The 144,179-nt window shown below is 44.0% G+C and overlaps 1 long non-coding RNA gene across 2 annotated transcripts; it reads left to right on the top strand.

Moving 5' to 3' along the window:
• The first annotated feature begins 48,073 nt into the window (after positions 1 to 48,073).
• Positions 48,074 to 123,652, top strand: LOC137342393 (uncharacterized). Of its 2 annotated transcripts, none has more exons than XR_010967247.1 (4): positions 48,074 to 48,160; positions 53,354 to 53,461; positions 56,260 to 56,347; positions 123,446 to 123,652. It is a non-coding gene; the product is annotated as an uncharacterized lncRNA (long non-coding RNA). The 2 variants fall into 2 exon arrangements; XR_010967248.1 differs by lacking the exon at positions 123,446 to 123,652 and adding an exon at positions 57,583 to 57,827.
• Positions 123,653 to 144,179: the final 20,527 nt, after the last annotated feature.

Here is a 144,179-nt window from a genome sequence, read left to right as displayed (position 1 = left end):
AGACATCTTGGTTCATTGCGTGTGGTAGTCTCTGTCATTGGTTGTACCTGATGGGCTATGTCCCCTTAAGTTTATTGAAATAAAAGGCAGTCCTGTTTCTGTGGATGCCCTTACCTTGAGGCTGTTTTATTTCAGTGCTGACTCTCTGTCAGATTTTCTGTACTGACATTGTGAGCTCTGTTTTGATTAAGATTTCAATGTTAAATCGTCTGTGTTAAACGTCGCACTACGTCCTTACCGTGGAGGGTCGAGATAATGGTAATTGGTACACGGCTGGCAGGGTGGTCCGCACCCTTGGGGTCTACCTGCCTTCCACCATTTTCCCGGGCCACAGAAGCCTTCACTTTGCCAGATTTTCCATGCTTCCCTCCTCCTCTTCTGCTATGCTGCTGTAATACTGGACCTCCTCTGGACCCATCTTTTGTTTCTATACTTGTCTCATTATCATCACTCTTTGTCTTGCACTATCATCACTTTTTTCATTTAATCACTCCTGCTCTCCACCCTATCACAGACCTCTTCCCTTTTGTTCTTTTCCTGCCCCCACCACTTTTCTCTGGTTCTACACTTGCTTAAAAGCTGTTCATCTCTAACATCTTCCAGTTCTGATGAAGGGTCATCGACCTGAAACGTTAACTCTGTCTCTCTCTCCACAGATGCTGCCTGACCTGCTGAGTGTTTCCAGCATTTTCTGTTTTTACTTCACATTTCCAGCATTTCGCAGTATTTCGCTTTTGTTTTTAGTAGGAAAGCCAAATTGTTATAAGGGAGCTGAGGTTCTCCCTCATTTCTGGGATGAGATGAATAAGTATAATGTTACATAGAGTTTTGAACAGACTTATTGTCAGGAATTGCTCTGTCAGGGATTCTCCTTCCCGTTCCACCTGACTGATCCTAGAAGTGTTTCGTGAGGACGAATTGCTTGTAGACCAAATGTTTTTTAGTGAAAAGGCCTGCAAAAGTCACCATCGTAACTTTAAAAATAAACAGCAACTTGGCCTCACAGTTTTTGATTAGAAATCATGCTGAATGACCCCAGCCTCCCCGCTGACTCTACTTTCTTTTTATTGATAAACTTAGGTAGAAGTCCAAAACCCAGAATACAGAGCAGCACCAATGTTGAAAAGGATAGAAGGTAAATCAGTAAGTATTGTTAGTTGACACCAGGCTTGGGTTTGTAGATGGTAAAAGGAAGGGAAGACTTGAGCAACGTAAGGAATTGAACAGTTTTCAGGTGGCTGAACAGAATGAATTAGAGTAGGAGACAGTTTGTGAGACCTGATTTAGCCACAGTGAAGATGCAGGTGAAGGAAGAATCTGTAGGATGGCATATTCGGAGCTCAGGATGAACAAGAGAGGAAAATTGGGAGGAGCATTGACCATAGCAGACAATAGACACAAGAAAGATAGCAATGGAGCGACAGGGGTGAAGGCAGGAGGTGCGCGTTGGGGCTGAGGAAATAAACATTATAAGATGAACAGCTGGGTCTGATCAGGGCTGATGGGGGAGGGGGAAGTGTGAAGGCTATACACAGCAGACGGCCTCTTCTGAGGATTAAGTGCAATCCTTGTAATTGTTGCAATCCTTTTCCATCTTCTACAGTTCCCTACCCTAGTGATGCCTCTATTTACTGTATTCTCACGCTTCAAGAGGGCAACCAGTATATTTAATATGGAAAGGCCCCATATCTTTTTAACAGAGAATGCACACATGGCTGGTTTGTGCCGTTGCTTCAGGGAGTTCAGGCGAACATGCAACTTGCAATTTATTAGTAAGTGCTCCACGTTCCAGCTATGTTGTGGAAATTGGGAGCAGCTGGGGCTCCTGGTCTCCTCTGTGGTACCTGCTAAAGATTGGAATTTGTCCGAGAGTCACATTCTCCACGTACTAAATGGTGCAATAGGTCTATGAGTGTGAGCATCCAGCTGTGTGAGTCACTGTAGGGGTCCTACTGAGCGGTGAGATTCTATGACAGGCTGCAGGAATACATTTTCATCATGTTAGGTCATTTTTAAGAATTTTTTTATCCTCAATTTTCTTTCCTCTTCTTCTGACCCTTGCTGGAGTGCAGTTGCACAGGTGCTGGCTTCCTTCCAGTACCTCACCCTAAGGACCATTCTTCCTGGGTGAGCCTTGGCCGTGAGTATTGGCAAGGTATTCAGCCTTGGAGGGCAACACAGTGTAGCCTGATCCTGACCTGATGTCCACTGGGGTCAATTTTAATGTCCTAACCACCACACCCGCTGAAATCAGATAACTTACCGCAGACCAGGAATCGGACCTGGGATCTTCCTGATCTATATGTTTCAGCATCGCACCGGGTGTTGCAATATCACTGAGTCAGAAGAGGAGCCAATTTTTAAAAAAGTTTGAGAAGGCAGAAAAATGACATCTAACCAGTAACAATCCCTTAAAGATGACTGTAGCCTCTTGGCATTGAATCAGGAAGTATAATGACATTTATTTTGTATGTGAAAAATTGTAACAGGTAGGAAAATAAGTCTTGGCTTTCCTGAACCCGTTAAAGGAATTTTCAATGCATGCCGAGTTTTTGATGTTTCATGCTGATTTGCACGTAGCAGGAGATTGCACGATTTGTACTCAGCTCTGTGCTCTGTGCTTAATTGAATAAATGGAAAATGTGCAAAAAGGGGCATTCAGCACTTGAGGGATTAAATAAAACAGTTGGCTATTAGTGCCACGTCAGTGATGATATTGCCTCATCCTCTGGGCTCATCTCCACATTCCTGAGATACCCAAGTCTTACTCTGTTCTTCACAGGGTGGACTTCAAAGCTTCTCATCTTGCTGTGATTGGCACAGATATGGACTCTCACTGTTAGGATCTCCCAGTTGGATAATCAAATACACAACTGGACTTCCATCTTCTTAAATTTAGTGGCCAATTCAATTTCCTGCCTAAGGCTGGTGAATTTTCACTCACAGGTCAGATTGTGTTGATAGCAAAAGTGCTATCAGCAACTGCACAGTGTAGTGATCTGCTGAACATGAAAGATTTAAACCAGGGTTGTCCAAAATGTTTGTCAAAGCCATTTTCACACAGGCACTCTTTTAGCACGGTTTATAGGAGAGCAGAATCCGACTAAATCTAACTCCTTTATACTGGTGGTAGAATCATAATAGGTCTACAATTCTCTTACTGGGTGAGGGAGCCAGGGTTAGCCATGTATGTTCCAGGATGCTGGTCTCCCAGAATCCATGCTAAGCAAGTGTCGGTGTAAAAGTGACTTTTGGTGGCACCTTGTTTACCCTAGTGAACACCTACAAAAATTACAATAAAAAAATATTTAGATGAAGTAGCTGATTCATAGACATGAGAAATTTTGCAAAAATTTTGAATTTTTAATAAATGCTCATATTTTCTTGACAAAATAATGACATATCCTTGCAATTCATCACTGAGCATGTGTTTTAATTGCATTATATGTTATTTTTTTTAAAAACTCTTCATTCTTAAAAAGATACTTGTTGATGCTTAAGTTAAATATACAGGTGGACAGATTGTCCATACTCAGTATTGGGAATGTCAGAGGAGCTTCATTTTCCCATGTGATGGAACACCTGTCCTTCTGAAAATTAATGCAGTGCATCGACAAAGCTCAGTACTCAGGAAATCAGCTCACCTGCTGGTCCCAATACTGAGTAAGCCTATCTACCTGGTAAAGTTACCAATACAGCTCAGCAGTAATATCCTGCTATGCTTCTGACACAGGAACTATCAACACTCGGCTGGACCGCAAAGACAAAAATGCCAGCATCAAAATGGCCTATGAAGATAGAGCCAACCCAACCTTAGCCAGCATGCATCAGGATTCACACAAACAAGACTGCCCAGGACTCCAGGTCAAAGAATATCTTAAATAGGTTGCCTCTCATCACAGCTATTAACTCCATTGGTTTACTCCTATGTTAATCAAGGCTGTGGTTTGCCTCCTTTGCCACCCCTCGACCCTAATTTGTTACTGTAGTCAACTTATCAATATAGGAACTGAGCAGTGTGTGTCAGATATACAGGACAACATTTGACCTGTTGGCCTAATTTTGGACACTCTTGCTTCATACGTTACTGAAGATACCTTGACACAGTGAAAGTGCTCCAGCACAATAGGCTGTCAACACATTTGGAGCCAATAACACATTAAAAGCCAACAATGCAATGATCGTTCTTTTCAAATACACAAAGCACTTCCAGGATGCTAATCATAAACTCACAGCATTTTTACAAACATTTCTTTAACTTTTAGGAAGACAATATTGAAAAACAATATCATTGTCATTTGCCTGAGTATCTGTTACATAGGAATGAAGAGGAAAAGAACATTTTCTGTCCAGATCCAGTCCAAAGTTTAACAAATATCATAGTATACCATATCTCTTACATTCCTCTGTCACTTGTTTTGTCAAGAAACTATTGAGCTCTCCCTATAATCTTTGGTCACTATTTGCTTCCATTGTCTCCCTTATCAGTCTGCTACAGGCATTACTAGCCTGTGTGTGAAGTAGTTAAATTTAAACTGCCTCTTCACCTTCCCTCTTCTGAGCTTGAGCACATGTCCTATGGTTACAGAGTTTGTAGTTTTGTGAACCAACTTACTAAGGTTTAGCTTATCTATAATGCTTAGAGTCTTGAAAATTTCGACTAGGTCTCCTTTGAGCATTCTTTTCTCCAGTGCAAGAATTCCCAGTTTTCTTATACCAGGAACTTCTTCCGTTCAGAACTTTGGCAGAGGTTCAGCAGAAACCCGTATCCGCCGAACTTATGGCGGTGGAGCGGGAGAAGCCCTGGGGATATTCTCGGTGTTAGTCTCTTTTCATAGCTCACGTGCGTAGCTCCCCAGTTTCAGTTTAATTACTTTCCTCTGCATCCTCTCCAAAGCCAGGATGTCCCTGTTGTAGTATCGTGAGCAGAATATTAACTCATTATTGCCACTGGGACTTATGCTCTATGTTATTGTGTGTTTGTGAGTATATGATATAGATATGTTTATTTGGTGTACAGGCAGCAATTATGGACAAAATGCTGGATCATAAGAATGGACACTCACATTATTGCCTAATCAACCAGACCTGCAGATATGGAGCTCCTCCGGTAATCCATTTATAAAGTGCACTGTCCAGTTGGTGCTGAGTCACATAGACCAGGAAGGTGCCTTGCCCAATCCCTGATCTCTACTCAGTTAACTAATGTCAGCTCAGATGGCAGTAGGGATGTTGCAACTGGCTATAGTATCCCTGGGCTAGGGAGAGATAAAAAACTTTTCAGGGTTTCCCTCCTGATCACAATCCATTGACTGCTGCTGGAAACTACGTATGTGGATGCCAGTTGTGAACAGGTTCAGACTCAGCTGTGAAGTTCCTAATGTAGAATAGCCTGTGGACACTTATTGTCTGGGCTCACACATGAAAAATGGTCACTTGGGTGAGGTACTAGCTCAGTGAAACCATTCCTAGCAACAGTAGGTGTTAATTGGCACTAAATTAGGGATCTCAGAAAGACTCAGTGACTGGTGTGGGAAATGGAAAAGTGTCACACTAGTACAGTTGGGGGTGCTCTTCTGAGGATGGGCTGAGGCTTATTGTTGGGACAGTGCACAAGAAGCTTTATTGTACATCTAACTGGGAGTGCTTGATGGGGCAATGTAGAAGATTTACGTTACCTCTAATTATGCTGTACCTGGCCTAATGGGACTTTGTAGAGGAAGCTTTACTTTGCATCTCACCTGTTCTGTTCCAAATCAAGGAAAGCCAGAGTAGATGGAACTTTCTTGTGCATTTAACCATGCTTACCTGACCTGGGGTTATTTGATGGAGTAGTGTAGAAGGAGATTTACTCTTCATCTGACCCATGCATGTCTGACCCGAGAGTGTTTCAAGCTGATAAGAGTTAGATATAGTAGGGAGGGTGGAAGCTCGTGTGGAGCATAAACACTGGCATGGACCTGTTGGGCCGAATGGCCTGTTTCTGTGCTGTACATTCTATGTAATTCTATGTAATGTCACTGGATGCCTCCAACTACAAAGTGTTCCAGCACATCTCTCATCTTGATAAAAACAAAATTCACCACAAAACAAAGAAATTTGATGGTGAGGTGAAGGGGATAAATATAGACTGACTGAAAAGAACTGGAATTTGCTGAATTGGACGGACTGCTCAAAGCTGGAAGGGGGCCAGCATTGAGCTGGGGTGGGGGGGACTTTTTGTGCTGGGAGATTGCACATTAATGCGATACTGACTGAGTGAGCTCCACTAAATCCCACTGAAAGGAGTGTTGCACCCTGACTCTTTCCAAAAACAAAACCCATTGAGATAGCAATCGTATTAAATTTATTGCTTCCCTCTTCGAGGTCCCCTGTGTGCAGACCAGGTCGCGCTTTAGAATTTCAAAAAGAAAAAAATAGTATTTTGTGTGTGGTCCACCTCATTAATAAACATGAGTTTGCATTCATTGCTAAGCCTGACGTGAAGTGGGAGTGACTGTGTGATGCGGTGGCTGTATTCACATCTTATGTGGGGATTTTAACCAGTCTGACTCCCTATCAAACAACATGAGTTCACAGCCTCATTCTGCTGTAGGACAATGAAGAGCTTGGTGAGATAGCAAGATGGTAATATATATATTATTATACTGCACTGTATAATACATTAATTATTGTACATAGTGAAATGCAGTAGGAATGCAGTCCATATGTTATATCTGTGCTGTATCCTACTATGATACTACGATATAGTGTCATACTCTAGTTCTGTAACATGCATGATGTCGTAGCAGAACAGGTTACAAGAAAAAAGATGGTAGCGTTTATTGGTTAGACAGTGGAGGAGAGGACAAAGGTGTCTATTTCTTTCAGAAAAGAGCTGTTCATTTAGAGACAGATGGAGTGCATAATTAAAGGTGTTTATTTGGAGGTAGAAAGAGAGCAAAGGAAAATATAGCTTTTCAGTTAGCAAGAAAGACAGAGAGAGCAGAGTGGATAATTAGAGAGAAAAAAAAGAGAAAAATACAATGGATAGATGCCAAAAAAATCAAGGTAAGTATAATGAGATAATAGATAGATGCAGAGGGGGACAGACAGACAAAATAGATAAATACGGAGAGAGAGACGGAGATGTAGATTGATAGATTTAGAGCGAGAATAGATAGATATAGAGATACAATAGATACAGAGGCATAGTAGATAGCTTCAGAGTGGGATAGAAGATAGGAGAGGAGAGAGACAGCGAAAGATAATAGATGGATAAAGGGAAAGGGAGGAGATAGGTATAGGATGAGACAGATACAGAGGGCAAAATTATCCAAGAGTCTGCAAGATTGGCAAGGCATCACACACAGTGAGTAGCTTATCAGTGCACGGCCTGAGATTTTCTGTACATTATTTTCAGCTAAATTCCACATTCTAACCAATCTCTGCATAAAGAAATTTCTTCCTACCTCCCGTTTTTTTTTAGATGTTGGATGTACTGCGACAGATAGAAATGAAACAAAAAGAGCATGGTGCCAAGAAGATGGAGTAAAGAGGAGAGGTGCTAGAGGAGAATGGAATTTTGTCAAGGGTGGTGGGGAGGTCAAAGAGGACAAAAATGGACAACGAGCAGCTGTCTCAATCACAGAAGAAGTCGCTAAAGACTTTATGAAGGGTGTTGTGGGTGGCCTGGAAACAAGATTGGAAGGACTTAAAGAGGCCCTGTAGGGAGAGGTGGTCGCAGAGCTGGGTAGTGACGACATATTCAAGGACTGTGGAAAGAAAGAGCAGTTTGGGCACAGACGGGCAGTTTGAGAGAGTTGCGATAATGGGTTGAGAGTAGGCTTTTTAGGAGTGGGGTGATGATGACAACAGTTTTGAAAAGGATCGGGGTGGTACCAGAGGACAAGGACAGGTTAATATGTGTGATCTGAATAAATGGTGGAGCAATAATGGTTGATAGCTTTAACAGATCTGTTTTTACTGGTACTCAAAAGTCTTGTTCCCATGTTAAAATGTGTTTATAAACATCAGCAAACAAAAAAACCGCTGAACTTGTCCATTTGCGACTTGTAAGACCAATCAAAAGAAACTCAAGAAATTTTTCATGAGGGGTAAGGGAAGGATAAGTATGAAAATTGAGTTCCTCATTGTGAGTTAGTGCTAGAAAGGAATGGCAAGATTTCAAAGTTTCAACAAAGCAGTGACAGAAGTGAATAACAGAGTTGTTTTCTTGTTGCTAAAGTATTGATGCAGTAGCTATTGCCAGTTATCTCATAATGCGGTAGGAGCTGGGGATAGGGTACCTCGGGAACACTGAGGGCACAAGAAGCACACGACAGATGTAGCTACCTGGAGCACATGGAGGAACAGTACAAGTGGCTCAGTAGAGAGGCTGTGACTCAGGTGTGTTGTCGAGTACACATTGACCTCCAGGAACAATCAACTATCCATACTGCACGACGAGTGGCAGTGATGGGCATCACTGTATTCAACTATTTTGCTACAGCGTCCTTCCAGTTGCCTGGAGTCAGGCACTATGCTGAATCAGGGAGGTAACAGAAGCCCACTTTTATCAGGCATTCAATTGCATACACTCTGTTGAGCCATTTTAATTAAGCTTTGTGCATTCCACAGCTGGATGGATGAAATAATCAACCATTTATATCAATTTTGATGGATGAGAAGTGTGAAAGGAGAACTTTATTGGTGTGTAGTATTTGGCTGGTTTCCTTTCACTCCCACCATTGAATTTGGCTTGCACAGAATCTTCAGCAGCAAAGACACAGGCAGCCACAGTTTAGATTTGATCATAGTTTCTACAAAATAAGGGAAATTAATCTTTTGTTCAGGAAAAGAGGAAAGTAAACCCCTTAGAGAGGGAGAGGGATAAGGAACTGCATTAAAGGAGAGGGAGGGAGTGGGCGGCTAATATTCAAATTTCTAGAGCAGGTAGATTTATTTATTGACAGAGACAAAGAAAGTGAAAGGGAAAAAGAGAGAAGAACTATTCATTAATAGAGAGAAAATAGATCTATTAATTTACAGTGACAATAACAATTTGCATGTATACAGCACCAATATTGTAGTAGAATGTCCCAAGGCTCTTGGCAGATGCAGAAACAATGCTGAGCAAAAGTAGGAGAAGATTTAGGGAAGGTGACTGAAAGTACGGTCAAATGGGTGGGTTTTGAAACAGTGGAGAGAGGTAACAACGCAATGGAATTTAGAGGGAATGTTCTGGAGTGTATGGCCAAAGCAGATGAGGGCTCTAAGAGCAAACTGCAAAAGAGACCAGTGTCAGGAGAGTGGAGGGCCCAGTGCTGGTATATAGGGCTGCAGGAGGTTGAGAAATGCGGAGAGGAAAGGCCTTGGAAGGATTTGGAAATAGGTGGTCTTGATGTTGGATAGGACATGGTGTTTGAAGTTGAACTCTGGGTTAGGCAGGACACTGAGGCTGCACACTGAGGGTTTAGCCTGAGTGGCAGCTGGGGAGAGAGATGAGATTGGAGGCTACGAAAAAGACTTGCATTTAAAGCACTTTATCACATCTCTCAGAAACATCTCAAAGTACTTCACATACAATGAACTATATTAAAGTGCAGTGACTTTTATTAAGTAGGCACAGAGAAAGAGAAGAAACATTCATTAATGGAAAATACTCTATTCATTCACAGAGAAGGAGACAAAGAGAGAAATAGAAGGTTATGCTGATAGGGTTAGATTAAGAAGGGTGGGAGGAGGTTCGTGTGGAGCATAAGCACTGACATGGACCAGTTGGGCTGAATGGCCTGTTTCTGTGCTGTACATTCTATGTAATTCTATGTAATATGTGTCATAAATTTATAATGGACCACATAAATGTTTTTGGCAACTGTACTAATCTGTCATCTCTCTTTGGTGTTACAGCTTCAGATGATACCAAATATTCATTAATCATTCTTAATGGAGACTGAACCTGTGTAGGACCCAGTAGGACTATACCCCAGATTATGCCAAACATGGTTTGTCATCCTTTCACAGGAAGATTCAGTATCAAGAATCTTTTGAAGTACTTTCGGAAGTAGAAAAAGAAGATAAAGAAGAAAACACTCATGGCAATGGTTGGTAGCCCCATTTTGATTACTGGTTTGATATCAGAAACAGAATTTGATTGTCTACTCCAGATACACCATTTTTCTGATTTGTGATTTCATTTCCCAACTTGAAGACTGGCTAAGAATAAAATCCAGATCAAAACGACCATGAAGTGCTTTGGCTCATAGTCACTAATGGGCTCACCCACTTGAGGTAATATCTGCTTATACTTGGTGTTGACAGTCACCTGGTTGGTTGAAAACACTCAATAAAGGACCAATTGGCATGCATAACCATTGTGCGATCTGCATTTGCGTGTCCTTCACTGTGTGTCAGGGCTAATTGCAATGATCTCATAAAGGCCACCTCAGGCTGGCACCATGCCTACCAATCGGAAGAATATAGACCTTACAGGTCATTATTAGTGCTGGGGAGTGCCGTAACCTATCCAAGCAGCTGCTTGTTAGTATTGGGCCATAATTTGCTGTAGCAGGTCATCTAACTGCATCTGCCTTTAGTTAGACTTGCCCTTGCATGTTTAGGGTTTTAAATTTTTTGTGTGGTAAGTTGCTGGAAGTGCGAGCTGATAACATCGCAGCAAGGGAAACAGGGCATCGAGGGAAACAGGGCAGCGAGGGAAACAGGGCATCTGGGACCTGAGTGAACAGGGCAAGCAACTGGGTATCTCCTTAATCAATCAGATTGAAGGATTGCGAAATTACCAGCGCAAGAACTATGAAGGAAGTGTAAATTAGAGTAGGTGAATTCAATGTCAAATCAGGTACAGAAAGAGAAATAAAGCGAGGGAAAGTAAGATGGGATTAAGAGAGAGAGAAAAACAGACAGAAAGGAAAAGTAAAAAAATGTAAAATTTTAAATTTGATATTTTTAAAATCTCCAACAACAATTAAAACCCGAAGGAATGAGACTCCACGTTTGTAATAGTTAATTTTCAGTGCCAGGGATGTTAATTGGCAGTAATTAACACTTATCGGGTTGTTAAAGGGGTACTTAGACTGAAATGGACAAGACAACTTTCTGTGGTGAGTTTAGTTCATATTTACTGCGCAAATGCAGCAACTTCTACCATTCAATGCATTTCAATGGTGAGGTAGACAGCGTAATGTTGTTCTGGCGAAGCTAACAGCAGAGTGGCGCAACTCAGACAGCAATTTTTGGATATTTGAGTTTAACGGCACATCTGCCCCTTGCCTAAAGTCGCTCTAGCATTTATGCATAAATAACGACGAGCGCCATTAGCCTCACCGTTACTTTGACAGTTATCTCATTATCTCAAAGCCGTAGTTTAATAAAAGATGTGCTGTAACACTGAGCAAAAGCATGATGCTTTGGTAGATGGGAAACATCTCAGTGCTAAGTTTGTCGGTGGCACGAGTCCAATATCAGCTTTAAATTGCATGATCCTCAGACGTGCTGCAAAGACTTTTGAAAGTGCCTCATATCTGTTTTCAACTTGGACTCAACCTCACTATCTTTGCACCTGTTGAACACAATTTGCTGAACAGTGATCTGAATTTCAAGGTCTAGACTAAAAATTCCCTCAAAACAGAAAATAGCAGTTTTTGGTGGCAACCCTTTGTTTTTTTTTGTTTTTGTGGTTTTAATACCACACCATGCTTTCTGGTATTGAATGAAAACACCAATTTAACAAATTATTAAGGGTAAGTCTGCCGTTTTCTCAAGTGTACACAATTTCATTCTGGGGGGGGCCATGCTTACTAGGAACTGCAGTGAGCATGCCCCTAACTCATTTCACATAAGATTCTCATAGCTAAAAGTGAGAAGAGACTTTAATTCTATCAGTCTGAGCTACATTGGAACCAAAATCACAGAGGTCAAAGCGGGGCCTAGTCCAGTGCACCACCCAATTCTCAGTTGGCTATTTGTTTAAATCCACTTGGGATCAGCAGCTGCGGCATGAGCAGGGCTAAAAAAAGATAGTAGTGAGGGGGCCTGTGTTAAATATAACAACTCTGCAAGAAATGCTTTGTGAAATAAATGACCCCCATCAGGGTAATCAGGCCTCTGCAGGTTTGTTTAACATTATTGACTGTGTGCTCGATATGCCACGAAATCCAATAGTATATAATTTAATTATTTTGCTTTAATCTGCTGCATGGCATTGTGTATGAATCAAGAAATTTTGACTGGGTAAATCCCCAGGGTAAGCAATTCATTCCTTTATACAATTGCTCCAATTAAAGCAGCGGACCACCTTAAAGGGCAGTATTGATGGTAAAATCATTAATATTTGAGATTTTACTGGTAACAACTCTGAAAATTTATGTAAAAAAAAACTGCTTGCTCCGTTTTACAAATAAAATTTAAAGACTGACAGAGTGTGTTTGAGGTCCATGCAAATGTGTCACAAAAGGGCAGAATGCAGATTCAGTCCTGCGAATCCCCAATTGGTAGAGTCTCTGATATCCATTGTGTGGTTACACTGTGTAGAGGGAGAGCATTTCCCAATGGGAGAGAAAATCAAAGGGAGATTTTGCTCCAGTCTGCTCCTATTGTAAATCATGGAGCAGCATTAGCCAATGGGAAGCTCTCTTATTGTCTGTCTCTCTGTCACTGTCTGTCTCTTTTGTCTATCTCTGTCTCTCATTGCTGTCATTGTCCGTCCATCTGTTTCTAATTGGACAGCTCCTCCCTGAATTGGAATTTCCAAACTCTTTGCTGGTGGTTGCACATGAGTAAGGGTGTCCACTTTGAAAATACTATGCTATGTATGACATCTGAAAAGGTCAACATCATTGGTCCCATCACCACTTGTTTACAGATTCTCCTTGGGCAGAGTGGTTCTGTTACACTCAGATTTCCCAATGTCCTAAACAGCCTCCTAAGGCCAGGTCCACCACAGTAGAAAGCAGGAGCTGCTACCACCATCACACGCGTCCAGATAAAGGGGTACTAATTTGGTTTTCTGCTTACATACACCACTTAGATGCCTTAGTCCCGCTGCAAATGCTGCTCTGAATCAGATAGCTAGGAGGCATGCAATAGCAGGCTAGGGTGAAACTACCCCAACCACACCTAAGTGAAGCTAAGGCACATTGTTGAGGCTAGCCTCGCGGAGCAGCTTGCTGTGAGAACACCCACTGAGCAAGGGTTTTACGATTTCTGGGCTTGAGTTCATTGTCAAACAGCCCCCTATCCTCCCTCTATTTCTTCTCAAACAATGACTGGGTGCTTTTAGTCCTGAGGGAAATGCTGGCGGTGCAGCTGTGGGACAGAAGCACCTCAAAGATACATGGAGCAGCAGCCTTGTAGGAATCACAAAAATATTGAGGACCAGATTGGAGAGCGAAGAAGCCACTACAAGGCTTCCCCATGAGAGTCCTCAGGGACATTGGCTTGCTTCCTGGAGCCTACTGCCACCTTTCCCTTGACAGTCTTGGGAAGCAATGGTAACATGGATAGACTGGAGAGAAATCTGCTGGGGACTTGGGCCCCCACCTCCCGCTGCCATTTATAGGCAGCGAGTGGGGAAGGAGCGGTCAGTGGCAGTCCCAGCGGGAGCAGCGGGAGGGAAGTGCAGGTCAGGTTGTGAGATGGTAGTAGGCCCCAATGCCTGAATTTTCCATCCTTGGCCACCGCCATTTTGCATGCTTTTGGAGCGGGATCATTGAGGAGAATCCAGCCTGCCCTGTTTGATGGCGCCCTGATGGTGAGACTCTCTTTAAAAGGGGTCCTGTTGGCAAGATTTCCCCTCTAAAGGGGATATAATGCTGATGTCCCCTGTTAAACAGTGAATGAGCCGAAATTTGCTGCAACGATGTCATAAGTTCGACAGCTGTGCTCCCCGATCCTCTAGTGGAGAATTTACACCAAGATTTGCTGGAGAACTGATTAGAATAGGCCGCAGCGAGCACAGCCAATGGATTATCCCAGTAATTAAATAATGGTTAAAAGATTTAATAGCAGGGTTATTTGAGAACTGTAAGCAAACATGAAAGTTACCTCAGTTTTCAGGCAAAGAAAAATCTAGCAGCAAAAGCGTTGAAAAATGTTAGCCGTCTAAATAATCTATCCTGGCTTAAAAATGATCATTTATAGCCCTCCCTTCATCTACGGGCCCATTTGAATTATTTTGTGTAACAGAACAAAAAACGCTACAAACTAATCAATAAATTCCCTCCTCTCTGCTCTAGTTAAGAATTAATTTTGCTTGTTGAATTCTGAGGGAATTTCAAGCTAATGTACTTGTTGTTTTATTTATATTCGGCAGCAAATTACTAAAAGATGTAAACAGGAATAAATACTGAATTATCCAAGCTGGCAAAACCACACTGACAAAATGTGAGCTGTTTATGTCTTTATAGCGAATGTTTAGAGTGAAAGTATAGTTTCCCTTTGGTTGTAGACATGTAATTAGCAGCTGTATAAAAGGTTGAAGCTTAGGCAGCAGAATTCACTCTTTCTTTCCCTCTCCCTTTCTTTCTTGTGCTAAAATTGATCCACTGCCACTTAGTCCTGGCTTGCTGCCTCGGTTCATGTATTTTGTGAATCTTGGACGGGAAAATTAGTTTCGGTTCCTATAGCGTGTAGTTCCACTACAGAAATAACAGGTCGGAATAGTCACGAAAATATCCCTGATATCCCCTTAAACCTACAAAACTGACATCCCCTTTAAACCCACAATGTTAATGTACTGTTTACCCCACAAAACATCGAATTAAAACACAGTCACATTCATTGATTAAGAACAAATGAATGGGTCTTAGGGGCTACGGCTTGTCGATGCATTGCCTCCTGTCTCTGGCTCAAACACAATTGCACTTTCTGAAGCCTTGCCATATTTTAAATATTTTCTGTTCTTATATTGCTTATATAAAAACAAGATAGATCTGATTTTAATAGGGGTCGTTAGTGAACAGAGTACTGATTTTTTTAAGAAAGGAAAAGTAATTGATTCATTCAGTTGATCCAAGGAAGTGTTGTATGTAATTAAAGGTTAAACACACAGTGGAACGAAAATAATGGAAATGAAACAGCAATAGATATTTAAATTAGAAAGCCCACCAGCGCCATTCTGTAACGGCCTAAGTGGCAGTGGCGTTAGTTCAGCAAACTCGCGATTGCTGGTGATTTTAAAGGGGGTGGAGCTATGAAAACAAACTGTTCAACTTATTTGGCGAGCGAAATGGCACAGCAGTGCAAAAGTCCCGAGAAATTGTGGCGCGGCATAAATAACGGTGTGAGTCACTTCCGCCATAATTTCCTGGGACTTTTGCGCCATAAAATGGGCCCGATGATGTAGATGCGCCATTTCAATGGTGCCAGTCTCCAGAAAATAATAGGCCAATGTATCAGAGCCATTTCCTGGTAGGTTCCTGGAATACTGCCTTACAGAGAGCAAAAATTGCAGAACATGTCTCAAAATCAAACAGTGACTCCACAGGAAAGCTATTAGATATTGAAAATATTGCTGTATAACCATTATAACCAGCACTGCTCAAACCCAGCGTCAGTCAACGGTTAGGGGAATTCCCTCATCCAATTCCATGCCAAACATGGAGAGAAATCTCCATTCATATCCTAAAATGTAACTTTTCAAACAGGTACAATCAGGCAATTGGCAAGGCTAAACCCCCATGTGAGTTCTAATTGTAGAATCTCAGCACTGGCTGATTGCCTCTCCCCTCTGGCAAGCTGAATATTTATTTGTTTTCACATAGCTCCTGTTAATATTGTAATTATGCACTTACACCTCAGTGTTTCCTGTACCTCCAAGCTTGGCAAGCAAAGAATTTCCCCCCTCCCCCCACTCCCCCCAAGCCAATGCCATCACAACTCTTCCTTTTCGATCGCTCTTCTTTCTCCCGCTGGATGAAGGAACAATGCTTACGGTGTATACAGGAGTTAATTAGCAGCTCCTCCAAAGTCTATCAATAATAGATCTTGCGGAGGCTGTTGATTAGCAGGCACAGTGGGTGGGCAGTCTCTTGAACGACAGTGTGATTGATTGCTAATCACTCTAGCTTTCCTAACATTCAGTTAAAGCAAATTAAAACACTTTTTATTTTTTCCCCTCTTAAATTAACAAGGTAAACAGCAGCAGCATGCTGCATAGACTCTCTATTTGCCAAAGTGTTTTGGCTGCGGGTAGCTGATGGCCATGTGTTTGGGGGGGGGGGGCGGAGGGGAAAGGATGGCCACTGAGTGTGGCATTAATTGTAGAGAATGAAGGATGATGGAATTAGAGTAACTAGGTTACACCCTCGCCTTCGACCCTGTTTTTGATAGAGTAAATGTGGCAGTGAACGCCACCAGAGTCACTGCTTTGTCCCTAACTGAGAGTGCAGCCACTTATTAACCCTTCACTGACAGGTATTTGCTGGAAGGAAGGTGCTTAAAGTGTGTGTCATTTTGCTCACAGAGTCTAGGTAGATTTGATCCTTTATCGCTGTTATGTAACCCCTTAAAAGCCATTGGCAAGATGCATTTTCCTTAACTTTTTTAATGTTTCTTTCAGATATTATCTTTTCGCTCCTATTACCCTAAAGGCACCAACTCTTGCTGGGGTATGGTTCCACGGGCACCAGTACCCTTCAATATCTCGGCAAATAGCTGTCCTTCACATATGAGCTCAGACAGTGAGTATTGGTTGGCTCTTCAACAGTCTGGGCATCACAATGGAATCTGCTGCTGTCCTAACTCGATGTTTGCACCTTATTGGAGCATGGTCCTTGGATAGTGATCAGGAATGCGGAATCCTGGCTGTTTTCTAGCTTCCCTGGCTTAAGGGCAGTGAGGCTAATTGTAGTGACTCAACCATTGCCCTGACTAAGATGTTTTTCTCTTCCTTCCGGATGTTTCTATGTTTCTGCCTCTCTCTCTCTTTTTTTTTTGGTTATTTGTATATTCGGTGGTCCTGTAGGTAACACCTCTCTGTCTGAACACTTTGATTGCCTTGGCAACGGGCAGTTGGAAAGATTATCTGTAATCACCAGGTATTGTTCTGTGATTTATAAATGCGAAAGGTTCGAGGATTTCTTGACATTCACCTGAGGAAGGAGGAAGCCTCCGAAAGCTTGTGATTTTCAAATAAAATTGTTGGACTATAACTTGGTGTTGTAAAATTGTTTACAATTGTCAACCCCAGTCCATCACCGGCATCTCCACATCCTGACTAAGATGAGCTGACTCAGCACAGGCTGGAGACGGAACCATGGACCTTCGGGCCTGTTTGGCTCAGCACCCTCCTACACAACCTATTTGCTCACGGATTGGGGGAACACCGTCTCCCTTCTCAGCAGTTATTGATTGTTTACCACAGGGCATTTTAGGATGTGACAGTCTTTAATGTCAGAACTCTATTGACAAATAAATATCTACTCCAGAACAAAATAACTCGAAGCTCCGATATACTGAAGCCTTCTTGTTCATTACTGCCTAATTCTGAACCATCTGCAACAACATTATAAATGTGTTTTGATCATCTTACTATTGCTGCACTGTGGTGTCACAGCAACTTCATCATAATGTTGTGAAGAGATGGTGGAGGCGGAAGATCAGATTTTAAAGCCATCGCAAGTCAAAATTCTTTGAATGGGATTTTTCAGAAGGACTTCAAGCTGTTCTTTTAACAAGCCCAAAGTGACGAAAACAGCAAAAGTCTGGTATGAAATCAGTTAATTAAACCCAATGTAAGGGTTCAGATCATGTGTGTAAAGGGCTTCCCTTGCGGTCAGTGATACCATCTGACTGTGAGCCTCCTGATCCCTAATCCTGATGTCCGGCTGCATGGTGCCAACGTAGGCAAGTTCCGTATCATTTGGCTTTACAGGAACAGACTATTAACCAAACAAAAATAAAAATAAAAATACAGGCCATGAAGGCCTCAGGCTAGATTCCCAGTCTGTGCTCAGTTAGCTGATCTCAGTCAGGACAGCACTGGGAAATGACAATTGGCTCTAGAACCCTTGGTTAGGGAATGGAAAAATCAACTAGGTTTCCTTCTCCTGATCACTGCCCAGTGATGGAAAGTGTGAATTTGTGGGCAACAGGTAAGGACAGGATTCTGCTCCGTTGTGATATTCCAATGGTTGAGTACTCTGCTGACACTCATTGTCTAAACTTACATGTGACTTGGGTGACTTTCCACAAGGGTCCACTGGATAGCTAATGGTGACTTGGGTGATATATTGAAGGGCAGCTGATGGCTGGAGAACAGTGCCCCAAAACAGGTCAGTGCCTTCAGGAGAGATGGGGAGTAAATTCAAAAAGAAGAAAATTGAAATGCAATTTTGTAAACTTAGCGACAACTCTTAAAAAAAAATCCTCATTTCTCCCCTGGGACTGTGTTGGGGACGTGAATGTTGCCTGTTTTTTGCTCTCTGCTGATGGAACTTGAACAGTACTTTTGTATCAGGAAGTGCCTCAACCCAGGCCGCCTGGGATTAGCTATTCTATTCTGACTGTGTTTATCACTTAACTGAAATAACTTCAGTCTCACAGCAGCAACTTTACGATGTCTCAGGGGGACCTCCAAAGTCAAACAGATTGCTCATGACATCATAAAAAGGAGCTTAATTCCCTTCCACATAATTAAACAAATCCAACACGCAGTTTAATAGCATTTCATCTCAACAGATGAAACATTTCAAGTTTTTTTTCAGAGGAAGGCTGCTTGTCATTAGACCAGTAAATACAGATCCTAACTGTAAAAGAGCAACGGCCGGAGGGAGACACAACTCATTAACCAGGCGCTTGTAGGAAGCGACTTACCTGTTGCTGCCAGATCAGCAAATAATGATTAAGCCCTCTGATGGTCCACTGGGTAAAGGCAGCCAAGATCCTCAATCAATCCCCAGTCTATGCTGAGATAGTTCATCTCAACCAGGGCAGCAGCTAGAATTGGCCTCAGTGATCCTGGGTTGGAGAGGGGTGGGGACCGGGGGTGGTGGGGTCCTACTACTTTAGCTATCCAGTGAACCCTTCTGGAAAGTGCAACGTCTGTGGATGTCAGTTGAAGACAAGGTGGGCTCAGCTGTGAGGCCCCCATGCTTGAAAAGCCTGTTGATACTCGCTGTGGAGGCTCACACATGAAGAATGGCCACATGCGCATGATGCTGAGGCACTCCAGTACCCATGGAAGCATATGAGTCAGCACCTTCAGGGGAGAAGGACACAAAATATATGAATGATGATACCTACAGACGACAGCGTCATGACTCACTACGGCAGCCAAAGCTCTTCGGCTTAATAAAATTATTACCGCCGACAAGGAGTGTAATGATGTAAAAAAAACTGATGTGTGGGCATTACAGAAACGAAAATGTTACTAAAAATTCAATAAATTTGCCTCTTTCATAGTCAAAATTGAGTTCATTGCTCATTTAACTCTCAGGGTGCTCGTGTTTAGTGAGTCCTGTCCAATGAGAAAGAGTTCAGGTGTAGCTGGGAGTTTCTTCTTAAATCAGCCTGTAATGAAGCATTGGCCACATTTCTATTCATTTCCCATGTCTTAATCTGGATGAAACAATTTTCTCAGCCATGTGACTGCCAGTGCAGGTTCCCTGACCCGAGGAGGCCCAGGTGAGTTTAAACCAATAGGACTTGGCTTTTGGGAGGTGCTGCCTATAAAAATCCAGCACAACCACCTCTTTATCACTCAATCCAGGATTGGAGAAATCACAAAAGTATCTTGGTGCTAATTCTCTGTTCTGTAAAGAGTAAAGCTGGACAGAAGAAGGAAGACAGAGAGAAAAAAGTATTATGGAAACACCATAATTACTGCCAAGAGAAAGATGAAAATTACATAGAAATGATAACATGGAAACTGGCCATTCAGCCCAATCATACTCTGTGGTGTTTATCCTCAACATGAGCAATAGCCATAAGCCTGTTTATATATCACTTTATTCCCCTTTCCGTCAATCACCTATCTAACCTCGTTTTAAGTTTGCATTTTTTTTTTCATTTTTACCAACACCACTTCTCGGCCAACGACATTGAGTGATACAAAGCAATCCCAATCAAATCAAAGGGTAGAATCAAAAGCATTTGTATCATTTGTGAAGTGTTTACTATTCCTTGGATTGGATGTTCTGTAATGTTACGGCTACATATACTGTCTACTTTTAATTCAAAGTTGCTTTATTTAAGTTATCTGATAATTCACTTTTTTAACATGAAAAATAACTTTGAATTGTCAGTAGACTGTACCATGGTACACTTAGTAACACAAAAGATGGCAGCCAATGGATTGACTCCACTGTGGTTTTACAGCAGAAGTCATTTCAATAGGCTAGGTAGGAACATCAAGTATAGATGAGTATCTCCACCTACATTATCGCTGTCCGTATATCAGTATTTATTTTGTGCATTTTTTTGCGTGCAAGTTATGAAATAGACCCCAAAGGGGATCCACTCAAGTTAGGCAATTCTCTAGTTTGAAGCTAACAAATTGCTGAGTTGAAACATGGACTGAAATTCACTCAAAGATCCTGATATTTTTTGTGCTCTTTATGCAATGAATGAGTTTGTTGCCAGCAGTTAAGAGGTTATGTTTTCTGCCTGTTTCAGTCCTCATCACCTGATGTGCATCAGCCCTGACTCACCTGTGCATTCTGCAGGTGTCTCCGGTGAGACAGCACCTATCCTCAGGAAATGATGATTCAGAATCCTTCCATTAGCCAACAGATGAAATTGTTTGTGACAGATGCTTTAGGTAATGTTCCTCTCATTCTTTCTTCACACGCTGAGGGCTTCGTGAGAGTTTTGACATGTTTTTCAGTGCTTTTGAAGCGTGATGTCTGCAGGAAGTTTGGAACCATTATCTTCAATCTTCACCAGCTGTAGATAGAGGTGAAGACCAACACTTCGACAATTAGTTCTTCTTTAACAACACGTTAGATAGAGAAACCTCTTTGATCAGAATCAGATCTCTCCAGAATGTAGCTTTGCATCCCATTAACTCTGATTTATGTCACACTGGATAACGGCCCCTTCACTAAGAGAGGACTACAATTAAGCATGTCATGATCTGCTGTCCTGTGGCTTCCAATGGCATAAAATGATTGTGGACCCCCCACCCCCACTCCCGATGATGAGGAAAATCATTAAGCCTGTAGTTTTTGGTAGACCTCAAACCCACCTACCCATCACCTCTTTCTAATCCTCAATATTTCTTTCACTCCGGATCCATTTATACTGTCTGCTTCATTGAGCTTCCCTTGTAATTTATACCACAATTCTTTTTTAACTTTTGTCTGTGGTATTTAGACCTTTCACCTAGGTGAACAATTTTCTTTGTTCAACTTAGTCAGTTCCCTTCGTAATCTTGAAAATATCAATAAGTTCACTTTGAAATCTTCTCTCTCCCAAAGACCACAGACTCAACTTCCTTAATCTTTGGTCAGTGGTAGCCCCTGTGGAGATTGTGGGTTCAATTCCCACTCTAGAGACCTGAGCTCATAATCTAGGCTGACACCTCAGTACAGTACTAAGGGAGTGCTGCATTGTTGGAGGTACTGTCTTTAGATTGAGAGGTTAAAAAAAACCTTATCTTCCCTCTCAGGTGGTTGTAAAAGATCCCATTGCACTATTTGAAGAAGGGCAGGGAGGTCTCCCTGGTGTCCTGGCCAATATTTATCCCTCAACCAACATTACTAAAACAGATAATCTGATCATTATCTCATTGCTGTTTGTGGGACCTTGCTGCCGCATTTCCCAACATTACAACCGTGACTACACTTCAAAAAATGTACTTCATTGGCCGTAAAGCACTTTGGGACATCCGGAGGTCATGAAAGGTGCTGTGCAATTGTTCTTTCTCTCTTTCTTTCTCTCTTGCTTTCTTTTTGCTTTCTCGCTTTCTTTCTTTCATTTTCTAACTGTCTGAATTGTGCTTTTTAAATTAAGAGCTTGTGCTTCACCTCTCTCTGCACCTTTGTCTTATCCCATACATCTCCAACAACAACACTTTAATATACATAACTCATTTAACAAAGAAAAACATTCCAAGGTGCTTCACAGAGGCGTAATCAAAAAATGGACGCCAAGCCAAAGAAGGACAGGGGGAACCACAAGCTGGTCAATTAAGTAAATTTTAAGGAGGGTCTTAATGGAGGAGAGGGAGGGAGCCTTGGCGGCTGAAGGCATGGCTACCAATGGGGTGACAGGAGAGGTCAGAGTCAGGGGAGGAGGTTAAAGAGTTAGGTAGGGGTAAGATCATGAGGGATTTAAATATGAGGATGAGAATTTTAAATTTGAGGCATTGGCAGACCGGGAGCCAATGTAGGTCGGTGAGGACAAGAGCGATGCATGAGTGGGACTTGGTGTGGGATAGTATACAGGCAGCAGAGTTTTAGATGAGCTGAGGATGGGAGGCCAAACAGTAGAGCATTAGAATAGTTGAGTCTGGAGTTGACAAAGGCATGGATGAGGGTTTCCACGATAGATGGGCTAAGGTAGGGGCAGAGTTGGGTGATATTATGGAAGTGGAAGAAGGCGGTCTTTATGATGGGGAGGATATGGGGTGGAAGCTCAGCTCGGCTTGAACAGTCTGGTTCAGGTTGAGACAGTGATGGGAGAGGGGATGGAATTGCTGATAAGGGAACGGAGTTTGTGTCAGAAGCTGACGATGATGGCTTTGGTATTCCCGTTGTTTAGCTGGAGGAAATTGCAGCTCATCCAAGACTGGATATCAGACAAGTAGTCTGACAACACAAAGGCGTTAGAGGGGTGAAGAGAAGAGATGGAGAGGCAGAGCTCGTTGTCGTCAGCATATATCTGGAACCTGACTGAATGATGTTGCCAACACACAGCATGTAGATGAGAAAAAGGAGAGGGCCAAGGATAGAAAGGATAGATCCTTGGGGGACTCCTGAGTTGATGGTGAGAGGGCAGGAAGAGAAGCCATTGCTGGAGATGCTCTGGCTATGATGGGTTAGGTAAGAGTGGAACCAAGTGGGGGCAGCACCACTAAGCTGGAGAACGGGGGAGAGGTGTAGGAGGAGGATGGTGCGGTCGACCGTATCAAAGGCTGCAGAGAAGTCGAGGAGGATGAGGAGGGAAAGTAACAGTCATAGTCACAGAGAATGTTGTTTGTAACTTTGCTATTGCCGTTTTGGTGCTGCGGCAGAGGTGGAAATCTAAACAGACAGATTCAAATAGGGAGTTGTGGGAAAGATGGGCATGAGTTTGGGAGGCAATAACATGTTCAGTGATCTTGGAGAGGAACGGGAGGTTGGAAATGGAGTGGTGGTTTGCAAGGTCAAAGAGGTCAAGTGTTGTTTTTTGAGGAGGGGAGGAGTGGTTTTGAAACGGTGGCGTCAGTACCTGAAGAGAGCAAACCATTTACAATGTCAGCTAACACAGGGACCAGGAAGGGAAGTTGCATGGTCAGCAGTTTAGTGGGAATGCGATCAAGGGAATAGTGAGTATGTGTCATAGAAGAGATGAGCTCGGGCGAGATGATAGAGAAGCTAGAGAGATGCAGGTTCAGGGCTAAGGAAGGGAAAACCTGGGGAGAGTTTGGCATAGAGCAAAAAGTGTGGTGGGGGGCAGGGGGGTAAGCAGAGCAGCTCAACAGATGGGGCATAATTTTAGCTCAGAGCTGGGAGCCCAGCGCATGCGTGGATATTCGAGTGAGGAACACCGAAGTCAAGTGAGTGCGTCGCAATCTGTGATCACAACTCAATTGAAGGTAAGTATTTGTGCTTCCGGGTTTCCCACGTGCCAGACAGCCAGATTGACAGGCTGGCTGCCTGTCGGAAGGGAAAGGAGCCGTGAATTGGAGAGGGAGGAGGGGGGGAGAGCGAGATCGCAGGCCGTGGAAGAAATCGGAGGGGGGGTGGCGGGGAGGTGGGGGGACTTGGATGACATCGGGTGGGCCTTGGAGATGTTGAGGGAGGGGGTCCATCATCGGGGGGGTCCACGATCGGGGGGGGGGTGCGAGTCCACCATCGGGAGGGGATCGGCCGATCGTGGGGGTCCGATCACACCAGATGAGTTTGTTACGGCCTGGATGAAGCACTCCTGCTCCTTCGGGCCCACAAGCAGTGCAATGGAAGCACTCACCTCATGGATCCGGCCCTTCCCACCTGCTTTCACCTGACATGAATCAGAAGCGATGGGAAACCCGAAAAGGTAAGGTAAAATTCATTTGACATTTCTAATACAGAAAAAATTAAGTGCCTCAACTATTGCAATGAGATACATTGCCCCTTTAAATATCAGCCCGCTGGCTTTAAGTGCGGACGGGACTTCCGGGTTTCTGTTGCACGCGGGCATCCTGATGCGCCTTGGTCAAACCCGGAAGTGAGAGCATTGAAACTGGGATGCGGTCTTGATCCAAAAACATGCTATTTTTATTGCCCACCCACCCTCAACCCCCCTGTTCTTGGGGTTTAAAATTCCCCCCATGGCCTCATTCTTGGTGACAAAGAAGTCCATGAGCTCTTCACACTTGTTGGAGGTAAGGGTGGTGGTTGGAAATGGAACAAAGAAGCCAGGGTTTATCTTTGTTCTCCAGGATGATCCTGGAGTAGGGAGCAGTTTTAGCAGAGAGAGTGAGGCCTGATGATACTTGGTGATTGATGGCTAAACCAGTTGTGTGCCATATACACTCAAGTGTATGGCCTTTGGACTTGACGAAGCCAAGATAAGGCCATATCGGGAGAATGACCAGAATGAGGCCCATGCTTAAGGGTCCCAGCCAAATATGAGTCCCCAGTAAAGCCCACCATAATGCAAACAACTGCATAATGCCACTGGATGAGCTTCCTTTAAGTGTAGAATATTGTAATATAATTTGCTTTATTATTAATGCAGAGTGTAAACATTCTCTGGGCTTATTTCTTCATGCATTTTACTACATGTTTGTGTTTTAATGGATCGAGGGGTGGTGGGGGTGGGGGGGTTGTTTGTGTGTGGTTGCAGGGGGACCTTGAATGTTTTTGGTGCCATGGGCTCCAAGAATTCATAATCTGGCTCCACATTCAACATAAGGACAGAGTAACAGAGTTTAACTTATTTTCAGTGGGAAAACAGAAAATTGTGGGAGACGTAAAACGCTGAAAGCCACAGATGATGTAAATATAAACACAGCATTTGATTCGAACTGTGGGCACACAACTAGAAGCCACAAGGTTAAAACGAACAAGCCACAAGTGAGCCTGGAGATTAGAAGAGATGTTTTCCCCTGCAGAGTAGTGGATATATGGAAGGGACTCCCAGCAAAAAACAGCTGAGACTGAGCTGATCAACTGTTTTGAAATTGGAGCTAGATAAATATCTGGTTTGGCACTGGATTGGCGAATATGACAGTGATGATCACATACTCCATGGAACATCATGCTTCTGTACTGCTGGGGAATGTTATCGGGAGGATACCAGCCTCATTAACCAAAAGGAAGGTGAGGATCGTTTGCTTTCGGAGTAAGGGAGATTTTTCCACCGGAGTTTAATTGTGTTGGGTAGAGTCCATGATAGGGCAGATTGTACATGGTCTTCGGAAGAAGTGGCTTGATAGCTCAAACAATCATAGAATCATAGAATGATACAGAACTGAAGGACGCCATTCGGCCCATCATACCCTCGCTGGCTCTTTGAAAGAGCTATCCAATTAGTTCCACTCCCTTGCTGTTTCCCCATAGCCCTGCAGATTTCCCCCCTTATGTTATTATCGGGAGGATCACACACCGCAGACTATCTTTACAAACAAGCTGCCTTGCTACACTTTTTTTTAAACATATGCCAGGATCCTTTCTAGGGCATTTTACTTACAAGTGAAAGAAATCAGTGGGGTAATAATTGCATTGTGTAATTATCACCCGTTGTTATATTTCCCAGAAGAGCTGAGAGCACTCACCTTGGTCAGTTGTATACTAATTAGGAGTATATCCCATGCAAATGGGAAAGCTTGACAAATAATGGACGCCTTCAAAGGCAGGAAAGCCATTTTTATTGCTAAACTAGTGTTGTTCCCCTCTGTCACTGGATTTTTCCAGTGGTGATGTCATATATCTACAAGTGCGATTGGAAACCTCAAAATGCAATAAAAAGTTATACACCAAAAAAAGTTGCCCTAATATAATAAAGTGGGGAAAAAATATCTAATTTTCTAGCCAACAATTAAAAAGTGACACCAACTCCTATAGGCCAGGCTATCCACAAATTTCATATGGGTGAGTACATCAATCCGTGGTGAAAAAGCTTCTACATTCAGTGCTGGACCAATTTAAATACAATTTGTAGGTATAATGAGGCATGTAGCATGGAAAATGTTGGCATTTTTCTTCACATCGATGGAGCCTTGCAAAATTGGTGCATAAGAATCATTGGTCACCATTAACTCATTCCTTCCATGTCACCAGTCACCACTAGTGGTTTGAAAGGGTCTGGTGGTGTAAGAGTTTAATGCAGTCGTGCCCTTCATTCTGACTGTGGAATTTTATATCTCCCTTAGTCTTCAAATTTAAATTTGACAAAGTTGAAAGTTTCTAAGGTTTTAGTCCTTTGTATATTAGTGAGCTTCTATTTAAGGTAACTACTTTCTCAGCCTGCTTCCATCTTTTCCCCCAATTCCAGACTAAAACTGCATGATGCCAGCCTGGAAATGTCTCATTCCCATTGTGGGAGCGTGAGATGCCTGAACTCCCCACAGTGCCACTTCACTTGAACTGGTTTGAGTTTGGGAATTTATTGGTGCTGATCAGTCTGAGTCCTCCACAGCCATGGCCCCACACGCTGACCATCCAGAAAATTATCATCAGGTCGGTTGCAGTTTAAAAAGATCAAATGAAGGTTTCATGGACACCATTTGCATTGAGATTAAGTTTGAGAGTGTATGCTGCATAGATCAGTGTTAAAAATCAGGCAGCAACTGACAACAGGAGTATTATACATACTGGTACTAAAGTCTCTAGACTCTCTCTTTTATTGAAATAATGACTGTTAAAGTGTCAGATCTGACAAGTTCAAAAGGCAAGGTTTCAGCATGGCATATATCGGGAGGATATCCTATAATTCCCACACAGGCTGACTCCAGTATTCCGGGCAATGCATTTAACAATGAACTGAAGGATGCAGCCAAGGCTCTCCGAAGTGGTGGGGGTGGTAGCAGGCCAAAGCTTCCCTTCAGCTGAGCTGGAAAACCAATGTGATTTTGTACATGCGCTGACTGGGAATGGCCAGGAATTAAACTTGGTGAGAGGGCATTGCTCTTGGCCATCCTCTTTTGTCTGTTTTCTTTTTGCTTCTCCCCTTCTCTGCTGGACATTTTCACTTATGAGCATAGGCAGTGAATATTGTGAGTGCTTGATTTGAGAGGGGCATGGTGGTGGCTCTGATCCATTCTAGCAGGAGTCACTGGATAGTGTACAGGATTTGGGACACTAAGTGGTTTTGCTCCTCCCTAAAATAGGGATGTTGAGATCAATTGTAGCACTCACCATTTCAGCTGAGATCAGGTAACTTAGCACAGGTTAAGGAAGCAACTAGGAATTTTCCTGGACTGCACGGCTCAGTACTACACCAGAAAACATTGCAACACAATTTCTGGGGCAGGTGCATTCCTGACGGATCTGCACTGACAGATTAGGTGACTAGTTGTGGTGGATAACACACCTACGTGCTGCCATCCTGAAGGATGACAAACTTGTTGGACATGAAGCAAGAAGGCAATTTGAATTTGTCACAGGCTGTAAGCATCATTAAACTTGCATCTCACCCTCAGGGTGAGTGAATCCGACACAGACTGAAAGTATTTTACCTAAAGCCCTGTTGTGTAATTCTGACTGAGGTCTGGTTCTCGACAGCTGCACTTTGCCCCTTATTGAACCCTGCTAAATTAGACTCGGCTGCCCAAATGGGCCAAGGTTGAATTCCTGGACTTGAACATCACTTGAAAGTGACCACCTTCAATGGGGGCTAGGGAAGACTCACCAGTTTTTAGCCGAGCTGGCAGTCTAAACATTGGTGCGATACATGATTGTGGGGCAATGAGTTTCATCTGGTTTCAGGAGGTGTCAGATGGATTCCTTCATCTTAAAAGGAAAAGGTGGAAGAGAGCATGGTCCTCCTGTTGACCTCTGTTGCTATGATAGTAGCGATGTCGAGATGTCCTCCATCATGCCAAGTACTTTTCTTGGTTGAAACGTCAAAGATCCCGGCTCCTCGACTCTTGCTCCAAACCCCTCTTCCCAGACCCTTGCTCCAGACCCTTGCTCCGAGACCTCTGCTTCCAGGCCCTGCTCCTTCAGGGTGGCAGCACATAGACATATCATCCCTCACCACTCTTAAAACTGGCCTCTAGAAGGTGACCCCAGAGTGGAGTGGGTGACTGTTCTGTTGATATTTACCTTCTTTATCTCTGCTCAGTGCCGTATCTTGCTGAGATCAGGAACTCACCATGTGGGGAGCTGTGGGGTAGATCCTGATTCTCTGCAGATGGCAATGTGCACACACAATGTTGTACTGCACAATTAAGCAGACCCAACCCAAGGGCCACTAAGGGGGATCTAAAAGGAATAAACAAGATGTAAATATTTAGCTATGGAATTATCTGAGCAGTTTATCTCTATATGACAGGGATGCCCCCTACTGGCTCAGTGGTGAATTAATGAAACCTATTTTCTTTGTTGCTTAGTAAGTTGGACTGAACTGTTGTACTAAACATGTGGATAAGCAGCAATCATGTTTTATTCAGCAGTGTACAAGATGCTAGTTGTGAAAAAGGTATCAGGATGCTTTGGAGTAGGCAGGAAGATTGCTTGCTACGCTGGCTCTTGCAGTGTGCTGAGGTAAGGATGGAGCTGCTTGTGGCAACTGTGGAAGTCGCTCGTTCTGACAGAAGGTTTCTGCTTCCAGAAAGAGCATTGACGTTTTAAAAAAAAAGGTCAACCAGGGTTGTTTATTACAGGAAAAACTCCTGAGTGTGCGGCTTCCACAGTGTCTTGTAGGTAAAGGCAGCTCCAAATGTAAGAGGAGGCCGACAGACCAGAAGGTGCAAGGTTTGATTGCCAGATTGTGCTACGTTAATTGATTTCAGCTGGGGCAGCAGTCATGTTGCTACAATTTGCCTCATCAGTCCTGGGCTAATGAAAAGTGTTGAATGGATATCAGGCAGGTTCTCTGTTCTCTGTTCCCCATCACTATCCAGTGGCCCCTGGTGGATAATGTGTCTGCACTTTGAGGGAGGACAGGATTGGCCCTGGCTGTGATGCCTTCTACAGTTAAAAAGCCTGGGAATATTCACTGTCTAAGTTGACACATGAAGAATGGCTACTTGGGTGAGATACCAGAGAACTGTTAGTATCTGTGGAACCTGTACCTCAGCAACGAGTCAGGGCCTTCAGGAGAGAAGAGGTAAAAACATTCCCGAGAGTGTGAGTGTGAGTGTGGATCTGAGCTGAGAGGCAGGTGTATTGGAAATGGGTGCGTCATGTCTCAATTAACCCCCCTTCCACCAATTGTAATACAAGTGAGGGTGACTAGATAGATATGAAGTTACTATATGCTTTAGAAGGATGAATGATTGAATGACTTCATTGCTGAAACATTCTATGCCCTTATCTGTGGGGCAATTACATAAAATGTACGTGTTTACACGGGTACCAGTTTGGCGAGGTACACCGAGATCCACAGATAGCACTGTTCAGATATCTAGTTACAACACAGTGCACATGACTCAACCGAGCTCCTGACATTCTCCAACATTGAGGTACAAAGAAATTTCCCGTTCTATTCTTCATGCGGGCTGTAACCCTTCATAAGGTGAAGGGAAAAAATATGCAATGAATGGAAAAAGGGAAGCCTAAAACAAAGTGAATGTTGGCACAAAACCTTTCCCTCTATTTATTACTAAGTTTTAGTTCCCTGTGTTTCTTTTTCAATGTTACCATTTATCATGTAACTGTACAGAGTTGCTGTTTTCTCAGCATTGTAAGGGTTACTTACTGTGTAATTATACAGAGTTGCTGTTTATTCAGCAGCATAAGAGTTACTCGCAACATGACTGTTTAGACTTGCTGTTTATTTAGCAGAGTGAGGGTCATTCACTCTGTAAATTTCCGAGGTGTAGGGTAGAAGACAGGGCTGGGGTTTTAGATTTTCCCCATGAGGACTGTAATAGCGACCGAAAATTGTAGCTGCCTTGCCTATTCCCATTGGTTTGGCTTTTTGACATCTTTTTCAACTGATTGGTGGATAGACCTGTCAATACAATACACTACAATATAGACGAGGGTCAGATCTGGGAATAATGACACTTCAGATACAACATGGACTTTGGACACCAGCTACATATATTTTTCTTAGATGGATTAGTAGATGGGAGAGACGGCAGGATCCCTTCCCAAAGGCTGTCAGTGAACTACTTGGATTTTTACAACAATCTGGCAGCTTTCATGGTCATTTTTTTTGTGTGTGGTACCTGTCCGATTTATTGAATTCAATTTCACAACTTGCCATGATGGGATTTGAATTCACGACTTCTAGGTGAAGCAATGACACACTGTAGATTTTCAGTCGTTATGAGCTTAACTATCCCTCCGCCGAAGATAGAAAAATAATGAACAGTAGCTTCTGCTGCAATGTAAACTGAACCAGACACAAGAGGTCCCTGAATATTAACCTTTACTTGGTGGTTTGCTGCTGACCATCTACAAAGTCTCTCTAGCATATTGTTTTCTCTCTGATTGCTTCAGACTTACTCCCTAATTTGAACAAGACAGGCTGATAAGTACGTTTCAGAAAAAAATGACCACTGCAAAGGAAATTTAATCATGTGTCTTTTAAACTCAGTGAAAGCTGCCAATCAAACTTATATACAAACTAAACCTGCAAGATGCTTGTATATGAATTTGAATGGCTTGGCTATTCCCTCAAATACCTGAACAGACACAACCTCTATATTCTATGATTTTGTGCATGAAAATAAGCTGGGTTATTTTCTGTGACTGAATCTGGTTTTTAACCCCATATGCACTGTGTCAAAAAGAAAGAAGCCAATACCATGATGACCATCAACAAAATTAGTGGTACATAAAAAAAAAAATGAAACAACTAGTTATTAGATTATTGTAAATTAAAATAACAGTCTGGACAAGGTACATGACTAATAAGTTAGAACTCCTGCAACAAAAACCCCATGAGACTGACCTTGGAATGAAGTGGTAAATTAATCACAAAGGAATTCGGGGCTGGCCTCTTAATCTGACCAGGCTGGCTGTCAGTCAGCTCCGGTCACTTCTGATTGGGTACATCCCTGAACTGTAAGGAAGAAAAAGGCTGGTTGCTGATTAGTATATTGTTGTCCTAGAAGTAGAAATCAGTGAACTAATTTCATAAGGAGCTGAAAACTTTGAATATTTGGTTGATTTTGATTGGCAGACCTGCAGCTATTTCACTGCCCACTGCAGCTTCATCTCGTTCACATAACATTTCTGTTAGTTTGTGTAACCACTTTCTTGTTTTGAGTCAAATGGACTGTTCTCATGTGCCTGAAGACAATTCATAGCTTCTCAAGAGCTCATCTGTTATCTCTACCTCTACTTCTCAAAATCCATTCCAAAACCCAAAAAAAAGGAGAGGAAGGACAAAGTTTCAAAAGTGGCAATCTCCAAACAGAATCAAATAAGTCCAAAGGTAAGTAAGAAAGCTTTGCTTGCTGGAGACTCCACTCTGAGGCAAGCTGCTGTGCAGAGGAAAGTTGTTTGGTAGGACAGTCGTGTGTTTTCTGGGGGCTAGGACTAAGGACATGGAAAGTAGGGACAATGGTAGATGAAGAAGGAAAGTAAGAGAAGTATAATTGCTTTACACACTGGTACAAATAATAGAATGAAAAGGAAATCTTTCCTCTTAAAGGACAATTACTAGAGAATGGTCAGGAGACTGAAGGATATAATAGGTGGGTAAATGACGTCTGGACTGTTGATGTGCGATTAGGGTTCATTGAAAGGAATAGCAGAATTATTGGCTTTAATGATTAGCTCAAAACGGAATAAAAAAGAAAATCTTATGTTTGTAAATAACTGGAGGATACTTTCTGTGAAGAATACATTTTCAAGAAGTATGGGGTTCACTTTGAATATGTTGGGGGCTAATAGATTAGCTCAGCCTTAAGAAAGCTCCATTGGGAAGTATCTAATTTGGTTTGGACAGCGGATACAGTAGCTTATAATGTGTGTAGTTCCAGGGCAGCTGATGGTGGCAGTAACAATTTAATGGGCCGGATTTTGCTCTTAAAAATAATGGTGAACCCCTCACCGTTATTTCAGTGTAAATGGTAGAGGAACTTCTGGCGACCGTACATGCGCGGTTAAACGTGGAAATCTGGAAGTTCCTCTTGCCCTGCCAGATGCCCTGCCCCTCCAGAAGCTTCACGGGAAGGAGAACTCAGTGGCTGACTCAACGTTGAAATGACTGCAACAGCGTGAAGTTCCTCTGCTGCCCTGATGGAAATGAAGTAATTTCGCCAGAAAAAGTACATCAAGTTGTTTAAATGTAACCAAAATTTTAACGATGTGGTAAGTCTTAATGACTGCCAAACGACCTTTCTGCTACTGAAAATTTAATTTTACAAATGTGGGGTCTCATTCCTTCACATTTTAATTGTTGAACATTTAAAAAAAATGTTAAATGTTTAATTTTTAACTTTTTCTTTCTGTCTCTTATCTCTGTCTTTTAATTCAATATTTCTTACCCATTATTTCGCTATTTGTAACTGATTTTACATTGAATTCACTATTCTAACTTGCATTTCCTGGTTCTGTGTCTGCGCTGCTTATTAACATGCTTCAATCAGAGTAGTTAAGGAGATAAACAATAGCTTGCCCCGTTCACACAGGTCCCAGATGCCTGGGAAAGAGGGCCGCGCTGGATTGAGGACTTGATAAGAGGAACTAGCTATGCAAAAGCCCATGAAAAGTCTATGGACAAGTCCAAGTCTAATTCGTTCGCTGCTTGGAGCAAAATCCGGCCCATTGAGTCTCAAAAACAGGGATCAAGGTTGTTTATATAGGGTGAACCACTTAAGGCATGCATGGAATTCCTTGGAATTTTTACGCTGTTGCTGGAGCTATTAGAAATAAAATGCTGGAATTACAGGCAGATACTTCCATTGAGAATTTAGATATAATCTTTAAAACCTGTCTGGATAATAGTGGTGGGGGTGGAAATTCATTTAGGTTCATTTTCAGGCCTGAAATGGGCACTGTGCATGAAGAACACTCCTCAACCTGGGAGGCCTAAGACTGGCCCAAAATTGGGCCTCAGGCTTCATTAACATTATTTTGGCAAGTTGCTGGCACCTGCTGCACCTCCATGGGCAGCTCACCCATTTTATAAAGATGAATGTTGGGCCGCTTGCCTCACCGGACGCTAAGATCGGGGTGGGGGGCTGGAGTGGGGGGGGGGAAAAGAATGGCAGGGGGACCGATCGTGGGCTGGCAGCGGCCCTCGGGAGTTCTGCGGAGTCAGGAGGAGCACTTACTTTTTTGGTGGCGGCCGCTTTCTAGGCAGCATTCACGCTTGGAAAACCCGAGCGGAGCAAGTGCTGGGCATGAGGCACCATAAGGGATATGATAAATGATCATTTGGGGAGTTCAGTGGTTATAGGGGATACCCAGCATGGTTTTAGAAAATGTAGGTGCTGCCTCAGTAACTTGATTTGAGCTTTTCGAGGAAGTGACCAGAATGGTGAATGAATATAGTTCAGTTGATGTTGTGCAGCTGCACTTCCAAAAAGCGTTTGATAAAGTACGGCATAGATGACTATTAGAGAAAGTTAGATCGCAAATGGCCGAGAGATGGTGGGTATGGATTCCGACCGTCTTTTGGGGGCTTCACAGGTTCTTGAGAGAAAGGGATATTTCCAGTTATAGGGATTAAGTTGTGAAGTTAATTGTGACAATGTGGAGTTATGGACCACTGCCATCTCCTGGAGCTTGCTCGATTGCCTGATGGAGTCAGAGAGGAATTTTCCAGCTCTTCCTGAATTGATTTCAGTTAATTTTTTTTTCTGTTTCTCTGCCTCTCCCAGGAGATAGCATGGTCAGGGACTGGATGAATGGTATATGACTGGGTGGGACAGGCTTGAAGGACATGATTATCTTTTTTTGACCTTTTTTGTGTGTTTATATGTTCATTTTTAATAGATTCAGTACTTACCCAGAGGAGTTTGTCCAATTTTCTGTCCAATCTTCTTGTGTAATGCAATATGAACAGTTGATATCAATGCACAGCTGGTGGAAGGCACACTGCTTGCTAACATCAACATTGCTGGTTGACTGATGCCTTCGAGCACTTCCTATCTACATTTGACTTAAGATGTGGATGAGGTGCAAACTTCTGTGCCCCGTGGCTGATGTCTCTCTTCATATAAAATTAGATGGTTCTTTAAACATCCTCATCTTTTTATAAGATGTGGCTGGGAATGATCTGGGAATGAAGGTACATTCTCCCCGAATTTCCTCCTAACTGTAATTGACTCTCAGGATTGGAGGATTCAATACCATCCTCTTTTTCTCCAAATAAGCTAAGCAGCAAAAATGTTTCTGGGTGACAGGAAGTTGGGTGAGGAAATGCAAGGTTAGGTTATTGAAAGGAATCAACAAAATTAATTCGGGCAAATTGTTCACTGGTGAAGGGTTCAAATAGCAGGGGACACAACTTAAAAATGAGGCAGTTAGGAGTAGGAAGGAAAGTTAGGTGGAACTTTTTCACTCAAACCATAATAGAGTTGTGGAAAAAAGTATCAGAGAAGATCAATGAAGGCATCATTATAAATAGGTTTGAGAGACATTTTGATGCATTCCTGGAGAGAGAAGAGACGGAGAGAGAGAGAAGTTGGGGAGAGAACGGGACATTGGGATTAATTTTGGATTGCTGTAGCACTGACCTAACAGGCCGAATTGCTGCCTTCTGTGCTGTAAACGTCTATGATTCTAGGTTGACTAGATGGGGTTGATCTATAAAAGGGATGAATCTATTGGGCCAAATGGCTTTTTCTTATGAGTCACCCACCCCCCCACCTCCTCAGGCATAAGCTTTTCTAAAAAAGAATTAGCCATTGTTTGGTACGTCAGTGAAACAGGAATCTCTGATATGTGAGTCTGCCTGCCCAGCATCTGAGGAAGAAACTTTAAGATTTTGAAGCTTTATTTGCTTTTATAAACATTCAGGAATGCAGACACAAGAGGACAATGAAACATTATTTAAGATGTGACACTATGCATTATGAAGTGGTATTAACACACCAATCAAGTTTGTCTACATTATGTGTGGTTTATATTTATCCATATGTATTGGATGTCATGGTATCATACACCACACCACAACCCAAGCAGCAGTGGAAATCTCCATTTGTTTCACCATGTGAAAAGCTAGTGGTGTCCTAAATTCAGTGCCAGTCTGTCTTTTTTTTTGAGTGGACCTTCTAAAACTTGGGCTTTGGGTTTATGCATTTATTACCCTGTCCTGTTTAATCGTGCCACTCTTTTATAGTTGGTGAGCATTTTTTAATAATCCCTGGTAATGAGATAAAGGCCCTGAAAATCCATGGGGCCATTTATGCTGGTGTTGGGTGGAGGTGGGACTTCCCCCACCAATCGCCACAGAATGTGGGGACATCTAAGGTAAATATCGACTGGTGTTTCAGTATTGCAACTCACATAACACGGGAACACAGCATTGACAGCGGTGGGGATGGGGAGAGGGGAGGTTGGAAATTTGTATGACTGGTCTTTAAAGATGCTGGAAAGGATGAAGATTGCAGCAGCAGGTTGGGGGAGCAGCAGGTAAGCAATGAACATATTGCAAGACTGACATAACTGTTGGATATATGTGAGTGCGCTCATGTATGATTTTATGGCACTTTCAAAGCATATCTTCAAGTGGAGGACCTGACAGAGACATCTAAAGAAGGGAGCAGGGCGTTGCGAGGAGGTAAAGAAGATGAGTCTGATCTTCAGACACTCCTGGGTGAAATGCAGCAAAGAACAGAAAGACTGGTGGATGCTTATGGGAGGAAAAATGTCTTGCAAGGCATGTGAAGGGAGGTTGCAGTGGCACCGAGTGCCACCCCTCTCACCCCTAGGTCTGCAGACCAGAGTTGGAAAAAGTTCAATGACCTGACCAGGGCAGGCACGGTAACATGCCAGCCACCATCTCTTTTATTCCTTGAGCAGGATGGGCACCAAAACACTGTTCACACTCTGAAATTAATGGAGCTGAAATTCCATGCGGCTTTTGCCAGCCTTCTGCCATATCTCCAGTGAAAGGCTGGCAGAACCCCCAGGGAAATGGCGAAGACCCCAGTTACACAAGGTCCCTGCTGTTTCCGACCCTCCTCAATGACTTGCAAGGGGTGGACTTCCCCTTACAAAGCAAATGATGAGCAGGGTCCAGGCCTCGGTCCTGAGATGGGGATACCCTAAGCTGGAATTTCTTGCTTCTTCTTCATCCATGAGCTCTGGATCCCATGGCTCGTTGGCCTCTGCTGGGAAGGTGGCACATCCTCACCCAATCTTTTAAAAAGAATCATATAGTTGTTTGAAAAAAGAGGACCATTAAAGGATCTGGGGAGCGAGCAGGAGAATGGGTTCACACTCGTTGCTTTGTGGAGAAAAAGGCCAGCCCATGGGTTGAATGGCCTCTTTCTGTGCTGAACCATTCTAGGTTTGTTTCTGTCTATTTTTGCTTCATTTCTCATTTATTTCACTGTCTCTATCTCTGTCCGTCTGACTCTCTCTTGTGTTAGTGAGGGTTTTGACTCAACATCTTTATCCAGTGTTAATCTCTAAAACAATCCGGGGCTAAATTTAGATCGATAATCCCAGCATTTGGTCTTTCTTGTGGCTCCTCCCACTCAAATGAATGCTGGAAGGAAATAAAGAAATTGTTTCTAGAAATTCCAATGATGTTCTGCATTCATGAAACACACCAATGCCCAATACTGGCTCAAGAGCTGTGGGGAACCTTGTGCAAGAGGTGGTCCGTGAACCCACACCTCCATGACTGAAGGACTAAGCTGTTATTGATTATGGTGGTCCAGGTGGGCATCCTTGGGAAAATTCAAACATTTACCTGGAAAATAAGCAATCTGGTGCACTTTGAGATATATTTATGGAAAACTACTCTCACACTCACTTTCTCACTGTATACTCTTTCACTCATACACACACACACTTCTCTCTCCACCAGCTGTAAATGTACGGTGTGAGATTAGTTTTTGGGTAGTCTGAACCAAACTTGTGCTGGGTGCAAAGAACAGTGCTGAACCTATTAGCAAGGTACGTTTCAAAAAAGCAGAAACAAATTACTCCCAGTGAGTTCTATCAAGCAAAAGGATTGCATTTCTCTGAAGGGCCTCTGTGGCACCAGCTCCGCCTGTTGGCAGCCTAGCAACACAGAATGCCCCATTTTAGCGATGGATGGGCCAGAGACAGCAATGGAGGGCCTCTGGCCGCTGATCTTATACGGGAGGAAAACGTTTACAGGCATCTTAGCAGCAGTGATCCTACCTGTACCTGAATAGAATCCAATGTGTGACCCCCAAAATGCTAGTAAAAATCTAGAAATTTGGTCATCGTAAATCAATATTTCCCCCACTTCCCCCATGGATCCATGTCCACTGCACAAAAAACTGGTCTCACTAAAAGCACCCTGACAGCTGGCAAAATATGGGGTAATTTTATGTCTATGCTTCCGGGTTGGAACGTCATACGTAGCACCAGCCTGAATGTCAGACCTGCAGGCCTGGAGGGTAAGGCTCCCTGCCTGGAGCCCCGAGTTGGAAGATGAGCCCTTTTCATCCATCCTACCAGTCTGACGTGGACTTGGCACGAGATCCCAGAGGTTAAAGAACGAGGTGCTAACCCATTGCACCACCAGTCCACCCCTCTTGTGATCCCAATTGAAACAGTTTCAGGGAGGAAATATTGATAAACACACACTGAGAAACACGCTGTTGGGAACACGTGGCTTGTTTTGTTGGGAGCAACCATTCCCCGAACTGTACACACAGCAAGATGCCAGAGAAAGATCTTAGTGTTTGAAAAAAATGAAGGCTTTTCTCCAGCTGGCTATCAGATGCACGTTCTTTCCTTCCAGCTCCTCTCTCTGTTTTTTTAAAAAAAAGTTACAAGAAAAATAGAATGTGTGAATTTGATTTGTCTTCTCCCAACAGATCTTTCCCTGTTAATGGTACACTCCTCAGATCATTTCATTTTTTTTGTGTTCCAGAGAAATGTTTGTGTGTTTTTATCTTTCTTTTATCTGTGAGGTATATGATGGAGACTCTTTCTCAGGGCCTGCCTCCGTCTCCTTGAGCTGCTTGGAAAGCTTTGTTTACATTATAAGGCTCAGAGCTCATTTCCATGTTGCAGTTTCCAGTGTCGTCTTGTTTTCTTTGTTGGCACAAATTGTAGAATATTAATGAGTCTTCTTTCCTCAACGAACAGTCAGGCAGCCAAGCAGCCAAAAGGCAATAGACATATATGCAAAAACTCCCTTTTCATTAAGAGATTCCCCGGAATACAGTTATGTCTCCCACTCCCTCGCCTGGGTTAATCTTAAGGAATACAGGTATGTTTACACTCTGCCATCTGGAATGATGATATGTATCACTGTCTCGGCTGGGATGATACTGCGACTACAGGTGGATTTTGCACTGTTCCACGTGGGATAATCCCAAGAATATCAGTGTGTCTTGTCATTATAGATAACACTTGGCCCATGTAATCTCCTGGACTAGTTTCGATCGCCCGAAGGAGTCGGAGAGGAATTTTCCAGTGTAGTTTATCCATTATTGGCCGTTTTTTTCTCTTTTTTTTGTCTCTCCCACGAGATTACATGACTGCGGGTGGTGGGTGGGGTAAGGAAGTGTTTAGTCATTGCCCGCCTGTTTCGTATGTTCATATTAGTCCACCTGGGTCAGTTTCAGGAATATACGTCTTTTTAGCCGATTGCCCGTTGATAGTGTAATAGTTTCACAACGATAATGATCAGAATGGCGACGAAGACAACAACAATGTATAGTTCAATATGTTAACATTTATAAATTCTTTGAGTTAAATCTGTGCTGTGGGATGTGGATTATTGCCATTCTGGACAAATTCCTATCTGTTGTGAATTTGAGGCAGGTAATTAAAGACAAAAGGATGAATTTTCCCAACCAGTAGAGGATAATGTCAGTGAGCTTTATTGCCCTTCAGGCAAACAATTTATCCTGTCCACTTATAGAAATGGCTCAACTGCAATAGTAATCACAGTTAAATCTAATCCTGTCCTCACCCAATGTCCAAAACCACATACGTTTCAGCTGTGGTCAATGGATAGTGATCATGAGGGAGAACCCTTACTATCTCCCTAGCTCAGAAGTGCTCAAGACAATTGTAATTCCCCCGCTACCACCATCCCAGAGATCAGCCAACTCGGCACAGGCCAGAGATGGAACAGGGACTTCATTACTCGGTTTGGCTCAGTACCACATCAGGTACTGCCTTTACCAACTGTGCTATTTGGTGTGTTATTCATATCATTTGGCTTTGCTCTGAGAGAGTGGGATGTTTTTATAATTTTTATTTGTTCTCGGGATACGGGCCACACTGGAAAAGCCACATTTATTGCCTATCCCTAGTTGCTCTGAGAAGCTGACCTCAGTACCACCCAGTTCCCTCTGTCTTGCCAACGCCCACCTCCCTTTCAAAAACCTCCTCAAAAATGCTTTTCTTCAACGGTGCCATTTCCTCCTCATTCAGTCCTTTCTATTCCCCTTCCCTTTCCCTATGCTTGGTACCGACCATATCCCTTTCTTATTGTGAAGCAATCTGAGAATATTTTCTGCCCCCGTACTGTTATCTCTGGTGTCCCCCAATGATTTACCCTTGTTCCTCTTCCTCATTTACACTCTGCCCCTTGGCGACATCATCCAAAGATGAGGTCAGGTTCCATATGTACGCTGACCGCATCCAGCTCTGCCTCCCCACCACCTCTGTCAACCCTTCCATTGCTTTTGCATTGTCAGACTGCTTGCCCGTCATCCATTCCTGGAATGAACCGCAATTTCCTCCAAATAAACATTGGGAAGACTGAAGCCATTATCTTTAGCCTCTGCCACAAATTCTGTACTCTCGCCATCGATTTCATTCCCCTCCCCAAACACTGTTTTAGGTTGAACCAGACTGTTCACAACCTCAGTGTCCTATTTGACCCCAAGTTGAAGTTCCAACCACATTCCCTCTCCATCACAAAGACCGCCTACTTCCACCTCTGTAACAGTGCCTGCCTCCACGCCTGCCTCAGCCCATCTGCTGCAGAAACCATCATTCATACCTTTGTCACCTCCAGACTGGACCATTCCAATGCTCGCCTGGCTGGCCTCCCATCCTCAGCTCATCCAAAACTGCTGCCATATCCTATCGTGCACCAAGTACCAGCCACTCACCACCCCTGCCCACGTTAACCTACATTGCCTCACAGTGCCCCCCAATGCCTCAAATTTAAAATTCTCATACTCAGATTTAAATCACTCATGGCCTCACCCCTCCCTATCTGTAACTTTTCCAGCCTTATAACCCTCCAGGAACTCTGCATTCCTCCAACTCTGCCCTCCTATGAACCCCGACTCCCATCACCCCACCAATGGTAACTTCAGCCATCTAGGCTTACCCTCTGGAATTCTCCCCCTAACCCTCTCTGCCTCTCCTACTCCTTCTTTTCCTTTAAGACTCTCTTAAAAACCCACCTCTATGACCAAACTTTTAGTCACCCCTCCGAATATCTCCTTCTTTGGCTCGGCGTCAATTTTTGTCTGATTGCGCTTCTGTCAAGCGCTTGGGATATTTTTCTACGTTAAAGGCTCTGTATAAATACATGTTGTTATTATTGTATTTTGGCACATTAGGTCAAGGAAGAGATAGCAAATACCTCCTTCCTTGTTGCCCACTCTGTGGCAATATAACTGTGTGTTCAGAAGTTCATCTTTCTTCCTCAGACATAATCAGACCTTTCCGTCACCCTCTTTTGAACTCTGTTGTATTAATATTGAATTAGAGCTGTAAACCTGAGATTGGATTGTTTTCCTGCACAGCTTCTTTTTTTCCATTCTTTTACCTTTCCCTGCTAAGGATTTCAGCCAAATCTTGCTGCTTCCAGGTTTCCATTGAAGGTGATCAATTAAATGGGGCTCGGGGTGCCAGGAAACTTTAATTTTGGGCAGGGGAGAGCAGTCTATCCCAGAGCCTTTCATGCTGGCTGCTGGAGAATGAGGAGGAGAAAGGGACATAGATGTTAGTGTCTCCCATGTCATACAAGTGAGTGTGGCACAAGTTTAGCAAGGCAGGGTCCTCTTCTGAGCCTGGGATTAAGACATGTTGGAGGGGCCTTTTTTCTGCATCTACCCTATACTTTAGCTTACCTCAGAGTGTTTGATGGGACAGTGCACAGTGAGCTTTATTCTGCATGTAACTCATCATGTACCTGACCTGAGAGTTCTTGATGTCGATACTAGATGATAAAAGTGGAAAATTGTTGCCCTTCACATGTTGAGCACAAAGTATTCACCAATAATACAATATTCATTGGTATATTTTTCTGTTTTGCTCAATAAGTGTTCATCACTCTTTTCGGTTATGTTTAACAGACACCAGTCACAATGATGAGTGAACTCATTGGCTGGTTTCATCCAACACTAATTTTAAAAGTGGGAATGACAGAAAACCAGCCAATCATGATTTCCCTTTAGTGTTAATTTTGCAATTCTAAAGGAACTAAATTGGCTTGTAATCAGCATAAATATGGAGTGGTTGAATATGGAGTGGGTGACGTTTAGTTAAAGTGGCCTAGTGAAGATTTTATGGAGCCCATTTTACAGACCAGGACACATAGGTCCTGTTAGATAGCTTGACTGAAATGTGTGGCGCCCAAATTCGGCTCGGCCCTGCAATGTGAACAGGAGTTAGTCTCCACAGTAAACTGGAGCACTGGTACTCACCCAGGCAGTCATGACCTCAGCCAATTGAAATATTATAATAAACGAACTTGGTTAGTAAGTCTGTCACTCTTAACAAGAACAACAACAACTTGCATTTATATAGCGCCTTTAACGTAATAAAACGTTCCAAGGCACTTCATGGGAGCGTTATCAAACAAACTTTGATACCAAGGCATGTAAGGACTGTATTAGGACAGCTGACCAAAAACTTGGTCAAAAAAGTAGGTTTTAAGGAGGATCTTAAAGGAGGAGAGAGAGAGATAGAGAGGCGGAGTGATTTAGGGAGGGAATTCCAGACCTTAGGGCCTATGCAGCTCAAGGCACGGCCGCCAATGGTGGAGCGATTAAAATCGGACAGGCGCAAGAGACAAGAATTGGAGGAGCGCAGAGACCTAGGAGGGTTGTAGGGCTGGAGGAGGTTACACAGATCGGGAGAGGTGAGGCCATGGACGAATTTGAAAACAAGGATGAGAATTTTAAAATCAAGGTGTTCCAGGAATGGGAGCCAGTGTAGGTTATCGAGTACAGGGGTGATGGGAGAACGGGACTTGGTACGAGTTAGGATATGGGCAGCAGAGTTTTGGATGAGTTCAAGTTTATGGAGGGTGGAAGATGGGAGGCCGGCCAGGAGAGCACTGGAATAATCAAGTCTAGAGGTAACAAAGGCATGGATGAGACTTTCAGCAGCAGATAAGCTGAGGCAGAGGCAGAGACGGGCAATGTTTCAGAGGTGGAAGTAGGCGGTCTTGGTGATGGAGTGGGTATGTGGCCGGAAGCTCATCTCAGGGTCAAATAGGATGCCAAGGTTGTGAACGGCCTGGTTCAGCCTCAGACAGTGGCGAGGGAGAGGGTTGGAGTCGGTGGCTAGGGAACGGAGTTTGCAGCGAGGACCAAAGACAATGGCTTTGGTCATCCTACTATTTAGTTGGAGGAAATTTTTGCTCATCAAGCAGTGTGACAAATGAGACAGTGGAGGGAGTGAGAGAGGTGGTAGTGGTGAGGTAGAGCTGGGTGTCGTCGGTGTACATATGGAATCTGACATTGTGTTTTCGGGTGATGTCCGTCGAGGGGCAGCATGTAGTTGAGAAATAGGAGGGGGCCAAGGTTAGATCCTTGGGAGATTCCAGAGGTAATGACGCGGGAGCAGGAAGAGAAGCCATTGCAGGTGATTCTCTGGCTACAACTAGATAGATAAGAATGGAACCAGGCGAGCGTAGTCCCACCCAGCTGGGAGATGGAGGAGAGGCATTGAAGGAGGATGGTGTGGTCAACCATGTCAAAGGCTGCGGACAGGTCGAGAAGGATGAGGGTGGATAGTTTACCATTGTCACAGTGATGTAGGATGTCATTTGTGACTTTGATAAGGGCCATTTCAATACTGTGGTAGGGATGGAAACATGATTGGAGGGATTCTAACATGGAGTTCAGGAAAGATGGGCATGGATTTAGGAGGTGACAACACATTCAAGGACTTTGGAGAGGAAAGGGAGGTTGGAGACGGGGTGGTAGTTTGCAAGGACAGAATGGTCAAGGTGGGTTTTTTGAGGAAGAGGGTGATGATGGCAGATTTGAAGGGAAGGGTTACAGTACCCGAGGAGAGGGAACCGTTAAAAATATCAGCTAACAATGAGGCCAGGAAAGTAAGTTGGATGGTCAACAGTTTGGTGGGAATAGGGCCGAGGGAGCAGGAGGTTGGTCTCATGGTCAAGATGAGCTCGGAGAGGGCATGAGGGGAGATAGGGGAGAAACTAGAGAAAGATGCGAGTTCAGAGCCAGGGCAGGGGGGAACCGTAGGGGAAGCTTGGCTTGGTGGACTAGGGGAAGGGGGGAAGCAGCAGAGGCAGCTGAAAGGATGGTCTCAATCTTAGTGCAAAAGAAGTCCATGAGCTCCTCACACTTTTGTTGGAGATAAGGCTAGAGGGGGCGGGGGAGAGGGGTTTAAGAAGATGGTTTGTAGTGGCGAAGAGAATCTGGGGGTTATCTTTGCATTTCAGGATGATCCTGGAATAGTGAGCAGTTTTGGCAGAGGAGAGCAGGACCCAATAGTGCTTTACGTGGTCCAGCCAGATCTGCCAATGAATGACTAAACCAGTTGTCCGCCATAAACGTTCAAGTCTGCATCCCTTAGATTTAAGGGAGTGGAGATGAGGGCCATACCGGGGGGACAACCAGGGTGAGAACCATGGAGACAATAGCATCAAAGGTGGAGGTGAGAGTGTGATTGAGTGGATCAGTAGCTGCAGAAATGCTGTGGTGAATGGAAGGCCAAAGGGTAGAGTGTTGGGAATTTGAAAGTGCAATTGTAATTGACTTGGGGGAGAGTTTTTTCCAGGGGCCGACACAGAACTAGTCGCGCCTCTAGCCAAACTGTTCCAGTCCAGCTACAACATTGGCATCTACCCAACAATGTGGAAAATTGCTCAGGTATGTCCTGTCCATAAAAAGCGGGACAAATCCAATCCGGCCAATTACCGCCCCATCAGCCTACTCTCAATCATCAGGAAAGTGATGGAAGGTGTCGTCGACAGTGCTATCAAGTGGCACTTACTCACTAATAACCTGCTCACCGATACTCAGTTTGGGTTCCGCCAGGACCACTCGGCTCCAGACCTCATTACAGCCTTGGTCCAAACATGGACAAAAGGGCTGAATTCCAGAGGTGAGGTGAGAGTGACTGCCCGCCCTTGACATCAAGGCAGCATTTGACCGAGTGTGGCACCAAGGAGCCCCAGTAAAACTGAAGTCAATGGGAATCAGGAGGAAAACTCGCCAGTGGCTCGAGTCATACCTAGCACAAAGGAAGATGGAAGTGGTTGTTGGAGGCCAATCATCTCAGCCCCAGGACATTGCTGCAGGAGTTCCTCAGGGCAGTGTCCTAGGCCCAACCATCTTCAGCTGCTTCATCAATGACCTTCCCTCCATCATAAGGTCAGAAATGGGGATGTTCGCTGATGATTGCACAGTATTCAGTTCCATTCGCAACCCCTCAGATAATGAAGCAGTCCGTGCTTGAATGTAGCAAGACCTGGTCAACAACCAGGCTTGGGCTGATAAGAGGCAAGTAACATTCGCGCCAGACAAGTGCCAGGCAATGACCATCTCCAACAGAGAGAGTCTAACCACCTCCCCTTGACATTCAACGGCATTACCATCACCGAATCCCCCACCATCAACATCCTGGGGGTCACCATTGACCAGAAACTTAACTGGACCAGCCACATAAATACTGTGGCTACAAGAGCAGGTCAGACGCTGGGTATTCTGCAGCGAGTGACTCACCGCCAGACTCCCCAAAGCCTTTCCACCATCTACAAGGCACAAGTCAGGAGTGTGATGGAATACTCTCCACTTGCCTGGATGAGTGCAGCTCCAACAACACTCAAGAAGCTCGACACCATCCAGGACAAAGCAGCCCACTTGATTGGCACCCCATCCACCACCATAAACATTCACTCCCTTCACCACTGGCGCACTGTGGCTGCAGTGTGTACCATCCACAGGATGTACTAAAGAAACTCGCCAAGGCTTCTTCGACAGCACCTCCCAAACCCGTGACCTCTACCACCTAGAAGGACAAGAGCAGCAGGTACATGGGAACAACACCACCTGCACGTTCCCCTCCAAGTCACACACCATCCCAACTTGGAAATATATCGCCATTCCTTCATCGTCGCTGGATCAAAATCCTGGAACTCCCTACCTAACAGCACTGTGGGAGAACCTTCACCACACGGACTGCAGCGGTTCAAGAAGGCGGCTTACCACCACCTTCTCAAGGGCAATTAGGGATGGGCAATAAATGCCGGCCTCGCCAATGACACCCACATCCCATGAAAGAAATTAAAAAAAGAAGGAAGTGAGGTTGGGAGGGGGGAGGGGGATGTGGGTGGAGAGGGCTACAAGGACGTGATCAGAGATGGCCTTATCCGTGATTGACACAATGGGGGTAGAGAGGCCACGTGAGATGGCAAGGCTAAGGGGTGGTCATGAATATGGGTAGGGGAGTTTATATGGAGGGAGAGATTAAGGGAGGATAGGAGGACAGTGAACTCAGAGGAGAGAGAGTGGAGATGGAGTTTGAAATCACCAAGGATGAGCAGTCGCTCGGTGCAGAGGCTGAGGGAGGAATGCAGTGAAGATATCTCAATGAGAAACTTGGCGTGGTACTTGGGTGAATGGTAGAGAATGAGGATTTTAAAGGAGAGGTGAGAGGGGTGGAACAAGGTGAGATGCTCAAAGGAAGAGAAGGCGCCAGAGGAGTAGGGGGACAGACCAAAGTGTGATTTGGTGATAAGGGCCACACTGCTGGGTGGGGAAAGTGGTGGAAGATACAGCCAGGTGGGGAGGCTTCATTAAGGGGGAAGGTATCATCCCCCATCAGGTTTCTGTCAAAGCCATGGTGTCAATGCAATCGTCCACAATAAGCTCATGGATGGCAAAGGCCTTGTTCACAATTGAACAGACATTCTGGAGGGAGATGCGGAGAGGGGCAGTGATAGCTGATCCACTGGCAGAGTCCACAGGTTCAGCACTGGGAAGGGTGAGTGGGACGGGAAGGAGATTAGCAAGATTAGCCCCCAGTGGGTGGTAAAATCGGTGAGAGTGCAGGATGGGGCAGTTGGGGTTGCTGCTCGTAAGGAGGCAGCGACGAGTGCCTCGATGGGCTCTTCGGAGGATGCCAAGAGAGGCAAAAAGGGAAGCTGTGGGCTTATTTAAGAAGGAATGAAACCTGGGACGGCAGCAGGAGAGTAGGAAGGTCAAGGAGTGCTGAAGGGATGGGGTAGGGATTTAGGGGGGCAGAGTACCCGAGAGGGGAGAAATGAAAGTAGGCATGACAACAGGAAAGAGGGGCCTCGGAGGGGTAAAGAGAAAAGAGGGAAAAAAAGGGGAAATAGAAGCGATGGGCCCGGGTTTGGAGCAGCAGCCAAAATGTGCACTAGTGGACACAGGGAAACATAGGTGTGGTTACATAGGTGTGATTACATAGCAAGATTGGGAGATATGTCCTGGTAATAAACAGGGAATAGAGAGAAGACAATAGGAGGGAGTCCAAGGCTAAAGTCCGAGGTCCCATGGTGGGATAATGTTGACGTAGATAGGGTGGAGAGGATGGACATATTTGGGTGATTAAGTTTATAAGATGTTATTTATTCAGTGTTTGAATATTTTCTTTATTATACTCGTAGCTTAAATAAACTCCTCAGTTCAGATTAGGATGGGCCTGTCAGTGGGAGATCACTCCAGGTTTGGCAGCAAGAGTTAAGCATGTTCAGGGCTTCTAGTGGGAGTCAGGTCAGGACTGCTAGTGGGAGTGGGAATGGGGTCAGCTCAGGACTGTCAGTGTAAGTCAGGTTAGGTTGCCAGGCAAAGTTGGTTCAGTCAGGGCTTCCAGCAGGAGTTGGGTTAATAAGGAAGATACAACTGCAACCCACGCTTCTAAATCCAGCACTAGCTCTGCTGATGCATCCAAAACTTGAGCTTCTTTTGTATGACTAAATCCTTGTTCTGAATGGGACTTTAGAGTTTTGTTTCTAATTTTCCCCTTTCAAACTTTATGATTTATCATGATTGGTCTTTAACAAGGCCCATGGTCCTTAACAACCCCTTAGCAGGAATGTTTTTTGTTTTTTTAATTGGTGTTTGTCTCTTTCATGATGAAAGGCACAGAGTATCTGTAGAAAGGAATATTTGAGTTGTTTCTACTTGCTTGCTCATCTGTTTACACACATCTACTTTCTTGTTACCCCCCCCCCCCACCCCCCAGCCCCACCTTGCCGGAGGAACATAGATTTGCAGTTATTGGTCTACATATTATTGATTATTTAATTGTTGGGACCATCTACAGATTGAGGTCAACTCTCAACCACTTCGACCTGTTCAACCTCCCACACACTTCACACTGGTGATTCATATAGTCAGCTTTCAGGCGTGCTGCTCCTTACGGAATCTGTCCTAAGTGCAGATTACACCCTCTGTGCTTGCTTGTGTGGGTGTGTGGCAGTACAATCTGCATGGGCGTGTGTGTGGGTACGCCTGCCTGTGTATAGTGATACACAGTGTGATCGTTGCCCATACTTTGTTCTTAGGGGCTGATTTTCTAGTGGCTGTCGTGGTGGCTCTGGAGTGAAACAGGTAATTAGGGATTGGAAAATCAGGCAGAGATCACCTTATAAGGTCTCACTCAAAATGGCAAAGGTCCTCAATTTTAATATAAAATGACTACCAATAGTACGATTCTCCAATTTTCTTGTGAAAAATGAGTTGTACGATCAGACTGCTTGTATGAAATGGGCAATCAAGGTCATGCTGAGGAAGTTCTGGGTTGAGAAAGTCACTGTTTAAGGGTGGAGTAGCTTATTTGGAGTATGTGTGGAAGCAGATTTGAATTTATGCAAAAGCTGAATTGTCAAGTGGTGTTTTTGTTTGACATTTTGTTTAACTCAACTCATACTAAAACGTTCACCACAAATACCAGTCCTTTGATCTGTTTACACTTTATTATACACCCGCAAAAGAAAACTCTCTGAGCACAGAAAGTGCAAGCAAATTTAATTCCCCAAAAGTGATTAATGTAGATAGCTGGGCGTGCTTTGGCCTGGTGGGTCTCCTGTGGCAGGGGTTAGTGAGCTTTCTGGGATTTAGTGGGAACCTCTTGCAATTAAGGTGACCGTTTACCTCCTTATATGCAAACGTAGAAGAAGAAAGGCAAGAAAACACCATGAGGCCTATCAAACCTGGCATAGTACAACTACATACACCACTCACCCAACCACTGCCCCCCCATAATATCATTTCCTAGGAGAGGCAAAAATACAGAGGAAATAAAATTGTGGCCAATTCAGGAAAAACTCTGACAAATTCCTCTCTGACTCCCCTAGGCAATCAAATGAGCTCCAGGAGATGGCAGTAGTCCATGACTTCTCAGAAGCTAACTAGTAACTTTCCATATATAACTGGAAATATTATTTTCACTCAGACGCTTTTCAAGTGCCCTTTCAAAGGACTGTAGCGAATCCGAAAACACCTTATGTTTCAGGGGGCGATGACTCTCTGTGTAAAGAAATACTCTTGGCATCTAACCTCTTTTCTGACAGATTTTATATGGGTGATCTCCATCCCTACCATCCCTATCCATCTCAAATAATCTAACTAACTGGACTGAGACCAATCCTGTCATCATTTTTCAAACCTCAATGATCTCCCCTCAAAGCCTGAATTTCTCTAAAGTAAATATTCCTACCTCTTGGAGCATAAACTCATAACTAAGAGCCATTAGACTAAGCATTGTTCTGGTTGCCCTCCTCTGCATCTTCTCCAGAGTCTTGTTATCACTTACCATGTGCTGGGTCATGAGATGGTCCTGCAACTGGTACCAATGTGTCTGCTGGTATGAGAGTGAAGCCCGGCATAATCACAAGACCACAAGATAATTATGGTCGAAGAAGACAATTTGGCCCATCTTAATTCATTCATCCAGAAACATTCTCATGTCATCCCACTGTAGCATCCAATTGTCTCCATTGCTCTATCTGGAAGTTTATTCCATATGTTGATCACTTTTTGTGTGAAGAAGAACTCCCTAATATCAGTCCCAGAAGTACCTTTCACTGGTTTGAACATTTATCGCTTAGTTCTACTCCCATAGTTTATCATTTATGTAATATTCTGGGTTTACTTTATCCATTCCCTTAATTTTAAAGTATATATCTCCATTAGATCATCCCTCAAATGCCATCTTTCCAGGCTGAAAAATCCAAGTTTTTCCTCGTAGCCTAGACACCCAGCTCTGGGGATCAGCCTTGTGGCTCTTCTCTACAGTGTTTCAATGTCTCCTTTGTTTCTTGGTGACCAGTACTGGACGCAGTATTCAAGATGCTGTCCAACCAAAGCACTGTACAGCTCCTCTAACTTCTATTGTTTTGCTTTTGTAGTTCAACATTCTATTGGCTTTGTTGATTGCTGCTCTGCATTGATTGGATATGTTGGAGTAGAAATTGGACCTCATTGCACCTGTTTTATGGGCGTAAAACCGGCGCAACGAAGGCCAATTTCATGGACCAATGTCCTGTGTCCCAAGGACGGCTGAAAGACGTCAAACCCGATATTGGGTCAGGACATTTTTCAGGCGTCTCTGGCAGCTGCGTAAAACTGGTGTTAGGCCCCTTACATATGTAAATGGGGGCCCTCGTGACTGTTTAGTCTTCTTCTGATAAATTGGATTTTGATCAAGCCTGCTCTGCTCAGGATTCTTCAACGGGTTGCTGTGGCCTATGGGGACTGCCACCAAAAGGTAAGTTTAAAAAAAAAAATAGCTGTGGAGCCAGGAGGATCAGGAGTGCTCCCCCAACTCTATAGTACATGCAATTGCCCTCCCCCCCCCCCCCACCCCCCTGTTGCTGCTGCACCCCCTCCTGGAATTTATCTTGGGGCAGCTGATGGTCAGGAAAGCAGCCCAAAATTCATCTACTTAAAATGGGCAAGCTACCTGTGGAGTTGTGACAGGTGCTGGCACCCCCTTTATGTTGTTAGGTTCCAAGATGTTAAGCACAACCAGTTCAAATTGAAAATTAGGGGGCCCTCCTCCTGTTCGGGTTTGCTTCCATCTCCAATGTATTGCCTTATCCTTGAAACTGAAAAGTAGTGTTGAGATGTTGGAAGTTTGAAGAGCAGATAGGGAGACGCAAGTGACCATCCTGCATCCCAGCTTGTGTGTAAGTAAATGAACATGAATCATGCAGGTAGGTTGTAGTTTGTGGTGTCACATTTCCAAATAATGATACGACAGCTGTTCCAGTTTGAAGTGGCAGTAATAGTGTATGCCTTGCTGCAGTATTCACATGCATGTGAAGCTTGGAAAGAGCTACCTTGTGGCAGGCTTACGATGCAGCCTCAAACCAGTCATGGTTTGGCAAGGTGTGAGCAAACTTGGTATCTACTTAGTATAGCAAAATACTACACCCGTTAGCTGTTAGATGCAGCATTTACTGTGTTCGCCACCTCCTGCTAAGTGGACTTTATGCTGCTCCTGTGGGGAGGTTGCCCTGGGGTCCCAAACAGGGCAGCCCTCCTTTATTGTAATTCTTGCAGAAACACCTCCGAAGCTGCAACAGAAAATGGAGGTGCTCTGCACTGTTAGCCTGAAATTTCTAGTTTTCTGTCCAGCAACAAATGGCAGCCTCCTTTAAAAGCAGCTGGAGCCTTTGAGGGCCACAGCTAAGTGGTAACCCCTGACTGTGTGCTCCCACCAAAAGGTCCGATCAGGCTGGCAGTTTACTATATTTCAGCTCCAGGACAGGAAAATCCCCCTTTTACTCTTTTGCAGCTTTGATCTCTGTGCTTTGTCTTCCCTCACGGTCCATTTTTATCTTTGTACCTACACTTTTGAGAAAATCTCTTCAAATAATAAGTAAAACACGAAGGTATGGGCAGATTCTCCATTCTTGTCTGCTCAGGGAGAGCTGTCTGCCACCTTGAGTTCCAGTGAAGGAGTGACTGGGACAAACAAGGCATCACTTAATCAATCATAGCATTAGCACAGTATGGGGAAACCCTCCATCAGCTAAAGAGTTAAACGCAAGAAGAGGTTGAGGGAAAACATTTTTATTTTCTTTCTATAAAGCTGAAACCGCCTTCTTTGAGTCAGAGTAGAGATAGGAGAACCCGGCAGACAGAGTCAGATTAGTGCAGGGGAAAAGGGCGGAAAGCGAGTCTGGCCCTTCCTCCCCCTCCCTAGGTCAGTGGCTGCAAATTGGTGAAGGCTTTTTTTTCTCTGAGAGCAAAGGGAAAAATACAGAAATGATTGCCAAAGAAAACAATGGGCCCTTCCAGTGCTGGCCGCGTCCAGACAGTCTGGGCCTCAATCCAGCTTTCAAGCACCTCTCGAGCCCCTGAAAGTGCTGGAATAAGCAGAGGCACAGCCTGGGCTGAGAGCAACCTCGACAGAAGGCAGAGTAGGTGCAGCAAAGACTAATCAAACAGCCCAACATCAATGACATTTAGTAAAGGAAAAGTAGGGAGCCTTCAGTCTCGGTGAAAGACTTATTGGGTTCGCCTGAGGGCTGAGTTTCCTGAAGGCCCCAAAGAAAGATTTTGAAATGTTAGAGACGGAATCTGATAGGCGGTTCTTTGCACAGCAAATTCTTTTGTTTGCTTTCTCAATCTTGGATACCTTAAAAGATTTTAATTATTAGTTTAATCTTGGCTCTGAGTGAGAAGTGCACATTTTGTAATAAAAAAGTTCATTTCAATTTAATAAATTGTGCATACTATTTAATGAATAGGAGTTTAATTTCCTCTGCAGTGCACTGCTTAACACGTTTTATGTAAAATTTCTTTATGCACTATTTCAACCCAATTTAAAATAATTAGAGTGGCCAGGAGGGAAGGGGGTTGAGTACTGGATGGATCACACACCTTTCCATTTTCCCCTCACTCTCTCCTCACGGAGTGAGGAGTTCTATGTAATTCTATCTAGGGATCATGGAGTATTTATGATAGGGTAGATTGTACATGATTAGTGTGCTGGTTGACGTGTCTGCATCAAATTCCCATTTTTAGCATGCTGGTTAATGCATTTGTGACCGATTCCTCTGCGTTAATAAAACAAGCCCAAAGTAGCACACAGCGGAATTTTAACCCCAGTCTGAAAGTTAGTCAATGTTTTGAGAAAGGTGAAAAGGCACAGGGAAAAGAAGAAACTCAATGAAGTTTCTCCACCTCAAGAAGGTAATGAAATGAAAGTCCAGGGTATCAGTCTATTGTTGAAAGAACCCTTAAATCTGCAAATACATTTGAATCCACACAAGAAATTTCTAAGAAGTAGAGTAGGGGTTAGTGCTATTCAGTCTTGACCAGTTACATTCCACTACTGATATTCTGACGACTGGGACCTGCGTCCCATACAGTTTGCCACTTGTCCTTCCAGCCACCAATCCTGTGTTCATCCACCTCTTTCTTTTGAGGCTTTTCCCCTTCTTTCTCCATCATAATCCACTCCCACTCTTCTTGCGGGACAAGGTAGAACACAACAGGAGGGAGATGTCAAGATCAGGAAGAGGGCCGGCATCAATGCAAGTGCTCAGGCCAATCGAGTACGCCAGCATTGACATCATTGGCAAGGGAGGGCATGTGGTGCTGCAGATGGTGAGGCTGGAGGACTCACATAGTAGGGCATCTGTCCATCTTCCCTTCTTTCTCTCCTGATACTGAACTCTTTCCCTTACACACTCTGCATGACAACCTGGTGGTGCATTGCATTGCCATTCAACGGCTACTGCTGACCCTTCTTATTACATGCTAACCCTTGTCCGTCTCCCTTCTTTCCAGGTCCTGGGCCATGGAGCAGCAAGTGCTGAGGAGGTGGACCTTCCCAAAGATGCACCATCACTTGGTCTCACCTTTTATAAGATCGCTCAGAAATTGGCACAAAAAATAGTGAGTTAGAGGTATCTGCATTGGGTGAATCACTGAGCACAAGTGAGAAGGAGCAAGTGCAGGAGGAAAGGACATCCGAGGAAACAGCTTCCCAGGGGGCCAGCTCACGTCTGGCAATGAATACTTCAGGGGCCCAGCCTTTAAACGAAGGATGATTGAAGTTCACCACCAATTGCTCCCTGACAGGGAGCTTCCACAGCACGTTGGAGACTGTGGAGGAGACAACCATCAACTTGTGAGGGTTCTGTTGTGTGACATCAACACTTTGCAGTCATCCATGGAATGTGTGGTCACTTCACTAGACAGTGCAGCTGTGACCTCCATGCAGGATACTACGGCACCAGTTATAGCATCACTAAGGCATGTTTATACTGGCGCCAAGCAGGCTCTTGGCTCCACTATTTCCTCCGCTTTGGACAGTCTGGGAGACTGAATGGATATGGGCGACACGGACCTCTTACAGTCTGCTCTACCGCCACCCCACGAGAGTGGCAGTGGCATAATGGGAATGGCATAGGTTGCTCTCTCTCCGGATGACAGCATGCTTGCTGTCCATGCCACTCCCTCAACCAATGGCCACCCTGGTGCCAGCAAGCCATGTCATAGATTGGGAATGGAGAATTGGCGCAGTATGAAGGCATCATGACAGCTACCAGGATAGGAAATCCGCCCAACTGTTTTTTTTCTCCAAATTTTGGAGCTGCTGATGCTTTGTTTCCGCTTGAAAATGGACATGAAAATCGCCCCAATCAGCCTCCACATTAAAACTGGGGCTGCTGCAGGCCTACAATTGACCCCTCCTGATCGTCTTACTCCCCTGCCCTCCCCTGGACACGCCTGTGGGCCTCGGCTGGCATTTGAGCCGGTCAAAAATGGTCAGGCCCTGACCGGTGAGTTGAGTTGGGGGTCTGATTAGTGCCCAGAATTATGCTGATGAGGGCTGAGGGCCAACTTAGGACAGTCCTCGGGCCTGTCCGTTCTGACGCGCCTTGGCTGCATGCCACATGAAGCGCGCCCAGTTTCAGGCGCTAAAGAATTTAGGCCCCAGTGACTTCTCCCTCACACTCGCAGACTCAGTGACTCCTCTGTTCTTGATGATTTGATGTCCTCATTACCGGACAAGTGTTTAAACAAAAACATTCTGAAAACTTAGCAGAAATTCAAGGAAATAAATTGAAGCATTTCAAAATGAATTAAAGTTGCTAGTGGCTTTTTGACTTTTGGCAGCTGTCCTGCTGGTGGTGCTCCTTCTCTAAGAGAAATGAACTTTAATCAAGTGAAATATTTATAGCACAATGTGTACAGGGCTTTTGATGCTCAATGGTTATGATCCAAGCTGTGATTTTTTTCTGTCACAGGACTTGTGTATCTCACTGACATGAAATATAAGCCCCCAAATTTTAGCTGGTGGCTCAACGGAAAAGACTGATGATCAAGTATATTTAAAACACTGCTGTTTTTGTTGAGAGGAGCCTTGTAACTCTTGGGGGTAGATTTTGACTTTGTGCAATAGTGTAAAAGGGTTGATCGTGTTGGCAGGCCGTTTTACATCTCTCCTGATTTTTATTTCCATTGACTTCAATCGGGAGAAGTGTGAAATGGGCTGCTGATTCTCTATCGCACAAAGTCGAAATCTATCCCTAGTAGTCTCCAAGCTGTGGACCTGGGTTTGATCTTTGCTTTAATTGTCATCTGAACTCAGTTACGAGTAATGGTGAAAATTTGCTCAGGGTGGGGAGGAAGATACTATGTGGAGCATTTTATATTTGTAGAGACCTCTACCTCATCAGGTGGCACCCATCCCCTTGGAATCCCATTTCAATCCTTCTTATCAAGTATGGCGCATGTTAGCTAACACAGAGCAGCATTCATGCCAGCCATGCAGATGTTCTTGTTCTCGGAGATCTTCCTGAAGCTGAAGTGTGGATGCTCTCCGGAGATTACAGCCTGCACATTCCAAGAGAATGAGGTCAGGTCTCAGATTGCAACGGTGTGAAATCTGCAGAACTGTAAAAATCAACTTATCAAGTGGTTGAGCTTTAAATCGCCCAGGAGCTGTGTAGGAAACTGGGTTAACTTATGGTATTGTAATGCTCTGTAGTGTAAACATAGAGCGAGGCCGACTACCTCCTGGGACAGTATTGGAATGCTGAACACTGCGAGTCCTAATGGTTTGCATGTGTCTCAATTGCAATTGTAAACTGGCCCTGGCTGAAGCTGTTTTTCCTCCATGTGCTTCAAGTTTCCTTGTAGTTTTATGGAATTGAAGTTAAGAAAAATCTTGAAATTTCCTTGCATGCCACTGCCTCCCTGAGAGACACTTCACGAACATCTAAGGTCCATGGGTTGGGGAAGACAGTGTTGGGGATGGGTGGGGGAAGATGGTCCTGATCATCATTAGATACATCTGGCAGATATCTTTTTTTGAAAATAATACGTGTTCCTAATCGGCAAAGGATAATTATTCCTAAAGAGACCAGGAACAAGAAGACCAGACATTTTGAGCTGGTGCTACTTATGGCAGGTTTATGCTTCGGACTGATGCTTATTGTGAGCTGGACTACATGAGAGTATTATAATTGAAATGTGTTTGGGCAAATCCTTAGTTTGCACTGGAGGATTTGAACCAAGGCTTTTAGATGCAACTACAGTCCTCTATATGGTAATACCAGGAATGTAAGCTTGTATTCTAATCTGACAGTCCAGTGTAGTGCTGAGGCAGTGCTACATTGATGGAGATGTTGTTCTTTGGATGAGATGCTAACCTGAGGCTCAATCTGCCTTTTCCTGTGGTTTAGGTGGATCTCATGGTATTATTTGAGGAAAAGCAAGGAATTCTCCCAACGTTCTGGTCAGCCAATTCCCAGCCAACACCACCAAAAGCAGGTAAACTCTTTATTCACCTCATTGCTTTTCACCTTATGTTTGCCTGCATTAAAAGTTATTGCACTTTAAACTAATTCAAGTAGCCATGAAGTGCTTTGAGGCATCTCTGAGAAATAAGATAAGGTGCTATATAAATGCAAGTCTTTGCTTTGGTTAATCAGACCCCTGACACAGCACAGAGTCTGTCCGCCAATCCCAGTAGAATAAATAGAACAAGATTGTTGAGTTTGACTTTGCCTAACTAGTCGTTGACTTCATTAAATGATATAGTACAGAACGAAGCAACTCTCTCAGAATCTGTCAATTGGCTATTAAATCCATCAGCTGCTTCTTTGTGTAATTAGTTAGTAGATTTGAACTCTTGAGGGGTAATTTTCTGACTCTGTGCTCTCATTGGGAAGCCGCACCTGTCAGAAGCATGTATCGGTGATGAGGCATCACGGAGCAAAGGGAACGGCCGTGGTTGTGGACTCAGACAAGGAACTCTGAAGAATGCCCAAGATTTTAAAAAAGAAATTGAGATCGGCCCCCTTACACAATGGGGCTGATGGAAGTCTGTGTGGGGTTTGGAGGGGGGAACGGGACCTGGGTGAGCACCACCCCCCACATCCCCTCCAAAACGTGTACAATTGCTGGATTCTCTAACTGCACGGGGTAGGCAGGCACTGGGGATGAGCTTGCAGTGGTGCTTGTGCGCACCTGCCCCATACGAATTAGGTGCACTTGAAATGACCCTGTAAACCCTGGCAGGGTCAGCACAGGAGGGAACTGGCAGGCATGATCTCTGTGTAACCGCTTGGACTGTGGCCCACAGACAGTCGGGGCCCTGGAGTGGGAACCCTGGTTGAATTCTCTTGCTCTGCACTCCTTCCACCCCCGTTACCCCACCCAAGTCAATTGCTGTTGTGCCAAAACTGGCTTAGATCACATAACTCCACATCAACCAGAAATTGAGCCATTACATTCTATGGCTTAGTGTTACAGCTCACGGAGCAGATTTTTTTTATTCTGTATTAACTTTCAAGTACTCCTAAAAACAGATTATCTAGTCATTTATCACATCTGTTTGTGGGATTATACTGTGCCCAAATTGGCTGCCACGTTTCCTACATTACAATAGTGGCTAGACTTCAAAGGTACTTCATTGGCTGTAAAGCACTTGGGACATCTTAAGGTCATGAAAGGCGCTATACAAATGCAAGTCTTTCTTTTTACTCCATTTTGTTCATCGCTAGGAGTTATTTATTCCCACCTCGGTCGCTAAAGCTTCGATTCTGAGTGCTATGGGACAGAAGTGTCTACTTTGGGCAAGAATAAGTTGACAATGCACCTTTGTCAACATCAAGAAGTCCGTTTTGGTGAAACACCCCAGTACATATCATGTATGTGCATTGGCACTGCCATGAACGCTTGTCCTCCTGAGGGAAACGCGTGAGGTAGAGAGACTTCCTGGCAAAGAAGCAGCAGAGAGTGACGGAAGGGCAGTGAGAAAAATAAATAAATAAGCATTTAAGTTCAGATTAAAAGCTGTAGTAGACGTGTGTTTTTTTTTGCTCTACCCCCTAAGCCTTTCATTTATTCTGCATTGTGAGGAATACGGAGCCTCAGACAGGAACAGGAAGGAAATCTAAAAATTGTAATTAAATTTCACTACAACCCAGTGAATAAATGCAGCCCCTGATGTGGTACTAAGCCACTTAAACTATGTAGGTCCCAGAGTTCAATCCTCATGCGTGCGTCGAGTTAGCTGATTTCAGCTGGGAGGCGGCAGGAGCACTGCAATTGGGTTCAGCGTTCCTGGGCTGGGAAATGGGAGATCAGCCAGGGTTTCTTGCAGTTAAAACAAAAAAGAAGTCCGCGACAAGTATACATTCAATTTAATGGCAATCACGGATTCTGAAGACATGCATTTTGTCCTCCCATCAAACGGCGGTCAGGGCTGGGGAAAGAAATACCTATGATATAATTCGGCCTTTTCGTTCATTACTGCTAAAGGAAATGTGGCATCAAAATGTTAAATCACGTTGGGGGGAGGGAGGGCCAGGAGGTCAATGAATAAAATGGACTTCGGTCTCTTTTTAAATAAAGGCCACTTACCATGCCTCTGTCCCACCACAGGCCTACTGCAGCTGATATTTTTAGCATGGCAAGACCACAAGTAAATAAAAAAAAATGAAAGATGGGTGTTGAGCAGTTCATTACAAGGAGAGGCTGTGTGTTCCCAGCACCACGAAGCAAGGCAGATAGCTGTTAGAGGAGAATATTGATCCCGCCCCATGTGATTGATTGATAAGAGGCAGGTTTATGGAGTGCTGTGAGCTGATAACATTTCGCAGGGTCTAAGGTACAGTTCCAGTTACTGTAATAGCACAGCGCGCTTGCAGGCTTTTATATATGACCCTTTTTATGGAGTGTTTTTTTTACTGCCTCTGGCAAGTCAGAGCACGGGTCTCTAATATTGAGGTTTTCAGCTATTAGTGGTGCTGCTGATATAAAGCTGCAGGAGCGGCAGGTCCCCTGGTGTTTAATATACCTCCGTCAAGAGTGTCTGTTAGTTATAATCAAAGGTTACAAGAGGCAGGTACACTCGAGCTCACATAAAGCAGTTATACAATTTATCCTGATAAGCAGTCATTGCACAATATTTGGAGTTGAGCAGAATTGCCAACTAGGGTGGTCACCCTTCTGGTGTTTGAAACGGGCAGTCTGGTTCTTAAGCTGGCTATCTGGGAACATTCTAAGAGGTAAAACAGACACAAGTGCATTTCGTTCCCTGTGTGCACCTGTTAGTGTGTTTTGTATAAAGTTGTGCCCGTGCTATTTCAACGCACAAAACAGGGAACAGAAGGAATGAACCCAGAAATAATTGCAATTCTTGATGTGCCTTGTAATGTGTAGGCATCAGTTATCAAGGTTAGTGAGGTTATTGATAAATATTCATTAGTAGCAAAGCAAACATCAGGTCCCACTCCCTGCTCTGCCTCTATCCTGCCCTTTGTCTGGTTTTGAACTTGGCAAAAAAGGTTGGTAATCCGATCTTCAAGTTGCTGAATTGGAGCATTTTTTATACTGAGTTATTTTTCTCCTGTTCTACTTCCTTGTCAAACTGATAGCTGCATTTCCAACATAAGTCTCGGCCCTGATTTTGTGAGGCTCCGCCGGCAGCTCAGCCTCAGCACCAGTGACCGTGGGATGGGAAATCAGGACACACAGGCCCACACGCCCTATTTGTTGGGTGCCACTTTTTGCGATAAATAAACTGGACAGGCAAAAGGGGGCTGTACTGGCCTCCAGCACAAACCTCTTTTAATTGGGGAAATTATGCAGACTTATACAAATTTTCCTTTGTTCTGGCTCTCACCTTGCCCACATAAAATGGCTGGCTGACTAATGCACTGTCTTAATCTGCAGAAGCAGAATTCTTAAAGTTGGGAATCACTTTGTGAAAAGTTGTAACAAATTGCTTTTTTTTTCAAGAAGTTTTTATATGTTAGTTGCATTTTGCTTCCTGCAATGGTTTTTGCTGTTGTGGAAGGTAGAGTTTTTGCATTCTAAGAATTTTATTTCCCATTACTTTTTACAATGTTCTTGCTTGCAGCTGCAATTGAATTTGCAGCAAACAAAGTGCTCAGAACAAAAGGTCCTTTTGAACATTCCTATAAGGTTCCATAAGGAAGATGAGTTAATCAGGATGCAATGAGGCCTGAGCTGACATGCCCATGCTTGTCGTCACCCAAGGACCTGCATTTATGGACCCAGGCATTCATACGAGGGCATAACATTGCAGACCTGTCATCACCGCCATTGCTTCACAAATGAGGTTAATGCAGAACTATGCCATTTGCAGACAAATTCTAGAGAATGGACAGCTCTTCCCATATCTGTGAAGGATACAGCAGCATTAAGTTTTTAAGCCACTGCAGAGGACATCTGTCTAATCAGTCAGTCTGTCCATAGGTGTATCAAGCAAGTGACAGATGTGGAACAACAACTTCATCACTTTATTTGTGGGAAGGAAGCTTCGCCTGGACAGGGCACAGGACATTTACTAGGTGGCAGTCTTTTCAAGAGTTTCAGGGCATAGTTGATGGCAACCAATATTGGCATCAGGGCTCCTACCATCACCACAATTGCCTATATCAACACAGAGTTCCATTCTATTAATGTTGAGATGATATCAAGTAAATTTGTGTTAACCCATTATCCTTTAGCTGTTTTGGCTGCACACTCTGGAATGTTCTACCTAAATCCCTCTACCTTGCTTCGTCACTCTTTTCCTTCAAAAGACTCCTCACAATCTACCTCTTGCTTTTGATTACAGTCCCTAATCCTTCTCCCTCCACTTCTTAGGTCTCCTTATTTTCCCTTCTGTGAAGCACAATGGAATGTTTTACTACGTTAAAGTTGTGGTATAGATGCAAATTGTTCTGGTCATCCTGGAAGTACCGATAATAGTTTCATTTATGCGTCAGTCCAAGGTACCCCCATTATGTGAACGTCCAGATAGACTGGATGGAGCGCTGCTAGGAGACCGTTGATAACTTCTGCAGCCTTGACTGGTGATCCTACTGAAAAAACCCCTGAAAAGCGATGGAAAGCAAAGGCAACGAGGCACATGTCTCCACCAAAAATGATATCCGGGCTTGATGGTTCTATCCTCAGGGCTCCCCAGCAGATGCATTTGATGGTGCCACGTGCTTCCCGGCAACTGTGCAAATCCATCACACATTGCAGAGGTGCAGCATAGAGGTCAAAAGGTGTCATGAAGACCTTTGTTTAAAAGATCAACTGCCTTCCAAAGGCAGGCCTAGTAACATACCAATCCCTGGCCCATACTGCAAGGGAATAGCTTGGGTTGGAACAATGTGCAACTGCTTCCTTGTTCCTCGGCTACCTCTATCACTTGCACCTTCTCACTCGTGAAAGAGGCTTCACGTGATGCTCCCTCCTCAAACTCACTATTTAAATGTCCTGGGTTCTTGGATCTGTGCTGGTGCTTATGTAAGGTGGAATGTGTGTGGTGCAAACTGCTGAGATGTGCTCAGGTCCTGGGTGCCACTAGCTGATGGTGCTTCCTCTTGGGATGACCCTGTATGAAGGGAAAAGGAAGATGCATTACAATGGTTTCAGCATGCAATGCCTTCTAAGAGAAGAAAGAACTTACAAAGAATTTACAGCACAGAAACAGGCTATTCGGCCCAACAGGTCCATGCCGGTGTTTATGTTCCACCAGAGCGTCCTCCCACACTTCTTCATCTAACCCCATCAACATATCCTTTTATACCCTTCTCCCTCATGTGTTCATGAGGGAGAAGGGTATAAAAGTCACCTCAACTACTCCTTGTGGTAGTGAGTTCCACATTTTTACCACTCTTTGGGTAAAGAAGTTTCTCCTGAATTCCATATTGGATTTGTTAGTGACTATCTTATATTTATGGCCCCTAGTTCTGGTCTTCCCCACAAGTGGAAATATCTTCTCTACGTCTAACCTATCAAACGCTTTCTGAATCTTAAAGATCTCTATCAGGTCACCCCTAAGTCTTCTCTTTTCTAGAGAAAAGATGATACCATTTCTGCTTCCATCGTAGTAAATCTTTTTTGCACCTTCTCCTGTGCCTCTATATTCTTTTTATAGTGTGGAGACCAGAACTGTTCGTAGTACCCCAAGTGTGGTCTAACCACGGTTCTGTACAAATTTAGCATAACTTTTCTGCTTTTCAATTCTAACCCTCTAGAAATGAACCTCAGTGCTTTTTTTAATGGTCTTGTTAACCCGCGTCACCACTTTTAGTGATTTGTATATCTGTACCCCTAAATCCTTCTGTTCCTCTACCCCATTTAAACTCTTATTTTTCAAGGAATATGTGGCCTCCTTATTATTCCTACCAAAATGTACCACCTCACACTTACCTATATTGAAATTCATTTCCCAATTACACGCCCATTCTGCAAGTTTATTAATGTCTTTCTGTATTTTGTCGCAGTTCTCCTCAGTATTAACTATACCCCCCCAATTTGGTGTTGTCCGCAAATTTTGAAATTGTACTTCCAATTCCACATCGTTTATGTAAATGGTGAACAACAGTGGTCCCAGCCCCGATCCTTGTGGAACACCACTTCCCACCTTTTGCCAATAAGCGTAACTACCCTTAACCCCTACTCTCTGCTTTCTGTTTTGTAGCCATTTTGCTACTTGTCCCCTGACTCCACATGCTCTGACCTTAGTCATGATTCTACTATGCAGTACCTTATCGAAACATAGAAACATAGAAAATAGGAGCAGGAGTAGGCCATGCGGCCCTTCGAGCCTGCTCCGCCATTCAATATGATCATGGCTGATCCTCTATCTCAATACCATATTCCCGCTCTCTTCCCATACCCCTTGATGCCTTTTGTGTCTAGAAATCTATCTAGCTTCATCTTAAATATATTCAGTGACTTGGCCTCCACAGCCTTCTGTGGTAGAGAATTCCACAGGTTCACCACCCTCTGAGTGAAAAAATTTCTCCTCATCCCAGTCCTAAATGTCCTACCCCATATCCTGAGGCTGTGATCTCGTTCTGGACCCCCCAGCCAGGGGAAACATCCTCCCTGCATCCAGTCTGTCTAGCCCTGTCAGAATTTTATGTTTCAATGAGATTCCCTCTCATTCTTCTAAACTCAAGTGAATACAAGCCGAGTCGACCCAATCTCTCCTCATATGACAGTCCTGCCATCCCAGGAATCAGTCTGGTGAACCTTCGCTGCATTCCCTCTATGGCAAGTATATCCTTTCTTAGGTAAGGAGACCAAAACTGCACACAATACTCCAGGTGTGGTCTCACCAAGGCCCTGTATAACTGCAGTAAGACATCCTTGCTCCTGTACTCAAATCCTCTTGCAATGAAGGCCAACATACCATTTGCCTTCCTAACTGCTTGCTGCACCTGCATATTTGCTTTCAGTGACTGGTGTACAAGGACACCCAGGTCCTTTTGTACATCAACATTTCCCAATCCATCACCATTTAAATAATACTCTGCCTTTCTGTTTTTCCTTCTGAAGTGGATAACTTCACATTTATCTATATTATACTGCATCTGCCATGTATTTGCCCACTCACTCAACTTGTCTAAATCGCCTTGAAGCCTCTTTGCACCCTCCTCACAACTTACAATCCCACCTAGTTTTGTGTTGTCAGCAACCTTGGAAATATTACATTTGGTTCCCTCATCCAAATCATTGATATATATTGTGAATAGCTGGGGCCCAAGCACTGATCCCTGCGGTACCCCACGAGTCACCGCCTGCCACCCCGAAAAAGACCCATTTATTCCTACTCTTTGTTTCCTGTCTGTTAACCAATTTTTCAATCCATGCCAGTATATTACAACCAATCCCATGTGCTTTAATTTTGCACACTAACCTCTTATGTGGGACTTTATCAAAGGCCTTCTGAAAATCCAAATAAACCACATCCACTGGTTCTCCCTTATCTATTCTACCAGTTACATCCTCAAAAAACTCCAGTAGGTTTGTCAAACATGATTTCCCTTTCATAAATCGGTGTTGACTTTGTCTAATCCCGTTGATATTTTCTAAATGATCTGTTATCACATCCTTTATAATAGACTCTAGCATTTTCTCTACTATTGATGTTAAGCTAACCAGTCTGTAGTTCCCTGTTTTCTCTCTCCCTCCTTTTTTAAATAGTGGGGTTACATTTGCCACCCTCCAATCTGCAGGAACTGTTCCATAATCTATAGAATTTTGGAAGATGACAACTAAGGCATCCATTATTTCCATGGCTACCTCTTTTAGTACTCTGGAATGCAGATTATCAGGCCCTGGGGATTTATCGGCTTTCAGTCCCATTAATTTCTCCAGCACTATTGTTTTAGTAATACTAATTTCCTTTAATTCCTCCTTCTCACTAGTCCCTTGGTTTCCTAGCATTTCCGGGAAGTTATTTGTGTCCTCTTCCATGAAGACAGAACCAAAATATTTGTTTAATTGCTCTGCCATTTCCCTGTTCCCCATTATAAATTCTCCTGTTTCTGACTGTAAGGGACCTACATTTGTCTTCACTAATCTTTTTTTTACATACTTGTTGAAGCTTTTACAATCCACTTTTATGTTCCTTGCAAGTTTACTTTCATACTCTATTTTTCCCCTCTTAATCAATCTCTTTGCCGAATTCTAAACTGTTCCCAATCCTCAGGCTTGCTACTTTTTCTGGCAACTTTATATGACTCCTCTTTGGATCTAATACTATCCTTAATTTTTTTTTTAGCCAGGGTTGGGCTGCTTTTCCTTTTGTGTTTTTGTGCCAGAAAGGAATGTATAATTGTTGCAATTCATGCACTCGTTCCTTAAATGTTAGCCATTGCTTATCCACCGTCATGCCTTTTAATGAAGCTTCCCAATCTATCATAGCCAACTCACTCCTCATACCTTCGTAGTTTCCTTTGTTTAGATTTAGGACCCTAGTTTCGGATTGGACTACTTCACTTTCCATCTTAATGAAGAATTCTATCATGTTATGGTCACTCTTCCCTAAACGACCCCGCACAACAAGATTATTAATTAACCCCTTCTCATTGCACAATACCAATCTAGGATAGATTGTTCCCTGGTTAGGTCCCTTTTGGAAGTCCAAATATATTATGTCTACTCCATTGGCCTTGTCTACACTTCTGTTACTTCCTCAAAGAATTCAATAAGGATGATCAAGCATGACCTTCCCTTCTGAAATCCGTGTTGACTACACTTTATCATATTTTTGTTTTCTAGATGTTTCTCTATTGCATCTTTGAGTAAGGATTCCATTATCTTTCCTATCACCGATGTTAAGCTAATTGGTCTATATTTTCTTGGACTTGTTCTATCTCCCTTTTTAAATATAGGAATCACATTAGCTGTCCACTCTGGCGAGATTCCCTTTTCGAATGAATTTTTATATATATGTAATAGTGCCTTTGCTATCTCTTCCCTAACTTCTTTTAGTCTGCGCGGAGGCAATCCATCTGAACAAAGGGTTTTATCCTCTCTGAATTTGATTAGTTTAGCAATTATCTTCCCCCTTTCTATCTTAAATGTCTTTACATCCTTTTTGATCTCTTCTTCTAACGTCATGCCCACAATATTAGTCTCCCTGGTAAATACTGAAGCAAAGTAATTATTTAATATTTCTGCCATTGCGCTGACATTACCTGTGTGTTTATCGTGTGTATCCCTTAGTGGCCGTTTCCCTATCCTGATAATAACTTGCATTTATATAGCGCTTTCCTTATATTTTCATGAATGGAAGGAATATCAGGCTGGTTCCTTTATAGGCGTTTACTCCAACCTGCCCAATTTCTCGATATTCGTTGCGCTCGGGTGATTCACGGCCTCTGGGCGCAGGCCCAGGAAAACCTCCCCTATATTGTGCACCATTCAATGTACGAGTCAGTATTGCTGAGTATTCTGTCTCCAAACTCCCCCTCTGCTAATCCTTCCACAGACTCTGATTCAACGATGATGATTGCCACCTCTTCGAATCGGGACAACTCCTACAGATGTGCCGTTCCCCTGCCAGTGCGTGTGCTACTCCCTGTAATTAGAAGCAGCCTTCCCCTTGAAACGCACTCAAGACATCCAGATGTTTGAAATTGTCAGCGCACCCAGACATCCACTGCTGGCACCAGACAACCACTGCTGGCCCTAGACAACCTACATCACTCCTTGTGCGAGCACTAGATGAAGGGGGGGGGGGGGGCGATTTCGGGAAGCCCTAAGCCAATGGTGGGGCTTCACACATAGCCAGTGCATTTGGAAAATAGTGGGTGCGCTGTGCACGAGGCCCTGTCGGTGGCACAGAGCCTTGCAAAGTTAACCCTGTCATTTCTGGTGGCAATGTTGGTTCTGAGTACCGCTTTCAACATTTATGTGTCACAGTGCAAACTCTTTATGTACCCCACAAAAAGTGCTCTACAACTTTTCTGCAATGAAAGAGTGTGAGGCTGCTACAGTTCACAGGTTTTATTCCTGTCATTCATGCTATGTCCCCATAGTGGTAACATACGCAAAGGTACCTTTGGTACTCCCCTAGATACCAGAGAACTTCTTTCTAGGTTCAACTGCATTCAGTCTCTAGACTATTTACTGTTTTTGCAGTGGAAATACAACTTTTAGCACAGCACAAAATCCCAACCCCTTTTAAAGATAACAACCTGCAGCCTTGCCAGATTTCCTGCCTCCCTTCCCCAGCCAATTGTGCTGCTGGCTAAGATTCCTGCACTCATTTTTTCAAGTGCAGGAAGTCTATTAAAATTAAGAGGAGGAGGTTTAGCCTTGCAATATCTAGTGAGGCCAGCCCTCACCATGTCTGTTGGTGCTGCTGGTGGGCACTGGCCCCAAATTAGCTGTGATCATGAAATTAGGGCTCTCGTCTTTAGGGGCAGCCAACTTGAGTGGAAATAATGAATTTGTCTATTGTGGCTTTGCGTTAGGAAGCATTCGCTGGATTTTGCGTGTCCATCCTTCATGCATGTATCTTCTTCAGTGGTGCTACTGATGGGCACTGCAAAACAGGACCTTTCTTTTCTTGTAGCCATCCTCATTTCAGTCACCCATCATTACCTGCTTTTGTGTTAACCGGGAAGAAAGATAAATGGAATAGAGAGAGTGTGCTCTCATTTCCATGCGCATGCAGGGCTGGTTGACATTGGTTCATAGCTAATGTGCCACCAATTAACTTGCATTATGTTTTGTTTTTTACAATATTTAATCCATGAATGTCCTCAGGCAACACTCATTATTCTCAATGAACTGTTGCTTCACCCATCTTTGGGTGGATTGGAGCCCAGATAATGTGATCCAGGAAGACTTGGGCAAAATCTGATTACACTGGTCTGTTTGTAGTTTAGTTTGAAATGTAGCTTGAACAGACTGGAGCATGGAACACTGTGACAGCTACACACACAGCACTGCCCTCTCTGAAAGCAATGCATCACACATCGCCCCTGGAAAAACCGGAATCAGCAGCCCCATTATTTCCTGGGCCTGTATTGTCATGGTACCTGCTGGGTTCAACTTTGCAAGACAGAATCATTTCCAAGTTTGGCTCTTAGGAAATGAATGTTTATTTACTTAGGGGATTGGACTGACACAGCTGAGGACTTGGGCCCTGATGACTGTGGATGGATTGAGGATGAGCAGGGATTGCTAATGGCCGTTGCAGCCGAGATTATTCTTATTCTGCACTCGAGCGAAATGTCAGTCTCATTTCGCATCTGGAGCTTAATGCCATTGGTCCAATGCTTGCTGGTATTCAGTCACTCTCCTGATACTTGACCTATGTTTCCTTTGGTATCAAGCAAGAGAATTATGTCAACCCTTTATACTCCTTGGTTTGAGGAACGATTGACTCCCATGTAGCAGTGCTTTTGTGTGTGTGCCTCACCTTCTGCTTCTGTTACATGCAAGGATACCAGGTACAGTCCACACACAGTGCAAAAGGAAATGAATCACACCTGCTTGGTACTCTGTGGTTCGTGTGCCTCTCAGAGTCAGCTCCTGTACGTGTACAGTACATACAGAGAAAAAAGGAATAATTGTGAATTGCAGCATGGACGAGAGGCAGGATAACAGCTATATAAAAGTCATCTTGGAAACCAGAGGGGAAAATGGATATAAAATGGACAGCCTCAGATCTGAGCAGCTACACCACTTTCATCGTGGAATCTGCGTGATCCCACTTGCCACCTGCTCAATGGAGCAGGATAAAATTGTGGCACATCAGCTCTCGGTGGCTCCAGGGCAAGTAAATGACCTGGGCGATTTTAACTGCTCACCCGCCAGGGTTCTGCTAGATGGGTAAGGTCCCTGTCGTTTTTGTAGGTCAAATTGCCTTGTTTCCTTGTGTAAAAATGCAAACTTTGAATCATATCATTTCCAAGTGGGGGGATTGTTAAAACTTGCTGGAGCCAAACATGGAGTATACTCTCCTCAGTGGTTATTGTCATAAATCATTAAAACACCTTGACGCCCGACAGTCTGGAAACAAACCCCTCATAGCTCCTAAAGATGTTACTGCTGGCTTTCAAAGGGTTAATGCTGTCAAAAACTTTTATTATTAATTTTTTTTTATATATATAACTGTGCTGTTTAGAAATATTTGGATTTGTTGTAGCAACCGAGCTCCTTTACATACTTGGAAACCCTTCATTTAAACAAACACGGATGCAGTGCCCAGTCTAAATGTGTCATTTATTAAAACCTTGGCAACATGCTGCTTCTCTTCAGAAGAAAAATGAAGTCTCTCTTGCAGATTTGGTTAAAGAGACAAAAATCGCCCTTTTTCCTATGCCTGTCTAGACTCTGCTTCAGAGCTGTCACAAATAAAAATTTTCTCAAAAAATCAAATTTTCTCAACATAGCTTTCCAACGACCTCACTTCCGAGCACGTAAAAGTTTCATTTTTTTTTTATTAAGCTGTCTCTCTGCACTTTCCCTCTGCCTCCCTCCTCTCCGTTCTCCCCTAAATCACAGCCATATATTCCTTCACTGAGCCAAATCATTCATTGTTTTCCTTCTCTCCAATGTCTTTGATGTTCACGATCTATTTGATATTGGGTGCACAATACATTATACGGGTGGAGGGTTGGAAAATGGTTCTGGTAAAGGTGGTACTGAAGGCCAATGTGCCAGGTAGTTGGGTACATAGAATTACATAGAGTCTACAGCACAGAAATAGGCCATTCGGTCCAACCAGTCCATGACAGCGTTTATGTTCCACACATGTCTCCTCCCACCCCTCTTCATCGAACACTATCAACATATCCTTCTATTCCTTTCTCCCTCATAATAACGGCACAGTTTCCAAACATTAATGAATTCTTCTCCAGACAATTTCTTTGCTCATTAACTGCTCAAAGTGAAATATTCAGTGGCTGTACTCTGGCAGATTCAGAAATAACAAAATGACACAATGAAGGAATGTGGGTGATCTGGCTGTAAACGGGGTAACAAGAATAATGTAGGCTGTAAACACTGTAACAGGTATTAATCTGGACTGTAAACAGATAACACATGTTGTAAATAAGGTAACTCGGTAATAAACATGGTAACTCATGGTAAACATATGTAACCTGGACTGTAAATAATTAGCATGCATAATGTAATGTAGCAAGTATACTAATACATGTGTATTCTGGGCTGTTAACCAGGTCACGTGTAATGTACACTGTGAACACTAAGGCATAATCTAGGCTACAAATAGAGTGACACATATCCTGTAGATCATAAACCCAGTAACACGTAATCTGGACTGTAAACAGGGTTACACTTGTAGGTTATAAACACTGTAATCTGTGTAATATGAACTGATAACAGAGTAACATGTCCCTATCTTAGATGAAGTAGGAAGGAGGAGGCTCGTGTGGAGCATAAACGCCGGTGTAGACCAGTTGGACTGAAAGGCCTGTTTCTGTGCTGTAGTTTCCATGCATGTAATGTTTTAAACAGGGTAACATGCATTACCTCCACAAAAAGTGTTTATTTGACAGGAGAAACTGTTCAGATAATTCTGTGGAGAGCATGTGTGATGGGTATTGACCTGACATCGGTTTGGTGAATGTTTTGAACCCTGGGTCACTCATGACTCTCTTCACCTCTCAGCTACTCACATGTCTGAGTCGGGCTTTGGTGGTTGTGCAGTTGAGTGCATGTTATTGGAAGGCCTGATGCTTATCGGCTGTATAAATGTCATGGATTGTTCGGGGAACTTCATGGTGAAAGAATAAGTACTTTGGAAGTGTTTCAAGAGGTGGGGGAGGGAGGGCCCTATTGAGTTAGCATGGTGGAAATGTTTTCCCAACAAAATCTACTGCTCCTGGAACAAGGCCACTGCCTGTGCAATACAAGGAGCAGGACAGAGCTGCTTTATCACATCTGCACTTCCAACTCTACTTCTCAGACCCAGGTGGTATTGCTGAATTCCATTCTCAGTGACCTTAAACTAATGTTCTTTAAGCCAGTCAGCTGCACCAAGGACATAGGAGGGATCGTGGAGACCCTGGGCTAGAACAGGGGAGAGTCAATGGGTGGGACAGTGAAGATCTGGAAGGTGTATTTGTGGAAATGCAGGAAATTGAATCAGAGAGATGGTGACTAAAATAAAGGAAATTCCATTGGGATAAGGTCAATTTGGGGATGGTTAAGGTGGACATGGTTTTTTTATAGGGGAGATCCACGCTGAGATAGGGAAGGTAGAATAAGGAACAACTGGGGGTGTAATAGAGAAGGTGGGATGGTAGGTTAAATAGGAACCCAGCAGGAGGAATAGTGGAGACCCAACAAGTGGGTTTGGGAGACACAGGATGGAATGGGTGATCGTATAAAAAGGCTGCAATTTTTAAAGGTGCGATGGGGTCGGGAGTGTCTTTAAGGGAAACATTCCCCTTTGCCCACTGGCTTGCCCCTGACTTTTTAAAACATTTGTTCTTGGGATGTGGGCAACATGGGCAAGGCTGCATTTATTACTGATTCCTAGAAGGTGGTGGTGGCCCTTCTTCTTGAACCGCTGCAGTCCATGTGATGATGGTGCTCCCATAATGTTGTTAGGTAAAGAATTACAGGATTCTGACCCAGCAACGATGAAGGAACGGACAGTGTGTGACTTGTAGGGGAACTTGGAGATGATGGTGTTCCCATAACATTGCTGCTCGTGTTCTTCTTGGTGGTTGAGGTCACGGGGAGGGACACGCTGTTGAAGTAAACTTGGTGAATTGCTGCAGTGCATCCTGTAGATCATTCATGCAGTCACAGTGTTCCAATGGTTGAGTGGGTGGGTACAGAGTCCAGTGGCAGGGACACTAATCATGTGAACAGCTCTGTCTTGGATGGTGTAAAGCTTCTTGATTGCTGTTGTGGTTGTACCCATCCAGGCAAGTGATGGGTATTCCACCAAACTCCTGACTTGAGCTTTGTAGATGGTGGAGAGGCTTTGAGGAGGTGTGCCAGTCGTCACAGAGCACCCAGCCTCTGTCCTGTTCTTGTAGCCACGATGTTGATATGGCTCGTCCCGTTCAGTTTCTGGTCAACGGTAACCTCAGAATGTTGATGGTGGGGGACTTGGTGACGGTGGTGCCATTGACGGTCAAGGGAAGTGGCGGGGCTTTCTCTTGTTTGAGATGATCCTTACCTGGCACTTATCTGGATGTTAACCAGGTCCTGCTGTTGGATGACATGGGCTGCTTCATTATCAGAAGAGTTCTGAATGGAACTGGGTATAAATTCATCAGCGAACAGCCCTACTCCTCACCATACGATGGAGGAAAGGTTATTAATGAACTAGCTGAAGATAATTGGGTGACTGACACTAACCTGAGGAACTACTGCAGTGGTGCTCTGGAGTTGTGATGATTGGCCTCTGACAACCACAAGCATCTTCCTTTGCATCAGGTATGACTCCAGATACTGGAGGGTTTACCCTTTGATCTCATTAACTTCTGTTTGCTAGGACTCCTTGGCGCCATACTTGGTTGAAAGCTGTCTTAATGTTGAGGGCGTCTATTCTCACCCCTCCTTTGGCGTTCAGCTCTTACATCCATTTCTGTGATGAGTTCTGGAGTTGTGTGGTTCTGTTGGTATTCGAACTGAGCATCGGTGAGCATGTTATGAGTGAGTAGATGTCCCTTGATAGCATCATTGATGACTCCTTCCATCACTTTACTGATGGTTTGGAGGATGCTGTAATTGGCCAGATTTGTCCTGTTTTTGTGGATAGGACATACCTGGACAATCTTCCGCATTATCGAGTAGATGCCAGTGTCAGAGTGATACTAAAACAGCTTGGCTGGGGGATGGGCTAGCACTGGTGGACAGGCCTTCAGCACTACAGCCAGAAGGTTATCTGAGCCCTTAGCCTTTGCTGTGTCCAGTGCACTTTGCTGCTTCTTAATGCACAGGTATGTATGATGGAGGAGACCTCAGAAGTAGGCTGAAAACACGTGCAAAATCTTCAGCTTTGTCTCTTGCTCACACTTGCTGGGTTCCGCCATGCTTGAGGATGGGAATGTTCATGGATTCTTCTCCTCCCATTAGTTTCCTGGTTGTGCACCACCATTTTTGACTGCATGTATTAGGACTGCAGAATTTCCCTTGACTACAGATCCACCCCACCCCCCACCAATCCCTGACTGCAGAACATTTTCCTGCTGACTGTAAATATATCAGCTTGTCTCAATGGTAGTACTCTTGCTTCTGAGTCAGAGAGATGTGGGTTCAAGCCCCACTGCAGGCCTTGCACACATAATCGAGGCTGATACTTTAATGCAATACTGAAGATATGCTGCATTGTCGCAGCAAAGGCATCACCTGTCTGTGGATGTAAAATATCCTGTGGAATTATGTACAGGAAGAACAAAGGAATTCTCCCTGTGTGCGGGAGAACATTCATTCCTCAACCAACACCACCAAAACAGATTAACTGGATATTCATCTCATTTGCTGTTTGTGGGAGGTGCTGTGTGTAAATTGACTGCTGTGTTTGCCTACATAACAGTGATTACCCTTCAAAAGTAATTAATTTGCTGTGAAGTGCTTTGGGACAGCCTGAGGATATATATATGCTATACAAATGCAAGTTTATTCATTCTTCCATCGTAAAAAAAATGGGATAAATTCAAGGGAAAGGGATATTAGCCCCAGCAATGGAATCCATGCTAGTATTCAGATTAATTGGAATTCATATTTTCAGAATTCAATTCGTCAAAGGATCATTACAGTGAGAATCGTGTTAGACTCCATTGCTGCCCCGTCAGGAATCTGTCCTGTTTCTATGCATGAATCCCAACAATTTAGTGCCTTTATGTGTCACATTACAAGCAACTTTGTGCTGTGGGGCCGTGCCCAAAAGGAATTGGATTGAACCTTATTTTACGTACAGCCAGTGGGGAAGGGAGATATTCATCCCATCAGTATGGGCTGAATTCAAATGAAGAGGTAAAAAGACAATGTACATTCCAGCTGCGCCATCCATTCCCTTGGGACTTTCTGCTCCCCTTCCTTCACCCCAAACAATTGAATATAACCTCCTGTCCCCCATTGACTCACCTGCTTCAACCATTGTCAGTCATCTGTCAATGATGTGAAACCATGCAGAGTTCATCCAATTGGAAAGAGCAGGAAACAAAGTCTAGTGTTTTATCTTTCTTTATTTAACTGAACCTCTGAGTTCTGTGTCAAAGTGCAGAATATTCAACACCAGTCCATTTAGGCTACCTGACTGCTCAGTTACACACAACTAACTTGATGTGCTTTGAAACAGGACTCAACGCTAATTAACAACTCCCTTGACGAAGATAAAAATCTTTTTGGAACTGAGATTAGAGATTATAAAGTAGGTACAGACTGAGATGATGAAATACTCCATGGGACAGGATGGTTCCTGTGCTGCTGGTGGCTGGGGAATTCAGCAGGCCAGATTTCAATAGCGGAGAAGTGGATGAATATTCTGGGACTGATTTCCTGACTTCTGCCACCAAGGAATGCCCATTCCGCAGAAGCAAAGGCCAAGATAAAAGGAGCAGATACTCATTATGCTGAGTCAGCCCCCTCTTTGTGCTGGGCCGGGATTTCTAGGGATTTCCTAAGGGGGAGTACTAATGATGTAGGAGAGGACATTACTGGCCTCCTGCCTCTTTCTCTTGCAGTTATGGTAGTGGGGCTCCCAGATGCAGAGACATCTAACAAAGCTGGAGTGGGGCTCATTCTGGGAATCCCCCTGATATCGGAGGGTCTGAGGGGGACTGGCAGCAAGGCAAAGAGGACCCAGAAGTTAAGATGAACAATTTTTGTCCATTTGCTTCTCAAGCCTGCAGCTGTGCTCAAATTTCCTTGTTCTTTTGCTGGCACTAGGCCCTGCCATGGGGTGTGTCTGCACCAGTAACATCCGTGAGTCATGTTGATATTTTGGGACAGGAAGTACCAGCACACCTATACCTTCGGAGTCTTGGCACAATTCAGGTGATTACTCCTGTTCAGTGCCAGGGCAGAGGGGCCTCAGGAAACTTGTCTCCCCTGTAATTTTGCTTGGTTACTTTTGATGATTAGGAAGTATTTATTGCAGAACTTTCCCCTGGGAGATTAAAAGGGTGGGGTAGAACCCGATATAGGATATGCATGTGTGTTGTGGAAGGACCAGTTTTGACCTTTTCCTCTGTGGTTTCTCACACCCTCATGTGAAATAAAAGAACAGAGCGGCATCCTTTTTGAAAGCTGAACAATTTTTCACTCCTTCATAGGTTTAAAGTATTTGACATTTCGATGAAAACAGGCCTTTCAAAAAAAATGACAAACTTTTTCATGGTATTTGAAGCCCTTTTGCTGATAAGTGAAGCGTTGCTGTGTTTTGGTACATTACCTCATCAATGAGGATTGGCCCTTTTCTTCACTATGCGGCAACACCCTGATTCTGCAATTGGATCTTCAGATCAGATACTTTAAGATCTTTTATTCCGGTACTTTGGCTGACAAACTTCAGTCTGTTTCCGGGACTGTTGTCCAATATTACCATGGTAGCCAGTTTCTCTTTAGTGGGTCATTACCTTCCATTGTACAATGCTGCCGTTTTGGAATGTTCTGAGATAGTCTATAGCTATGGAGGCAAGTGCCCCTCTCCTCACCAACTGACCGATTGTCCTTCTCTCTGGCTACAAAAAAAGCTAGAACAGTACTTTGTCAGTCTGTGTCCCTCCTTCTGACTGACCAATATGTCTTATGTAAAGTGAATGTCACTGAAAATTAACTGGCTTTGGATCAGATCAGATCAGATAGGCGGGTGGCATGTGGAGCGCCTCTCATGCTGGCACATACCTCAGGCCGAAATTGGTTCTGAGTCTGGAGCTTATAGTGTAGGACACAATGCCAAAATAGCCGACAATGAGTTTGAACATATTGTATCCTGGGATTTTAGAGCGAAATGGACTTCAGCAGGGTAAAGGTTACTTACTATACAATTCAACAGAGTTTCTGTTTGTTCAAAAGGATAACAGTTATTCACTGAGTAACTACAGAGAGCTGCTGTTTGTTGAACAGGGTCAGGATTATTCACTGTGTAGCTAGAGTTGCTGGGACCGATTTTCCTGTGATCAATGCCTGAGAAATGCCTGTAATAGATGCAAGCCAAACGTTTCCATGGAAATGAGGTGGGAAGGGGTGTTCCCACCCCTTCCATCTCATTTTCCTATAGTTTGGCCAGAAGAAACAAGCTTTATAATCTTGGCTCCAGCCCGTTTCTGGTTGGAGGTAAGTTCCTTGTTTTGTTTCTAGGGATAGTGGGCCAGGGATCGGCAGGAGGTCTCTGGCTGTGGTTCTTCAATATCAGCCAGAAAACCTCGGACCACAGCAGCCAGGGTCTCTGTTACAGGCGTCTAAGGCCTGCAGAAATGACCAACATTGCTGCCCCACTTTCTGCTGCAAGGAGCCGCAAGGGGAAGGGCCAGCACTGGGGGTTCTACTGGGCCATGATATTAACCTGACCCACCAAATTCGGATGTTCACAGGCCTGAACAGGTTTGGTGCACTTCGGGTGCAAAGCTTCCAGGAAAATTAGCCCCTGTTTATTCAGCAGGGTAAAGGTTATGACTGAGTTAAAACTCAGGAATTTGATGGGAGTGCGTTAACCAATGCATTGAGAATCACACACTGAGCAAATGAAAGCCCTTGGTGTCCAGTATTCATGTTGCTCTGGTCTTAGGATTGAATATGACATTTATCTATTTTTATCGAATACCCTTTCTTGACCCCACCACATAATCCGGATAATTAGAGTTTTTTGAAGTTGTAGCTAGCAAGGTAGATAAAGGGAAACCAGTGGATGTAGTATATTTGGATTTTCAAAAGGCATTCGATAAGGTGCCACATAAAAGGTTGTTACACAAGATAAGGGCTCTTGGGGATGGGGGTAACATATTAGCATGGATAGAGGATTGGTTAATGGACAGAAAACAGAGAGTAGGAATAAATGGGTCATTTTCAGGTTGGCAGGCTGTAACTAGTGGGGTGCCGCAGGGATCAGTGCTTGGGCCTCAGCTATTTACAATCTATATTAATGACTTGGATGAAGGGACCGAGTGTAATGTATCCAAGCTTGCTGATGATACAAAGCCAGGTGGGAAAGTAAACTGTGCGGAGGACACAGAGTCTGCAAAGGGATATAGACAGGTTAAGTGAGTGGGCAAGAAGGTGGCAGATGGAGCATAATGTGGGGAAATGTGAAGTTATTCACTTTGGTAGGAAGAATTGAAAAACAGAATATTTTTTAAATGGTGAGAAACTATTAAATGTTGGTATCCAGAGAGACTTCGGTGTCCTGGTACAAGAAACACAAAAAGTTAGCATGCAGGTACAGTAGGCAATTAGGAAGGCAAATGGCATGTTGGCCTTTATTGCAAGGGGGTTGGAGTACAAGAATAAGGAAGTCTTACTACAATTGTACAGTGCTTTGGTGAGACCTCACCTGGAGTACTGCGTACAGTTTTGGTCTCCTTATCTATGGAAGGATATACTTGCCTTCGAGGCGGTGCAATGAAGGTTCACTAGATTAATTCCTGGGATGAGCGGGTTGTCCTATGAGGAGAGGTTGAGTAGAATGGGCCTATACGCTCTGGAGTTTAGAAGAATGAGAGGTGATCTCATTGAAACATATAAGATTCTGAGGGGGCGTGACAGGTTAGATGCTGAGAGGTTGTTTCCCCTGGCTGGAGAGTCTAGAACTAGAGGGCATAGTCGCAGGATAAGGGATTGGCCATTTAAGACTGAGATGAGGAGGAATTTCTTCAGAGGGTTGTGAATCTTTGGAATTCTCTACCCCAGAGGGCTGTGGATGCTGAGTCATTGAATATATTCAAGGCTGAGATAGATAGATTATTGGTCTCTAAGGGAATCAAGGGATAAGGCAATCTGGCAGGAAAGTGGAGTTGAGGTTGAAGATCAGCCATGATCTGTTTGAATGGCGGAGCAGGCTCGAGGGTCCGTATGGCTTCTATTTCTTAGATTCTTATAAGAGAGCAAAACTGATTTGTTGTAATGAAGGACAGAGCTTAAGTCAACAATAATTTTTTTTTTACCTCTTACAAATTTTCTGCCCTCCTCTCTTGCTGTTGGACAGCTCCATGGAAACCTGCCATCCTCCAATACCTTACTCAAGTGATCACTATTTTAGTATGAGCCCAGATGGTGAATGTTGACCATGTGGGGGCATCGCAGCCAAGCTTGATTCTGTTCTGACCCAACTTTCACACATGAGGTATATTGAGGTAAGAGTTTATGAAACGATGGTTATCTCCATATTATTAATTGGATCTGAGTGTTGCAACATGAGTAAAGTTGACAAGCAAAAGATACTAACAGGAGAGATGAGTTGGTTGAGAAGAATACTGGGAGTATCCAGGATGCAAAGAATCAAGAATGATATAATAAGAAAACCTAAGATGGATGACTGCGATGGTTTGGGCACATTTCAACAATGGAAACAACTAGAATACCTTTCATGGCCCTGCATACAGAGGAAAATGGAACAAGAAGTCATGGAGGACTAAGGAAGTACTGGACAGACAATGTCAAGAACAACTTGTCACAGAAAAGGATGCAGATGACTGAAATGGCCAGGCTGGTTTGAACCGACAACAATGGGGTGAATTAATTCGGGCCCATCATCGCCACTGATTCGACGGATGGGAATTTAGTAGTAGTTGTACATTGAGGCCAATTGTAGCATTCCTATTGCTGCTGTGGCTAATCATCTAACTCAACACTGACCAGGTTTTGCTGGTCTGTATGACTCAGTAGCACACTTACTAGGTAAACTCTTTGGGCCATCGGGGGAGCATGGTCCTTTCCATAAAAGTACTTCTTAAAACTCAAAACTCTTTCACTGTGTAAAGCGACACCTGGTCTATTTGAAGGCTGCCTCCTTAGTCTTGAGAATTCTAAGATGGCAGTCCATTGGATCCTCAGGCTCACAAAAGCGAATGGTAGGAAGTGCTCCAGGGAATGTGCACCCCCCCCTCCCACCACAACACATAAATTTGGTGTGGTACTGAGCCATACAGAGCAGGAAGCTCCCAAGTTCAATTCCGTGGTCTGTGCTAAGTTAGCTGGCCTCAGTCAGGGCAACAGTGAGGATGCTCCAATTGGCTGCACAACACTCGGGCCAGGACGAGAAACCGAGCCAAGGTTTCTGCCTCTGATTACTGATCAGTGACTCCTCTGGGTAAGTGCAGTGGGTGGGCATCAAGTTAGGATGAAATTAAATAACAGGTTAGTTGAATAGCCTACTGCTGATGTTCACTGTCTAGGCTCACACATGAAGAATGGTTAGTTGGGTGAGATACCGAAGAGTGCTCTCTATCAGTAAAACCGATCCCCAACATGAATTAGTGCCTTCAGGAGAGGAGGGGAGAAAAAAACAGGGAGAAAACAAGAAAAGTGCCTTAGAATCTGCCATGAGTTTCCAGTAACACAGGAGCACACCAGAAAGACAACTCTCCACAAACTGTAAGAAAGAGCAAAGCCACCACACAGGTTAAGTTAGAGAACGCAATGATAGCCATATAGCTGGGAGCAGAGCAGCACTAGATAGGGTTAATGGCTCCAAGTGGTCAATAGACAAATGCGCATTTTATATAATACAAAAAAAAGGCAGTGGTTGCTATGGGAACTAGAGGCAGTAGATCTCATTACCGGGGTAGGTTGCATTATCCTCTCTAAGGACTTTCTCTTTTCCATTATTTTTTACCAAAGGTCAGATGTCCTTCGAGGGGGCCGGGATAAGTCTGGAAAAGGTGAAACACATTCATGAATGAATTCCCTGGGTGAAGTCGGGAATAATTCTTCATTTATTTTTCTTTCCCTTGCACCAGTGCGTCTAGAAATAAAGATCTTCAACCAAATCAACGCTTCAGAAAATAGATTCATTTAGCTCGAAGTAACAGGGCTCCTAAGCGCAAAAACGGTTTGCTCCATTTCAAAAAATCTTGGGCTCCCCCCACCCCCCTGCAATCACCGCATGACCCTGAAAATGTGTGTTGTATTTAAATGGGATGGAAATGATTGAATCCGTACAGTCTTGGTTCAGCTGTGGAGGGATCAGAATTGCTGGCTTTAAGACAGGTTCTCTCCCTTTTTCGCTCTGTCTCTTGTTTCTAGACAGAGCGTCACCGCGGATACACGTCAACTCTGTCGGTGCTATTCATTCTTTGAGGAAGGTAGCACACTTATTTCTCACAAGACTCACAAGTGTGAATTGTTTTGGAAGCATTTTTCTTGCGAGCAATTGAAAAGCATGGTCGCTAGGTGCGGTATTCTCTCTAGAATATGAGCATTGCTGGGCTGATCTGAAAGGTGGCATGAACAGCCAGAGAATGAAAAGATGTGGGGTATATCAGAGAGTGTTATTGTGAGGGTGTTAAGTACATCAGTATCATAGTGAGGGGTGTGGGATATATCAGAGAGTGTTACAGCGTGAGGTATATCAGTGACTGTTACAGTGAGGGGCGTGGGGTATGTCAGAGAGTGTTGCAGTAAAAGGTATGGGTTATATCAGAGAGTGTTACAATGAGGGTGTGAACTATGTCTGAGAGTATTACAGTGAGGCATAACAGAGAACATTACAGTGAGGTGTGGGGGTATATTAGAGAGTGTTACATTGAAGGATGAGGGTACATCAAGGAACACTACAGTGAGGGTATATCAGAGAATGTTACAATAGGGTAATGTGGGATATTTCAGAAAGTGTTATACTAAGGGTCTTAGAATACATTAGAGATTGTTTTAAATTCCTGGGGGTGCATTTTCTGCTTTTGTTTATTTCAGAATGAACCTACTTTTGGGGTTCATTAACACTAACACTACTCGTGTGAGATCCTCTGTTTTTCCATAGGGAGAAATATTTACCCACTTTACCATTGGTGTTAGCCCCAGAAATCTGTCTGATTCCACCGATTTATCTCTGATTAGTCCAGTTTCACACTTCTCAAGCTGTTTAACAGCCTCTTATCTGTTAAAAGTATCAACTTCAGATGTGGAGTAAACTATCTTAGAGCAGTTCAGATACAAATACCAAGGCTGAAAACCTTTGATCTGCTCGATGAGATGGGGGTGAAATGTGGGTGCACCTCCATTTTTCAGTGAGACACATTTAAGTTGGGGTTACACCAGCTTTGCATTCTGATGAAATTTCTGGTCTGGTGGGAAGGTCCATTTCCTGCATCTGCGCCTTCAGCAGTGTACATATGCAAATGAGATGAATGGCATACAACGAATTCCTGTCATTTCCATTCCCATTAGACATCATTTCTATTGGTGTCACTTATGGAGCAGATAAATGAAATGGAACTTGTCAGAAGCAGACCCCACTGTTGGAAGAGATCCATTTAAATGAGCTTACTGACTAGGCAACTTTTGCTCATATCTGTTGCTTTGGGGAGCTACTGAGCTGCACTTTAAACTTTCAGAGTGAGGGACTCTGTGGTCATAAGAGGGTCATCATCATTGTGAAAACTTTTCAAAAGTTATCTCCTTTCTCCTTCTCATTATGATCATTTGTCTTTCTTCTCCCCTCTCCTTCAATGTGCTGGACCTGTGGTAAAAAAGGAAAGCCTGGATATGCAGCACCCAGCAAGGGTGATTAGATAGAACCATAGAATGGTTACAGCACAGAAGGAGGCCCTTCGGCCCATCAAGCCCATGCCGGCTCTTTGTAAGAGCAATCCAGTTAGTCCCATTCCCCATAGCCTTGCAAATTTTTTCCCTCCAAGTATTTATCCAATTCCTTTTTGAAAGCCATGATTGAATCTGTTTCCACCACCCTTTCAGGCAGCGCATTCCAGATCATAACTACTCGCTGCATAAAGTTTTTCCTCATGTCGCCTTTGGTTCTTTTGCCAATCACCTTAAATGTGTGTCCTCTGGTTTTCAACCCTTCTCCATGGGAACAGTTTCTCTTTATTTCTCTTTATTTCTCTTTATTTACTTTATTTAAACCCATCATGATTTTGAACACTTTTGTCAAATCTTCTCTCAACCTTCTCTGCTCTAAGGAGACCAACCCCAGCTTCTCCAGTCTATCCACGTAACTGAAGTCCCTCATCCCTGGAACCATTCTAGTAAATCTTTTCTGTACCCTTCTCTTGGGCCTTCACATCCTTCCTAAAGTGCGGTGCCCAGAATTGGACACAATACTCCAGTTGTGACCTAACGAATGATTTATAAAGGTTCAACATAACTTCCTTGCTTTTGTACTCTATGCCTTTATTTATAAAGCACGGAATCCCATGTACATTTTAACCACTTTCTCAACCTGCCCTGCCACCTTCAAAGATTTGTGCACATATACTCCCTGGTCTCTCTGTTCCTGCACCCCCTTTAGAATTGTACCATTTAGTTTATATTGCCTCTCCTCGTTGTTCCTGCCAAAATGTATCACTTTGCACTTCTCTGCATTAAATTTCATCTGCCATGTGTCTGCCCATTCCACCAGCCTGTCTATATTCTCTTGAAGTCTATTACTATCCTCCTCACTGTTTACTACACTTCCAAGTTTTGTGTCATCTGCAAACTTTGAAACTGTGCCCTGAACACCCAAGTCCAAGTCATTAATATACATCAAAAAAAGCAGTGGTCCTAGTACCGACCCTTGGGGAACACCACTGTATACCTTCCTCCAGATTTAAAAATAACCGTTCACCACTACTCTCTGTTTCCTGTCACTTAGCCAATTTCGTATCCATGCTGCTACTGTCCCTTTTATTCCATGGGCTTCAATTTTGCTGACAAGCCTGTTAAGTGGCACTTTATCAAATGCCTTTTGAAAGTCCATGTACACAACATCAACCCTCTCTGTTACCTTATCAAAAAACTCAATCAAGTTAGTTAAACACGATTTACCTTTAACAAATCCGTACTGGCTTTCTCTTATTAATCCACATTTGTCCAAGTGACTGTGTTAATTTTGTTCCAGATTATCGTTTCTAAAAGTTTCCCCACCACCGAGGTTAAACTGATTGGCCTGTAGTTGCCGGATTTATCAAAACGGGTGTAACATTTGCAATTCTCCAGTCCTCTGGCACTACCCCCATATCTAAGGAGGATTGGAAGATTATGGCCATCACCCCTGCAATTTCCACCCTTACTTCCCTCAGCAACCTAGGATGCATCCCATTCGGACTGGGTGACTTATTTACTTCAAGTACAGCCAGCCTTTCTAGTACCTCCTCTTTATCAATTCTTAGCCCATCCAGTATCTCAACTACCTCCTCTTTTACACTGACTTTGGCAGCATCTTCTTCCTTGGTAAAGACAGATGCAAAGTACTCATTTAGTACCTCAGCTATACCCTCTGCCTCCATGCGTAGATATCCTTTTTGGTCCTTCATCAGCTCCACCCCTCCTCTTACTACCCGTTGACTATTTATATGCCTATAAAAGACTTATGGATTCCTTTTTATGTTAGCCAACAGGCTATTCTCATACTCTCTCTTAGCCCCTCTTATTTCCTTTTTCATTTCTCCTTTGTACTTTTTATATTCAGCCTGGGGTTCTCACTTGTACTATCAACCTGACATCTGTCATACACCCCCTTTTTCTGCTTCACCTTACTCTCTACCTCTTTCGTCATCCAGGGAACTCTGGCTTTGGTTGCCCTACCATTTCCCCCCGTGGGAATGTACCTAGACTATACCTGAACCATTCCCACTTTAAAGGCCGCCCATTGTTTAGTTGCAGTTTTGCCTGCAATCTTTGATTCCAATTTGCCTGGGTCAGGTCCGTTCTTAACCCACTGAAATTGGCCATCCTCCAATTAAGTATTTTTACTGTAGATTGCTCCTTGTCCTTTTCCATAACTAATCTAAACCTTATGCTATTATGATCACTGTTCCCTAAATGGTCCCCCATTGACACTTGCTCCACTTGACCTACCTCATTCCCCAGAGCCAGATCCAGCAGTGCCTTCTTCCTCATTGAGCCAGAGACATACTGATCAGGAAAATTCTCCTGAACACACTTCAGAAATTCCTGCCCCTCTTTGCCCATTACACTATTACTATCTCAATATATATTAGGATAGTTGAAGTCCCCCATTATCACTACTCTATAGTTCTTGCACCTCTCTGTAATTTCCCTGCAAATTTGCTCCTCTATAGCCTTCCCACTACTTGGTGGCCTATAGAGTACACCCAGTAGTGTAATGGTACCTCTGTGTTGTTTCTTAACTCGAACCAAATAGATACTGTCCTTGACCCCTGCAGGACATCCTCTCTCTCCAGCACTGTAATATTCTCCTTAATCAATACTGTCACCAACCCCTCCCCTCCTTTTTTTTCCTTCCCTATCTTTCCTGAACACCTTGTATCCAGGAATATTTAATACCCAATCCTGCCCTTTTTTGAGTCAGGTCTTCGTTATCTCCACTACATCATATTCCCATGTGGCTACTTGCGCCTGCAGCTCATCAACCTTATTTACCACACTTCGTGCATTTACACACATGCACTCTAAATCTATCTTAGAACTTCTCGCATTCTCTCTTAGTCTGATCCCACCTAATACTGTGCTATTTCTTACTCTAATACTATCTGTCTCTCTCAATCCTTTGTGCACCTTGTTTCTCCTTTCTAATGTTATATCCTGGTGCATATCCCCCTGCTAAATTAATTTAAATCCTCCTCCACAGCACTTGAGATAGAGACAGTTCTTGAGTTCAATGGCAGCTTGGTTCTACAACCTTCTGTGTAAAGAAATATTTCTTTGTGTCTATTCAAAACTTGCCCTTTACAGCCTTGGGCCTGTGACATTTTGTCTTGTTGCACTGACTAATCTGCATGTATTGTTTTGGGTTTACTTTCTCTATCCCAGTAAGTATTTTATGTACCCCTATAAGGTCTCCTCTGAAATGTCCTTTTCTGAGGCTGAAAAACTGTAATTTATCAAGTTGTTCCACATTGCTCTTTCTTCTGATGCCAGGGTTCAGCTTTGTTGCTCTCTTCTGCATTGCCTCAAGGGCTTGGGTGAGGTCTTTATGTTGCAATGACCAGAACCGTACACTATGCTCCAGGTGCAGCTGACCGGGACACAGTACAACTTTAGCATGACCTCTTAAGTTTTGAATTTCACAGATTTGACGATGCAACAGAACATCCTATTTGCTTTGTTTATTGGCATCTCATACCATTGGATATGATGAGTGATAAGTCACCCAACAGCCTATGATCCCTCTCTTAACTTACACCTTGGCACGTTCTATCCCATCAATGCATTATATGTGCCTCCCATTTTAGTGTGCAGTATCCTGTGTTTGTCCATATTAAACTTCAGCTGTCATTGATTAGCCCAAACATGCTGCTACCATAATTGATTTTCTATGTTTGCGATGTTGTGAATGAATGGATACGCTCTCTGTGTGATATGACGTAGCAGAATGTGAATAGTCCTGTGAGTCTGAAGTGCTACACCTGACTCGCTCCTGCACATGTACAGTATTTTCTCAACACCATTTTGTGGAGCTTCACTTTTTTTGCTTGATCTCCACCAAGTTGATGTAGAACACTGGAAGAGGACGGTATGGACATGCCTACATGCAATGTGCTGAGCACAGTAGTGAGGGAAGGAGTGGGTTGCTTGTGTTGTGATGTCAATCACAAAACAGAAAGACAGTAGAAGGCTTGAGGGTACTTAATCCCTACTTTGTATATATTGTGGCTTAATTCTCTTTTTATTACATTTCTGCTGATTGCCATTAGAGAGATCATTATCTTGGTCATCACACATTCAGTCTCAATGTTAAATGCCTTTTTCTCAGATACAGCAAGCAGTAGAACTCTGTGATATCGTGACTCTCTCTATTGGATGGTTCAGTAATATGCCTTGTATCCATTATCACATGAAAATAGAATCATTGGCTGAAAACAAATTGAAAAAGCTGTATCCAGAAAATAGCATGTGGGTAAAGCATGGTCAGAGAGGATTCAGATCATCCATGCATGCCTTTCCCTCACCCCAACTACTGTCCATGTCTACTATTTTCCTTCTCGTAATGCTTTGGTTTTTATTTTATTCTGGTGTCACACTGTTGGTGTTTTAGTGCCAGAAACCTGGCGACTGTAGAGGAAAAGGTGTCAATGTGCCTGTTCTGGTGCTTGTCGTTGTTGGAGTGAATGACGTAGGGTATTGTGAGATGCTGGGGACAGGGAAGATGTTACCCCTACAGTTTTCTCCTCATGAGCATCTATAAGATCAGAACAATATAAATCAGAATGCTGGCAATAAGACATCCCTTCAAAAGGACCTTACATGGCAAGATATTAAAAATTATGCTCCAGCAGTGCAGTGCTTGGTGGTCTTAATTTGTTAGATTTATGTGGGACTGCAGAAACATATTTCTGTGCCAGCAACAAAGTGGACTCTGCAGCAACATGGGCAGGCATATTTATGTGCATGAAAGGCTGTCTTTGCATGTTGCCTCAGTGAAGCAGTGCCAAAGTGAAAGGGAACTCTTGTTGACATTCATTGTAAGGCCAGATACAAAAAGTAAGCAAAGTGTGGATACCCTTACCTTGCAATCTTCCTTAGACCATGAAATTTCTTTCTCTTCTGCTCCCACAGCCTACGGACATGGGAGACTGCATTATCTGTGGCATTCGGAATTCATCCCCCCCAACCTGATTTTCCTCCAATTGGGCTTGTAGTTTTTTTCTGAGAATGATTCAATCCTTGAGAATGTTGTCAATGTGCCTGAGTATTTTCTGGGTCTGATGCAATAAATTTATTGTAAATATTTGGTCTATCCCCGATTTCTACCATCAAATTAATTTCCTTGATATGAACTGGGACCTGATCAGTAAGTTTTCGAAGATAGTTGACATTAGATCCTGTTCGATGATCCTTGCAGCAGAGATTAGGCTGATTCCACCTTAGTGAGAGTGTGTGTGTGCATTAGTATTAGGGAGGGGGAATAATATAGATCCATTTATGGCTTCCTCGTCAGCTTGTTACAACACATGTATAGAAGGACCAGGAAAATAGTTATGCGATTTTCAACATTTGCCCATATCGGGCAGGCAGTGGGCACACCAATCGCACCATCCACCCAATACCAGTAGCACCATTTTTGAGTTCAGAGCTCATTTGCATTGTGTTCGCAAACTATTATTATTGTATCATGTGTCTACCAGGATGGTAGAAGATGAACTAGATGGATTGTGGTGTTTTTTCCATTTAGCAATTCCTATATTCCTCAGGCGGCCAAGAGTCAGATGATTTTAAAAAAAAATTAAGAGCTCACCGCCCCATTTTCCAGGTCAATGGGGTGTGCGGCCGTTGAAAATCGGGCCTGATGAGTTTTAAAATAAGGGAGATTGGGCCGGAGAGTTGCAGACCGGACATTATTCAGAACCTAATGACCAATTCCATTCACAATGACCTTAAAACAACCAGTAATTTATGCACAAACTTTTGCATCCATCTTTAATGAGACAACTTTTCCCAGAGGGTTTTCAAATTGTGGAACAGAATTCCAGAGAAGGTAGTGGAGACCGATTCCCTGCAATCCTTCAAAAAGTTGATAGATGGACTCCAGGAAAAAGAAGTGATCACAGCATGTGGAAGGCAATAGTAAATCATTCTGGATAATAAATAACGGGTTTGGCACTTCTTGGGGCTTGCCTGACCATCCATGGTGGGTTAGAGAGGAATCTTGGACAGGACTTCTGAACTTGGCCACAGGTCTATGATTTTTTTGCCTCTCCCAGGAGTTGAGGGCGAAGGCTGGTGTATGGAGGTGAAATCAGCCTGTCATAGATAGTGGGCTTTGAACCATATGCCTCCCCTCCAAGGAACAGTTCACTGGTCTTCCTATGCCTATCTCTGACATTGTGGACTATCCTTGTGTGTGCTTTGTTTGTGATGTTCAGTAATACTGAGGGAGTGAAAAGCTTTGAAATCCTATTGACAAACAGAGAGAGCGGTGCTTGGTTAATGGGGATGGTGTTTACACTTTCAGTACCCAGTGCTATGCCAGGGTGGAGATGTTCCATGCTTTGGAAACTCTGTTCTTCTGCTGCTTGTTCTCATCCATGTTTTCAAATCTCTCCCTGGCATCGCCCCTCCCTATCTCTGTAACCTCCTCCATCTCTACAACCCTCCGAGATCTCTGCGCTCTTCCAATTCTGGCCTCATGTGCATCCCCAACTTTCATCGCTCCACCATTGGCAGCCATGCCTTCAGCTGCCCAGGCCCAAAACTCTGGAATTCCCTCCCTGTATCTCTCCACCCCTCTACCTCTCTCTCCTCCTTTAAGACGCTGCTTAAAACCTACCTCTTCGACCAAGCTTTTGGTCACGTGTCCTGATATCTCCTATGGGGCTTGGTGTCAAATTATATTTGATAACGTTCCACTGAAGTGCCTTTGGACGTTTTACTATGTTAAAGGTGCTATATAAATGCAAGTTGTTGTTGTTGCTTTAGTGAGACTTTGTGAGTGATGCTTCATCTCTGTCAGTGAATGGAGCTGGCTTCGAGGAAGCTGCTGTCCGCTGGCTTTTCGACCTGTTTGTGTTCTGGATGCCATTCAACCTCCTGGGTCCATTGGGTCTTCCTGTAACTTTCAATTATTGCCCTTGTACTACATGTCGGGTTTTGTATTGCTGATCATTTACCCACTTATCTCCGTCACAGACGGATGCTGTAAATGTGATTAAAAATTGTCATTTTGATTGTATTTATCACTAATGCAGCAAATAAAAATCAATTATCACAGTATCCATCTGCAGAGTTACAGGGGGAATAGCAAAGACATGCGACCTCTGTCACGGGAGTTAGAGATTGACTTATCAAATAAAAGCAAAGTGCTGGAAATATTGCAGCAGGCCAGTCAGCAGCTGATCGAGAAAGACGAGTTCACGTTTTGTGTAGAGATCATCAGAACTGTTGAGTTAGCTCATTTCAGCTGGGGCAGAACTTGTGGGACTACAAATGGCCATAACACTCCTGAGTTGGTGACAGGAAGCATCAACCAGGATTCCCGCTCCCGGTCATCATGCAGGAATCCCCGCTGGAAAGTGAGCGTGTGTATGTGTGTGTGGCTGCTGGATAACGACGCACCCCATGGTTAAATAATCCGCCAGCGTCGACTGTCTAAGCTCACTGATGAAGTGCAGCTACTTGGTTGAGGTAACAGCGAGTTCCTGCCATCCAAGAAACTGTACCCCAGCAGGAGTGAGGAAATTAGAGAAGAAAGTGGGAAGAAAGACGGGATTTCTGACAGTAAGAGTCCTCTGTAACATGAAAGCTTGTGCTGTGTGAAAAGCTGTGTTCAATTTGCACAAAGTGAGGGGGTGGGTTGTCACCCAGTTTCCTGACACACATACAACACATTTTGACAGACAGGTTTGTCGGTGGATTACGCAGAAGGCAAACATGGCAATGTGCTGCCTCCGCGGAACTTGTTATTCTATGTAACCACATCAGAGCTGTCTGGCTTACACAGCGCGCACACACACAGCTCGACTCGGTGTTCTGACGGACTGCTGACATAAAGCACGTCATTTGGGGCTTGGTGACTAATAGGTTGGCTTTTTTTTTTGTTTGAGCTGCCTCAGAACAACACCGCTGAGTTCTGTCATTTGCAGGCGCCACAGACTGTCCAAGATTTGAAGCTTTTCATACCATGGGGTGTGGACGTTTCAATTCCCTCCCCCCACCCCCGCACCACCACTCAACACAGGACATTTTGCAGAATGCTTTTGTACCTCGTTTTATGCTCATCAAGGCAAGGGATGCTGGTACTGAAAAACAGGACACTTTCCCATTTCAGGTTCCATGCATCAACAGCAGTAGGTCAGGTATAGCACAGCCAGCTGCCTTTACATTGCCCCATCAAACACTTCCAGTTCAGTACAGAATGGATTAAATTCAGATTAAAGCTTAGTGTCCTATCAAGCACTCCAAGGTCATTTACTGGATGGCTCTGATGCAGACGAAAGCTCTTTCTACCCCGTCCCAACGACATGAACCAGTGCAAATATTAGAACAGGAGCACCCACTGCACCTGCGTGACATTTTTTCATTTTTCACATCATCTATCCCTATGGCCTCTGAGTAAGATTGCCAATTTAGTGCAAGTTTGGGGAGAATTACAGGCCGTTGTGTGCTGCGGTCCTGTGACCAATAGGAACTGGTTGATGCCGCTCCAATGCCTTTCACTCAAGACCCTTACAACAGTCTGAGCAGGATTGGAACGCATGTCACAGAGGTGAAAGGGCAGTGGACACCCCACTGCATCCCTCAGTTCCCCTCCACGTATCTTATAATAGTGCTATGGGTTGACAAAGATGCAGAGGATTTAGCAGTTGAAGAAAATGTCTAATTTGACTAAATAATGTACTGACATAATACTTCAGTACTTGGTAGAGCCATATTCCCAGTCTCTACTGCGTCGGGGTCTGATTGATGTAATAGGACCTCCGTTTGCATACTTGTATGAGGCTCCCCCCTGGCCCAAGTATTTTAAAATCGGAACAGAGTGGGTATTTCACCCACCCCATTTTAACTGCCTGCCTGACCAGCATCTGCTAGACGAAGAATTAAAATTCCCCTAAAAAATTCCCACTTTTTAAATAGAAGATCATTTTCTACACTTACGGCTGTCTCTCATGATTTTGGAAATTGTAAACAATTTTACAACACCAAGTTATAGTCCAGCAATTTTATTTTAAATTCACAAGCTTTCGGAGGCTTCCTCCTTCGTCAGGTAAATGTCCTGAACATTTACCTGACGAAGGAGGAAGCCTCCGAAAGCTTGTGAATTTAAAATAAAATTGCTGGACTATAACTTGGTGTTGTAAAATTGTTTACAATTGTCAACCCCAGTCCATCACCGGCATCTCCACATCATGATTTTGGAAGTGTTAGTTACTGAAATTATTAAGGTTTTGCAATGAATTTGCACTAACAGCAAAACCAAATCTCAATCTGCACCATCCCTATCCTGTCCCCTGTTTTTGGAATCGGTAAAACCATAACAATCGGGGAATGAATCTTGCTAAATGTTCTGGGTCCTGTGATCCCACCTTAGAAATGTGTTGATAAACCAAACCCATTCACGTCGTTTAGAGAAAATAAAATTGGGACCTGAAACCACCTGGGGTCTTGTCAACTTTACTCTGTAGCACCAAATATGTTGGAACAAAATCAGATTTATCAATCTCTGTTATCGATTGATGTGACAACGCCCAGGGATTGAGTGGTGCATTTTTGTAGCTGTGAGACTAACCGTTTACACCTGTGCGGAGGTGTGTACATGGGATGGTGACAGCTCAGGGAACACAGCCGGGCTACCTGTAATGAGGTGAAAATGGGTTTTAACTGGAGAGAACAAGAAATACAATGGGGCTGTAAAACAGGAAAAGAAAAGTGTTAATTTCTATTCACACCTTGTTGCAAGTATGAGCTATTGTTCCCCGTGCTGTCAGTACTCTGCAGAGCACCCTGGTGATGCAGCATTTTACTGCCCCAGTTATACAGCAGACTTGTCATCGGGTTCGGCACGATATGGAAGAGATTGCAAGGCCCCACTCCCCGGTGGAATTCTCTAGATGCGTGTGGGACACAGATTCAGGACTGTAATGTTGTAGCCCTAACTCTGACCCGTGCTCATGTCTAGTGAGTCTCCATGCTGACAGCAGAGCCTCACAATCACTGATGTTTGTGCCAGCAGCAAGATTACTTGGAAAAAGTGATCTCATACTGTTAGCGCCATGCACTTGTGTGCAGCTGACTGCATGTTTAAGCCCAGACAGAGAGTCCTCATGCGCTTTTCGAACACAGGGGCATCACAACTGAGCCTAGTCATTTTTTTCACTGGATCTTAACACACAAATACTCTCCAGCAGGAGACACTGCACGGTCATTCTGGTCTCCCTGAATGGCAACCGTACGAGACTTCAACATAAATAAAATGGAATCCCATGCAAGCTAAAAGGGCTCAAAAATGAGTAAATCTTCTAGATGGATGGTATCTATCCCTGACTATTAAGGGGGACAAAGGGTGAGATTTGTAAGGTGTTGCATATCATTTTGAAGGACTCAATGAACACTGGGGAAGTATCTCGTTGGGCCGAATGGCCTCCTTCCGTGCTGTAACCTTTCTATGATTCTATCAGTAGATTGGAAATATGTTAAACTTGTGATAGTGTTCAAGAAGGTGACAAAACAGATTCACAGAACTACAGACCCATCAGGCAAAATAATGGAAAAAATAACAGAATCAGTTATTGAGTGAACATGAGGATATGTGTATAACAATAATCTAGTAAATAACAACTACTATAGATTCAGGAGGGGAAGATCCTGCCTGATCAACATCCTTGACTTTTGTGGACCCCACATCCCAAGTTGACTGTAGAAAGCCCACAATGAGGTGTGCCTACACTTCCAAAAAATATTTGATGACGTTCGATGGAAAAGGATCCTTGTTAAGCTTAAAGCAATGGGAATTCAGGGTAAAACCTGGAAATGGTAATTATCTGAAGGGTAGGAAGCAGTGGGTATTTGTTAGAGAAGTTATGTTGAGGTGAGGTGGGGGAAATGCTGAATGGGATGCCCCAGGATCATTGTTAGGATCCCAACTGTTTCTAATTTACATGAATGACTTGGATTCAGAAGATTGATGAAAATAGTTCAAATTTGCAGACGCTGCAAACTATTGTGAGGAGGCAGCTTAGGAACTCTAAATTGAATTAGACAATTGACTGAAAATCTGCAAGCTGTTGATCTGGTGTAAATACTGGGATCTGCTCTGCTGACCCTGCCAGAGTGTCTGTTTTCAGGGAGGTTCCTTACTTTAAATAATCCAGGTGAGTGTCATACCACTATGAGTGCCTACCAGAGCAGGGGGCAGGTAATACAACGATGTGAAGCCGCTCAGCTTCTGCCAGCAGCCCTGGTCTCACAGCAAATTTTCAAAGAGCCTTTCGGCCTCTTTGTGAACCTCACATCCGCTGGCCTTCTTTTCCCCAGTGTACTGTCACTTAATGGAACCCAGGCTGGGGCCGAGTTCCTCCCCCTGGCCACGTTTCCTGTGATGTGGGGGATGGGATGGATGCTCTGCCCCATACAGGCCCCTTCAGGGATTGCCAACGCAAGTTGTGACCTGAATTACTAGGTCCCAGCCTCATTTGCCAGGAGTGCACCAGAAAGTCTGTGGATTTTCTTGGCCAACATATGAATGGGTGGACCAATAGTAGATGAAATTTAATACAGGCAAGTGTAAAGTACAGCACATAGGAAGAAAGAATGGGTGACACGTATTCCGCAAATGGTCTTGTGAAAGTTAATAATATTGACAGAGACCTAGGAGTCTTTGTAGACTCAATATTGAACATGTCCAGCACTGCGGTCTAGCAATCACTGAAGCAATTATTATACTAAACTACATAGCTAAACCACTAGAGTGCAAGCCAGAGGAAGTCATGCAATGCTCGAGTTAGACGGCACCTTGAGCCCAGTGTCCAGTTCTGGCCATCGAGACACAACGGAGACAGACAAGCCCCAAAGGCGTTTCAGAGAAGAGCCAGAAGACTGAGGTGCGAGGAAAGACTGGAGGAACATGGGCTTTTCAGTCTTGGAAGGAGGTGCCTGAGCGGTGACGCTATGGAGGTTCATAAGGACATACAGAAAAGGTCAATCTGAAACTCTACTTCAATCTAAGCTGTAACAGAAGCACAAAAGGCCACAGGTTCAAACTAATAAATGGTGTTGGAGGTGGAGGGGAATCCATGACTGAACAAAAATACATAGGCCCCGATATTTACGGGGAGGCGGGGAGGGAGCGGGTGGGGCGGTAAGGGGGGTCGTAGGGAAAGCCGGAAATGCGGGTAACGAGGAGGTCCTGCTGAATGTAATGGCAGGACCTCATTTTTAAAAAATGTCTCCGTTTCCAGGCCGGCAGCCGGCCAGGTTAAGAGGCTGGGTGGCTGTCGGGTGGGTAGGCCACAGCCGGGGGTGGCGAGGAGTGAGGGAGGGAGAGAGAGATCGTGGAGGTCGTTGGGAGATCGTAGGGGTGGGGCAGTGGGGGGGAGATCAGAAGCTTGGGGAGAAATCATAGAGATCGAGGTGGGGGGGGAGGTGGTGGGAGATGGTGGAGGCCCAGGGGGAGTTCGTGGAGGCCATGGGGAGATTGGATCACGGGGGGAAGGGAGGCCGATTGTGGTGAGGGTGGGGGACGGGGGTGGTCGGCGGATCGTGAGGATAGAGGCCGATCACGGCAGGTATGCTTGAGGGGTCGGGGGAAGCATTCCTGCTCCTCCTGGACCACGAGCAGTGCTGGAAAGGCATTTACCTGCTGGATCCGGCCATTCCTGCCTCCCTTCAGCTGCCGGGTTTCCCAGGGCTCGGGAAACCCGGCCTGCAGGCAGCCTCATTAACATATTTAAATAACTGACCTGCCTCTTGAGCAGGTTAGTCGCCCATCCCCCCCAAAACCGGCCTCCGTTAAAACCAGAAGTGGGCGAAGGTTGGGGTCAGGTTTACAATTTTTGAAGTTTTAACCCACCCCACTGCCCCTCCCTCGCCCGTCCTCGGGAGTTAAAACTCCCGCCACGGAGTCTGGATGGAATGGTTCTAATGGGCTGAGTGGACTTTTCTGGCTCTGGACTTTCTTACATTTTTACCCGTTGACTTACAATCCAAAGTTAAACTTCTGGAAATCTTAAGATTAAAGTTTTTATTTTATTTTAAAATACTTTATTTAAAACACTCTTTTCTAAAAAAAAAAGAACCCAAATAGCCCAGCGATGGCAAAATCTACAAAATCTAAAAGAAAACTGACAAGTGTCGGGACTCCCTAGGCAGATGCTGATCTCTGATGTATATGGAGAAGTGTTGCCAGGAGGTAAACTGTGCAAGGAATGTACCGCTTGTGGGTTTGAAAGAAGGTAGGCGGACGACCGGGGGACAAGGCAGGAGTTGTGGGAAATGCAGTGGATGGGATTGATAACAAACCCCCAGGGACCCAGCTGACAGAACGAAGGAGAGAGCAAAAATAGGAGCAGGCCTAGGAGGAGTCAGGGAGCAGCACTCCGACACTGCTACAAGGCTCCAGCGAGTGGCCCAGGCAGGCTGCACGGCAATCAGAAAAGATGTAACACAGATGGTTTCATTTAATGAAAACTGGCGGACTGCTAAGCTGACTAAACCCAGTGGTACAGCATGGTCACTCTACATGTGGAAAGACAGCTGAGGCGGGACTTAACATTTCCCATAATTACAGGACAGATTGTTGATTGTCTAAAAATACATATAGGGCCATATCTTCCCCTCTGCTTTTATGAAAACATAGGTGCTGATAAACTGGGGTGCAAGTCCGGCAGAAAGTGATAACACAAATTACTGGCGAAACCTCTGCTTTTTAGGAAGAGGATTAGGATATTCAGCCCATCAAGCCTCTTTTGATTGTTAAAGCTTAATAAACCAGCCCGCAGTATAGTTTACCCATGTTGGACGTCACTGGAGTGGTCTATCAGGGTATGGGACCCACCTCCAGGGTGTGCGTACCAGTGAGCAAATTGAAATTTTTACTAAAATGTCCCGGAAACCTCTACTAAGATTATTACTCTCTTTTAATAGATGCAGCTGCTCAACATCTACCTGAACTGGCAGGCTGGGCCTCAGGACCGCACGATGTATGTGGTCTGCTCATATCCTGGAGTAAAGGTGGGACCCACCACCTCCAAACCAATGACAGTGGCAGTGCACAGTTCTCTAGGGTTGTGTAAAGAGCCATTTTGGTCACCAACTGATCCAAAATGGCATTATTACACAATCCTGGAGGAGTACTGTGGATGAATAATTGATGTTTTCACAAACGTCATTTTTTCTAAAATAGTTATGCTGCACAACCTTATTGATTTGACTTTTCGACTCCATTTTCTGAAAGCTGTCCATATGCAGGGTTGACAAATCCACCACAGCATGATCTATGAAAAATCAAAAAAGCTCTCTTTAAAAATATAAAATCCCATTTGTAATTTGTCATATATTCTCTTTCTTAATCTATTTAACATCAGATCAAAGTTTATCTATCCAGATATACCCCCCAGCCATCTTTTTAGTATTCCTACTAGAATTCTTACTACATGCAGGTGGCTAAATATGGGACTTCTTCATCTTGCGCTGTGCAATTACAGACTCCACAGCTGGACACGCTAACGTACTGCAATGTTCATTGGTTCTGTGGCGATTTAGCTGCTTGGAATGTGGTGGAGTCATTAGTACAGGTTTACGAGAGGGTGTTTAGTGTTTGCTACTGCTAATGAAATTCATACTTGCCCATTGCTAAATCGTGTACAACTAACACTTTGTTTGCTTGTCGTAAAAGAGCACAATATGAGGTGAGCACTGAGAATGGAGAATCATCACCGTGGCTGTTCTACAATCCAGCCTTGGTAACACAGACACTCGCAGGAGCTTTGAAGCTGCAGTTCTGTGAAGTGACCTGTTAATTGTTAAGAACTTATTTCTCTGGAGTTTCTTCCTTGCATGCATTCCCTGCATCATGTGGAGAAATACTTCTTTCCCCTAATTCTCTTACCTTTTCTCCTCTCCTCACCTGAAGGAATTTGTTTTGATTGTATGGTTGCTTTTATCTTGCTCTCTGCTCCACTCTTGTGACACCCTTGGGGAGATTTTGGTCTTTATTGCTTGGGTGCTAAACCTGCCGTCCTTACTCTGTCGGGCCTAAATGTGACTCCTGTCCAACATGGTTGTATCATACTGTTTATTTTGCCATCGTCTCAGGGCAAGTGGGGATGAGCAATAAATACTGGCCTTGCCAGCGATGCTCACATTCTGAGAAAGAATGAAAAAAAGGTGTATGTCTGAATGTCTGATGTTCTGGTGGGGGTGTGTCTGACTCCCTGATGCTCTGGTGGGGGGGTGTCTGAGTCTCTGGCTCTCTGGTGGGGGTGTGTCTGAATGTCTGGTGCTCCGATGGGGGTGTGTCTGAGTGTCTGGTGCTCTGGTAAGGGTGTGTCTGAGTCTTTGGTGCTCTAGTGGGGGTGTGTCTGAGTGTCTGGTGCTCTGGTGGGTGTGTGTCTGAGTGTCTGGTGCTCTGGTGGGGGTGTGTCTGAGTGTCTGGTGCTCTGGTGGGGGTGTGTCTGAGTGTCTGGTGCTCTGGTAAGGGTGTGTCTGAGTCTTTGGTGCTCTAGTGGGGGTGTGTCTGAGTGTCTGGTGCTCTGGTGGGTGTGTGTCTGAGCGTCTGGTGCTCTGGTGGGGGTGTGTCTGAGTGTCTGGTGCTCTGGTGGGGGTGTGTCTGAGTGTCTGGTGCTCTGGTGGGGGTGTGTCTGAGTGTCTGGTGCTCTGGTGGGGGTGTGTCTGAGTGTCTGGTGCTCTGGTGGGGTTGTGTCTGAGTGTCTGGTGCTCTGGTGTGGTTGTGTCTGAGTGTCTGATGTTCTGGTGGGGGTGTGTCTGAGTGTCTGGTGCTCTGGTGGGGGTGTGTCTGAGTGTTTGAGGTTTGCCCTAAGTTTCCTACATCAGGGGCAGATCTCTTCACTCTCACACCAGCCCCAGATTGTACAGTCCACATCTCTGGATTTTCCCCCTGTGTGTTTCAAGTGATCCTGTGTCTAAATCAGAGTTGATATAAATCACACACAGTAGCATTACCATATTCTAAATACCATTATACTTCTTAATTAAATATACCAGAATCTCTTATTCTTCCATTTCAGAACAATTAATTGTGGTACATATAAGAATTCAAATGCCAATTTTCTCAGATTTCTCCCCTCCTCTTTTTGTTGGGGTATAGTCCTGTGGACCCTGATTGCCCTCAGATCCCTTGCTGACATGGTCATTCTTCATTTGTGAGTCTAAATAGTGAGTGCTGGCAGACTATTCGGTGGGGGAAGGGGGGGCGGGCAGGGGAGGTGGGGGTGGGGGGCATCATGGCCGAGCCCGATCTTGCTCCTCACCCTATTCCACACTACCATCTACTTTTCAGCAGAGGCCGCTGGGTAGAGATTAGTAGCAGGAAAAATGCCTGATCTTCCCTTCTCTCAGCACTATGCTGACGGTCGTGCCCTACTGCTACACTGGCTTAAATTAGCTAGCTGACACAGACTGACCATTGACCCTGAGACCATCCTGGTTTGTCTGGTCAAAGCACAAAGGTGCAGGGAACAAAAGCTTTGAAGTGGCCAAAACTCCGGCAGCCGACTGGTTAAAGTAGTACCTCTGTCGTTCCTCAGCCATTACTTTGGTTGCGATCTCTGCCATGCTCACCTGAATCTAATTTGCTCCTCTCAGATGGGATTCCTGGCAAGAGCAGATTGAATGACCTGGCACTTGGGATAACGGAAGGGGCTGAACATTTATCCTGCCCATCTGTTCGTTTTAGCACAAAATTAAAAGAATTATGCCTAACCTTTTCAAGCAGGCCTGTAGCACACCGACCAGGGGTGTGGGGGTGGGGGGTTAAGGTCTTGCTGCTCCCGGCCAGTCCATTTTCTGTTATGACGGGGCTGCTGGGCTGGTTCCATGCGAGCCTGCCAGAATAATTGTTGGCGCTCTCCCAAACCTTGTTGTGACAAGGGCCAGAAGCTGCTGATACGATGTGTAAACCAGATGTTTCATGAGAGAGAGAGAGAGCAAGAGAGGAAGAGGCCTGTTGGTGATTATTCCTAATTTTCAGTCAGGTCTTCGAGGTGGGAACACCGACTTGAAAGAAACAGCAAAAAAGGGGACAGACCCAGGGCTTGCAGTATGAAAGCCAGTGACATGTTATATGTATTAAAATAACACATGGAAGTACTTTAGATGCATTTTGATGTTTAGTGAATCCTTTGAGCTTTTTTCAGTTGATTTACAGAAGTCCCTTGAGCAGGTTTAAGTGCTGTGAATGATGCTGGGGTAGGATCAGCAGACATGGGGAAGGTGTTTATTACCATCCACGGTGAGTGGCACTCTTACATTCTTGCAGTTGGAATCAACAGGTGATTGGCACAGCTCTCTTCAAGGCACTGGCTGGGCGCATTGTGCTCACTGCTCGGATAAAGATCAGGATTTATATTTGCGCATTTCAGAAAAAAACTTCTACATAATGTTGTGATGTTTTGTACCTGGCTCAATAGTGTGGGCACTGCAGCTGCTGTGTTTGCTCCGCTACGATCCCCCAAAAGTCAGTCTAACACCCTCCCTCACCCCCCTGAGATTTAGCACAAGAACCCAAGATAGGCTTCAATAATGAAACCCCTTCAGCTCATTTGGTTGCTTCCTTCCAGAACACCATCTCCCCACCATGGTATCCAGCTGTTTCTTAAATGAGTCCAATGTCCTGAACCTTGAGCACCCTTCCTGGCAACTGTTCCAGCCATTGATCACTCTCTGTATAAAGATATATTTCCTGACATTTATCTTAAACCTACCATCACAATCCTGAACTGGTGTCCACTTGTCCTGTCACTCTGGCACATCCAAAAGTATTGCTTTGGCATACTTTCTTCATCTGGTTGGTATCTCACGTATCTCTGTAAGACCCACTATCTGCAAACTTCACTGAGTTATGGGAGAGGCAAGTCTGAGTATCGACTTTGGACACAATGTAATTTCAAGCTCTCTGGTCAGGAGTCCACTGCTGTTTCAATGGAACTCTTGAGACAGGGACAAGGATCCTTATTCTAATTGCCTATAAGGTGCCTGACTGTGATCTGACTGTTACAGCTGAAGATCACTGGATGCTACTGGTGGTAAATCAGCATATACATACAAGAAGAAATAAGAGAAGGCTATTTTGCACTAAAAGTTAGTCCCAATATTCAGGTTAATTTGCAAGACCCATCACTAAGTCAGTGGATGGGGTGCCAATCAAGGGGACTGCTTTGTCCTGGATAGTGTCAACCTTCTTGAGTGTTGTTGGAGCTGCAACTATCCCAGCAAGTGGAGAGTATTCTATCACACTCTTGACTTATGCCTTATAGGTGGTGGAGAGGCTCTGGGAGTCAGGAGGTGAGCCACTTGCTGCAGAATACTCAACCTCTGACCTGCTCGAGTAGCCATGACATTTATGCGACTAGTCCAGTTCAATTTCTGGTCAATAGTGACCCCCATGATGTTGATGATGGGGGACTTTATGATGGTAATGCCATTAAATGTTAAGGGGAGGTGGTTATGCTCTCTCTTGTTGGAGATAGTCATTGCCTGACACTTGTGTGGTGCAAATGTTACTTGCCACTAATCAACCTAAGCCTCGATGTTGTCCATATCTTGCTACATGTGGGCATGGTCTGCTTCATTATCTGAAGAATTGTGAATGGAGCTGAACATTATGCAATCATCAGCGAACAACCCCATTTCTGACTTTATGATGGACGGAAGGTCATTGATGATGCAGCTGAAGATAGTTAGGCCTGGGCCTAGGAACTCCTGCAGCGCTGTCCTGGCCTCCAACAACAATTTTCCTTTGTGTCAGGTCTGACTCCAGCCACTGGAGAGTTTTTCCCCTGATCCCCATTGACTTCAGTTTTACTAGGGCTCCTTGATGTTACACTCAGTCAAAAGCTGCTTTGATGTCCAGGGCAGTCACTCTCACCTCACCTTTGGAATTCAGCTCTTGTGTCCATGTTTGGACCAAGGCTGCAATGAGGTGTGGGATGGAGTGATTCTGGCAGAATCCAGGCTGAGCTGATTATTGGTGAGTAAGTGCCACTTTATAGCACTCCTTCCATCACTTTGCTGATGATTGGGAATAGGTTGATGGGATGGCAATTGGCTGGGTTAGATTTGTCCTGCTTTTGTGGACAGGACAAACCTGGGCAATTTTCCACATTATCGGGCTGATGCCAGTGTTGTAGTGGAAATGCTGAGTTAAGGGCGCGGATAGTTTAAGCGCACAGAACTTCAGCACTACAGTCAGGCATGTCAACAAACAGAATCACACATTCCTTTTGTATATGGTAAAATATATTTCCTCACTTTAATTGGATTTAAACATAAATTATTGTTTGATTTATTGTAGCAATCTCCTATATTAACCAAAAACTTGTGTGATTTTATCTGGGAAAGGGAACACCAGAGAATACTGGTAAGCATTGGTTTTGATATCTATGGAGTTAAAAACAGGAGCCTTGAGTCAGCAGGGGAACCCTTCTGAATTTTGCTGGCCTGAACAGCTCATGAATACTGGGTACAGAGATCTGTGGTGGATTGAAAGCAGGTAGAACTTGTAACTCAATGGCCAGGATTCTCCTCTATGATCCCAAGTCAAATTGGGCAGGATATTGATGGAAAATGATGGCAAGTTCAGACAGTGAGGCCTACTGCTGATAGTTCAAGCGCACAGAGCTTCAGCAAGGCATGTCAACAAAGAGAATCATACACCCCGTCCCACTGGAACTGCTGCTGGCCACGTCTTCCCTGCCCACCACATGTAAATGGAGACAGGGGCCTGGGGCTGGCGGATATTTCTTGTGTCTGCCCATGTTATCGACAATTCCTGAACCCGCCAGGAGAAACATGGCAATAGGCCCCGGGAAGTGGCAGTAACGGCCCGGAGGTGCCTCATGGAAGGAGAGGACCTTGTAGCAGCTAACTCTCCCTCCTTTCCACCCCTACCGACACCTGTGTAGGCTTTGGCCTCTTGCAGTGCCTACAACGATGCAGCTTCAAACGTCTTTGGGGCACTTCTGCCCCTTTAATGCTATCCTTAAGTTTTGTGGGATTCCACTGCAGCGCTGCTGACAGGGGCCGATGGCGGGCAGGCTCCCTCTTGGTTGCAGAAACCCAGTCATACATCGATTTATAATCCCTAACCCAGGGAAAAGGTTTGGGGTTTGAGCGGAATCGCAGGGATGGACAGAATTCCCTCCCCGCCCAAAATCCTTTCCTGGTCAATGTCTGGAGCTTTTTTTGGCAGAAGCACAGAGATGTGAACTAAACGAGAAGCTGTTCTTACCAAGGGCAATTAGCCCATGAAAGACATTCTCTTTGCACCTATATTAAATGTACATTTTGTTTGCAGCATTTTCTTAATACTCTGTTTCATTTTACTACTTCATTGCAATTAAAGTTATTAATTGTTTTAGCCTCTGGTCTGTTTATCAATATCCACCATTTCAAAGAGAATTGAGTAGTTTGTCACAAAACTACATTAAATTCAGATTTCTGCATGTGAGGTAACTGTTAGCCTTTGGGTAAGGGAAGATTTTTAAAAAACCTATGCTTCTGGACTACAGGAACCACTGCCAGATCATTGAGAGAGAAGATGGTACTAAAACCCTCAAAACGCTAACACTAATCAACACGTGAGTATACTTTCAGCAGATGTTGCCCTGGTCCTGACTGAATGTCTGTTAGAATCTGTAGAGGATTTCCTACTGTTTTGTAGTGCCCATAAATTTGCAATCTCGAAGTGTGACTCTATAATCTTTTTATTCTGCTTCAGAAATTTGGTTTTGAAGCAGATTTCCTGCCAATACATTTGTTGGCGATAGCGATTGGACAGATTGTTAGTGTGTAGGTCATGCTAGCACAGCTTTCTTGAATTGTTTATGGCTGCCTCTACCTTGCTCCAATCACACATCTTCTACCCTGACCTCAGAGGAGTGCAACCACCTCCAAAATGTAAACATGGAGTCTCTCATTCTCTAGCTTTCCTATAACAAGTCTCTCAAAGTTGAGCCTGACTGCCAGTGGAACGCTAAAGCCAGACTGTTCCCATACAGTATTGCAGATACTAAAGACTCTATAGCACAATAGGTGACAGGGACATAAGAACATATAAGCTTTTCAGAACAGGAAAAGGCCACGAGGCCCAACAAGGCTATCCCTTTTTGCCAGATCTGTATCTTTCCTACCCATTTTTTCACCAAGGTGGAAGATTTCCTCTATACATTAGGTGTAGTCAAATTGTAAAGGCATTTAAAAAGAGGTTTTTGATTCTTCTACACTAATAACAGACCAGGAATCCCCACATCCCCCCCATCTCTTCTCTCTTCAAAAACATATCTATTTGATTCTTGTACCCATTTACACTGTTTACTCCAATGGCCTTCCTGGTAACTTATTCCAGAATTCTATTATTGGGTGAAAAAGCATTGCCTGACTTCCCTTCTTACTCCTAACCTTGTGATTGTTAACCTGTGACCTTGTTATTTGAACCCTTCACCATAGTGAAGAAACCATATTAATGATAAGCTGAGGTCCTCGGACCTACTGTAGCCACGTGCAGGTAACTCAAGGGCCTTTGCTGCATACTATCCTTTTCAGTGAGAGACTCTATTGGGAATTTGTGGACACTCACAATCCTGATAAATCATAGGATATTTAGTAGCTGTGCAACTGATGTTCTATGGGGAATGGATAGAAGCTGCCAGAACTAATGTTTCATGAAAGTTTTAAGAGGAATCAGAGGTTTTATTCCATTTCACTCTGTTTCTGTCCACCCTTTTGGGTGTGTAAATCTCTCTAGCTGTAGAGAGGTTCTCTACACCTATCTCTCCCTCTCTGTCTGAATATCTCACTCTATCTCAGTATCTGCTTATCTCTCTATACCCTCTCTGTGCACATCTCTGCACCTGTCTCTCTCTCTCTCTGCAGCAATCTTTCTGTGCACATATCTGTCCCTTGGCACATCTTTCTCTCTCTGCAATTGTCTCTGTTTCTCTCTCTGTCTGTTTGTGCTTATCTCTCTCTCTCTCTGCACATACCTGTCTCTTGGCACATCCCTCTCTCTGCCTCTCTACTCAGAGTACGCATTACTCTGCATGTCTCTGCTTGAACACGTCTCTTTCTGTACACATATTTCTCTCTACATTTTTCTATCTCTCTCTCTCTCACTCTTGGCTGGATTTGAAACTGAGCCCCTTGAAGATGAACAAACACAGTGTGATAATGTTCTTTGCCTCCCATTCCCCTTTTATTAAAGCATCCCGGTGGGAAGCCAAAGATTAACCTTAATCCTGGTTTAATGTTGACTTTCCTCTGAAAACTCCCAGATGTGCATTTAAAGGGTTAATCATCCCCTGCAGTTCTGATAATGTCTATTTTATGAAAGGCTGTAACTGGATCATTATATCCAATTTTTACACATGTGGCCTGTAATACAGTTGATTCCTCTTAAATCTATAACCTATTAACCATGGAATTCTAGACTGATTCAAAACATACTCTCTGTGTTCATACTGCGGACTGTGTCTGTCTTACAGCATTTTGAAATGCTGCATTGAACTCCATTGGGTGTTACTGCACACAGGACTACAGTCGACTCTGCTGGAAGGATACCATGCCTTTTGCCAGAGTGAGTCCCTCCTTCCTGCCGGAGAGTGAAGCCTCTTTGTTTTTTGTTTAACTGAGAAATCTAGGTGAGGAGCTAAAGCTCTTAGTGCTGGCCACCACCAGGATTGAAAAGAGCAGCAGAGGAACTGAGGTAAATTGAGAAGTAATGGGGAAAGGTGAGAGAGTTAAAAAGGGTCTGCCATTCATTTCAGGACACTGGGATGTCAACAGTATCTAAGCGACCTGGCGGTGGTCCCACCCTAGTTCCTAGTAGAGTGAGGCTCTCCTGCCTCCTACTGGAGGGTGACTTGTTGACCTCCTGTTACAGGTTGAAATCACTGCCTCCTACTGCATGCTGAGCTCTACACCTCCTGCAGAGGGTGTTCCCTACCTCCCAGTAGATGGCGAGTTCTCCACCTCCTGCTGGAATGGGTTTCACATCTCCTGGTGGAGGATGAGTTTCCCATTTGCTGCTGCAGTGAGCTCCCCCACCTCCTGCTGGAGATCAAATCCTCTCTGGCTCCTGGTGGAAGATGAATCCTGCCCCTAGTTCTTGATGGTGGGTGTGTGTTCCCCCCTTTACCTCCTTGAGTGAGTCTACTTGCACCTGTTAAAAAGTGAGTCCAGCATCTCCAGTAGCTCCCCAGCTCTTGGCCTCTGCTAGAGTGAGTGTCTTTCTTCTTGCTGGAGAGAGTCCCCCATCCCCTGTGAGTAAGTCCCTCAACTCTTGATTATCCCATGCAGTTTAGGGCAGTCATTTTGTAATAAGCCAATGTTCCCTTACCCCATTCATTTGTATGTAAGCTGAGTTCCATTAATTCTTTTAACATTAGGATAAATCGCACTTGGCTTGGACAACTACACTCTGGAAAACACATGCGTATTTTTTCCCATTGTAAAAATAATAACTAATAATAATTTAAACACTTAATACTTTGGATCACCCTGTGAATGAATGAGGTGTGATTTGACAGTTATGTTAACAGAACTGAGGAATGTTTCTCAGTGACCAATAGACCAGGATGAAACTCTGAGTTGGTGTCACAAATACTGCAATACAAGACTTGATGGGCCTGTGTGCATGGCAGGTCATGGCAATGAATTATTAATATATGTACAGTACAGGTTAGATACAGAGTAAAGCTCCCTTTAATACTGACCCATTAGGCACCCCTAAGCCAAGTGCAGCACGAGTTGAATGCAAAGCTCCTTCACTCTGCCTTATTAACGAGCGTCAGCCCAAACCTCAGAAGAATGCCCCCTACTGCATCAGTGTGACATTTTTTCCATTTACCACACCAGCCAATCCATCATCTCTCTGAGTGAGATTGCTAATTAGTACTGTATTGGGAGTCGCTTTTCCTGTGGGCTCATGTCCATTAGGAACTGGATTCTCCCTGCCCAAACTTATTTCATGTCGGACTGTTACAGTCAGCAGACAGAGGGGGCTCTCATTCCATCGGTCTGAGTTGGATTGGAACCCAGGTCCCAGAAGTGAAATACAAGTTTCTGACTCACTGCGCCACTTAATGCCCCATGATAACAATATTGGGCCAGAATTTGTGCCGAGCAGCGTGGCAATGCCCGCCACAGCTCCTGTGAATTAAATTAACGAATGTACTTACTGCGGGCTCTGTGGCGTGGACTTGCTTGATTTTGAACTTTAAAAAAATTGTGGGCTATCAACTCAGCCTCTGTGTAAGTTGATGCGCATGGAACAGTCTGTGAGAACAGAAGACACCCCCACAAAATCTGTCAGGAAGATAAGTCACACCCACAAGAGGGCAAGCAGACTTCATTCATTTAAAGTTAGGATTCTGGAAATCATTGTAAATAAAAATTTTAATTTTTTTATTGAAAGCCAAAGAAATAATTGAATTAAATTAAAGAGACAGAAGGGAAAAGTAAAATTTTTTAAAAAAAATTCTTAATTTTTTTTTAAATGACCAAAAACTATTAAAATAAGGAGTAACATGAGACTTCACATTTTTAAAATTTAATTTTTAGTTGTTTGGTAGTCATTAAGACTAACCGTGCTTTTAAAACTTAGTTTAGACCTGGTGTTTTTAAGTGTGCCCGTTTGGTGGTGTAATTAGTTACTTTCCAGCTGGGCGGATGAGCAAGTTTGCGATTTTTCAATAATTTCTTCAATGATTGCAGCGTGCGATGGCCCTTTAATTTGCAGCTGTCAAATCGCTGGTGAACCAATAGGAGTAAGTTCACGATTTCCACGTTTTAGTGCGCATGTACAAACGTGGGAACTTGCTCCTTCAATTCGCCATTAAAAACGGAGAGCGCTGTTGAGCTCCTCCGTTATTTCGGGAGCGAGTTCTGCCCCATTAATTCCGGTTTGAGTGCATTGTTTTACTTCCTTCCCCAGACACCCTGATCTGTGAAACTCGTGCAAGTGTCAACTGGAACTTGACGTTCCTCGTCAGGATTCCAGTGCTCTGGTGTTGTAGCAGCTTCAAATGTTTGGAAATACTAAATACAAATAAATAACTTTGTATATGATAGGGAATAAACTGGACCAATCCTGTAACTGTTTCCCTTTGACATCATTCATCTGTGGTTTACAAATTGAGCCCTGGCATTGGCTGCTCATTGCTGTAAAAACATAAAAAAGCATGAAACGATAAAAGGCCATTCACCCCATTAAATCCGGTCCTTTCAAAGTTGTGTACAATCTGCCTACACATTAATCACCAAGGTCACAAAGGGAAGTACAGATAAGGAAGGTGGTCCAGCCCCCCAGCTCATCCTTCCACAGATACTTACAGTCCCCTCATCATAACATTCAATTGCCTTTAGAGTTTTTGTCTCTACAGGCATTAATCACTCTTTGGGAAAGATCTTGACTTTGTGTGACAGTGAATCGGCAGCCTGCTGTACATCTCTCAAAATAAAAATCGGGAGAGGCGTAAAATGGGCTGCCGACTGGTTTTACACTATGGTACAAAGTCAAGATCTACCCCTTTGTGTGAAGAAGTACTTCCCAACATGAGTCCTAAACCTACTCTTTCACCCTAATTTGTACCTACATCCCCTCATGCTGCAGTCATGGTTTAACTTGAAATAGTGCTCAGGATTAAACTTTTCTAGTCCACATAATATCTATATACCTCTATGAGGCTGTTTGCAAGGAAAGTTCGATCTGATTCCCTAAGGAAATCAAGCAAGACTCTAGAATATTCCTCCATCCTCACCTCTCCACCATTGAACCTGACCTGCTGTCCTCCACAGACACCTTGCGTCCTGGCTCCAGCAGCACATGGAGCTGTGTCCTATGGGCTATTTGATCGCCTCAGTTTATACCGATCCTTGCAAACTCCAATCCAATTACCAACTAGGTGTTTATCCAGCTCCTTTTTGAAATGTTGATTGACTCAGTATTTATTATGCTCGGAGCCTATTTCGCACAATCCTATACTCAGAGAATTGTTCTTCTAGGTCTAGAAATAACATTAATGTGCAAACACTTAACGGGTTTATAGGATTTTTCTCTGCTGTTGTAACTGAATGTAACAAACAGCAATTTCTAGGCTCAAATCTCTAGTCTTGCTTGAGGCTCATCAATTCTGTGCTCGCAGGTTATATCAAATACCCTACTTACATAGAACTACATTGAAATTACAACACGGAAACATGACATTCGGATCAACCAGTTTGTGTTGCTGTTTATCCTCCACCTGAGCAGTAGTCCTTGTCCCATGTGCCGGCCCCGTTCCCAAATTCCTTTATCTCCATTTCCTTCAACAACCTATTCCTAAAAGTTGACACGGCCTTTACTTCAATCATTAACTCCGCGGAGTAATGCATTTCACAGCCTCACAATCCTCCATCTAAAAACATTTCTCCGGTGCTCTGTCCTAAATTTCTTACATTTAATCTTCTATCTTCATCCCCTCATTCTAGACCCCTCAATCACTGAAAACAGTCTGATCTACTCTGTCCCATCCCTTCATATTCTAAACATCTCTATTAAATCACCTCTTAATCTTCAATTTTCTGATGAAAACAACCCCGATTTTTCAAGTCTTTTTTCCTGTGGCCTGGTTTGCATTTCCTCATACCAGGCAGCATCCTAGTGAATCTGCACCATACTTTCTCTGTTGCTGCAACATTCTTCCAATAGTGTGAACCCAAAACCGTACACAGTACTCCAACTGTGGTCTTACTAAGATAAGACATTCACCATCACATGACGACTTTCATATTCTATACCTCTTGAGATAACACCAAGATTTCCACTATCTCTGCCTCCCAGTACTTTAAAGATGTGGATCATCTCCTCTCTCAATCTTTTTTCTCCAATGAAAAAGCTTAAAAATATTCAATAACTTAGAGCTGTGCATCCAGGAATTAGCCTTCTTGGCCTTCTTTGAACTGTTTCAAACATATCAATGTACTTTTGAAGTACATTGCAAATGATATGACTTCAACAGTGACATAGGCGCAACGATCCACAAAATGATGTTAGGGAGATTCATCGGCATACCTGGCTCACCCACATACCTGGCTCACCTACACACCTGCCTCATGAACATACCTGCCTCGCTTACACGCCTGCCTCGCCCACCGCCTGCCTCGCCCACCGCCTGCCTCGCCCATTTCCCTCTGTTCCTTTCTCTTCCCTTCACTCTCTCTCCTCCTCAACTTTTTCTCTCCTCCGCCTCTGATTCTCTATTCTTACTTTTTGCTCTTCCCTTTTCTCCTCTTTTGTAACCGATTCTCTTTGTTGCCTCTGCAACAGTTTTCAGGAGCTGGCTTCCTTGGTTTCACTTTATTCTTTCTTCATTCTGTAACCGGGCATTCAGGGAGCTCTGCAAGGATTTTTTTCCCCCTCTGTGGCTTCCTGCACCTCCGCTGTACTCAGAGCTGAAGGTCTCTGGCATTCAGGAATCTCTGCTTTGCTTCCTTCATGCAGGGCTCTCCCAAGCACTATTTCCTGCTGTGTTCCTGTCCCAGTTCTGCTTTTCTTGCGCTCGCTTTCTATGCCTCTCCTCTGCACTCATTCTGGTGTTTCTCCCATACTCTCCTCTTTGCTATTACATTTTTTTTCTTTTCTCCTTTCAACTGCTGCTTGATGTATTGTATTTATTTTCCCGTGCTGACTTTCCCGCTCTTAATTTCCTGTGCTCCAACGCACAGTCAGCTATTTTCACTGTGCCCAGCTGATTCTTGGGCTTCTCTTTTCTCCAGTATTCACAGATGCTGTTTCTTTTCCTCCTGCTGGCTTTTCCAGTATTAAAAGGCACACGCAGTGGCTGCTGCTTACAAGCAGCATTACAATATATGAACTGGAATGGTGAACTGGCTCACTTTAATCCCTGTGATAAATGTTTCTCAGAATTTTCCAAAGCCTGAGTAGTGGTTGTTTTTTTTTATTATTCATTCATGGGATGTGGGCGTCGCTGGCAAGGCCAGCATTTATTGCCCATCCCTAATTGCCCTTGAGAAGGTGGTGGTGAGCCACCTTTTTGAACCGCTGCAATCCGTGTGGTGAAGGTTCTCCTTTGTGTTGTGCCAGTGAGCAATGATCTATATGAGAGATGAAGATTTCCCCCGTCTGCTAGATTCTTTATAAACGTGTTTACGGTTTTGCTATACTTGGCACAAAGAACATAGCCTTCTTCAAGGTTAGAATAATTCCTTTGATTTACAGTCAAATATTCTCGAGATGAATCCAACTATTTGATTGGATTTGTTGCTAGCAGCTTCACATCGACTGATGCAAGTGGCAACTTTGACTTTATTTCAGTAACGTGTGATGTGACTTCCTGCCACGCTAACTAATCCCACAACCCTCTTTTTCCACCACTTACTATTGTTCCTGTGCTACTGTCAGATAGAATGTTGTCAATCAAAAGAAGAAAAAGTAAATAATTTGTATTTACATAGCACTTTTCACATCCTCAGCATGCCCCAAAATGCTTAACAACCGTGAAGTACTTTTGAAGTATAGTCACTGTTATTTTGTATGCAAACACAACGACCAGTATGTACACACAGTCCCAGAAACAGCAGTGAGATGAATGACCAGCTAATCTGTTTTAGTTATGTTCATTGTTGGTCAGGATACCAGGAGAACTCACTGTTCTTCTTCAAAATGTACCACTGGATATTTAATCAAAAGCAAAATACTGCGGATGCTGGAAATCTGAAATAAAAACAGAAAATAGGATATTTAATGTTCACCCGAACAATCAGACAGCATTGTAGTTTAATATCTTAGCTAAAGAATAACTTCTAACAATGCAGGACTCCCTCAGAACTACACTGAAGTGCTAACCTAGCATATGTTTTAGAGCAAGACTTGAACTATCAACCTTCTGACTCAGAGGCAAGAGAGTAACTACTAAGCCAAGATGTCAGCATGCTAGCTCACACTTTAAAAGAAACTAAACTGCACCACATCAACACACCTTCAAACCATCAAATACAAGAGTGGGGCAACATTAAATCTATATGTCTTCCACGTGACTTACATAGAACTTTATAAAATAAAAACTAGACTGCTTTAAACAGTCTTTTCACAGAGAGTCCACATTGGATGAATTCAGTTCATCTGTTGACTCCCTCAGGTGCTGCTCTAGGTGGTGGCAAGTCAGCAAACAGTTGAGACCTTGCCCCCTCAGTGTTATAAGCAGTAGAAGATTAAAAAAAAACATTTCAGGTCAGATAAACCAGACAGTTAACTAGAAAAACAATAATCACACTGAATAAACGCCAACTCTGTACAGTCTGATACAGAAAGAGACACACAAGTGAGAATGTGATTTGAGATTTAACTGAAATGTAAACACTGCAGATCATTTAATGAGTTATTGCATCCAGCCTCCATGTAGACACTTGCTTCCTTTAGCTGTAAGGATTGCACTATCTCTTGTCATGGCCCTGCAGGCAGATTCAGTTCATCTTAAATCCCTTCCTCCCTTGCACTGCCTTAGGCTCGGGTGGAAGAGGAGGCAGAATGGGTGATCTGTGCTGCTTCTTGTGAGGCAGAGGAATTTAGGAAAGGGAGTAACAGAGACTAGGGCCAAATCAGCTGAAAGCCCTGCCACTGATGGTGGAGTGCAGTTAGGGATAGGATGAACAGGAGGGCAGAGTTAGAAGACCGAAGGCCATGGGCAGGGATATAGGGCTGGGGGAGATTGCGGAGGTAGCCTGCGCCAAGGCTCTGGAAGGATTTGTGAACAAGGATGATGATTTTGAATTGAATGCATTGGAGGACGGGAAGCCAGTGGAGGTTGACGAGGACAAGGTAATGGGCAACAAGACTTAATGTGGGGCAGGATATGGGCAGTGATTTGCAGGCTATGTAAGGTGGAGTTCAGGAGGCCAGTGAGGAAGACATCGGATAAGTCAAGCCCGGAAGTAGAAAGAGCATGGACAAGAGTTTCAGCAGTGGTGAAGGTGAGGTATGGGCAGAGGTTGACGTGGGTGATGTTACAGAAGTACAAGTAAGCAGTTTTGATGATGGATAGACTATGATATCTAAAGCTTAGCTCAGAGTCTAATAGGACACTGCAGTTCCACACTGTCAAAAGCAACCTGAGTGAGCAGCTGCGGTACAGGATTTTTGGTGGAAGCTGAAGACAAGGTACTCGATTTTAAAAGGGTGGTAGGATGGCCGCGGGGAGGGGGGCGGGGGTGGTGAAGGTGCCCGTGGCAAGCCCAAATAAAAAAAAACTTCCATTTTCCAGCGTGATCACGATGTAATTGATGGTGAGTAAAGTTGTTTCCGGATTTCGCGTTGACAGGCTGGCTGCCGATAGGAGCTGCAACGCCGAGGGAGGGGGAGAGAAAGAGAAAGAGAGAGAGAGAGCGAGAGAGAGACGTCATCCAGCCCTGGAACTGAGAGTGGAGGGTGCTGAAGATCGGGGGAGGGGGAGAGGGGGAGATCGGGGGGGGTGGGGAGAGAGGGGGAAATCGGGGCGAGAGGGGGGAGATCGGGAGGGGGTGAATGGGGGTGGGTGAGAGAAGGTTATTTGGGATGGGGGTGATCGGGAGAGATCAGGGGGGTGAGAGGGGGAGATCGGGGGGGTGAGAGGGGAGATCGGGGGGGTGAGAGGGGAGATCGGGGGGGAGAGGGGGTGATCGGAGAGGGAGACATCGGGGGCTGAGAGGGACATCGGAGAGGGAGACATCATGGGGAGAGGGGGACATCGGACATCGGAGCAGGGGGGGTGCAGGTGACATCGGTGGAAAAGTAGGTTTATTTTGTTTTTAACTTTGTGCAATGGTTTTTTATTTAATTTATTTAGTTTATTTTTGCCTGATCCGGCCCTTCGGCATAAATCAGAAGCCTTGGAAAAGCCGCCCAGGTAAGTTTAAACTCATTTTATGATCTACTATGTCAGAAATAAAGTACCTTAAGTACCTCAATGGTACATTTGGTTCTTTAAATATCATCCCGCTGGCTTTAATTGCCGGTGGGACTTCCGCATTCGGGAAGTGCGTGCACACACAGGTGCATCTGTGGGAAACCCGGAAGTCGGCGGGTTTGGGCCGGCTTCCTCAACCGCTCGGGATTTTCCCAATTTTCGCAGCCCCTCCACCCCCCCACCTCCCCGCCCCAACGCACCCGCGATTTTATTTGAAAATTGGGGCCAATGTCTTACCAATATTTAAGTTGTAGAATCACACAGTGAGTAACCTGCTGAATAAACAGGAACTCTGTGCCGTTACGTAGTGATAAACACAGCTACACCAGCCCATTATCAGGCTTAGTTCTAGCTCAGCGGGCAAAGGCCTTACCAGGTAGAAAAATATTGCTGAATTTCCACCAGGGCTATTTCCCTCCTAGATATTGGACATATTTCTTAGACCATATACGTTTACCGCACAGAAGGAGGCCATTCAGCCCATTGTGTCTGTGCCGGCTCTTTGCTAAAGCAATCCAAAATAAATCCTACTGTCTTATTCTCTCCTGTACCTTCCTGTACTTCAAATATTTATCCAGTTTTCCCTTGAAAGATGCCATGGTATCTGCTTTAACTACTTCCATAGCAAACTATTATAAGCTCTAAGTGGGAAAACTTGGAAAAGTAAATTCATGGATAGAATTGGGTCACAATTCAGGGATTTAGAAAAATCAAAGTGCGGTCTAATTTGGGGTCACCTGTTGCTTTTTAAAAATGGCGGTAAGCTGGTCAAATCAGGGCTAGTTGCACAACACTGCTCTTTGCTTCTTACACACCTCAGTACTGGTGTCTCCAGTGAGGAAACCTACACTTGCTGGAATTGCACCTTGAACGTAATCAAGATGTGTCTCAAAAAATCTCTTTGTAAAACACAAGTCAGTGTCAGTTTGCCTCAGCATTCAAGCTTCACTCCAACACTTAAGTGCACAATCAAGGTCGACACTTCAGTGCAGTACCAAAGAATGCTGCAATGTCAGAGTGCAGTTCTTTGGATGAGATGTTAAACTGAGGCCCCGTCTACTTTTCCTAGTGGTTCAGGTGAATATTAAAGTTTCCATAGCTCTATTTGAAGGAGCTCACTGAAAATATCCTGACGTCCTGACCAATACTCCTCCCTAAACCAATACCACCAAAAACAAACTAACTGATTATTCATCTCAATATTGTTCATGGGATTTTGCTGGATGTAAAGTGGTTGCTGTGTTTGCACTTCAAAGTAGTTCATTGCACACAAAGGGCTGGGATGCTATATAAGTACATGTTTCTCTTATACCTGAGCTCTAATTAGCTGAGATTCGCTAAGATGTTTTCCAAATATTGATTGTGTTGTAAAATAGTGCAGTATTTTTCCTGGCAGTCCCTTTGCCTAACATGGAGAGTGGACTGAGTACCCTACACCTAGTTTACTAATCGGCGGCCAGACTGCTGTGCCTAGCAGGCACTGACTGCTCGATGTAGGCCACATTCTTCAGGAGCTTACTGTTTCCGTTTTTACTTGGGTTTCATGCTGACTTTGAGCAGCAAAGAAAATAGTCTGTAATGCCATCCAGGCAATGCTGGTGTATTTATTTCACCTGGTTGAAGTCTTGTGGTAATTCCCTCACTGAAAGTGAATCCAGACCAGACTAGGCCAAGAGTTGTGACATAAATATGTTTCATATTATACAATAATGTGGTATTAAAACACAGACCCTCCTGTTTTGCTCCATAAACACTTCAATAACACATTTCTGTGCATATTCTGCCCTCCCCCTCCACCCAGGCAGATCCAAATGCACAATAGCAGCAGCTACTGAATCACGGTCAAAAACTGGGAATGTTTTGTTAACATTGTACAGGGTTAAAAACTCACCGCTCCTAACTCTCCCTGCGCCTCAGAGAGAAAAAGCATTGTCTAAATCAGCACTTAGCAATACAGTTTGAGCCTACACTTGATCCCTGGTTTGTGTTATATTAGCTAATCTTAGTTGGGCATTACAATGTGAACATTATAGCTGACACAGCATCTCTGACTAGGGCTCCCAATCCTGATCGCTCTCCAGTGCCTCTGCTGGAAAAATGCACGTGTGGGACTGTCAGTGAAGACAAGGTCAGTATATTCTGTGATATCCTCTGTGGTAGAACAGCCCATTGATATGCACTATCTAGGTTCACACATGAAGAATGGACACTTGGGTATGGTATTGGCGGGTGATCACCACCAGTGAAACTGTCACCCAGGAAGATGCCTGCATCTTCAGGAAAGAAGAAGGGGAGAAAACTTTCAAGAGAAAGGAGAAACATAGCTGACTTCTTGAGACTGACTTAAAGAACTATGAATGTTTTCTCTTTCAAGGTAATTATGGACCTTCCAGTGTCTTCCAAATCCTGGGAATATCCTTAATTATATGTCTTCATAAAAAAATGTTTTAGAAAGATAGTAGGCTTGGGAAAGCAAAAGCCTAATTGAGCCAAGTAGGTAGGACTTTTCAACGACAGCTGACATCTCCATCTGGATCCTCAATTTCCAGTTGTACCAAAGGCAACATTATGGAGACAACAATAGGGTAAAAGCAGAATTTTCAAAACAGGAGGCAAGACAAAGACTCAGTACATAAAGTGTATGTGATGGCTAGGAATCGAGTGGAGGCAATAGCCTTACTGAGGGAGGACCTATGGCTTTGACGCTGGTTGTATGTTGTTTATGTGACTATTCTTTGAAGGTAGGTGCGGCAAGGTGTTCAACTAGATCGATTAAAAACACAAGGCTTGAAACGCAGAAATAAACCTTATGCCGTGCCTCTGGGGTTCAGAGGGAAATGAAGCAACTGGTTTGTTGGTAAGGGGGATGATTTGTTCTCAGATTTTTAAAAAAGAAATTGCTCTCTTTGGGGAGCCAGAACACGTGGATACAACGAGTTATTATACTTTGAAAGAAAGCTTTTGACTCACTGAATAGAGTGTGCCTATGGCTCCTGTTACAATCTCTATGTATCTCTACCAAAATTACATCATTAATCAGAGAGCATTATGCCCACACTAGTAGCCGGGACTGTATTGACAAAATGCTTTCTGAGCCTTTCGAGTTTAATACCTGTTAGTTTCGTCAGGCCTGTGTTCTCACCCCAATCTTATTAATGTCAAGTGTTGACTACATCATGAAGTCAACAACAGATTAACGTGGATATGGGACCAGCCTGGGCAATAACTATATGTGGACAGATCTGGATTTGGCTGATGACACAGAGGCCTTGGCTCAAACTGTGGACCTCCTCAGAGAATCCTTATGAATTTTTGACCAAGAGGCATCCAGCCTTGGTCTTCAGGTCAGCTGGAACAAGACGAAAGTGCAATCGCTAGGACTCAATATCATTCCAGATACCTTTATAATAGATGACAATCCACCCAAGTGACACGATTCACTTACTTAGGGGCATGATTCTCTCCAATGGGGACTTATTCCTGACTGCAATGCAATGAACTCTAACCCACATATGGAGATTGAACGTAGGTTGTGACTGGGTCAATTTTATGGTGAAAGCAGGAGCTTTCGCAGAATCTGCTCATTAACTCTGTGTCCCTTCTTCTTGTGAGGATCGTTATCAACCTCAACACAGGGGCCCTAGTACTTCGACGAGATATGCAAACAGAACTCATACTATGGTTCTGTGTAAAGTGTTTCCATCTGCTAATCCAGTGATAAATGTTTTGTTTTTATTTTAGATTTTCAGCATCTGCATTTTTTTTCTTATGACCTATTCCTATTCGCTGCTGTGCTCTGCAATTTTAATCAGTCTCACTCTCATCTTGCTAGATCTGTCGCTATTCTTGTCTCTAAGAGTGCCAGATGAATCAGTTCAGGATCTGAGGAAAGAGTTAATCTTTCTCCTGGCTTTGAGGCAGATGTATGACTGCAGAAAGAGCAGACACAACGAGACAAATGAACAGGAAGGGGAGAATGTGAATCAAAATGAGAAAAAGGGAGGCATGGCTCCAGGGTGAAAAGACAAGGATAAATTAACCAAAGGGTGAAAGTTACTCAAAGAGATGGGGCAGGAAGCAATGAGTTCTCAAAAGGTCAACATTTTTTGCAGAGAAATCCATGTGTGTGAGGTAAAACCTTATATTGATGGCTTAGAGTTTTACTTCATGTGTGTAAAGGAACACAAGATTGGTTGCAGTTTAAGTGTACGTACATAAGAGGCACAGAAAATAAGAGAAATAGAAGGGTAAAAGGTACAGAAGGCAAAGAGAAGGTACAGGCACAGAGGTGTAAAAGGGTAAGAGGAACAGAAGGGCAAGAGGAACAGATGGGTATGCAATGCAGAATGGTAACAAACACAGAAAAGTAAGAGACTCAGAAAGGTAAGAGGAACAGAAAGGTAACAAGAATACGGGGGTAAGAGACACCGCAGAGCAATAAACACTGAAGGGTAAGAGGCATGCATCAGTAAAAGGGATACTGTGTGTCAGGCACACAGATGTAAGAGGAACAGATAGTAAGGGGCACAGAGGGGTAGAGGAACAGAAGGATAAGAGAGGCAAAGGTGTAAGAGAAACAGAGGTGTAAAAAGAACAGAATAGAAACAGCTGACGATGCATCTCATCAGGACCAGGTGACTTATCCACTTTCTGTTCTGCTAATAGTGCCCTCATGTTTTTCTTTCATATTATTGGTGCTAGTTTTAGCATATGCCACCCTTTTAAGTTTCAATTTAATTTTAATCTCTCTTTTAATCCAGGAATTCTACCCCTTGAGCACCCCCTTTTTGCCTTTTAGGAATACATTTATTTAATACTCAATCCGTCCCATATTCAAGTTTCCCACTGCTGGTCTGTCATCCTGTTTGCTAACTTTTCTGTCCCGTTAATTTGCCTCATATTCCTTTTTATCTTACTGAATATCACCTTGTTTCCAATTCAGCACCATTATCTTTGACTCTTCAGTAATCTTTTCGATTGTCTTATGGAGCTTAACAATGTTGTGGTTGCGATTGTTCTCCTACCCTCACATCAGTTACTTGCCCCACTTCATTTCCCATAACTAAATCAAGCTATGTTTTATTCCTTGTTGGACCAGAGACCTATTGATTTAGGAAGCAGGTTTGTATGCATTCTAAAGTGTCCCCACCTTGACCACAAATATTACCTTTATACTAGTTTATCTTGGGATAGTTAAAATCACACAATATTATTGCCTTGTTGTTCTTATATATCTCTCTGAACTGTCTAAAACATCCCTTTCTATCTCATCTCCACTGCATTATCTTTTTTCCTCTTTCCCACAACCCTTGTGTTATTCTTTCTGCATCTTCAGATTTTCCAGTTCCTGGCCCTGGATTGTCATGAACAGCGAATAGACGAACATTGGGTGGGAGGATCGCACACCTGTAAGGGAGCCCAACTACTTTTCTGTCCATTCTGGCAAACTCCTTCCTGTTCCTTTGCTGTTCCTGCACTTGCTCCTCCTCACTCATGCTATGTCTCACCCATTGCTCACTGCTCTAATTCTAATTCTATATCTGAATCCCCAGAGTAGATATTCCTGGCTGAAACTTGCTGTAGATGGAGTGAGTGCTGCTGTGTGTTGTGAGGTGTATGCCCCAAATACTCAGGTCCTGCAACTTGGTGCTCCTCAGCCAAACCTATGGAAAGACAATAGGTGCAAACATTTATTGATATCAGTAATGTGTTTCCTATTACACACAGACTCCTTGTAACACATTTCAAACACACTCCTTGTAACACATTTCAAACACACTGCTTGTAACACATTTCAAACACACTCCTTGTAACACATTTCAAACACACTCCTAGTAACACATTTCAAACACACTCCTTGTAACACATTTCAAACACACTGCTTGTAACACATTTCAAACACACTCCTTGTAACACATTTCAAACACACTCCTTGTAACACATTTCAAACACACTCCTTGTAACACATTTCAAACACACTGCTTGTAACACATTTCAAACACACTGCTTGTAACACATTTCAAACACACTCCTAGTAACACATTTCAAACACACTCCTTGTAACACATTTCAAACACACTCCTTGTAACACATTTCAAACACACTGCTTGTAACACATTTCAAACACACTGCTTGTAACACATTTCAAACACACTCCTAGTAACACATTTCAAACACACTGCTTGTAACACATTTCAAACACACTCCTAGTAACACATTTCAAACACACTGCTTGTAACACATTTCAAACACACTCCTTGTAACACATTTCAAACACACTCCTTGTAACACATTTCAAACACACTCCTTGTAACACATTTCAAACACACTGCTTGTAACACATTTCAAACACACTGCTTGTAACACATTTCAAACACACTCCTAGTAACACATTTCAAACACACTGCTTGTAACACATTTCAAACACACTGCTTGTAACACATTTCAAACACACTCCTTGCAACACATTTCAAACACACTGCTTGTAACACATTTCAAACACACTCCTAGTAACACATTTCAAACAAACTCCTTGTAACACATTTCAAACACACTGCTTGTAACACATTTCAAACACACTCCTTGTAACACATTTCAAACACACTCCTTGTAACACATTTCAATCACACTCCTTGTAACACATTTCAAACACACTGCTTGTAACACATTTCAAACACACTTCTAGTAACAAATTTCAAACACACTGCTTGTAACACATTTCAAACACACTGCTTGTAACACATTTCAAACACACTGCTTGTAACACATTTCAAACACACTCCTAGTAACACATTTCAAACACACTCCTTGTAACACATTTCAAACACACTCCTTGTAACACATTTCAAACACACTGCTTGTAACACATTTCAAACACACTGCTTGTAACACATTTCAAACACACTCCTAGTAACACATTTCAAACACACTGCTTGTAACACATTTCAAACACACTCCTAGTAACACATTTCAAACACACTGCTTGTAACACATTTCAAACACACTCCTTGTAACACATTTCAAACACAATCCTTGTAACACATTTCAAACACTCCTTGTAACACATTTCAAACACACTGCTTGTAACACATTTCAAACACACTGCTTGTAACACATTTCAAACACACTGCTTGTAACACATTTCAAACACACTGCTTGTAACACATTTCAAACACACTCCTTGTAACACATTTCAAACACACTGCTTGTAACACATTTCAAACACACTGCTTGTAACACATTTCAAACACACTCCTTGTAACACATTTCAAACACACTGCTTGTAACACATTTCAAACACACTCCTAGTAACACATTTCAAACACACTGCTTGTAACACATTTCAAACACACTCCTAGTAACACATTTCAAACACACTCCTTGTAACACATTTCAAACACACTCCTTGTAACACATTTCAAACACACTGCTTGTAACACATTTCAAACACACTGCTTGTAACACATTTCAAACACACTCCTAGTAACACATTTCAAACACACTGCTTGTAACACATTTCAAACACACTCCTAGTAACACATTTCAAACACACTGCTTGTAACACATTTCAAACACACTCCTTGTAACACATTTCAAACACACTCCTTGTAACACATTTCAAACACACTCCTTGTAACACATTTCAAACACACTGCTTGTAACACATTTCAAACACACTGCTTGTAACACATTTCAAACACACTCCTAGTAACACATTTCAAACACACTGCTTGTAACACATTTCAAACACACTGCTTGTAACACATTTCAAACACACTGCTTGTAACACATTTCAAACACACTCCTAGTAACACATTTCAAACACACTGCTTGTAACACATTTCAAACACACTGCTTGTAACACATTTCAAACACACTGCTTGTAACACATTTCAAACACACTCCTTGTAACACATTTCAAACACACTGCTTGCAGCCACGACCACTCGGCTCCAGACCTCATTACAGCCTTGGTCCAAACATGGACAAAAGAGCTGAATTCCAGAGGTGAGGTGAGAGTGATTGCCCTTGACATCAAGGCAGCATTTGACCGTTTGTGGCATCAAGGAGCCCTAGTAAAATTGAAATCAGTGGGAATCGGGGGAAAAACTCTCCACTGGCTGGAGTCATACTTAGCACAAAGAAAGATGGTAGTGGTTGTCAGAGGCCAATCATCCCAGCCCCAGGACTTTGCTGCAGGAGTTCCGCAGAGCAGTGTCCTAGGCCCAACCATCTTCAGCTGCTTCATCAATGACCTTCCCTCCATCATAACGTCAGAAATGGGGATGTTCACTGACGATTGCACAGTGTTCAGTTCCATTTGCAACCCCCCAGATAATGAAGCAACCTGTGCCCGCATGCAGAAGACATGGACAACATCCAGGCTTGGGCTGATGAGTGGCAAGTAACATTCGTGCCAGACAAGTGCCAGGCGATGACCATCTCCAACAAGAGAGAGTCTAACCACCTCCCCTTGACATTCAACGGCATTATAATCGCCAAATCCCCCACCATCAAAGTCCTGGGGGTCACCATTGACCAGAAACTTAACTGGACTAGCCACATAAATACTGTGGCTACAAGAGCAGGTCAGAGGCTGGGTATTCTGCAGCAAATGACTCACCTCCTGACTCCCCAAAGCCTTTCCACCATCTACAAGGCACAAGTCAGGAGTGTGATGGAATACTCTCCACTTGCCTGGATGAGTGCAGCTCCAACAACACTCAAGAAGCTCGACACCATCCAGGACAAAGCAGCCTGCTTGATTGGCACCCCATCCATCACCCCAAACATTCACTCCCTTCACCACCGGGGCACTGTGGCTGCAGTGTGTACCATCCACAGTTTGCACTGCAGCAATCCGCGACCTCTACCACCTAGAAGGACAAGGGCAGCAGGCACATGGGAACAACACCACCTGCACGTTCCCCTCCAAGTCACACACCATCCCGACTTGGAAATATATCGCCGTTCCTTCATCGTTGCTGGGTCAAAATCCTGGAACTCCCTTCCTAACAGCACTGTGGGAGAACCTTCACCACACGGACTGCAGTGGTTCAAGAAGGCGGCTCACCACCACCTTCTCAAGGGCAATTAGGGATGGGCAATGCTGGTCTTGCCAGTGACGTCCACACCCCATGAATGAATTAAAAAAACACATTTCAAACACACTCCTAGTAACACACTCTGAGAAACATATTTCAAACATACTCCTAGTAACACATTTTAAATACACTCCTTGCAACATATTTCAAACAAATTCCTCGTAACACATTTCAAACACACTTCTAGTAACACATTTTAAACACACTTCTAGTAACACATTTCAAACACACTCCTAGTAACACATTTCATTAGCCAACACATGATGTGCTAAGATGTTCTGTTGCCTGCTAAGTTTTCTATTTACAGAATGTCTGAGTGTGTGACAAATTCATGGCAGGAAGATAAAGCAGCACTGATGGTTAACAGCCTGGAGATGTGAGTTAGCCACTTGCATAACTCTCTCCATTTGATCCTAAGTCTCCAAACTGAGTTCCCCCAGGTGGGTTAGGGACTTCAGGTTGTGGCTGCCACTGGCTTTTGATAACCTATCCCTTTGGTTATGGCCTCCCTTTTCCTGCAAAAATAGAGGTTGGTGGAGTGCTGACTGTTTCAAGAACCCCGCTATTGCTACGCAACTGGCCACTCTGCCTCTCAAAACAAGAGTGCAAGTGCATGCAGCCTGGAGTCTTCTGTGACTTTACTCACCGCAACTGAAAGGTTTGCTTGGAATTTGGAAGGGGTGCCATGAAAATAATGGCAGGTCCGCTCCACGCATGTGCAACGTGAGATGCGCTCACACCATTCCAGGAAGTCCCACCATTACGCTGCCAGCCTAAAATCTCCCTCCCTAATATAAAGCACCCTCTTTGTAACATGCCCCTGTTGTAATACTGTTTTTGTAGGGACCACCAGAGACAGCCTAATGGAGCCGTTCAGGGCCTCGTGATACACGGCTGCAGTCCTTTGGGAGAATCATTGGTCATTCCTTCCTTATTTGCATGGAGGAGCAGGGGTGTCACTGTACAGTTAGACAAGTGTTGGCTCCAAAGTTAATATTATGATCCAGAAGTTCTTGCTTGTAATTATCATGCCTAAAAATTATTGCAACTATTTTGTTATCATAGTTTACTTTGGGAACAGAACAAGGCTCACATTCCAATAGTCCAAGCTCTGTTTTCCTTGTTCTAGGTATGTAATATTTAAGTAAATAAAAGTGGTTTGAGCTAATAAGGCTGAGCTGTTTGAAATTGCCTAACTCTACCTGGTGTGAGAATTATATCACCAGCTCATTTAAAGGGTCTTTGCCCCTATCTTTGGCCATCATAAATACATTGGCACTTCAGTGTACCTTTAACCCTTCGAGGACCAGAACTTGTGGAATGATATATTATGAACAGGCTTGCCTGGATTGTACCGTTGTGTGCAGAACACAACCTTAATCATTCTAATCAAGCATGGCAGAACATCCTTAAATTGAGATTATTGGAAGATCCTTGCCTTGCTTCATTTTTTCAGCTCATTAATAACAGCAGCACTCGTCACCATGTAAGGAAATGCCTTCTTTTCAACCCTGTCAAGGAATGGGGGCAGGAAATGTGCCATAAGTACCATCGTGTAAATTTTTTTTTAAAAAGCTCCTTTGAAAATTTAGTGCTCATCGAGGTGAATGCGTTATTGTGGGAACATTTTCCATTTCAGGAATGCAAAGTCAGTAAGAAGCACTCCCCTAAATCAGATAGAGCACAATTAGCTGCACACACTTTCGGCTCAACCAGCTGCATCTTGGTTGTGGATGTGCGATGATCATTAGGTTTTTTCACCCAGTGGCAAGGTCACGCATGTTCATGCATTGCACACTTTCAAAGCTTCTAAGGATACCTTCCAATGCTGTGCTCACTTTTCAGAAAAATGAAGTCCATCAGCAACGACATTCCTGCAGTATGTTCCTTGACTCATGCTTTCGGGGGATGGTGGCCATATGCTGTCAGAGTCAGGACTTGTCAAACTTCCAGCAATTCACCAACCCATTTATTCTCAAAGGGAAAATAAGCCCATAATATAAGGGAGAGGCGAGAATCCAATAAGGATCCTCTAATCTGAAGCCCTAACCCATCTTGAGGAAATAAACAATCATTGGCTTGGAATTGGTGGGGCCAATTGGAGAGGGTCATGGAGAGGGCATTCTGCATTTCCAAGCCATTAATCATGACTGACACTTTTTCTTCCTCCCCTAATCTTACGCACACTCAGGCACTCAGTCAATCACAAACTTACATTCATTACAAATCACAGCATGGCACATTTGGCAAGGAACATTTGTTACAAGGAATGCATTGCTGAAATCATTGTAATATTTGTTCCTCTTGTGTTTCTATAGGTATCCCTGAAGAACCGCAAGCTACAGGCCAGGAGGATGCTGAACCTACCACCTCACAACATATAGCAGCACTTACTCCACCTGTAGCAAGCAACAGCACAGGAATATCCACTCTTGGGGATTCCAGTTTAAATCTAAAGTGAGTACCATCAGTTGAAACATGCAGCATGAGTGAAGAGGAGCAAGTGCAGGTGGCAGCAGAGAACCAAGAAGCAGCTGGTCAATCAGCCAGCTGAAGAACCATCCTCAAGCTGCTAAATTCCGGGACTGGTGCCATCCAGGATCTGAATATAAAGGCTGCTGCTTTCTGAGCACTGTAAGTTCAGGGAGCCATTTGAGAGTTTGCAAAGCATCCTGTAAGGTGTTTCAGCTCGTGTGACGGAGCCCATTATCTGTATCTGTGCAGTGCCGTTTGATCACTTCACGGAAGTGCAGTCTACCCTAGAACACGTGTCATCTGCAAGGCCATCTGCAACAGGGGCTCCCTTAACGGAGGTCTTAAGCGCAATTGTGAGTTCTCTCAGGAATGTACTAACTGATGCTGTAGAGACCTTGTGCTCCAATGTCCATGAGTATGTCTTGTCTGGATTCACCGTGCTGGGGAATCCTCTGGAAAGTACCCTGATGCAGGGCTCCAATGATCTGATTGCAGGCCTGCAATCTGCTTTGAGGCTCTTGTAAAAAATGAGTTGGGGTAGGAGACTGTATATTGAGTCTTGATTTCAACACGGTGAGGATGCAGGAAGGAGGAAGAGCATGTAGGGATAGGGATCCCTCCTAATACATTCTTCTTTGGTTTGGAGTCCATTTTCGTCTGATTACACTTCTGTGAAGAACCGCAGGACATTTTTCTATGCTAAAGACACTATATAAATGCAAGTTGTTGTTATTGTAATTTAGAGCTTAGGAGGAAGATAGGAATGTTGTAAGGTCACTATAATAGAGTGAGATCAAGATTTGCTTGCTGGGGCTCAGTCATATACCTCGCTCATGTCTAGTTACTTAACAGGTATCTCTGTTCCCAAATTATCAATTTTGTCGATATAAACCGGGAGTTAAATTAGTGAGATTGTTGACTTTTCTGTTGATATTTATGATAATTCTGGTCCAGAATGCAGCAAGTGGAATGTGTAGGGAAAGGAGAGGAGGTGGAGCAGAGGGGCAGCAAGGGAATACACTGCAGGCAAAGTTTTGGTGGTTACTTGGAGTTTCAGCCAGTTTTCTCCTCTGGTGAATGATCAGCCACAATTAACCAAACTGTTCAGACAAGAAGTACGAATTTGCATTTTATATAGTGCCTTACATGTCCTCAGGGTGTCCCAAAGTGCTTCACAGTCCATGAAATGCTTTTGAAGTGCAGCCACTGTTGTTATGTAGGCAAAGACCGCTGTCAATTTGCACTCAGCAAAGTCCCACAAACAGCAATGAGATAAATGACCAGATAATATATGTTGATAGTGTTGGTTATAGGATGAATGTTGGTCAGGCCACTGAGAGAACCCTCCCGCTTGTTTTCAAATTGTGTCATGAGATCTTTTTCATCCACCTGAAGCAGGCTGATGGGGCTTTGGTTTAACCTTATTTAAAAGACAGTACCTCTGATAGCGTAGCACTCTCTCAGTACTACACTGAAGTGTCAGTCTAGATTATGTACTCAAGTCCTGGAATGGGACTTAAGCCCGCAACTTTCCAACTGAGGCAAGCGTCCTACCACTGAGCCAAACTGACGCTAGGCCTACAGGCTCACAATGCCTATTAGGGCCTAAGGCTAGGGAAACCAGATTGCTCCCTTACTATCACCATATTGGGAATAAGATAGGCCATGCATTGAAAAGGTCTCTCCAGTTGTGGGCTCTCGTACTTTTATCTAACCTATCTTCTTTTCAACTGCAGTGGGTCATCACAGGTAGCCTGATCCTGTCATCACCTAACATCCAAGCACATGGTTAGAATGTGGAATTCGCTACCACTAGGAGTAGTTGAGGCAACTAGCATAGATGCATTTAAGGGGAAACTAGATAAACGCATGAGAGAGAAAGGAATAGAAGGAAATGCGGATAGGGTTAGATGAAGAGGGATGAGAGGAGGCTTGGCATGGACCAGTTGGGCTGATGGTCTGCTTCTGTGGTGTACATTCTATGTAATTCTATGTGCATGTTCCAGCAGGAGTCACTGAATTGTGATCAGGAACCCAAATTCTGATTGAGTTTTCTCTTTCCTAGCCCAGGAAAACTGAGGCTAGCTGTAACATCTGTACTCCTGCCCCACTGGAGACTAGCTCACTCATGACAGACTAATCTGCATGACTTAGTAACATTGACCAAAAGAGAGCAGTCATTCCTTTTTTTAAATTATATATAAATTATTTGTGTTCAGCATGTAAAAAGCTTTGATTAACTGTGCCTGTCCAGCAATTACAGTCTGGTGTGTTAGTATGAGCAGATAGCTACGTCCAGATACAGGAAGGATATCAATACATGCTCTGTGATTGCTGGAGAGCTCCAATTAGCCTGTGCCACAGCCTGAGGAAATGATGGGATTACTCCATGATGGTGAAGACACCTCACCAGCGCCCAAGCCCTGGCCTGCGGCTCAAATATTGGTTAATGGTGCAGAATGCAACTAATCGCTTCTTGGAGATGGGCAGGGATTAGATACAAGAAACAGCAACTCCGTACAATTACAAAGTGAGTAACCCTTACCCTGCTGAATAAACAGGAACTCTGTACAGTTACACAATCAGTAATCCTTACCCTGCTGAATAAGCAGCAAGTTTGTACATTTGTCATCAGTAACAAAAACCCTGCTGAATAAACAATTCTATACAGTTACACAGTCAGTAAGTAATCCTTACCATGCTGAATAATTAGCAACTCTACAGCTATAAAGTGAGTACCCCTAATCCTGCTCAATGCACAGCAATTTATAACAGACGCTATAACTAGTGCTTATATTTAACTTGATGTGGAGATGCCGGTGATGGACTGGGGTTGACAATTGTAAACAATTTTACAACACCAAGTTATAGTCCAGCAATTTTATTTTAAATTCACAAGCTTTCGGAGGCTTCCTCCTTCGTCAGGTGAACGATGTGAAAATGTATTTAACTTGCCTGAGGGCCAAACACATCTGTCTGTTAGCAAATAGAATTTGCTTTCCGCTTACCCCAGTGTGCAGGCTGAGGTGTCCACCCCAGTTCTCAGTACACACATTACCATTCCTGTTTCTAAAAACAAATTAGGAAAAGGCATAATCACCGGGGCAATGACTCATTTTAGCACAATATTGAATCATGCTTCTCAGGTGACTGTGAAGAGGAGCAGTGCTGTGCAAAACTCCCAAGCCAGAAAAATCAGCTGATTTGCTGGTTCTTTAGAAAATGGCACTGCCCCAGGGGTTGACCTGACTCCCACTCATTCAACATACTACAAGTTGAGAGTTATGGGAGGAATTCACCTGAAGGGCACAGGTTTATGCAAATAATTGTCTGTGAGTGAGTAAGATCTATTTACACAACAAATAATGGGAGAAAAGTGGAAACTTTAAACTTAGAGTCATAGAGTCATAGAGTTATACAGCACGGATAGAGGCCCTTCGGCCCATCGTGTCCGCGCCGGCCATCAAGCCCTGTCTACTCTAATCCCATATTCCAGCATTTGGTCCGTAGCCTTGTATGCTATGGCATTTCAAGTGCTCATCCAAATGCTTCTTGAATGTTGTGAGGGTTCCTGCCTCCACAACCCTTTCAGGCAGTGAGTTCCAGACTCCAACCACCCTCTGGGTGAAAAAGTTCTTTCTCAAATCCCCTCTAAACCTCCCGCCTTTTACCTTGAATCTATGTCCCCTTGTTATAGAACCCTCAACGAAGGGAAAAAGCTCCTTAGTATCCATCCTATCTGTGCCCCTCATAATTTTGTACACCTCAATCATGTCCCCCCTCAGCCTCCTCTGCTCCAAGGAAAACAAACCCAATCTTCCCAGTCTCTCTTCATAGCTGAAGCGCTCCAGCCCTGGTAACATCCTGGTGAATCTCCTCTGCACCCTCTCCAAAGCGATCACATCCTTCCTGTAGTGTGGCGACCAGAACTGCACACAGTACTCCAGCTGTGGCCTAACCAGTGTTTTATACAGCTCCATCATAACCTCCTTGCTCTTATATTGTATGTGATTAAGCATGAAGAAAATTGTAGTTACACAATATGCATTATTACCCAGTACAATCCTCATTTCCTGTCACATATGTTTGTGTTATTTGCTTTGCATCATCACTCTTTTTGTCACATGCAGCCTGATGGAGACTTTACCCTGACTGTTAATCGGCAGATGATACAAAACTAGGAGGTTGAACTGAATGAAGCAGCCAAGGGAAAATGAGTGGCAGATCAAGTGCAGTACCAATAATCACATCTTGCTGTCTCCCTCTATGCCTCTGGTACCTACTGCTCCTTCAAACCCTTCACCTTCTTCCGACCCACTTGCCTCTCTTTTAAAATCCTCATTCTCTACCACCATTCACCCCTCCCAAGCCCCATCCTGAGTTTCTTCCCGAGATATCCTCCCTCCTTTTCTTCTTCAGCCTCTGCACTGAGTGACTCCTCTTCCTTGGTGATTTCAGTCTCCATCTCAACTCACCTTGCCCTTTCTCCTTTGATTTCACTGCCTTCCCTGAACTTCTCCCTTCATATAAACTCTCCTACTCATGTTCACAGCCATGACCTTGCTGTCTCATGTGGCCTCTCTACTCCCCTGGTCTCGATCACAGACGAGGATGACCACTTCTGTGCATCCCCATCACCCACATCCCCATAACCCCTTCCAACCCTCCTTCTTACTCTGTACACGCCTGAACTCTCACTAATAATTGTACTTTCAAGCTGCCAGCTGCCTAGCCTTTGCCCTTCCATTTGCCATGACACTTTTCCTGCTGTCAATCTGCTCAACCAATCCCTCACTTTCACCTTGATGCCCTTATCCCCAGTAAAACCTTTATTTCTCTCATCCCCAGATGATCGCTCTGGTATGGTTCCCATTGTCACTCCCTCAAGTCTAAGAGGCACAGACTTGGACATACCTGGTGCGCAATTGGTTTAACCATCCATCACCAGATCTGGCTGGACCACATCAAGCCTCACTCTCTTATGCCAAAGCCACCTATTATTCCAAGATCATCCTGGAGAGCAAAAGGTAACCCTTGTCTTCTTTTCTCCTCTACCAGCGAGCTCCTTAAACCCTTCTCCCCTTCTCACTCCATCCTCACCTCCAGTAACATATACGAGGAGCTCATAGACTTCTTTGTCATTAAGATTGAGACCATCCGTTCAGCTGCTTCTGCTGCTTTCCGCTCTTCCCCTCACCACTACGTCAACCCCCCTCCCCCCCTAGGCTCCCCCTTCCACCGCCCTAGCCCTAAACCAATATCTCTTTCCAGTGACTCTCCTATCTCCCCAAATGCCTTCTCTGTGCTCACCTTGCCCATGATACCTACCTCCTGCTCGCTTGACCCTGTTGCCATTAAACTGCCAATCACTCAACTTCCCTTCTTGACTTCCATGCTAGTTTACATTGCACCTCTCTTTCAAAATTTCCATCATCACCCCTTCCTCAAATAACCAACCCTCAATTCCTCTGTGCTTGCAAACTACCACCTTATCTCCAAGGTAATGGCCCAAATCAAAGTCTCGAATTTTCATCTGTGACTGTGACCATAGTGCATTTCCCCCTTCCTTCTCCTTGACCTCTCTGCAGCCTTTGACATGGTCAACCACACCATCCTGTTCCAACCCCACTCCTCCATTGTCCACCTCAGTGGGACTACTCTCACTTGATTTCACTCTTATAATACAGCACTCCCTCGGTATTGCACTAAAGTGACAGTCCTGGGGTGAGGGAAAACTGCAACCTTCTGACCCAGAGGCAAGAGTGCTACCAACGGAACCAAGCTGACACGCTGATGTAGTTAGTTTAGAATCTATAGTGGATTTTCACTGTGAGGTGATACATGCAGATTGTATGAACCTAATATGCACCAGGATGCTTCACAAAAGAGCCACTGCTGAACTATCAGAATATTGATGCTCTGCTTAACAAGGTTGGAAGTGGTATGGTTCTCCTGGTTACAATTTGATTCCATTAACATACAGTGCAGTAATATTGAGTTTCCGTGCAATCAGGGATGGAGGGATCTGACTTGTCAAATGTTCAGTAAGTTCATGTAAGAATGGTCAGTGTTTAACCCTGAGCACTCTATTTAAATTCTTTAATACTGTACCACTTAAAACACAAATTAAGCAGCGTTATTGCTTGGGAAAGTGATTTTTACAGATGGCCTGTGTCAGAATTAACCGCAGCTCTGCCTGAAATGGCCCCAGTGTGGCTAGTTAGTGAAGATGAGGAATGTCTCTTGGTGACTCCACTGCTGCTAATTAAATTGAATACATGCAACCCAGGCTAGTAACTGAACAGCATTTCATTTTGTGTTTGTGTCCCACACACTGTCGTGCAGCCTTATGAATCCCATACGGTCTTGAGCTAAGCGCTCTATGCAGCCTGTGAAAATAAACAAACAAACATGACTTGAAGGACATTCTCAATGGGGTGGAAAGGTTCAGCTGACATGAGGCTCTGGGGTGGTGAAACTATCTGTTTGTAGTTCAGGCGCATGACTCCCAGCTGTCAACTAGGTTTGTTTTATTTATTTTTTGGAGGGAGAGTTAATTTTACTTCTCTGTAATCTCCGTTCACTCTTTTTTCCTATTGCATGCCCTCCATGTTGTGCACAGTGCAAAGCCAAGAATGCACCCGGATAATCCACTCACAGGCTTCTAACAACGCCGCTCTGATCCCACTGGGAGAGAGCACTTGAGAGTCCATAAGAAGGCAAGAAGGAGCCCATAAAGAGGCACACAAGGAGGCATGTGAGAGTCTGTCAGAAGGTATTCAAGAAACTATTTGAGAACTTCCAGCGAGGAGATACTTGAGAGCTTGTGATGATCGTCCCTCCAATTTTTCCTCCCTCTTTTCTTCCCCCCCAGGACAATCCCACCTTATGCACCTTGAGTTTGGATAGCAGGCACGAACACAAGACCAACCACTCTGTGCTATTTCTCCAATCCGATTGATCTTAGCAGTCCTGCCTGCTTATTTTTAAGGTCACAGACACTAGTGTAATTCCTTGAAAGCCTTACAGTGGTAAAGACTATTGAGAGCTATACTATCATGGGAAAAGCTAAATTTGAAACTTAGGAGAACCTTCCTTCAGGAGATTAAACGGGTGGAATAGAGTCCGTGATAGAGCGGATTACACATGGTCTGTGAGAGAAGTGAGCTCTGTGAGCCGATTAGTCTTTTTCTTTTCTGTGCTTTTCCACGAATTCCAGAAGATAACACGACTACAGGACTAACAGGTGGGTGCCAGGGGTCGGCCATTTAAGACTGAGATGAGGAAGAATTTCTTCACTCAGAGGGTTGTGAATCTTTGGAATTCTCTACTCCAGAGGGGTGTGGATGCTGAGTCGTTGAGTATATTCAAGACTGAGATTGATAGATTTTTGGACTTTAGGGGAATCAAGTGATATAGGGATTGGGCGGGAAAGTGGAGTTGAGGTCGAAGATCAGCCATGATCTTATTGAACGGCAAAGCAGGCTCGAGGGCCTGTATGACCTACTCCTGCTCCTATTTCTTACATTCTTATGTGCCGGGGCCATAGGAAACATGATCCCTGGTCTGATGGTCACGTGATCCATGTCTTTTGAATTGACCTGTTGCTGTTAGCATTGGGTTTGTCAGTTTTCAGTGCCACTGCATGGCGCATAATTCATCTTGGGAGGAGATGGAAAAGTAGCAATAGCGGTGTATTCCATCACCCAACATATTTCTCATGTAATTGTGTTGATTGTTGTAACAGACTTTTGATCATTCTGGCATTCCCCAGCCTGGCAAATGAAGATGGCGCCCACAGACATCAACTTTTCGGAGAGCACTTGAAAAGAAAGTCAAAAGCTTTGAAGAGCTCAGTCCTGTGAGAGTCAATTGAAATCCCTGCAGCTTGCTGGTCTCATCGAGACCACAACATTTGAACCTGATCTTTATGTTTTGCAGTCCTGTTCTTCTGGAAGTTCTCCTGGTTGTGTTTGGAGCTCACAGCTTTGCTTATTAGATTCTGGCCGGTTCCACGTGCTTGCCTGGGTCAACAGCCATTCCAGTATGGTAAACAACTATGATAGCAGTCCAGCAGGTAGCACTGTGTATTTAATGCAACTATTAGCCCAGGTTTGTAGACAGGAGCCAGTGAGAACAGATACCGACCGGCCTAGTGGACGCGTGGGAACATGAACAAACTTTCAATTTCTTATGACCTTTTTTTACTTTCTTTGGAGACTGATATTCTTCACAGTGCACAAGTCAGGAGAGTGACGGAATACTCTCCACTTGCCTGGATGAGTGCAGCTCCAACAACACTCAAGAAACTCAACACCATCCAGGACAAAGCAGCCCGCTTGATTGGCCCCCCATCCACCACCCTAAACATTCACTCCCTTCACCACCGGCGCACTGTGGCTGCAGTGTGTGCCATCCACAGGATGCACTGCAGCAACTCACCAAGGCTTCTTCAACAGCACCTCCCAAACCCACGACCTCTACCACCTAGAAGGACAAGGGCAGCAGGCACATGGGAACAACACCACCTGCATGTTCCCCTCCAAGTCACACACCATCCCGACTTGGAAATATATCGCCATTCCTTCATCGTTGCTGGGTCAAAATCCTGGAACTCCCTACCTAACAGCACTGTGGGAGAACCTTCACCACACGGACTGCAGCGGAGAAGAAGGTGGCTCACCACCACCTTCTCAAGGGCAATTAGGGATAGGCAATAAATGCTGGCCTTGCCAGGGATGCCTATACCCCACGAACAAATAAAAAAAAATTGTCAGTTTGTTCCTGCATTGTGCAGAGTTTTCAGCAGATTTTATTTGTGGGAGCGAAACCCAAGTCATAGGAAGCGTTAAAATTATTCTGTGCTGAAAGAATCCTTGAAGTGCTTTGTTTCAGCTGGGGTGGTACTATTCCAAGCAAGGACTCTGAAGACAAAAGGTTGTTACATTTCACTTAAATATTATTACAATTATTTTCCTCACGAGTTTTAATTTCTTTTTGAAACAGAGAAATGCAGACTCATATAAATAATTTATTACAGCTCTTAGACAGTTAATAAATTATGCAAATTTTGATTCTATTGATTTCCTTGATGAGAGGGGTCATTGATGTTTGGATTGAATTAACTTTATGGATTAACTTGGCTCACAGACAATCTCCACAAATCCTCTCTGAACGCACTGCAGTTTTGTCAGGGAGCATGGTTTTGGGGGAGGAGGGTTGCCATGGTTCATAGCTTAAATTGTCCAGGGGGCTGCGACCAACCACCAAGTTGTCTAGCGGTTCAATCATTGTTGCTGCTCAGCTTAGATCAGGAGGGTGTTTGTTTTTGAAGCTGACCTTTTGTTTTTATTTGGACAGAATTCAGAGACTTTCCTTAAAACATCAAAGGAAAGAGGGAGGGAGTGAGGAAGCCTCTCCTGGCCTCTGTGACAGGGGTTCAAATATATCTCCAAAGTGCAGCACACTTACTGCACCTTTGAATATGATGTTTGTCCTAGTTATGAAATCGATGCGACTCCTGTCTGACTTCTGTTTTTTTTCAGATTTCTGTTAGCATGTGTTTCGGCCTGGTGTGATCTGGTCAGATATGGATGGGGTCTTGTGTGGCTCAGTGTCCCATCCGCGACCCTCCAAAAACTCCAACTTGTCCAAACCTTTGCTGCACGTATCCTGCTCTACATGAAATCCCACTTGCCCATAATTCCCATCCTCGCTGACACGATCTCTCCATCCCCCAATGTATCACTTTAAAAATCCTTGTCCTTATCCATAAATCCCTCCATGGCTTTCCCAACTATATCTCTGCAAACTCCTTCAGCTGTTTATCTCCTCCCGGGTATTCCATTCTTCTGATCTGGCCTTCTGTGCATCATCACTCTCTTCACCTGACTATTGTGGCAGAAAATTCAGCCACATTGCCTTATTCTATGTAACTCCCTACCTAAACCCCTTCACCTCTCTCTCCACCTTTGAAGACCTCCTCAAGACCAATCTCGTTTGCCAAGCTTTTGACCACTCCTCCCAAACTCTCCCTTCTAGCTTGGCGTCCATTTCCGAATACCTATTTGTGAGTTATCTTGGGATATTTTCTTACATTAAAGGTAGTATATAAACCAAAGTTGTTCAGGTTGTTTTTGTTCCAGGACATTAGAGAAATTAAATACCTCAACAACTGGAAATGATCCACCTGACCTTCAGTAAAAACTCTGACGTTTTTATGGGCACAATAACTGAAATGAAATAGATCAATTCCACTAAAGCATCAGCAATGTATCACAGATCTGGTACTACCTGGTTTTAGTGGATGAATTTATTAAAAGATAATCCACAGATGGCTCCAAGGTGGAATTTATAGTCTAATAGGATTGTATCTTTTTGTCTATTTGTTTGTTCAATTGCCTTGGGACGTTTTACTGTGATAAAGGCACTATATAAATGAAAGTTGTTGTTGTTTATCTGTCTTCGTGTCTCTCTACCTGTCCATCTATCTGTCTGTTTGTCTATCTCTCTATCTAACTATGTATGTAACTGTCTATGTGATTGCAGGGCCTGGGGCCGGGCGGAGGGAGATTGGGGTGGAGGAGCGTCAGCGATGTGGGGGGGGAAGGTCGGCAAAGGCAATTGATGCCCTTTAACGTGAGGTAGGGAGAAGCACTCCTATTCCCAAGCAGACTGAATGATCATGCTGATATCCCCTGTGGCAGGCTGGAAAGAATTGAAGGCAAAGAGGTTGAGGGCTGCAATGATCTTGACGACAACAGGCAATGTTGTGCTAGCTGTAACAGTTGGTTGCAGGTCTTGTTGCAGGAGGTGACACAACTCTGTGACAGCCTCCCTGGAGAAGGACAGTCTCCCTATCCACTGCTCCTCAGAGAATTGCGGGTATGTTGTCCTGGGCCTACGCACTCTGTTGGAAGGGGAAGGATTCCTGCAAGCACGCCTCCTTCTATTTGTTCTCCCTGCAGCTGAAGTTTGTGTGTTCCTTCATCCTGATCCTGCTCCTCCTCAACCTCCTTTTGCCAGACTGGAATTGCCAGAAAGACCCCCATGATGAAAAAAATGCATTGGTAGAGCACTTAAGAGTTCAGAATGTTCTACAGACACTTTATAAATCAACAAAAAACAATGTAATCGAGGCAAAATGTCTCCCTAAAGGTTCCAGCATTTTACCTGAGAGTAAGTGAGGATCCCTTTAACTATCACTGAAAATATCTCCCCCCGGACTTGTACCACTTGTGGGCAGGTTGAGGAACCGATGGTAGCAATGGGAGAAAATGGCATCAGGGTCCTGACAAAGTCATTTGACCATGATTTACATATATTGATTAGGCCCCTGCCTGTTTCAGACAGGACTGCTGGCTGCCTAAATCGGGGTCCGCTCAAAAATCGGAAGATTCGGTGAGTCAGTGATTTAAAAAAAAATTGTCCTGAAATTCCACAGGAGTTCTCCTATTCTCCCACTGTAACTCTGTTAAACTCTGTTTTTTGGCTATTTATGCTGTTTCTCAGGGTTCTCTGCCAGTCTCCCATCAAAGTCATGGTGGGGCACTGGGGGAACCTCCATAGAATTTCTGAGCCGTGGTGTATTTAAATATATATAGGAAAGTAACTATCATGGGTAACATGTATTGTATTAAGTGCCTTGGGACGTTTAACCACGTTAAAGGCACCATATAAATGCAAGTTGTTGTTGTTGTATTATAATATACAGGAGAATGATTATCCTGAATGACAAACTGTGCATTACATACAGGTGAGTGCCTCTGCCATTATGCTTTAAGGTATTCGATCTGACAGTCGGTGTTGGAACATGCTGCAGATGATATGTTCTCCTTTAAATCAACAATTAGTTACTCGGGTGGTATCGTTTAAAAGCCTCATGGGGAGTAAAGAGTTAACTGCTTCTATGTTTGTACTGCCCTGACTCTGTGGCTAGTTTAACCTACTTTGATAGTGTGGGAGTAGTTCAGACTGCAGCCTGCTACTGTATGGAGTGTTGTGGAGGGGAGTTAGGGCTCACCAAGCAAAAGCATTTCGTTTTAAACTCTCAACAGCAGTACTGTGCTCGCAGGTTATTATGAACAGATTTGTCTGTGGTCTCCTTGGCCCAGAGATCTCAAACCAATCCGAAGAATAGATGACTCCATTGTAAGTTCTCCCTGTAGCAGGGGAGGACTAGGAAAAGGAAATATTCAGCTAATTGCACACCTATCTCCTTGAAGTTTCCTCCTGCTTTAATGGAATAACACAAATCGTTCTCCTCCCCCTCAGACTGGCCCAGAAAAGGCCCAAATGTATCCTTGAATTGTTTACTTTAAGAAATCCAATCATAAGTTAGCACCCACGTTTGCTGCTTTATTGAAGGGCTCAGAGCTATGTGTAAAGATATTTCAAATGTACAGCCATTAAAAAAGATTCCAAACAGCAGTTTTTATAAAATTTGCATTTGGACTAATTTTGCCGACCAGCATCTTTGATATTGCTCTGTTGGTATCTGTCTCACCAGCACTATTAGATAACGATGTTTTGTATATGAGAGATGTCACCTCTACAAGTCTTCAGTTCCTGATTAAAACGACCCCTGTTCTGTGCTGAGCAAGCTGATCTTAGCCGAGATGTGGTAGGACTGTCACAATTGGCCTCAGCATCTCCATGCTAGGAAGTGGGGGTGGGGGATTAAACCAGCCAGGGTTCTTGCTCCTGATCTCTATCCAGGGACTCCTGGAGGAAAGTGAGCATGTGTGAATGTGATGTGAGGCAGGTTTGGGCTTGGCTGCAAAGATAAAATGCCCTGCCAACACTCACTGTCTAGGCTCACACATGGACAGGACACAATGGGGTGACTGGCAGCCGTGGGACCCTTCCTCACCTTAATTTCGGTTCAAGCAGAAATGTTGTTTTGTCATGAATTTGTTAGAAGTTTCTGCTCGCTGTAAGAATTCTCTGTAATTATATAGAAACATTTTATTCCTTAAAGCCGTTCCTGCATCCCTGTTCTCGGTACTTGCCCACTCTTTTCAGGCCTTGCATCTCTGCCTCCACCTGGGACTGTAGTCTTCTCGGTGACCTTAGCCGAGGGTTTTCTGCGTTGTCATTGGGAGCTGGACTTTTGGAAGAGAGCGTGATCCTGCCTATACATTCCTCTCCTCTCATTCCCCTTCCCGCCCTCGTACAGTGGAGGAGAATTCAATGAGCGTGCAGTTCTCCACCTATTGACCTGAGTGATTATTGATGAACATCCCCCGGTAAAGCTCATCAGAGTTAATTTACCAGTGAGAAAGCTGGGATTTGAATGTTCCACAGTCATAAGCTCTGTTGGAAAGCTTATCTATTGCTGGTGAGCAATCAGTTTTGAAGGTGTTACATCGTTGTCTAATATTGCTGGTGAGAGTGATACCAATGGAACAATATCAAAGATGCTGGTTGGCAAGATGAGTCCAAATGCAAATTTTATAAAAACTGTTCCTTGGGGCCTTTTTAATGGTTGTACACTTGAAATATTTTTACACATAGATCTGAGCCCTTCAATAAAGCAGCAAGCGTGAGTGCTAACTTATGATGTTTTGAGTTTTTTTTCCTCAAACTGCCTTTTTTTTGTTCCTTCCCTCTTCCTCCCTCTTCCCTCCTCCTCTCCCACTGGTACTATGTTCTTCCTGAGATACAGTTCTATTGGCATCTGCGATCCAAGTGGCCATTCTTCTGTGCTTCCCAGAAACCTTCCATCCATTAAAATGAACTGTTCCCATCCAGGCTCAGATCAGCTAACTCGGGTCAGACCAGAGATGGAGCAAACACTTTTAATGCACAGCCTTGAACTAACCAGCTACACTTTTGAGTATTTGACACACACAAGCCCAGAAGCTCACTTTAATGTGGTAGAGGCGGTCATGTTTTATAAGGCGTCAGTGATTTTTATAGACTGGCTGAAAGGTTAGTGAACGTTTTGTAGAACAATCCAAACAGGAAACCACAGAGAGTGGAGCTGAAACCTTCTTCAATGCAACAGTTCACTCAGAAAAAAAACACTTTTATTGCTTTAAATGATGCATTTTGAGATCTGCAGTCGCCTGTTAATCCATTTACCTCCAGTGGGTTTGGAATCCAAGTTACTGTGTCTTTTACCTTTAGTTTCCTCCGGTTTTTCTCCCTCCTCTCCTGAAGGCACGGATTGCTGGCTTGGTGTGGGTTCGTGGGCATCTGCCATCCCCGCGTACCTTGCTCAAATAGTCATTTTTCATGTTTGAGTCAAGGCAGTGGGGGATCACAGCCAAACCCGATCCTGTCCTCTCCTGATGTGTTCACACACACACACCTACACACATCAACATGCCTACACACACACATACACACATATATCAGCACACACACATATAAACACACGTGCACACACGCACATGCACACACAGCAGCAATCACTGGATACTGATCAGGACTTGGAATTCTCCCCAGTTCAATAGTACTGAGGCCAGCTGTGGCACCACGACTTACTGAGGTACATAACTCACCACAGACTGGGGATTAAACCTTCCCGGTCCACATGACTTAGTGCCACACTACGTCGTGCTTTTACACACTAAAGCACAGATTTTAACTCTTGGCAGGAGTCGTGCGGCCAGGGGCCAAGGCAAATGGTAGACCTTCCGGCCCTCTGTTGCTTGAGGCCTGGGAGATTTCAACTCCTGGGCCTTTTCTGGATGGGACCTGTCAGTATCCTGCCCGAACCCGGTGGGAAATATTAGCTGGCTGACGGGTGGGAGTGCCATTTCAGGTGGGGAAGGAGGCCACCACCAGGGACTCAAAGGATTGGTTCTCAATAGTCAGGTGAGCACTTGGGAAGGGGAGGGGGGAAGGAGGAAGGGAGGACAAGAGTCTGGCAAGAGGCAGGGAAGCCCAGGGCAGGGGAGGTCCAAAGTTCCCTTGTGGGGCCCAGAGGAGCACACCTGCTACTCCTGGCCCACAAGAAAACAAAGCAAAATTAGGAATGGCTCACCTCTCTGGGCCTCTTCTGGCCCCGTATCCGCTTGCCATCAGTTTGGCCTGGCTGGGAATCTATGATGGCTTCCCCATGCAGGCTTCGGGTTAAAATTGTAGTTGGGCACCAATTACGTCATCGGAGCATGATCTGCATATGTAAAGAAGGACCCTGCTGCCTTCCAGCAGGTGCGCTGTTCACCTGCTCAAAAGAGCAGGGTAAAATTGCAACCCACAGGAAGGCAGCGGGATTGGAGGGGGTAAGTTGCTGCAGCCATTTTTACTGCCAGCGTAAACCGGGTGGGCGGAGTTAAAATTATCCCTTAGGCCTTCAGCGGACATGGGGGGAATTGAAAGTGAGGATGAGAATTTTTAAGTCAGCTCTCTAGCATGGGAAACCAATGGAGCTTGGAGAGGTTGGGGGTAATGGGAGTGTGGGACTCTGTGTGGCTAAAGATGGGACTTCAGCGTTTTGAATGAGGAAGGTTAAGGTGAGCAGGCTGGCTTAAAGTATTAGAGAACTCAAGCCTTGTGGTGAAGAAAGCATGGACTTGGGAGATTGCCAAGTGCTAGAATCTAAATGGTGGAATAGAAGGGACCAAAGAGGGATCCCTACTGTACAGCAGAAGTGGTTGTTTGGGCAAAGGAGGAGAAGCCATTGGAGTCAATATAATGTCTGCTTTGCAATAGGTCTAAGCAGAACCAACTGAAAGCAGTGTCATAGAGGTAGACTATAAAGGAGAGAGACTGGCTGATTATTTTCACCTCCCAAAACCAGTATCTTTGCATCCAACTGTAGCACCAAACTACTGCAGCAACTGAGCTCAGCAAACCCAGCATAGTCCAGGAATGGAACCTGGGACCTCCTGGTCTGTTTGGTTCAGTGTCAGGCCAGGTGGTGAGCCCTCCAGGTGATCAGTGCTTGACTTCTTGAAAAGTGTATCTAAGATCCACTCATGCCATTTGCATTTCTCTGCTGAGTTAGAAAAACAACAGTCCAGCTCCGCAGGGCGCTCTGTCCTTATTTCAATACCTTTTCTAAACCCATTTTTTTCCCATTGTAATAATTCAGTCTCTAGTCATCAATAATGATTTGTTTTTCTTCTGACCTTATTCCACAAACCATTTCTTTCACTTTTCTATTGGTTGCAATACAACAGTTTTATTCTACTGTTCTAAGGTGACTTGAACCTTGTTAATAAATAGCCACTGAATGTTTTTGCCATAGGCTTCAACAAACCAGGTGAAAGTTGTTTTAAGAGTTGGTGAGTTAGAAACCCTGATGGCTCAGTGGTTAAATTGCCCACCTAGCACAGTCTACACCTAAGAAGGTTCCATGTTCAATCCCGATCTATGCTGAGTTTACTGATCTCAGTAGGGTGACTATAGTTGGCCTCAGTACCCCTGGGCTCTGAAAGGGAGAATCAGTTAGGGTTCCCACTCCTGATCAGATTTAGCGGTGATGTTCCACAGACTATTAATCTGCTGATACCTCCTGTTTAAGCTCATGTGAGGTATGGGACTTGGGCAAAATACCAGAGCACTCATGGGACTGTACCAAACAAGAGGCAGTGCCTTTGGGATAGCGGAGGAGAAAAGTCGGAAAAGAGTACCTGTAGGTTAAAGGTTGATTTTGTAGAATGTAATGGTGGAGGCTGAAGAAGCACAGCCAGTGATCAAGGGGGCCTGAATCCCATTATCTTCGGAGTGATTCTAACTATCGGGCAGCTGGCTTTGCGGACTGCGCAGGCTGGAAGCCTGATCCCTCCGGCCGGAGGGACTGCCCGGTCCTTGTTGAGGGCGGGGCCTCATTAACATTCCTCCTGCGAGCTGCACACCCTGAAAGTGTTCCCCGTTGCAGCTCGCCAGCTCTAGGCTTGTGCAATATTGGGCAGTCCAGAGATCGACATGGCTGGCAGGAAGGTAGGTGCGGGAAAGAAGGTGCTGATCACAGAAGAGGAGGGGGGAGTTGTGTACCACATTGTTCTTGTGGAGCCCAGAGGAACATTCCTGCTAATCCTGGCCTCAGTTTTAGACTTACATTTTTGGTGCCCCTTCCTCCTAACCAGGTTTTACTGAGCAGAATGTTTGTGGCGTAAGCTCTGTCCAGTAAACCCTTAAAATTGTATTGTATTGGGGTCCTATGTATGTCATAGGACCCTGATGTGCATAGATTAATGGGATATTCACCTGATTCAGGTGGATGGGTGCCCGGGTCGTCCAGCGGAAGGCCAAGTTAAAATGGTGGCAAAGCGGGAACTGGGCAGTAAGTCGACCACCTTGATTTCAACTCTGTACCCATCCTGTTTCCGCCAGGTGGAGGGAGTTAAACTCGCCCCTTTGGCTGAGAATTGACCAGAAAGGTTTCGGTGGACAGCAGACATTGCCATTTTAAGAAATGCAGTGAGCTAACAGATGCAGGGTGTCCAGGCTTGTTTGTAGTATAGTGTTAGTGTAATGTGAGAGGGCACACACGTACAGTGCTGTAATACAATGTCATGTCAGGAGCTTATGTAATGTAAGTTGGAGCAGGCCCAGGATGGTGTGGGCCCAGGAGAGAGAGAGGGAAGAGCGTGGACAGCACTGGGGCTGCTGAAACGATGCTGGCGTTCGCAGACCCTGCTGAAATGTTTATTTATAAGTCCCACGGTCTGGCACACAGCTTGCCAATCACAACACTTAAAGGGTTTTCCAACTGGCTAGAAACATTCCTTTTCAAAGCCTGATTTTTTTCATGGAGGGGCCCTGGCTATCTGATACCTGCTAGACGACAAAATTAGTTTTCTAAACAGAGTGCTCTCTGTTTCCCATGATCCTGTCCTTTGCTGCCATGCAGAGTTGACGGAAACCACTGATTAATGATTTTGACATGCTTTCTAGTTCTCTAATTCAATTATTACATTCATCAAGTACTGTTTGACTAGTTTTCCCACAGTTTAAATGAGTTGGTTTATAATTTCAGGAGTTCTCTCTGTGTTCCTGCAATGTCTCTTTTACGTGCAGAATGGCTATTCTCTTCTGTGAATTTGATTTTCAACTTAAAAACAATCCTGACTCTCAATAATGTTTATGATTCCATGGTCATGGCAGGTCTCCTTAGCTCAGCAAGTGGCCATTCTCCATGCGTGAGCCTCAATACCGAGTGTCAACAGGGTATTTGACCACGGTGGGCATCACAGCCAAACCAATCCTATCCTCATCTGACCTCCACAAATGAACACTCTGCCACAGGGATAACTGGAGAGCAACCGGGACCGAGAATTCTACCTGATTTTTCTCTTCCCCCATCTTCCTTCCGCACCCAGTGGATAGTGGAAATTAGGGGATAATCAAAAATCCCCATATTCTGGTCTTCCACATGTAGTATGCCAATATACTCCCATGGGAATGAAGACAAGTGCAGTAGATTGAATTTAACCTTTCTTGGTCTGTGAGGTTGATTCCTGTCAGGCAAAAGGAGATTGTGAGTCAAGCTTTGCCGTCTCATTACGAGGCTTTGTCCCAGGAAAATTCTGGTGGATAATCCAAAACGCAGGTAAGAGAGTTCCAGTATACTTTGAAATAAAACTCAGACAGCATGAGGCATCGCAGCCGAGGCTAGCCCTGTCCCCAGCTACACACGCACTTTCATGTGGGTGGTCACTGGAAACTAAGCAGGAGCAAGAGTCTGACTGGTTTTCCCCCTCCCTATCCTGGGGCCAAATGAAGCTTCCTTACTGCTGCCTTGGCTAAGATCAGCTAAGTTAGTGCAGCCTATGGGATTGAACTGGAGACCTTCCTGGTCTGTATAACTGAGTACCACACTGGATGATGCAGTTACCCTCTGAGCCAGGTACCAAGAGTGGACAACTCATCACTGCATGATTTCTGTGTGATGTTGTATTGGTGATAAATGACTTACAGCTCTTCTGGTTCCTATTACTTCCCCAAATAAAATAAAGATTTGGCCAATACATTTTTTATGAGGACAGGCTCCTTTAAGCAGCTTGGTTGGCACTTTCAAAAATGTTTTTAATACTTTTAATGATCTGGCACTTGTGTTTTATAATTCATGCACTGTTTACGGGCACAGACTTTAATAGCCATCCCAGCACTGGATGGATTAATTGAAAACAAGTGGAACAAGCATTGTCTGTGATGGCACAATCAGCATTCCGCAAACGTGGAAATGGAATCTAGGATAAGTCGCTGTGCAGCTATCAGTGTTTCAGCACACCCTAAATTACAGAGTGGGAATTAGGGAAGGATTATTCTCCTCCCAGAGATGGGTAACATTGCTGTGAACTAGCTAGTTCCCTGTAGATAAGAGTCATGCCCTGGGAAGCCTTATGGCTCCTCCCTGTGAACAGCCTCTAGCAAATTCCCAACAACATACTTAAAAGTCTTTAAGAACATTTTAGAAATCAGATTTCTATTAGAGTAAACAAATTTATATTTGTTTCTTCCTACCACCCCCCCCAAAAAAAAGGGAGATATTCCTGTACTTCCTGAGGAGAGGAGATGGTTGATCGGTTCCCTATGACTGCTGGATGCTGAAGGATACGAGACAGGAGACAGATGTAAGCGGACAAGTGTTGACTTAGTTCAATTGGTAGCACTTCTTACCTTTTAAGTTAGGAGGCTGCAGGTTTCAGCTTCACTCCAGGATCTGAGAACTTAATCTAGGCTGACACTCCAGTTATAATACTGAAGCTGGGCTGCTGTTGTTTGGCTGTGATGCTAAACCAAGGCCCTACCTGGTGGTTCAGGCGGACGTTAAAGGTTGCCTGGCACCAGTCAAAGAAAAGCAGGGAGTTTTTCTGGTGTCCTGGCCAACAGTCCTCCTTCAACAGAAATAAATAACTCACCAGTTATCTTATTGCTGCCATGTGTGCCTAGATAACAGCAGTCACTGGACTCCAAAGTATGTATTTGAATGTGAAACACTTCGATATTTCTGAAAGAGGTGATTTAAATGTATTTTTCTTCTCTTGCCTCTTCCTGTGGGAAAGTGCTCATCTCCTTCTCATGCCCAGCTGAGATCAAGACCTCATTGTCCACCTGTGACACAGACATGCACCATTTGACCAGACAGCTCTTTTTTTGTTGCAGGTTTCTCTTCCCCTCTCCTGAAGGAGCTGACTCTTGTCACGGAACAATTCCATGGGTGCCAGCTGTCCCAAATTCCTCATACAAGTGGCTGTTCTTCATATGTTTACCTAGACAGTGAGTGTTGGCAGGCTATTTGACTATGAAGAGCATCACAGATGTATTTGATCCAGTCCACACAGAGGCATTTTCCTTCAGGAGCCCCTGGGTAGTGATAGGAGTGGGAGCCCCGTCTGAATTCACCCCAAATGCTGCCTCAGCTGAGATCAGCTAACTCAGGGATGTAAGACTCTGCACTTAAATGCATCTATGCTATTTGCTTCAACTACTCCATGTGGTAACAAGTTCCACAATCTAACCACCATGTTGTAACAATCACTGCAGTACTCGTGTGATCTGACCATTGCACTGTTAAGCCCTCACATTCCTCTGGAGACTTAGGGGGTGAAATTCAATTTCGGTGGAGGTACAAAGCAGACGGTAGCAGATCGACCACCCATTCTACACACCGTCTGA

The sequence above is a fragment of the Heptranchias perlo genome, chromosome 25, assembly GCF_035084215.1.
Source record: "Heptranchias perlo isolate sHepPer1 chromosome 25, sHepPer1.hap1, whole genome shotgun sequence".
Lineage (NCBI taxonomy): Eukaryota > Metazoa > Chordata > Chondrichthyes > Hexanchiformes > Hexanchidae > Heptranchias > Heptranchias perlo.
The sequence above is the reverse complement of the archived record's forward strand: the minus strand, read 5'-3'. Positions and strand labels throughout refer to the sequence as shown.